Source organism: Serinus canaria, chromosome 13, assembly GCF_022539315.1.
Source record: "Serinus canaria isolate serCan28SL12 chromosome 13, serCan2020, whole genome shotgun sequence".
Taxonomy (NCBI): domain Eukaryota; kingdom Metazoa; phylum Chordata; class Aves; order Passeriformes; family Fringillidae; genus Serinus; species Serinus canaria.
Genome location: NC_066327.1, coordinates 906606 through 1046118, shown reverse-complemented (window position 1 = coordinate 1046118; position 139513 = coordinate 906606). Strand labels below are relative to the sequence as shown.

The following is a 139513-nucleotide window of genomic DNA, read 5'->3' as shown; positions in this document are numbered from 1 at the left end:
ACACTTGGAAATTTTCGTTTGTACTGCGCTAATTGCCTTCATTATTATGGTTCCTGGAGGCACCTCGGATCCTTGTTAAGGCAGCTGCAGTCATGGAGGGGTGAGATGTGGTTTGTGCTCCCCCTGCTCTCCTGCATCCTCACTGAGTGACAGGGCTCTGCCACTTGCCCACTCTATCACTTGCCTTGTCTGGTGAGCTGCTGGCTGACGCAGGCAGCCTCCCAGCTGCCTTCTTGCTGCCTTGCTGCCTCAGGTTACTTTCCAGTTTCTGTTGCGATGCTCTCCAGGCTGATGCTTGTTGCCAGCCCAACTGGGATCATGGGGGTGAAACCAGGGAAGCTTGGAAGGATGCTGGGGGGGACCCACTCTGTGCTGAATGCCCACCCCAAGTCCTCGTGCTCCTGCTGTGGTTCCCCTGAGATGATTACTTAGCCAAGCATCTGACTGATCCTTCACTGCACCACTGGAGCAATTAAATACCTGAGTCAAACACCTCCATTCCTCCCACCCCTGCAGTGGGTTTATTTCTGTCCTCTGTCCCTTCCCACTGTTCCTGTTCTTTGCAGCCCCTCTCGCCCAGCCAGCCCTTAGTGAGTCTGGAGGATAACCCTGGATCCCAAGGCTGCTCTCCCCTCTGCACACAGAGTGTGTGGGGCAGTGTGATTCAGCCTGACTCAGGGTGCTGCCTCATGTCATGCTGTGTTTGATCCATCACTGCTTTTCTCATTTCCTTCCACCCAGTGAGCAGGAAAGCAGCTGAAGTACGGCTGTTTTGGCAGCTGCCTCAACAAGCCTTTTCACACCCGGTCACCTGAAGCCAGGCCAGCATCACTCAGGATAACTTCAGTGCATGTGGGGCCAGAAAACAGAAGCTGCTCTCAAATCCCTGCCTATGGGGAACTAGGAAGGTGGAGGAATTACTGTGGAGTACCCCCCACAGGCCTTGAAACACTGGCAGCAGCTCTGGCCTGCCTTGGCACTGCCAGATGCCTCTGATGTTCTGCTTACATGAAAAACTGGGGATAACTCCTTCCATTTTATTAATTTCCAGTGACATCCTTCTGAGAGAGATGCCTGCAGGACTGACAGATGCACCCCAGTGGTTGGAGGCTTTGTAGCAATGGACTTACAGCCCTGCTGTGCTCCTACAAATGCCCTGCTGCTGATCCCTGTGGGAGCAGGATGGGACATCCCTGTAGAGCTCTGCCTTTGCACCTACCCAGGGCTGCCGTGCTGCAAGAGCAGCCTCTCCAGTGCTTCAAAGCAGCCTTGTGTCTGGCAGCAGTTCATGGGGAGGAAATTCCTTGGGTTGCTGTGGCCGTGCCCATGTCGCCGTGCCCGTGCCATGCTGCAGGCGGGGGCTGCCTGGTCCTCGCTGTGGATTGTCCAAGAGGAATCACATGGCCTTGGCCTGCAGTCTCCTCCTGCCAGATTTCCCCTTTCCCCAGGAAGGCCCAAGGGCAGGGAAGTGCAGGCTAAGGAGCTGAACCTGCCCACTGCAGAGCTCTGGCTCACCTGAAGGCAGCTTTGGGGCTCTTGCAGGGCTGCTGAGGCTGTGAGCCCACCACCACCAAGGGCTATGGCCGGGTGCTTTGCCAGCACTGTGGAGCTCAGTTTGGGAGCGGAGGGGGCACAAGGCAGGCCCCTCCTGAGGGATCAGTGTGTGTGGGAAGAGGGGCAGAGTGCAGGGGCACAGGACACTGCAAGTGGGGCAGCTGAAAGCAACGCCTGAGGGCAGCCTGAAGCCCAAAGAGAGCAGGAGAACTTGTTGCACTTGAGGAGTGCAGGCTGAAGGTGTGCCCTGGCTTTTGCTGGGGGCTCAGAGGGACCTGGAACATGGACACACTTCATGCACTGACACCCCAAGTCACCAGACCCCAACATGCTGTACCCAGGGCCGCTGCAGGTCACATCTCACTTAGAAGCAGTCACAGGGGGATTTGGTGACCTTCACAGCAGAATTTCCTTTTACTCCTCTTTGTAGCCCCTCTCTAGACTGCTGAAACATTTGCCTGTTGCTCCGTGGGCTGCTGCATGAGCTGCTCCCGTCACAGCCAGGGGCTCTGAGGGCACAGTGGCCCTGCTCCCTCGGAGGGGAAAAACAGCAGAGCTCCCGGAGCCGCTTTCCCAGGGTGTCTGCGCTGCCATCACCGCTTTGCCAAGAGCTGGGAGTTGCCAGTGCCGGCAATGAAGCTGTCACTCTGCCGGCTGTGAAGCGAGCAGGCTGCAAGCAGCACTAGCACGGCCGGCTGCTGCCCCTGCCTGGCGAGTGGAGAGGCTGGCACGGGCACCCTCCTGCCAGACTGGAGGTGGCCCATGCAGGACTCGGCTTTACACTGGCGGAGATGGCCGAGGGATGAGGTCAGGCTGTCGTGAGCCGTGGGGAACACTCTGGTGATCCTGCTGGAGCACTAATCCTGCCCAGTCGCAGCAGCTGGGACTGACTGGCCCCACATGGATCCTGACCCTGTGGGATGAACCTGTTCGGGCAGGGCCACACCTGGAGCAGGGGTTAGAGTGCTGGTGTCCCCAACATCAGGACACAGAAGCATTGCAGCAAGTCCAGAGGAGGCCACCAGGTTGCTAATGGGAGCAACTCTCCTGTGCAGACAGGTTGAGAGAGTCAGATCTGCTCAGCCTGGAGAAGAAAAGGCTGTGGTGAGACCTTCCAGTGCCTTCCCATGTCTGAAAGTGATGCAGCGTCCGGTCTGTGGGAGAAAGTTTTGTCAGGCTAGCTCCCTTTCTCCCCCCAAACTGTGCCACTGAGTGGCCGCTCCCTGCCCAGTCACTGACCAAGGGTAGCAGTGCAGCCAGGGGCAGATCCCAACACCAGACAGATGGTTAGTGGCGTCCACGGTTGAGACAAAGGAGAGAGAGGGGTCCTTTTTGTGAGTCTCCAAGAGGATTTATTCACTGAATAAAGGGGGTCAGGACAAAGAATCACCTTAGGTTCTTGTGCAACAACTTATAAAGGGAGAAGGATAGGGGAGGATACAATACATCAACCAATCAAGGGGAGTCGGGGAGGAGTACAGGATGGGGATACATAATCTCAGAACCAATGAGGGGTATGATGGGAGGAGAGCGCTCTCCCACAACCAATGGGAATTTAGGGATTACATGGAGGGTTATGGAAGGAAAGGCCTGGTTTTCATTAACTGACTGGGGAGAGGGGCAGGGTTACAATGACAGACATGGAAGGATTGGGAATAAGGGGTAGGAACTTGAATTGACAGATAGGGAAAAGGGGAGGAAACAACAATGGACTAAACTGACTGCAAGGGGGTAGGTGGGATTGACCACAATAAAACAAACTGAATAAAACACAACAACAACCGAAACTAAGTGTTACAACTAAAATGTACCACCACATCTCCCCCTTTTATGTTTAGTTTTTTGAGAGGGGGGAGGGTAGGGAAGTGATAGATTTCAGACCTGTGTCTCTTCCCACCATGATTGTGGTTGGGAGGACCTTTGCTGAACTGTTTTCTTTTTCTTCTTTCTCTTTTAGTGATGCTTATAACAGTAGAAAGAAGAACTAAAACAACCCATAAAATGTCTTTGATAATTGAAGACATCCACCCAGTCGGGCCCCAGTTCTTGAACATGTTCTGGAATGAGTCCCCACTCTCTTCTTTTACTGAGTGGACCATATCCATCTTGCTGATGGAGGCGCGGGTATTTTGGCTCCTGTCTGATAGATTGAAACAGCAGAATCCTCCAAACTCCTTGCAGCTGTGCCCGTGCACCAAAAGGAGGGAGTCTGTGGCTGCCCAATTTTGCAGAGTGGCCTGCCTGGTTGCTTCCTCATCTTCAAGGAAGAGCAGCCGATGTTAAATTCACCTGTTTTGCCACCCAGCACTCTCTAGGTTGCCCAATTCACTTAGGGCTTTCACTGCCGCCATCCATAGTAAAAAAACAGAGACGGCAGCTCTTTTAGAAGACACCAGTGTACAATTTCAGAGTCACAGTGTTCATCAAATTCTTTGATACTATGTTTTTGAATGGCCGAATTGTTAGATTTGGACTGCCAATTGAAAATTTGGGTTCAGTTTGGTGAAAACAGAGACAGCTGTCCAATGGTACATGAGCCTCCAAAAAACAAGCCCAAGCCCTCTCCCAACAAATCAAAAAGGTAACCATTGGCAGCTTGAGCAGTTGTTGGTTCTTGCTCAATGGGATGTTTAAGTGGGTGATGGTTTTACACCATTTGGCTGCCTGAAATTCTTTTCTGGGGACTTTAACAGGAATATAAGATTCAGGGTAATAGAGAGGCTTAAAAATAAACTGAACGCAAAAGGGCACAATGGACAAACCAAGGAGCTCAAACTCAGTGGGGTCTTTTTCTAACTCAGGCAACTCAGAGGTCCATTTACACCATAAAAGTAAGGGGTTTGTAATGGGAACATAATGTTTGAAAATGAGAGGAGGGTTTTTATTAACTTCTGAAGTGATGGATTTGAGACAGGCTGGGACTGATCGAAACAAGAGGGAATCCCCACCAGGCAGGTTGACATCAGGTCATCTGCAGCATCCGTAGACAAGCATAGATGGTGTTGTTGAAGTGCATGGGCAAGGGTGACCCACACATTTTGCTTTGGCTGCAAGATGACCCATGCCTCAGGGGACTGGCTTATCAGCACCAGGAGCCACAGGTATCTCCACATCTTGGTGACTGGAATGGATGTCTCTCAAAGAAAGTGAAACAACATATGAGAAAATATAAATCTTCAAACAATAATTCTCACATAAGGAAAACAAAAAGTTCATGGTTCCTCTTCTTTCTTGTGTCTTTTCCTGTTAAGGAGAAGGGGGGGTGCCCGGTGGACAGCCAGCCGTGGGAGTTCATGAACCAAACTGGCAGAGCCTGGGACTTTTAACCCTTCTTGGGATGATGGAAACCTTGCAAATGCTGATTCCTCCTGAAGTTGATGAGATTAAGAGAAGTTGAGAAGAATCCTAGGTGGGAGGAGATGATGGAGTGGCCTTTGGCTGGACTTTTCTTGGACAGCCATGACAGAACCCTTGAGTTCCTGTGACACAGAGACTGCATTCTAGGGGGAGGCGATGGCTCAGAGCCAGGAGAGTGCGGTGATGTGGATGTGTGTGAACAGAGACGACGGGTGAGGAGGGTGGTGGTGGTGCCCTCTGTCTACAGAGAAGAAGAGGAAGATGATCTCTGTTCAAGAGACCCCTCAGTCCCAGGGGGTGAAATTTGGGGGGTACAGGTGTCCCAAAAGGAGAGAGACTGTGATCTTTTTTGGAACTGGACAAAGCATCCTTAAAAGGAAAAACCCTAGAAGCAGCTCTGGTCCATGTGCAGTGGTGAGAGCACTGGACATGCAAGGGAGAGGTCACGATGGCAGATGTTCTCTGGGCGGTGCCACATGTAACACGAAAACACTAGAAGTTTCGACTGTTTCCTGGAGAAGTCTGTAGTGCAAGAAAGACTCCTGTCTTCTTGAAAAATTGAGAATTGATTATCTAAAGGGTGGTGATGGACTGAGAGTGGATAATCTGAGGGGTGGTAACTGAAATGGAAATTTGGGGGGTGGAGGAGGAGGAAATTTGGAAAGTTTTCATCCTGTGTTCTGTGTGTTTCTCTTGTAGTTTTAAGTTAATAAAGTTTTTTTCCTTTCATTCTTAAGTTATAGCCTGCTCTGCTCTGTCTCTAATCACATCTCACAGTAAATACCAAAGAAGAAGTATTCTCATGGGGGCACTGGCATTGCGCCAAGCTCGAACCATGACAGCACCTTTTCCTTCTGCAACTCAAATCCTGCCGCAATAATAGCATCATCAAAAACCTTGGTAAGTACACTGTCGTCGGGGGCACACACCAATACTTCATCCATATAATGACAGATGATGCACTCCCCCACTCTGGCATGCACTGGGAACAGGATTTTGGTGACGTACAACTGGCAGATGGTGGGGGAGTTCTTCATTCTTTGTGGAAGAACATGGCAATGGTAGAGCTTCATGGGAGCTGCTTGGTTGATGGAGGGAATTGAGAATGCAATGTGTGGGGCATTGGCCAGGTGTAGGGGAATTTGAAAAAAACAATCCTTAATATCAATTACAGCCAATTGCCAGTTTTGGGGGAGCATTGAAAGGGATGGCATCCCTGGTTGGAGAGACCCCATGTCCTCAATGACTTCATTCATTTTTCTCAGATCGTGGAGGAGATGCCACTTGTCCTTCCCCGGCTTCTTGATGACAAACACTGGAATTCCAAGGGCTGTTTGTCTCAATGATGTTACCTTTGGCCAATTGTTCCTCCACTAGCTGAGTGAGCGGACTTAATTTTTGTTTACTTAGCGGCCACTGGTCTACCCAGACAGGTGTTTCTATGAGCCAATTTAATTTCTGAGTGAAGTGCTCTTCTTCAGTGATTGCACCTAAAAAACCTGAGGAGTCTTTGGGATTTCAAGCCTGACTCCCCACTGGGACATGGCATCTCTCACCCACAAGGTGAACTTGGAATTCAAAACAAATGGGTGTACAGCAGCCAATTAGCCATTGCTTCCCTCAGTTTGGTCAATGCTCTTTGATTGTTTTGCCAATTGGATCCCCTCTACACCTTGTACTTTACTCACCGCATCTTGCAGCTCCCAGTGTGACAGCCATTTGTGCGGAGGAATGACTGTCACCTCCCCCCGTGTCCATCATCCCTTGGAGGTGGATTGAGTGCCCCCCTTTCTCAAGGCCGCACCAAATGAGGAGCTTGTCCTCTCCTATCACCTTGGTGTAATAAACGGGAAGATCCAGGTCATCGAACAGCTGCTGTGGCAATGGAATGGCCTGAGCCATTCCTGGCCACCTGGTCTTTCGGCAGGAAGGGGGGGGACTACTGGTTACTTTGCTTTGCAGTGACTCACTTTCCTTCTTGTATTGACTTGCATGTTTCCTTTTTTAGAGCCTAATTGCTAAGTGAGTGGGGGGATGCTCTATTCTTTGGGATCCTGGGTTTTTAGATCTGTAATGAGAAATACCAGAAATTTTACAATGGTTTCTAATAAATATATAAATAACAATTTATAAATAACATCTCAACTCACAAATAACTTTTAACTTTGAGATTTCATAAAGGGTTAAAAATTCTACCTCTTTTTATTCTACTTCTCATGGAGCTTCTTTTTCAGGGTTAGTTTTGTGTCTGTTGCATTGATCACTGCCCATTCACTAGGAGCTAGTACTGGACCTTTAACTCTGGTGACATGAGTCCATCCTCTCTCTTGTGTCCTTACTGCAGTTTCTGTGGTTAGGAGGACTTGGAAGGGACCCTCCCACTTTGGGGTTAATGGTTGTTCTTTCCACACCTTTATTAAAATCCAATCCCCCATCTGGAACAAATGAATTTTAAAGTCAATTGGTGTGCTTTGGGGAAGGTATGCGTTCTTCCTTAATTTTTCTAGGGTGTTTGTAATAATCTGTATATACTTATTTATACTCTGTTCTCCTTCCTCATAAGTCCCTACACAATCTGAGGTGGTTAGGAATGGTAATCCAAACATTAGTAGAGGGAAATGGCTACGTCAGTTCTTAGTTTTGTTCTTATCCTCATTAATGCTAATGGGAGACACTTTAACCAGTTGGTCTTAGTTTCTTTTAGTAATTCTGTGAGTGTTTCTTTTAGAGTTTGGTCATTCTTTCTACTCTCCCAGAGCTTTGGGGTCCCCACAGGGTGTGGAGCTTCCACATGATTTCCAATGCTTTAGCCAACTGATGTAGAACTTTAGCTGTAAAGTGTGGCCCCCTGTCTGAATCAACAGTATTCACAATTCCATACTTCAGTATTATTTGCTCAAGTAGAGTCTTAATAACTACTTCTGCTGTAGCCCTTGTAGTTGGAAATGCTTCGACCCAATGGGTTAAATGATCTATTACCACTAGTAAATACTTAAACTTTTGTGCTGGGGGAAGTTCAGTAAAATCTACCTCAACATTTTGGAAGGCCCTCCAAGCTAGCTCCCTTCCACCCAGCGGTGTTTTTCTCATTACTTTTCTATTTTTCCTTTGACAAATCATACAGTGTCTTGTTACCATTTTAGCAATTTCAAAGATTCCAATGCATACATATGTTCACATGAAATGGTCACAAAGTGCTGTGGCGGGGTAGTGGTAAGGGTGCTGCAACCTTCCTGAAGAAATGTCCTAAGAAGGACGGCTCAGGGGCACAGGCACATCCTTCTCCCAGCCCAGCAAGTGATGTTCAGCTCAGTTTCAGCTCTCAGGCAACGTGGAGAGAAGAGACTGGAGCTCTGTATGGCGTTCCACAGTGTAACAGCCTTTATTAACAGCAGAACCTTCGGCGAAGGGAGCCAGGAACAGAAGCTCCCCAATAGGGAGAAAAACAGGGGTTTATGTAGGGAAGGCAAGGGCTGGGGTTAAACTGGCAACAAATGGGATACAGGCTCAAGGGTGGAGCATGGGGAAAGGGACCAATGGGTAACAAAGAATCAACATAGAACTGCAAAGGCCTCTGGGGGCGAAATTGCTCACCCTGAAGAAAAGTTTGTGGCTCAGGGGTTAGCCCTCCAAGAGAGTGCAGCAATCCCCTCTTTGGTTGGCTCTTCAGCCCCCAGAGCAAAGGGCCTGTGTTCCCCAATGTGTCATGCATGTAAATTTTCTAATATTTTCTTGGTTAAAGCTTTATTTAACACTTGTCTCCCACCTGGCATTGTCTACTTCCCTTTTGCATCTTTGGTTCCTCCATGTCTTTGTAACGCTTTCTGTTCCTGTTCACTAAAGGTTTGGATCTCCTTGTTATCTTTGTCCCCCAAGTCCACTAACTGTAGGATCTGCTCATCCTTTTCTGAGGCAGCTTCTTTAGCTATCTGATCTGCTAAGTTGTTTCCCTGTGCTTCCATAGAGGTCCCTCTCTGATGTCCTCTTATGTGCACTATTGCACTCTCTAAAGGGCCTTTCAAAATCTCTAATATTTCTTTTATTAATTTCTCATGGACCAAGGTCTTTCAAAGCCTCTAATATTTCTTTTATTAATTTCTCATGGACCAAGGTTTTCCCCTTTGAATTTATGAATCCTCTTTCTTCCCAGATTTTACCAAACGTATGTACTAATCCATAGGCATATTTCAAGAAAGTGTAAATAGTTCCTTTCTTATATTGTTCTTGCCATCTATTCTGCATACCCCAACATTCTTCTTCCCCCAATCACCCTGGAAGAACCGTCAACAAACAACATTTCCCCTTCTGGTAATGGCTGTTCTTGTAACTCCTCTCTCACTTTGGTCTGCAAATTGATCACGTCTATGCAACAATGCTCCAGATTCTCATCGAGTTCTCCATAGAAGAATTGTGCTAGATTCTGAATTTTTTTTGTGGCTAGTTCTAAATTTTCAATATTAGTTAATATCAATCCGTATTTCAATAACCTGCTATCTGTAATCCACTGACTGGCTGTTTTGCTCAGTATGGTTTTCAATTCAGGAGGAGTATACACCTTAATTTTGCTTTCAAATGCTAATTTGTAACGCTCTCCCACTAAGGCCACAGTTTCAGCTAGGGACTGTAAACTTGTTGGCCAGCCGCTGACTACTGAGTCTTTTGGCACGTGTGCAACTGGTTTTCTACACCCATAACACTTTTGCACCAGTACCCCATATGCAATTCCTTCCTCCACATTATAAACAACTCGAAAAATTTATCTAAGTCAGGTAAACTTAAAACCGGGGCCATTACTTATTTTTCCTATAATTCTTTCAATTTCTGTCCATCTTCTTCATTCAAATTTAAAGGTTCTTGTTCTACTAATTTTTCATAGAGGAATTTAACTAATTTGGTATGTCCATCTATCCATAACTTACAATACCCAACCAGCCTTAGCAATCGCCGTACATCTCTTTTTGGTTTTGTGCCAGTAGTGGGAGGATCCCTCGGATTCATTCTGCTTCGAGTTTCTTTTACCCTTTCCCAGTTAGATGCCCTAAATATTTTACTTCTTGTTCTACAAATTGGAGTTTCTTCTTTGACACCTTTAAACCCTTCTCCCCCAGGAAGCTTAATAATTTTACTGTTGTTTTCTGAACTTGTCCCCTCTGTTCTCCTGACACTAATAAATCATCAACATACTGTATGATTTGGGTATCTCCTACTGTTTGGAACTGTCTTAATAGTTCTTCTAGAGCTTGCCCAAATAAATTTGGTGATTCTGTGAACCCTTGGGGTAACCAGGTCCATCGGAGCTGTTATTTTCTACCTGTTTCTTCATCCTGCCACTCAAAGGCAAACCAACTCCTACTCTCCTTAGTTAGGGGGCAAGCCCAGAAAGCATCTTTTAAGTCTGTTACATTGAACCATGCTTGTTTTGATGGTATCTCGCTCAAAAGCATGGATTAGATACTACTGGGTATCGTGAGATGATCTGTTTATTAATTTCTCTCAGGTCCTGAACCAGTTGCCAAGTACCATTGGATTTCTTTACTTTTAATATTGGGGTGTTATGGAAAGACATGCACGATTCCAGTATCTCATCTTCGATCAACTCTTTTATTACTGGAGCCAATCCCTGCTTCCTTTCTACCAAAACGGGATACTGTTTTACCTGGATAGGTGAAATTGCAAGTTTCCTTTTCACCTCTGTGGGGGGTATGTTTAGTAGGCTACGACCTCCCTCTTCTGCCCAGACTTTGCAATCAGTCTCACTTTCATCTTCCAACTTGAGCATCATCATCTTCACTACCATCTGTCCTTCTTTATGGATTACTCCTACCCCCAGCTGCACCTGTAGGTCCCGGCCAAATAAATTATACTTTAATTTGGGCATATATAACAAATCTGCATGTCCCTCTCTTGAATTTACCTTAAAAGCAATTTGCTCTTTAACTGGCATTTCAAATGGTTCACTATTGGCATCCCTTACTTTGCACATCTGCTAACTTAACAGACATCCTTTGGGGAATCTTAAAATACATGATCTATCAGCCCCAGTATCAACTAAAATATCAAATTCTTCCCCCTGGGGACCTATTTCCAAATTCAGCAAGGGCTTTGTCTTATGATCATTAATTTTCCCCAGGGGATGGAGCCCCTGACACCCCTTACCATCATGTGCCCCAACAGCCGTTTCTCTATACAGCCTCCTGTCCCTTTTCCATTTCTTACAATCTTTTTTGAAATGACCCTTTCCCCTACTGTAGAAACACTTCCCCTCCCAGGGGTCCTTTAACAGTTCCCAAGTCTCTTCCCTTTTCTGTTTATCTGTTTCGTTTTGTTCCTCTCTTTCTCTGTCCTGGTTCTCTCTAGCCACTGCAACCACGATCCTTGCCTTTGACTTCATCTTCTCCTCTTCCCTTCTCAAATAATCTTTTTGTGCCTCTCACAGCAACTCGTTCAAACCTTTCTCCTGCCAATCCTCCATTTTTTTTAGCTTTCTTCTGCGGCCATTCCATGCTCTTGTCACAAATTGCACCCTCACTAGCACTTGCCCCTCTGGACTCTCAGGATCTACGCTCAAATACAACTGAAAATTCTGCTCCCGCCAACCAAGCACTGGGGAGTTCATCTTTTTCTTGTTGGCTGTCAAAATCCAACCTTGCATTACTACTCCTGGTGACTGCCTCCCAAATACCTTTGATGATTAATGATCTGTAATCTCTCATGTTTTCTGTGTCTGACCGTGTAGTTCGGGTCCCAATCAGGCTGATTGATAGGCAAATTTTTGTCCCCTGGAGGGCCAGCCCTGTTCTCCCTTTCCCATATCCTCATACCAGCTGCTCAGATTAGCTGGATTTCTTCAGGGGAAAAAAGAATGCCTAATTGTCACAGTGGCCACCAAGTGACCACTTGGTGCCTGCCTGCTTGCCCTGATGCTGCAGCTGCAGGGGACACTCTTTCGTGCTCAGGAGCACAGAAGGGCAGCTAAGGGTTGTTAGCCCTTTCCTTGGAGAGATACCGCCAACAATGATGAAAGAAGGGAGTAGACAATCCAGAGGGTATTTAGTCCAAGGTTTTATTAGAAGCTACAAAGAGCTCCCAGCCTCAGGGGATACAACTCCAGAAAGCCTGCAAGATAGTAGGAGTATTTTATTGAGGGGTAGAAACAACGGAGGAGTTCAGCCATCCACCAAAGAGGGGATAAAGGGGAGTAACCAATAAATAATTGACCAACAAAACAATATTTTGGGGAACTTAGTATGAGGGACCCCTGGCCCTTGACCAATCACTCGATGCCCTTTGTGGAAGCTTCTGGAGAGGGGGACAGGAAGGTGACAGGGGGACAAGGTGTCAGGGAGGGGATATGAGGATTGGCAGGGAAGTTTCTAGAGAACTGGGGGGTGTGGGGATAGGATTGACATTTGGTGAAGGGGAGGCAACTTAGGGTGAAACCATAAATGGGGGAGAACAGGAACAAACCAAATAACACGATAGAACATCTAATATTGAATTAAGTTCCTCCCAAGTATATATACTTGGGCCCAAAAACTGATCAACGTGGCTGGCTATACCTATGGGATCTTCCAATAAGGTTTTAATCTTTCTTGAAATTTCTGACTTCAGAGGCAGTCAAGGGCACATTCACAAATCCAGTCGCCCCTGGGCACCATCCATGGGGACTTCCCTTAAGGGCAGTAACTTTTCCACTATCTCTCCCTTTGGTAGACACTTCCCCGCCTAGGACTGGGTATTGTAAAGGTGACCCCCTGAAACTGCAGAAGAACTTTGGTCTCACCACAATCATATAATCACAAGGATGAACTACACCTTTACTAAGGGGATTCTGTTGATTTATAACATCCTGCTCATTTTCTTTACTAGTCAGTGATACTGCTGAGGAAACCTGGGGTGTTAGGGAGATACTGGGGGGGGGGGGGGGCTGAAGTATAGAAGGAGCAGGAGGAGGTACAGGGAAACTTGGGGTATCTGAGGAGGATTAGGGGGGAGAGGCTGGGGGGGCAGTGGGAGTAGTGAGTGGCATAGGGAGAATAATAGGGGAGGGGGCAATTGGGGGTACTGGAGGGGCAGGGAGGGGTATGGGGTGGATAGGAAGAGGTAACGGAGGAGTAGGATGACGGGCTGCAGGAAGCACAGGAGAACGAGGGTGTAGGAGACAGTCCAATGGGTTCCACTTCTTTTCAAATTTCTCTTTTTCCTTTTAGTCTCTTTGGATACTCTATATACTCTAATCTTCTTATCCTAAATTTCATTTTCTACCCAACAGGTTCATTTGGAACCTCTCTTAAGTGGATATGCCTATTTAAGGCTAGGCATAACCACTTCTCTTGATATGGCCAAGGAAAACTGGAAAGCAGAAATGAGAGCCCAGCTGGAGCCACAGACACATTGCGAGGAGCAGGTGGCAGAGCCACCGGCATCCTGCAGCCACCAGTGTCCACCCCAGGGCTCCCAGGGCGCTGTGCCTCGGTCAGCCAGGCCAGCCCGCGCTCAGTGGCACAGGCCGTCCCCAGGAGGTTCCGTGCTCTCCAGGAGGCTCATCCGAGATGATCCCCGGGCCTCGGGCTGGTGACTAGAATCATAGGAGAGCACTTCTGGGATAGGGGTTAAAATATTAGGATTGCCCCAAAGAGCTGTCAAAGTTTTCCTGCTGTTCTGGATTTGACTGGGAGAGGGCTCCTTTCTTCCCAGGAACTGGCTCGGTGTTGGGTTTGGGTTCAGGCTGGGAATGCTGTGGAATTGTGAACTACTTGATTTTATGTCAAGTCCTGTTTCTACTCTGGGGCTAAGGAAGTATCAGTTTCATCCCTCGCAGGTATTTTTCCCAGGTGCAGCCGGTCGCACAGCCGTTTCTGGTGCTCGCGGGGCGGCAGGGCGGCGGCTCACAAGGTTGAGGAGCGGTGCCCTGCAGGGTTCCGTTCTTGCCCTCAGGACGCTGCGGGATCACCCCGTGGGGCTCAGGAGCTCGGCGGTGAATCACGCATGCGCGGGAAGGGCGGTACGGCCCCGGGCCGCCGCGCCTGCGGCGACCTGCGCGAGCTGCGCATGCGCAGCACGGGGCCTGACGCAAGGGCCCTGCAATCGCCGTGCGCTTTATCCTGTCCGACCTTGAGCGCGCGGCCGTCACAGGACCCGGGCTGTCACAGCCGCGCCGGTGTGCACCGCTCCTCTTCTTTGCCTGTGTCCTGTCCCGGCACGCGCCAGCCTGTACACCGAGCTGCGTATCCGTGTCGGGAAGCCACCGTGCAGCCGCGCTTCCCGTGCCGGAGTCCGAGCGGCGCGACGAAAGCGAGCGGTGGGATCAGGCATTATCGGAGTCAGCCCCCGGCGGGGGTCCTGCGGCGCGTCTCGGCCCCCCCGCGGCCCACGTGGGTGGAGGTTTCCAGAAGAGCTGCGGCCCCGCGCGTCCCGTCCTCCGCCGCCGCCATGCTGAGCGCGAGCCGCCTGCCCCTGCTGCTGCCGCGCGCCGCGCCCGCGCCGCCCGCGCGCCCCGCGCAGGTCAGCGCCGTGAGGGGTTGGGGGGACAGTGCGGGCCGTGAGGGCCCGAGCGCTCCGGGACACAGAACTGGGCTGGGAGAGCGGCGAAGGGCGCTGCCTATGGACGAGTCCGGGCTCGGGCCCCGGCTCCTCTGATTTTATTATGAGCAAGCTCATGTTTTTGCCGGGCGATGCGGTCCTGGGGGGTGTAGAGGAGCCTGTCTTATGTGTTTGAGTCTGGTTGCTTTAAGGAGGTTTGTAGTAAGGTCGCTTGATTCCTTACCGTGCGTGTGACAGTGACAGTGGGATCGGGCTGCGGAGGGCACGTGGAGGCGATTTAGAGACAAGCGGGGACCGCAGATCCCCCCGTGCTTTGCTGGCCCTGCTGCCTCTGCTCTATCGCAGCGTGAGCCACCCATGCACTGTGTCTGGGCCTTATGTCTTTAAATTTCAGCAAAGTAGTCATAGCTCCGTTCCTTTTGCATTAAGATTTTTTTTTTTAGAAGTTCGTTCTTAATTAGAAAGAGGGCTAATGCTTCCTGAGCTCTCCAGTATGCTGCTTTACTCGTGCAGAGGGGCGGCCAAGCTGGGGCGTAGCTGGAGTTGTGAAGCAGAATCTCAGCTTCAGCTTTCTCAAGAGATGCAGTGGGGCCTTTGTTGCTGACCAGGCTCAAAGCTCTGAGAAACGGGGTTAATGTTTATCTGCTGCTGCTCCTGAAATGCTGAAGGTTCAATGTTGACTTACTGAGATGTATTTTGCCTGGTAACATGCTCGCAGATTATTCTGTAAGGGAAATACCTCGGTTCTGGTCATAGAAATTAGGGTTGTGGCAGATTGATTAGTGCAGTAATTGGGGGGGCTGTTTATGTCAGCCTGAGTCTTGCTCAAGTTATTCATTCCTTTGCAGTTAAGTGTTTAAAGAAGGTATGCTGTAGTACGACAGTGTTGCCTCAGACATTGTCTGTCTGTGAAAGCATTGAAGATATCTTGATGTTTTAAACTAAATTCTCATTTGAATGTCTCTGTTTTACAGACATTTTGGAATGGCCTCAGCCAAAATGTTCTCAGAGCAGCATCCAGCAGGAAATATGCGTAAGTGCTCCTTTGGGTGGTCCTGTTTGGCTGTTGGTGTTTATATTTACTCTCTTTCTGATACCAGAACTGGTTATTGGAGCCAGGGAGTGGGTAACAGAGCCAAAATAGCAGAATTAAACTGGAGCCTCCTCCTGTAGCTTCTCTAAGGTTGTTTCTTAATATCTTGTTTCTCTCCAGGGGAGCTTTGAGAATTGGTGTTCCCTGCTGCTCCCCCCACCAGCAGCGCCCACAAAACGTGGATTGCTGAGATTTGAGTGATTAAAACCAGCCCAAAAGTAACCCAAACACTGTTGGGACAAATTGTTTTACACTGACATGATATGGATGATGTCCAGATCCATTCCCCTGCAGATAAAGTTCATTTCAAATATGCATTTGAATCACTCATTTTCGTTGTTGCAGGATAATGGGAGAAGGGAGCAGTTGGTTGTGTGACTTACTCAGATGTTTGTGGCTGATGCTGATTCGGGCCATGGGCTGGAAAATCTGTTTGTGTTGGGAAAGCTGGGTCTGTCTGGTACAGCTGAATGTTCCAAGCTCACTGCTTTGTTATTGGAACTGGAGTTAGAGCCCCTGGCAGCTTGTTCACAGAGAAGGTGACATTCCTGGAAATAAACAGTCCTCCTCTGCTGCAGAATGCCTTCTCCATCCCAGATTGTGCCTTTGTCTGTAAGCAAAGCTATGGTTCAGGCGTTCTCTGAGCCTCAGGAGGGGTAATGCACTCTCCCCACAGAGGAGGAAGGGGTTCAGATTTGTCTTGTGTGAGAACCACTCCCATTTTTCAGGACTAAATTCACCTGTTGCTTCTGAGGATCAGGAAGATGGTTTGCTTTGGGTCTGGCCCAGAGCACCCTGCATGGACCAAGTAATTTATCACTGTGGATTCTTCTCCCCATGCTAAGCAGTGGTAACATGAATAAATTGTATTTGTCTATTTTTCACTCCAGGTGAATGTTTTCAAATAAGTTTGAACACCAGGGTTGCCCAGAACAGCTGTGGCTGCCCGTGGATCTCTGGAAGTGTCCAAGGCCAGGTTGGACAGGGCTTGGAGCAGCCTGGGACAGTGGAAGGTGTCCCTTCCCATGGCAGAGGGTGGCAGGGGATGAGCTTTAAGGTCCCTTCCAACCTCAACCAGTCTGGGATTCTGTGATCAAAAGTAACCCAAAACAGTTTCTGTCTGTAGGGACAAAGTTATGACTTTATGCCAAACTCTTAAGGGTTTTTGAGAAGATAGAAATATGCATATGAAGTAAAAATATTCTGGGGAAGAATAATATTTTATATGCTTATTTTATCAAGCAAGGGTTTACCTGTAAGTCATCTGGCTCAGAACTGAGGCACAAGCTTAAATTCCAGTGTAAGAGTCAGAGAACACCTTAAGTCTGGGTACAGCCTGGTTTTGCTTCAACATTGAGTGGAAAATCACTTTGTCCTGTCTTTGGGACTGGACTTTTTTTGCCATTAATTATTTTCCTTTAATGGTAATTTTCCTCTCCCCTGATGTGCTGTCCAGCTCAGAAGCAATCAAAGGTGCCGTTATTGGGATTGACCTGGGTACCACCAACTCCTGCGTGGCCGTTATGGAGGGGAAGCAAGCGAAAGTGAGTAAAACAGGAGCGTTACACATGGGGTGTCCCCAGCGTGTCCCAGAGGTGAGTGTGTGGATGTCACTCCTGCCTTTGTGCCCAGGTGCTGGAGAACTCGGAGGGTGCCCGGACCACGCCGTCAGTGGTGGCGTTCACAGCCGAGGGCGAGCGCCTGGTGGGGATGCCGGCCAAGCGCCAGGCAGTCACCAACCCCCACAACACCTTCTACGCCACCAAGCGCCTCATTGGCCGCCGCTTTGACGACTCCGAAGTGAAGAAGGACATGTGAGTGAGGGGACAGTGCCACTGCCAGCACCAGGGCAGCAAACACCACGGGGGTAGCACGACCTGGTCTGCTTCCAGACACAACCCTTCTCTGGGGGAAGTTGTGCCCTCTGCTCTTGAGGTTGCAGTTGCTTCTGTTTGAGGGCCAGGCTGTGTTTAGCTGCACTCATTGCTGATCACATTAATGCTTCCAGAGAAGAAGAAAAAGAAAAAAAGGCTTGCTGGTGCTTGCAGTGCAGACTTGTCTAATTCTTTAGGGTGCTTGCAATCAAAGCTGTGTGATCATACCTCAGGCCTGTGATTAAATGAGGTGTCTGATTAAGGCAGCAGAGAACAACACAGTGTGTAAGCTCTCTGCAGGGCTGGTGCATAGGCATGAGTCCTGTCTGTGCATTTGATGACTTAATTCTCTTTCTTTGAGACTTAAAAGAAGGTGTTTTCTGACCTGTCTCAAACACCTGTAAAGTTGGTATGTGTTCATTATTTGTATTGTGTAAATGTTGGCACCAGCAATCTGTAATTGGTACTTCTGGGGCTTTGCTGGTGAGATCAGTGTTCTTTGTTTAGAGCTACACGTTCACCTGCTGATACTGCTGGTACAGGGTTTGTGCTGCTGCTCAAACTGAGTGTGAGTTTTATTGTTTTGTTGTTTTCAGTAAGAACGTCCCGTTTAAGATTGTCCGTGCCTCCAATGGGGACGCCTGGGTGGAGGCTCATGGGAAGCTCTATTCTCCCAGCCAGATTGGTGCCTTTGTCCTCATGAAGATGAAGGAGACTGCAGGTTGGTACAGCTTGCTCTTTGCTGTCTCTGTGCTTTGTATGTGGAAGTGCTGCAGCCAGAACAGAGCTTTCTTGACACCAAACCCTCATAGAGCTGGGCTGCAGAAGGGGGAAGGGAATGGGGTGGGCTCCTAGGAAGCCTCAAAGAAGATGAGTGCTTGCCTCAATCTTGGATCTTTGGCAAAATATCAGTGCTTTACTTAAAAGATACTCATACCAGAATTGGTTACTGATTGAGTTGACTCTGCTTGAATTTGCACTCTCTCAGAAGGGGGAGCTCCATTTCCTTGGAAGCTGCAGTCCTTTTGCCTCCCTGGCTGCTGGTGAGCACAGGCTGGGGCAGCCAGGCTTGGAGTGGCTGTGTTCCTACTCAGCTGCTGGATATGTGGCACATAGGGAGAGAGGGAGTGTTCAAGGGACCACATTGTTGGGCCCTAACAGCTAATTAGCCAGTAGTGACTTGAAGTCTTCTCTAGGGGAAAATACCTATTGGGCTGGAGAAATGTTCCTCTCTTTCTCAATTCCTTAAGTGGTTTCTGGGAAAACTAAGTGTAGTGCAGAGAGGGAACAGTCAGTAGTGCCTTTTGCACCCTCACTTGTTAAACACTGCGTCTTGTGAGTGTGAGGAGGACAGGAATGAAGCTTCATCAATTATTGCATTTTCTGTATTAGGTTCTGGGCACTAACTAGAGCTCCACCAGCAGTAAAATACAAGTATGTGGTATGTGAGCATCTGAAGGTGATAGATCTGACTGAGTGATCTGCTTTCTGGAGGGTGTTCTCTTTTTGCCTGGGTGCTGCATGGTTTCAGCAGTGGCTTTGCAGAGAGCAGTGCAGTGTGTAAGCTCTGTGCAGGGCTGCTGCACAGCCATGAGTCTTGTCTGTGCAGCCACACTGCATCGTGCACATTTGTATTTTTTAGCAGGTCTCTGTGTGCATTTGGTGACTTCCCTTTTTTGAGACCTTAAAATAGGGTGTGATAGATATTTTTCTGACTTTGTCTCAAACACTTATAAAGCTGGTATGTGTACATTGCTTGTGCTGTCTAAGTGTTAGCAACAGCAGATTCTATAAATAGGATGAAAATGAGTAACTTTTAAGTGCATCACATGCAGGAAAATGGAGTACAGCTTCAGTGTCACGCAATAAAAAGACAAGCTCTCAGATAATTCATTACAGTGGCATCCACTCAGGTCCCTCCCCACCCATTCTGTGAGTGATAACTTGGTATTCTTACAACGATAACTTCTCTTTTGTCTCCTTTTTCTTCCAGAAAATTATCTGGGACATGCAGCAAAGAACGCTGTGATCACAGTCCCTGCTTACTTCAATGATTCTCAGAGACAGGTACTCATCAAGCTGGGAGATGTTGGGGCTCAGAAATTGCATTCAGTTTCTCTCAGCAGTCAGCACTCTCCTTTCCTCCTCAGGCTACCAAAGACGCTGGGCAGATTGCTGGTTTGAACGTCCTGAGGGTGATTAATGAGCCCACGGCAGCTGCACTTGCCTATGGGCTGGACAAGTCTGAAGACAAGGTGTAAGTCATAACACCAACCCTCTGAAATAAACCTGCTGGGATTTGCCTCCTCTGCTTGCTGGGTTTTTAGAGCGCTGCTTGGAGTTCTGTCAAGGTGGACTCAGCTTTTAGTGAGAGCTCTGTAATGTCACCTCTGTTCTGTGCCAACCAGCCTTGTTAAAGAGAGTTCATAACTTGCAGCTACAACTTAATTATCCATCCTGACTGTGCATTTAATTTCCTTACCTGCTGGTGGCAGTGGTGGGTGTGGCTGAGGACATCTGAGTGACAGGCTGTCACTAGAGGTGCTGATGGGCAACACAGGAGCTGTGCTGAGCTATGCCAGCTGTCCATAGCTTGCAGCTCCCCTGCCTGCATTCAGTCCTCTGTTGCTGTCGGGGGTAGTTACAGAAGCACAGGCTTTTGTTAGACGTTCTGTATTTCTGTGATAGTGATAATGCTGGTCCTTCATTACATTTAAAACATTTTGGAAAAAAACCCCATTTGATAATAGTTCTGGTATCCCTGCTCTTGTCATTGAATGTGACAATGTCTGATTTTGGAGAGGCAGGAGCTGCCCTCTGTGAAAAAAATGGGCAAGGTCAGGCTTTGTGCAGCACGTTTCCAGGGACCCCGACATGGACTGTGAGTGCTCAGGGGGTATGGACATGAGTGTTCACAAAATGAGATTGTTCACTGCTGTCTTTAGAGAGGCTTTGAACTTGGGTGGGCACCTGTGTGTGTTCTGCATGACATCTCTTGAAGAGAGGGAGTTCTGAGCCACTCACCTTTGTTGAGAAAGTAACATTGTCCTGCTTCTCTTCCTGCAGCATTGCAGTCTACGACCTGGGTGGTGGCACTTTTGATATCTCTGTGTTGGAAATCCAGAAGGGAGTCTTTGAGGTTAAGTCCACCAATGGTGACACTTTCTTGGGTGGAGAAGACTTTGACCAGGCTTTGCTACAGTATATTGTGAAAGAGTTCAAGAGAGAGGTAAGCTGTCTCTTGAGAGCACAATCCTGTATTACACTGCTTTTCAACCTCACTTCTTTAGAAGAATGAGCATTCTCTTAAATTCTTAGGGCTTTTCACCTCTGGCACTGCTAGAATTTAAGAGGATTAGACACTCTTTAGCCTGGCTTCCACTTCTTTTCTTGAAGTGGAATATTGCTTTCCTGGAAGACACAGAATAGCAGAACCTCTGCCTTCTTTCTCTTTGGTGTGGCAGGACTGTCCTATACACAGTCTGCTTACTTTTAAAAGTAAACATCTGTGGCGCAGTTGAATGTGACAGAACAGATGCAAACGTGTTGCTGGGAGGAAGCTGCCATGTAATTCCAACTCCTTTGCTAATTCAGTCCTGTCTTATTATTCTGTGCTGCAGCAGCCTTTCCAAGGTTCAGTCTGTAATTCACTGTATGATCACTTGAAGAGCAGAGAGGGCTGGCAGGTTGGAAATGCCGGCTATCCCTGCCAGCAGAGAGAGAGCAGCACAGTGCACATGGCAGTCTGCTCTAGAAATAGCTTTTCAGTCAAGAGCTCTGCGTTGGGAACTGCAGGGATGTGACTCCTGAGCAGGTGCTGAGAGTCTGTTAACCCTGTTTTTGTCGCTTAGACGGGGGTTGACCTGACTAAAGACAATATGGCCCTTCAGAGGGTGAGAGAAGCATCAGAGAAAGCCAAGTGTGAGCTTTCATCATCTGTGCAGGTACGTGCCTGGATGCAGAGCATCCACTACAACACTTAAATACACGGAGTTTTGCACTGGCTTTGTTTACTAAGCTGTCTGATCTGTTTTTTCTTCTGTGTAACCCATTGGCATCACTGGCACAGGAGGTCAGTCAGTAGGGTAGGCTTTCACACCACAGAGAGCTGCTGGAAGCTGAGTTGTTGGGTGCTGGGTTTTGCCCTTTTTCTGGCACCACACCTTCTGATCTTGCAGGGAGTGTGACCTTCCCAACCTGTTCTGTACTTCAGAACTGTGATGGGCACCAGGGAATTTAGCCAGTGCTGCTGGGTTACTGGAACCACTTACAGCTCTTTGCAAGGAGTTCCAAAACCTTGTGCTGCTCGTTCCACTGAAACAGCTAATTTGTGTAGTAATTCCTATACAGAATCTTGACTTACTTGCCTATAGATAAGTTGACTGAACAATGGGCAGTAGCCACCCTCCCTCCTTTTTTCCATCAGATTTGTATATTAATGCAGTCAGGTGTGTCTTTTATGAATTCATTACTGAATAAGGAACTGGAAAAGCAGAAAGTTGGGAGTGTAATAGTCTTGGCTAAATAAAATAAAGGTCAATTATATAGTAATTGAAATGGGCAGTCTGCCAAGTTCTAGCTTCTGAATAAGCATCTTTAATTTTATCTGATGGTGGTATTTTTGCTGGCCAGTGGGGAGCTCATAGCGAGGAGCTGAGGGCTGTCACAATGGCTGCATAGTTCTGCCAGAGACATAGCAAGCTCTGTTTTATGAGCTCAAGAGCTGGCAAATGCAGTGTGTTCATACCAGGAAAGACTGAATTCTTTAACTCTTTAGCAGTTAAATGAAAACAACTTGCTTTTGGTCCTGTTTTCCCCTAATACTTTTGACCATGTTGTGTATAAAGTGAGTGCACACCTCTAGTCAGCAGCATGGCTTTAATTCTTGTGTAAACTTAATCTCCAGGGTTTAAAGCACTAATGTTTTAATTGCTTTGGATTGTAATGTCTTTTGATGTCAGCATGACTCAGCACTTGAATCAGATGATTTCAGTATAAGATTTGCTTTAAAAATCCAGTGTGTGGCAAACTGCCATTAAAATTGGGGATTGTGGTTCCTTGCTCTAATTAACTTTGTGTTAACAGAGTGGCTGTTGAGCATGAGCTGTTGGCTTTTAGAGAACAGCCAGGAGGGAAGGAAATACCTTCAAAGAGTTTATCTGGTGTGGTGTGTCAGTCAGTTGGCAGAATCTTTGGAACTCTGCAGATGGGCTTTCTTCTGTGTTGTGCTGAAGGAACAGCATTAAGGTTGTCACTTCCAGTGTTTCTGCTCTTACCTCCTGGCTGTGACAAATTGTTTTGCTCAACAATGAAAGACCTTGAAGTAACACAGTATTAAAACTGGGGTTTAACAATTGTAACCATGAGGTGTGGAACAAAATAATTGTCTTCTTTCTGAAATGTCAAACACAAAAGTGTGCCTGCTGCCACTTAAACTGGGCTGGATGGTGAGCAGCCACGTAGACACCTCAATACAGGCCAAACAGAACCTGTAAGCTGATGTAAAGCCCATTCCTGGTTTTTCCTGAGCCTGTTTCCATGCTGCAGACTGACATCAACCTGCCCTACCTGACCATGGACGCCTCCGGACCAAAGCACCTGAACATGAAGCTGAGTCGCGCGCAGTTTGAGGGCATTGTGGCTGACCTGATCAAGAGGACTGTGGCCCCCTGCCAGAAAGCCATGCAGGATGCTGAAGTCAGCAAGAGTGACATTGGGGAAGTCATCCTCGTCGGTGGCATGACCAGAATGCCAAAGGTATGAGCTCAGGGCCTGTTCAGGCAGGACTGGCACAGCTGCCCTGTGCTTGCTGTTTGGGGGATTAGGACAGAGGAGCTGGGAGTGCTCAAGGCAAACTTGGTGCTGAGGGTCCCGTGGGAGCACAGCCCAGGAGCTCTTGTTCTGTTTGCTTAGCCCAGCTGGGCCCTGGGGGCTGGAGCTGAGTTGTACTGTACAGAGCCAAGGGGACGTGCTGGGAGGTGAAAGTCCAGCTGCAGCCTGACATCCTGGGGTGCACTGGACACGAGCAGCATTACTGACAAGTACAGGGCGTTTCCTCTTGCTGTGGACTCTGTGGTAAAGGTACATTTCAGTGACAGCCACTTGTCAGCAATCTGTGCCTTCCAAGGGATTTTCAGCATTTCAAGCTATGAAGAACCTGCACAAGCAGAACCCCTCTGGTACCTGCTGGTTGTGTGTAATCAGAGCTATCTGTTGGAGGCTGCTGTTGGCGGGCCCATTTACCTGGCTCTTGCAGACACTCCTTATCTAAAGCCTGGCCCTTAGTTCTGTGGAGATAAGCTCAGCAGGTAGCATTAAAGCCTGCTGTGCTGACATGCGCAGTTGTGCAGATAAGTGCTGTCTGCAGGTGATTTACTGCTCCTGTTCTGGCCATGCTCTGCTGCTGCTCTTCCGTCCCAGAGCTGAACAGTGATGTTCACTGCTCCCTTCAAGGGTACAGCCTGGCCCTTCCTGCAGAGAGCACTAAAATCTCACTTCAGAGGGATCACTCAGGCTTGGACTAGTTGTTGCTTTGTGATTTGCAGGTCCTCTCTAGGACAGTAGGTGTGTGCATGGTCCTGCTTGGGGTTGATTTGGGGTTTGGTGGGAGGGTTTTTCCTCCCTGCATTAATGAGCCTGGTGGCTGGAGGTGATACTGGTATGAGCAGAAGGTCACCCAGGCAGGGGAGCCAGAGCAGCAAGATAAACAGAAGCTCTTGTTCTGGCCAAAGCTCACGTGAAGTAACTCTGCTGTATGTTCCCAAAGTCCTTGTTGTTCCAGCTGGATAAAGGAAAAATGGTGTGATTCTCTATGTATAAAGTGATGACAAATACAAAAGCTTTTCCTGAAACATTATGTATCCTTCAGGGCTGGAAGACAGAACTTAAATATTGATTTTTTTTCTCGTTCTTCCTCTCTTAACCCCTAGCCATGTGTAGCTTTGGGCTGACAGAATGCTTTCCTGAGTGCCTGTAGTTACTGCTCTGCCTCTGAAATTGTGCCAGCATGTTGTACACAGCCAAGCCTTCTCCTGAGCACCTTGTTGTGCTCTCTTCCCCCTGCTAGGCGGGAATGTGGCTTCTCTGGAGCTGTCCTGTGGCCAGTAGTCTGGGAGCTGGACCGTGGGTGGTTACAAGTATTGTTTTGTACTGTGAAATACACCTCCAGAGGGAATGACTTGAATTTAATTACATGTTCACACATAGTCTCCTCGGTAACGAGCACTCTCAGCAGGTGTCTCCTGGCTGCAGCGTAGAGTTGGGTGTTGGCTTCCAGCAATTTTCCAGGCACGTCTCTCTCACCTGGGCTGGTGTGTCCAACACTTGTCCTGGGAGAGGAGGCCCAGCCCCCCAGCCTTCCCTTGTAGGGCAGAGGAGGGCAATTCTGAGCTGTGCTCTGGGGCAGACCCTCAGTGCATTCCTGTCTGGATGCTTCAGCAGGAAATCTGTTTGGATCATGAGCACAGTCCTGGGGAATGGGCCAAGCAGGGCAGAGCTGACAGCAGAGCTCGGAGTGTTGACAAAACACATCTCTGCTGAAACAGCCCATGAAGTAAAGAGTTGGAAAATACTGTTCTTTATTCAATTCCCTTTTTTTTTTTCCCTTTACTGCACACAAAGCACATGCACTGTGCTGCTGGACTTTTTACATTCCCTGTGCTCCTCCACAGCTGTGCTGTCCTTGGCAGTTGTGTCCTGCTCAGTGTTGGCTTGCACAGTTCCAGGGAGCAGTCCTTGACTCCCAGATAAGCCTGGAAGGTTCCCCTTGGAATGTGGCTGGGCTGTGTGAAGGCACTGCTGTGTGAAGGGGCTGCCTTGCAGCTGTCACACAGAGCCTCTGGAGAAGGGGCTTCCTGCACTGTAATGAGGGCATTCAGTGCTGTGCAAGAGGGTGGGCACTGAGGGAGCAGGCAAGAGCAGAGGCTCAGTGTTTGTCTCAGGCTTCCCTGGCAGCAATAGCATAAGGACATAGAGCTGACCAAGGCTGTTGTGGCCGTGGTTGTTCCCCCGTGGATGAGCTGTGCTGTGTCTCCACTCAGGTGCAGCAGACTGTGCAGGAATTGTTTGGCCGTGCTCCGAGCAAAGCAGTCAATCCTGACGAGGCTGTGGCCATTGGAGCTGCTATCCAAGGTGGGGTGTTGGCTGGTGATGTGACAGATGTGCTGCTGTTGGATGTAACTCCCCTGTCCCTGGGCATTGAGACCCTGGGAGGTGTCTTCACAAAGCTCATCAACAGGAATACCACCATCCCCACCAAGAAGAGCCAGGTAAGAGTTGACTCTGGATGGGTGGGACTTTGCTGGTGCTGTCAGACAACTCGGGAAAGGCCACCCAGAGCATCCCAGTTGATGGTTTTGCCTCTTCATTTGACAAGAGAAGCAGTGGAGAAATCAGGCTTAATGTCAGCCACTGAGTATCTCTTATTATCACTGTATCCCAGAAGGGAGGGCACTTGAGTTAACGATGACAAGATATGCCAGGAAGTTTGTGGCCTAGTGAGGGTTGTTACGGTGTGTGTGCCATGATGTCAGTTGTCAACACATCATTCTGAAAAAGGATTGTGTGGAGCCCTTCTGGGACTGAGCACCACACCCATGGGAGAGCCCTTGCTTGGCTGAGTGCCTGGGAAGGGGTTATCTTTTCTCTGCATTGTAGTGTCCTTGTGCCTTGGGTGTGATCCCTTCCTTCCCTTGGCTCTGTCTGGGCCTGCTGCTGTGTGCTCTCTCTGATAACACCTGCGCTGCCTGGGGTGTGGGCTGGAGCCTTCTGCTTCAGGGCAAATTTTCTGGAGTGTGGTGGCTGCTCTGGAACATGCTTCTGCCATGGATGGCCAGGTTTTTGTTTTTTTTGTCCCCGGGTGCATACAGGACAAGAAAACATTGACTTGGCTCTTCCTAGCCTTGATGCCCTGGAGTTTTGTCAGAGGAAAATGGGAACAGGCATTTCAAGATTTTCCCTTCCAAGCACTTCCTTTTATTCCTTGTTCAGTCAGCTTGTAACTGCAGATGTTTGTGTTCTAATTGGCTATACAGTAACTTCCTGTTCCTTTTCCATAGGTGTTTTCTACAGCTGCTGATGGGCAAACTCAAGTGGAGATCAAAGTGTGCCAGGGAGAGAGAGAGATGGCCAGTGACAACAAACTGCTCGGCCAGTTCACATTGGTACATTGGATTCTCTATTCCTGACCTTAGATTTGACCTTCTGGGAGATGTTCAGAGCCTTCTCCATTTCAGCTGTCCCCTGAAGGCAGTGTTGAGGGCGAGTCATCTAACAGAAGACATTTGACCCCTTTCTAGTACAAAAGCAGCCTCTAGAGGTACAGCCTGGCCCTGGGACAGCCTTTCTGTGGCTGAGGACCAACTGGCATTGAAGATGGAGCTCAGAGTTTCTGAGCACTCCCATGTAGCACTGGGGCTACTGCTGCTTTAGGGCCTGGTCACCAGGAAGGGCTCTCTGGCTATAAAAAAGCCTGTGCAGTACCAGTACCAGGAGATAATCTGAATGCTGGCCTCTCCTCTGGTGTGGCAAAGATGGGACCTGGAGCAGCTCCAGCATACCTGAAGTCCCCAGGGAAGCCCATTTCAGCCTAGTGAGACCCTGGGAGCAGAGCCAGTGTAAGCTGAGGTACTCCAGGGTGTGTGTTTGTGGGATTGCAGTGTGTGTGCCATGATGTTAAACTGTCAGCACATCATTCTGAAGAATCGTGTGGAGACTTTGTGAACTGAGCCCATGCTCTGCTCCTTGGGGAATAGATGTGTTCTAGGATTGCTGGGAGCCAGAGGGAGGCTGCCCAACCAGCTCCCTCAGCAAAATGGGTTTGGTCAGTGCTGGCAAAGTTTTGCACTGTTAACCTGTCCAAGTTTGTGTGAACTTCCTAGGAAGAACCCTGCAGAAAGGAAGGGCTTTTCCCTTCTGTACTTTTGAAGGAAGCTGTGCTGCCTCTCACTGTCTTAAAATGGTTCCCCAGAGGTGGCCAGTAAAATCTATGTCCAGAACTGAGGAAACAGAGCATCCTGCCACATCTAGGGAAGATAAGCTTGTGTAGCAATAAAGCAGAGCCTTTACCACCTTGGAACCACCCCTGGCGGTTCTCTCTTGTGGTTCCTGTGCACTTTTCTGGGCAGAAACCAGATACCAGTGCACAGCATGGTGCCAACAGGTACTTAGAGGCCTCAGCTCTGAGGGTTGGTTATTGGTTCATTCAGGATCAGATCCCCAGGGTGATGTGCCCAGCCCTTGTCCCCTGAGCTCTGTCCCTGTAGGAGCTGATGGCCAACCCTTATCCTTGCTCAGGTCGGGATCCCTCCGGCGCCACGGGGAGTGCCCCAGATCGAGGTCACCTTCGACATCGACGCCAACGGCATCGTGCATGTGTCAGCCAAGGACAAGGGCACCGGGCGGGAGCAGCAGAGTGAGTGCTGTGGGCATGACAGGGATTGAGCGGGGGGTGCTGAGGGTGACACTGACTCCAGGGGGAATGGAGTGTGCTCCAGTGCTGCCTGGATGGTGTCCCACAGCCCAGGGTGGGGATGGAGCATGTGGCTCTATGCTTGGGTCATCCCCACTCTTCAGTGTGTTGCCAGTGCAGCACAGATGCAGCTGAAGTCATCTGAGCCTGTCTCTCCCCTGGAAAGGAGAGTGGGCAAAGGGGGGTAAGTGAGAGCTGAACTGTGGGTTTGTTGTAAGGCAGTGAAGCTTCTGAAAGCACGCACCCTCTGCCCTGTCCAGTAATCTGCTGCCAGTGGATGCTCTCCTTGCACGTTAGGCAGAGATGAAGCACCTGCCTATGCCAGTGTCTAGGCAGCCCTTACTAGCTGGGTTTCACCACATTCCAAGAGGTTTTGCCCTATGTGACAGTCCTGCCTTGGTGTTGCCATCTGGAGTAAATAGAGCAACATGTGAGCAGAGTGCAGTTGTTTTCTTGGGTTTCCTGCATGGATCAGCTGTGTCCCAGTGCCCAGCTGTTGGGCACACAGGGTGGCTTACTGAGGGCTCCCTGGTATTGGTGGGCTGTGCTCTCTCCAAGGTGTTTGGGGCAGTCCCGTATGCCCTGTATTACCCTGAGGGGACAGAAGTTGGAGTTTGGGAATGAGCTGTCCTTGAGCTGTGTGGGAGTGATGTTTCTTTGGGAACACACAGGGATTGCTGTGTTTGAGCCTGGCTGCATGAAGGTGCCAGCTTTTAAGGCAGAATCAAATCAGGAGGATCTCTACTCCAGAATGTGTCATGTACAGCTGAGCAGACCAGCCCTGTGCCAAGACTCTGTTTGTTATATTCCATTGAAAAGGTCTGGAGATTAGGATATTTTTAAGCAGCAGGTTTTACCTGTAACCACCTTGTCCATTTTCTTCTGTTCAAGCTGGAAGTGTCTCCAGCTGGCAGGAGGCTCGGGGAATTCAAGTTGCCAGTGTATTCTGCTCTGTAGTACAGTGAAATGTTGGACCCCATATACTGGGGTAATTAATGACACAGTTGACAGTTTCTAAAGCTCTGTGGTGCGTTCAGGATTCCCCTGATAGAAAATAAAACTCTTCTCCCTTATAACTGGAAGCCTCTGTACTGCCCTTCAGCTCTTTCTTGGAGAGAACCCTTGAGCAGTGAAATGCTCCAGTTAGCAGAAACACTAACTGTGCACAACTGGAGGGTGTGTGCTGCTTTTAATCACACTGCTTGGCTTTTTGGCAGCAGGTTGGCACCAAACGCACCCTATTTTTACTTGGATTTACTTGGAGATCTTGCACGTGTGGCAGCCTTCTACTGCTGAGTAAAAGGCTCCTGGTGACAGGCAACCAGAATGATTTTTGGCTGCCTGCCTGTAGGTAGATGTGGTCCTGATTTCAAAGCTGAATTGCTCATCCCACATCTGTATCCAAAGGACACATCTGTGTGGGTGTCTTCGTTCAGGGTTCTGTACCATTGGCAAATATTCCTTAGAAAAGCTCCTTTAAATGGTGATTGTAGCATGCACTTTTATGGGCATTGAGATATCTTGGATATTAGTCCTCTTTCAATGAAATTTGACTAATTCCTGCAGTAAAACCTGAATCTTGAATATGATTTTTGACATAATAGAGGGAAAAGACCAAGGAGGGGATGTGTAAGAGCCTGCCCATAGAGTCATGCTCCATTCCTTATTAAGGGCAATGTTAGGAGCTGTGTGGGAAATGTTGTCTTGCCCTGCCACCAAGCCTGTGCTGTTTTCCACCAGGGAAAGTAATCTTTAGTGGAGCCATTAAACAATTCCTTCTCTTTGGATTTTTTTTTTTGTTGGTTGGGTTTTTGCTGGACGGTTTGTTTGAGGAGTTTTAGTTTTGATTGTTTTTTTTTTAGTTTTGTGGTTCTCTCTTTAGTTTTGGGATGCTCCTTTGGTTTGAGGGCTTCACACCCTCTCTTTCCAAGAGGATTAAGTGAGGACTGGCCAGAGTGACTTGCAGACCAGCAGGCCGGGAGTGTGTGGCAGAGCTGGGGAGTTGCAGATCCAGGGGGATGAGGCTTTTACCTTGCCAGCAGCATCAGTGGCTCTTTAAAGATCACAGTCTTTGTCCTGCCCATGGGACCTCCCTGGGAGCAGAGTCTTTGAGCAAGGCTGCTGCTGTTAGGCTGGGGAATAATCCTCTCCTCAAAAGTGAGAGCAGATCCTTTATTCCTGTTCTTCTCTGCTGCAGTTGTTATCCAGTCTTCTGGTGGCCTCAGCAAGGATGAAATTGAGAACATGGTGAAGAACGCAGAGAAATATGCGGAGGAGGACAGGCGGAGAAAGGTAAAGGGGTCACAGGGCCTTCAGGAGCAGAGGACCTGCTGCTCTCCCCACTCTGCTCCGAGCTGTGCCCACCCCTGGGGGCCCAGGGCTCTGCTCTGTGAGCTCTTGCCAAGCCTCTGCTTCTTTCCCTACACTCAGTGGACACTCCAGGGTGGCGTGAAGGTGTTTGCAGAGGTATTTGGGTGTTGAGGTTGGATACCTTGCCCTGTGTGACTGCACTTTACTGCTCCCTGAGGAATTCCTGGGATGTGGAGGCAGCAGTGAGCAAACCCACCTGCCTGTTGCTCATGGCAAACAGCTTTGCAGCTCTGGTGAGGGTTTCTGTCATCCCTGCTCTCCACTGTCCCCCTTGGCTGTGCATTTGGCACCTGGAATGCTCTGTCCATGTGAGCAGTGCTGGCCTCGGTGCAGGTGAGGCCAGAAGGAGGTGATGGAAATCCTCACTGGCCTTGTTGAGTAAAGACTGGCACTTGCCATGGAGGAATGACTGAACCTGTAATACACACAAGATTAATGGTTGAAACCAATTGATTTAATGAGGGTAGTAATAATGAATTATGCAACTAAGTATAGAGCATTGATTTTTAAGCAGACACAGAGCAGGCTGACTCTGGGATGTGGCACCAGCATGTGTTTAGAGATTGCTGAAACTGGCACATGGAATTGATCCACTTTGTGTCCTTCAGCCTGCTGGAGCCTGTCTCAGGTGTCCAGGCAGTGCTGTAAATCTTGCCCCCATTAGGGAAGGGATCAGAAGAGGACTGAAGGGGAGAAGGCATGGAATAAATCCCAAGGAAGCAGCACTGCCTGGCTTCAGAACCTCTAAAGCCACAGAACAGTGGCTGATGGGCGTTTGTAGGTTAGCTGGAGAACTGTCAAAGACTTTGCTCTGAAAGTCCCACTGTTTGAACAACCTCATCATTGCTGTGGAGTGGAGGGGTATGTCTGGCATCTAAAGAGGCTACACTGACAGTTGTTCTGCTGCCTTACTTTGTCTCTTAAATTGCTGAATAAATTCCTCTCTGTTGTAATCCTGAAGTGGGACTCACCCCTGTCCAGTGAGCTCACAGAGCAAGGTGTTCACGTGTATAACTGTAGTTTTCAAAAATTGCCTTGTTACACTTTTCTGCTCCTGGTTTTACTGCCATAAAAGCATCAGGAATGCATAAATGGGAGTTTTTGTCATAAGGGACCATGAGTAAAAGTACCCAGCATTTGAGTTGTCTCTAGTGCCCCTGTTGCTGAAAAAGCTTCAGGATGTTCTTCAAAAGCTCTGCTGCTTTCCCATGGAGCAGAGTGTGCTGTGCTGTCCCTGAGGTGTCTTTTCCCATGTGTCAGCAATGCATTGGTCACTTCTAGTTCGGGGGAGTGACTGTGAGTGAAAGCCTGAGGGCTGGCTGCCACAGATTCCCCTTGGGGGCCCTGTGAGGCCACAGTGCACCTAGAAATGGTTGCTTGCATTTCTTCTTGCCCTGGTGCCATTAAGAAGGACCCTGGGTGGGAACTTGTGTGGAGCTTGGCAGTTTGGGGCATGACATGTCACCACTTGTGTCGCCAGTGGTGTGGGCAGCAGCCCTGACGAGCTCTCTCCCCCAGGAACGCGTGGAGGCCGTGAACATGGCCGAGGGCATCATCCATGACACTGAGTCCAAGATGGAAGAGTTCAAGGATCAGCTGCCAGCAGATGAGGTAGGTGGTTCCTGATCCTGAAGTGCTACAGCACATGAAATTCCTCACAAAACTGTTGCTCACATTCCCACTCAACTCCTGGCTGGCTCTGGCCAGTGGCTCCAGCTCTGGCTGTGTTTCTGTGCTGGGTGAAATTGGCACAGCCCTGCACCTCTGGCTGTGGCACTCCTTGGGAGGGGTGAGTGTGGCTGAGGGGAGGATGGACAGACATCCTTAGGGAGCAACAGGGTTTGGGTGCTGGCAAATAACTTATTGCAAAGTGCTGGGTCGGTGTCATTGAGTCTCTGAGCGCCTAGGAAGTGCTGATGAGAGGTTTCTGACAGAGCTGTGTCCTTGGTGTGGCCTTGCCTGTGGTGATAAGGACTGTGCTGTGGCTGGCTCCTCAGAGGGGGCTTTGCTCCAAGGCTGGAGATTATGGACAGTGCCTGCCCTTGTTAGCACAGGGACAGAGGCAGAGCTGCTGTGCTCTCCTGGCAGTGCATGCCCAGCACCCAGGAACCTGGGGGCAATAAAAAGCTGCCCCCACTTAACTCCAGTTTTTCTGTCTCAGAAATGAAATGGGTATTTAATATCTAAGAGTGCTTTTCACACCACTCTAAGGCAGTGCATTGTGAGTTTCAAAAGTCAAGTTTAGAAGAGTGTACCCATTTACCAATTTAAAAACTCTGGGAAGCAGACCTTAAGGGCTCCTGGGGGCTCTGAGGTGTCTGAGGGAGCACAACTACAGTTTGTTGGTAGCAGCCTCTGGTCAGTTAAAGGCTGTTTCTCTGCCACAGATGGGAACAGGACAAGGGGCAGTGGTTTTAAACTGCCAGAGGGCAGGAATGGGTGGGATATTGGGAAGGAATCCTTTCCTGTGAGGGTGGGCAGGCCCTGGCACAGACTGCCCAGAGCAGCTGTGGCTGCCCCTGAATCCCTGGCTGTGCCCAAGGCCAGGCTGGACATTGGGGCTTGGAACAACTTGGTTGAGTGACCATGGCAGGGGGGTGGAATGAGATGATCTTTAAGGACCCTTCCCACCCAAACTATTTTGTGATTCCATGATAATAGCTGGCTCTTTGTTCGGAATTATGTGAGAGAGTTTCCTCTCACAGGAACACAGAGCCGAAATCCATGTTCCCTGCAGGGACTGTTCCCTGTGACTTCCCTGGGGAGGTGAGGACAGCCTGTGCTGCCTGGTGCTGATGGTGGTTGTCACTCTGTGTCCCCGTCCCATGGTATGCTGCGGATCTGTGCCCGTGTCTGTGAGCCCTGCTGGCACAGCCGTGCCCAGGAGCCCTCTCCAGCAGCTTGCCAGGGAAGGAGTCAGTGCCAGCCTGTGCAGGGACTGACAGATGGCTCTGGTCCAGGCTGAGCCCACTCTTGCTGGTTTGCTCTGAGCTCCTGCTCCATGGGCAGCACAGGGACTGACCAGGGCAGGAGCAGCCCTGCTCACCAGCTCCCCAGCAGGGCTTCAATATCCATGGAAACCAGCTTGCTGTCCACTGCCCTGGCATAGCTGTGCCAGGCACAGAGCATGGCCTTGGCCATTGGTCAGGCCCTGCAGAGCTCTGTTCTTGGCACCTCTGCCCAGACAGCAAACAGGGCCCCTTTAATGCCAACTGGGACACTGTTGGTGAAGTGGACAGGTGCCCACTGGGAACTGGGCACAGTCCTAGGCCTTGCACACTCACTAAGAGCCTTCACTTCATGGCTTCTGGCACGGAAAGGGGGCCAGCAGGTGGTGAAATGACAGGATGGAGATTAGTGATGAACCAAGTGCAGCATTTCACCTTTTTCTTTTTTTGCAGTGCAACAAATTAAAGGAAGAAATTGCTAAAATGAGAGAACTTCTGGCTCGTAAAGATAGTGAAACGGGAGAGAACATCAGGCAGGCAGCAACCAGCCTGCAGCAGGCTTCCCTGAAACTCTTTGAAATGGCATACAAGAAGGTAGGTGCATGGCCAGTTCACGTTCAGAGCCCTCAGATGGGACGGGGTGAGTCCAGACACCAAACTCTTGGGTGGGAGGTGGTGCTGAGACTCTGTGCAGCTCTCTCTGAGTGACACTGCCTGAAGGGGCAGCTGTGCAATGTCAGGGAGAGTTGAAGGCTTGAAATCCTGACCATGCTTCCAGGCTAGGTGTTCCGTAACTGCTGCATTCCATGGAAAGGGGGAAGCTCCTAGTAATGAGCATCCAGAAGAGTAAGGAGGGGGCTTTCTCCTCAGTGCATGGGGTGCCTGAAGGAGTAAATTAACTCCTGAACTTTCTTCAGGGTGATTGTAAAACACGATTCCTGTTCAGTCTGCCTAAAGCCTCAGTAAAGCCCATTGGGATTTTCTTCTCCACCCCCTTCCCAGTGGAAGGCCCTCCTGCCCCCTGGCACCTGGCCAGGCTGTGCTTGCCTGTGCAGGGTGTCCCAGCATGGCGGGGGCACAGTGCCCAGGTGACCTTGGTGCTAAGCTGTCCTTACTGGGGACAGCTGCTTTCCTGATGTCAGACCAAACCTTTAGTGCTGCCGTGTCAGCCTGTTACATCCCCTGGGGAAAGGAATAATGGGAAGATTGTTTTCTCCCTCTCAGAGCTCAGGCAGAGGTGAAAGTTTCCCTTCCCAGTGGACATTGCTCTTTGCACTCAAGGGAGGGTTCTCCAGGCTGGAGCTGAAGTGAGCAGTCAGCCAGGGAAAAATGGCCAGGAGAAGTAGTTTGTTGTTACCAGAAGTAATAAACCTGTTTGTTCACAGATGGCCTCGGAGCGAGAGGGCTCTGGAAGTCCAGGAGATCAGAAGGAGGAGAAGCAATAAGGAGTCTCTGTCTTGCCTTGAAGAGAATGATGAAGAGGTCGATTTTCTTGATGCTTGGGAGAGAAGGGACCTTCCTGAGCAGCAAGGGGCAGAATTCAGACTTACTGTGTTTTTGCAGTATTCTATATATAAAATTCTTCAATGTATAAATTTAGTGATGTGTCTGCTAGATAAATTGTCACTTGATGAAAGTTAATTCATGCCAGGCAAAGTTATGAGCTTGGCCCTGGCGTGTTCCCTGAGCACCTGGGGACTGGCTGATCATTTAATACTTGACACAATGGTGTAGTAAATGCGAGATCCAAGCTTGGAAACCATGTCATGAAATTGGAGGGTGGAGATGGAAGCTGTCCAGGCATGGGGAGGAGAATACAGCCTGCATGGCTCCTCCTTGTGGCTCTGAGGAGCTGGGAGCAGGTGGAGGGCTGGGAGCAGCAGGGGCAAGGCTGGGGACATTGCTGGAGACCATTAAGCCCTGAGCTAGGCTGGTACCCTTGTTCTGAAGGAAAGGGGCTACTTCAAACTCGGCTGTAATGTTATTTCTTACAAAAGAGGCAGCGTGGAAGTTCAGTACTTTGCTTGTCTAAGCCTTCTGCTCCATCCTGTGTCTGTTCTCTGCTTATGGTAAAACAATTTCCCTGATAATAAAACTGTTACTGGATCCATTCTGGATTTTTTTAAAATAAAAGCAGAAAAGTGTCCAACATCGAGTACCTGGTCTCCTGGCCTTTGATGGAGAACACAAGCACTTTCCTGTCTGCGACAGCTGCAGAGGGAACAGTCGGGCAGCTGTAACTTTCTGAATTTGTGCTTCATTCACAGGCAAAAAGGAGGTTTCTGGTGTCAGGTTGAGGTTGGGCTCTTCTGAGCGTGTCAGTGCTGCTCTCACCAGGTGCCCCAAGTCCTGTGACTGCAGTAGCAGTGGAACATCACTTTCAGGTACCTTGTGCTTGGGCTTAGACTTACAAAATAGGCTGCAGGCTGCAGCAGTACTTGCTCGCTGTGCTTCCAGCAGCCCAGCCTTGCAGGGTCGTGCATAAATGTAGCCGTGTCTCCTTTTTCCCCCATCTGTTATTCTGTGTCTCTTGAACAAAACCCACGTTTGCAGGTGCCAGCTCAAGCATTAGGGGGAGGAAAGGATTTTTTTCTGGCACTCAAGATAGTTTCCACCAGAGGGGACAGAGGTGGCCCAGTGTGTGCTCAGGAATCGTCAGTGTGGGTTCATTAAAGGAAAGTTTTGTCTGACCCGCGTGCTTGCCTCCCACAGCGGAGCAGCCCGTGAACGGATGAGAGGACAGCAGTGGCCGTTCTCTCTCCGGGCTTCAGCGAGGCTCTGACCCTTCCCCTGTTGGAATCCTCTTGGGCAGAGCCGGGCACTGTGGGCTGGTTGAGGGGACAGTGGGACGGGCTGGGCACTGCCTGGGGGCCATAGCGCAGTAGCCTCTCCCTTGCGGTGTCCCCCAAGGTTGAGCGCTGGGCATTGATGAACTTGTCCGTCCGTGACGTGGATGGGGGGGGGGGGGGGCGCCTCAGTGCGAGCTCTCCGGTGACACAAAGCTCCCAGGCGTGGCCGATTCCCCCGAGGGCGGCGTGCCCGGACCTGAGGCGATGGTGCAGAGAGGCTGTGGAGTGTCTGTCCCTGGGGCTATTCCAGCTCCGTGCCCCGGGCCGTGCCCTCAGCCCCCGCTCGGTGCCGGCCACGCTCCGGCCCCCACGCCCCTCACGGGTCCTTTAAGCGCGCGCGGGCCTTTCTGCGCAGCTCTCGCGAGACATGCGCGCGCGCTCCAGCCCCGCCCCGCCAGGCGGCCTCCGGACTACGCGCCCCATAATGCCCCGCGCGCACTCACGGGGAGGGGCGGCGGCCAATGGCGCGGCGCCCCGCTGCCGGCTCCCCCCGGAAGTGACGTCAAGTGCCCCCCATGTGAGGCGATTGCAACACATGGTGCGCGGCGCGGGGGAGCGCGAGCACCGCGTGCGACGTCAGCGCCGCGCGCCGGGGGGAGCGGGCACCGAGCGGCGGGGCCCGACCGCCACCGGCACCGCCCGGGACACACCCGGCCCCAGCGCCCCGCTCCGCGCCGCCCGCCCGTCCCGCGCCGCCGCGCCCGCCGCAGCGCCTGCCGCCGCGGGAGGAGGAGGAGGAGGAGGAGGGAGAAGATGGCGGACGATCCCAGCGCTGCCGACCGCAACGTGGAGATCTGGAAGATCAAGAAGCTCATCAAGAGCCTGGAGGCGGCCCGTGGGTGAGCGCCGGGCCCGCGGGGCCGCCGCCCCGGAGCGCCGGGTGTCCCGGCTGGAGCGGGGCCGCGGCCGGGGCGCTGCCCGGGTCCGCCCGGCGCGGGGGGCCGGAAGGCGCAGCCCCGGCCCGGCCGCCCCTGCCCGGCCCTGGGGCCCTTTTGTGCGGCCGCGTGGGACCCGGCGGCCGCTCGGGCCGGGAGGGCGGGCCGGGGTCGGAGGGCAGGGCCCTGCGGGGCGCGGAGTGGAAGCGTGACCGTGCTTCCCACACGGGAAAAGGGCCGCGGCTGCCCCGGGCTCCGCCGGCCCCGGCGCGGCCCCGCAGCTGCTCCCGGCCCCGGGCGGGGCGGTTCCCCCCGGCGGGGGTGGCACAGGTGCGTGTCCCCGGTGCCCGCCACGCTCCCGACCCGTCCGGCCGCCCCGTGCCAGCTGGCACCGGCAAAAGGCGGATTCCAGCCGGAGGAGACGCTCCTCTGTCCCCCGTGCAGCCTTGGGCTGCTCCCAAGGGACCGGCTGGGCCGGGGAAGGCGGCGGGGAGGGGGGGGGAGGCAGGGGCTGAGGCAGCATTTATTCAGTGCTTTCCTTACTGACAGTTGTTTGATCTTTCTCACCCCTTCTCCTCCCAGCGAAGGTGCTCAGCTCCGTTTCCCTGAAAGTAAGCTCTTCCAAAGTTTGGATAGTGGGAAATTTAAAGTCTCTAAACCCACTTTAATCCTTGCACTTTAATTTTTATTTTTTTTTTTGTCCCCCCAGAATATCTGTTCCTGCAGCCTGCCCCATGCTAAAAGTGCCTGTTTGAGAGGGCAGCTTGGCAGTGGCTGGTTCCATCATTTGGGAACCCTCTTGGGCCTGAGGAATTGCAAGACTTCAAGGTTCTTGGGCTGTAAAATAGCAAAGAAAGTGTGTCTTGGTAGAGAGCCTGGTAAAATAAAAATGAAGGGTCGCTTCTTAGCCACCCTTGTGGCTCCAATTTTCACAGGCTCACCTGAACAGGTATTGCTGTAGCTGGGGCAGCACTGGCATCGTTCTGTGCCCCCCCCAAAAGCCTGGGTTCCAGCTGACAGAGCCTGAGCTGCTGTCTTGCCGTGTCCCTAGTGCTGGTGCTTGCTCTGTGGAGTCGTTCAGCTGAAAACTAACCCAGGCAGGAGGAGATCCCGAGCCACAAGTCTCCCTGAATATATTTTACTCTGATTCATGATGCAGCTATGCAGGGATGGTGAGTGGGGAGCCTGGGCTGCCCTCCCCTGTGGCACAGTGGACTTTGGCTGCCCTGGTGTGGGCAGCACGGGTTGTGCTCGCAGGGGTCCCAGGAAGCTGGAAGGGCTTGGGAAGCTCCAGGCATCTGCTGGAGCTTGTGACATTGCTTTGTACAATGGAAAATGTTTTGGAAATGTAGAGTTGGAGTTTTGTCTCTCCCTGGTTTGAGCTGTGCCCATTTCAGTGTCCGGTCTTGTGTTGTTTGGGGTAGATGAGTGCTGCAGAGAAGGTCCCAGCAGCTGTTGGAGTGCTTCTGGGAGGCTGAAGGGCAGGTGTCTCTTGTGGTATCAGCTTCTTGGGGCCACGCCCAGGTGTCTGCCCTGTCTTCCCTCTTCCAGTGATCTGTGGAGCAGCTCTGCTGTGCAGCAGAGGTGCCACAGACACGGTCAGATCTGTGTAGGAAGTTTAGCTATGCCCCCTGGATCCAGCACATCTCCTGGAGGGGGTCATCCTGCTGTTTCTTAATGTAATCTCTGCCAGCTGCTAAAGCAGCTCCTGAAGAAGGCGGTGCTGGTGCCGGCAAGTCTTCTCTGAGCAAGGTGATGCTGGTTCAGTGTCGTTCAGGGAGGCCTAGCCAAAGTTATCCTGGTTTGGGAGCAGTGAGAAGAAGAAGTGCTGCAGCCTCAGCTCCCAGCAGGCTCAGGCTCCCTGGCACAGGAGGTGTGGGGCAGTGGAACAGGCTTTTCCGGCCTTTGGAAGAGTTGCTTCCTCTTCCTGTGGAGTAGGAAGACCTGTTCTGGGGTGGGTTAGGGGGCAAAGCCTTCCAGCAGGGTGATGTGGAGGGCCAGGATCTCGCTGGGAAGGCGTCCCCACCTTCCCTTACTCTTGTGCTCCATTAGTGACCCAGCAGCAGTGTCCCAGTTTTGTGTGCTGGCTGTTCCTGCAGGGGATCAAAGGACAGGAAATGGATGAAGCTGGAGTTAGACATTCCCTTGGCATGTGGTGGTTGGGGCACCTCTGCTCTGATCCAGCTCATGTGGTAAAATCTCAGTGGAGTCTGCAGGGTGTTAACAGAAGTCAAGTGAGCAGGAGGGCGAGGAAGTGCCTTTATGGGATTGTTGAGGAAGGGGGCAGTGCTTGGTCAGAGCACCCAGGGGAAAGATTAAAACCTCAGCTTTCCCAGAAGCTGATCAGTTGGAAGCCAGCAGGGGTAGGTCTGCCTCGCAAACCTGGAGGTAACGTCCTAGTGGGAATGCCCTGTGTTGTTTTCCCAGCCCTGCTAAGGAAATCTGGCTTTCTCACTGATCTCTATAGAAAGAATCTGTCAGTTCAAAACAATGAAAAATAATTTTTAACTCCCCAACCCCTCCTCAAACCCTGTCTCTGCTGACAGGGACTAGAAGGAGCTGTTATCTGTGTCTTACTTCCTAAAACAGAAGTTATCTCCTTCCAACTCTCCAAAGTTGAATTGCAAACTGTGTGATCCTGTAGAGAGTGGCTGAGTTGGTGTTTCTGATTTGGTGAGGTGGAGGGGGTAGCTGGGCTCTGCACAGGGTGTGAGGAGGAGCAGAGGGACCAGTTCAGCACTCAGGCAATTAACCTTTGTGGCCAGAAGAAGGTGGGAGTAAAAGGCTCCTGATGGGCCAGTTGTGGCCTTGTCAGAAGTTTACCCTTGTCATGCATCTCTGAGAGCTTGGAGTGCTCAGCCTTTGATCTGACATCTCTGCTTCTCCCCTACTGAGAGATTCATTTTGCTTTCAGTACACAATTCAGTTTTGTAGAACAGATTTGGAGAAACACTGGGCCCCCCAGAAGCTGCAGCTGTGTCTTTCTCTGTGGAGCTGCAGCAGCCCAAGTGGAAGCAGCATTAGCCACTGTGTTTTCCTTTCTTCTCCTCTCTCTCTTGGGGCTTTTCTGCTGTTGCTTCATGCAGTTTTTCAGTGTCAGTGCTAAACTGACAATCCCTCTTTGTTCCTTTGGTCTCTGCAGTTCTGAATAGTTAGCTGGGCAATGGGCAGGGCTTTCTGCTAATCTAAGCTGTAAATGCTTGACAAAATCAAGTATCAGCAACAACAGGCAGTTTCTTTGCTGGGAGAGGACCTGAGATGTCACATTGGAATCATGTTTGGAAACTTCTCCATATCTTAGAAATGCTTTCTTCTGCAAACATCTCTGCTTACAAATGTACTGACACCTCTCTGGCCAGATGGGCTTCCAGACCCCAGGTGAGAGTGCAGGGTGGGGAGCTCCCTTACAAGGGGAAGACTTTCAGGAATGTGCTCTCTGGAGACATCTCCCCTGTCCTGAGTTTGCTCTGTTGGGAGCAGAAGCCCTTGTTGATTATTTTACTGAAACAGGAAAAAAGGAGGTGAAGATTGAGGTGTCACTAAAGGCACTGACTGCAAATACAACTGAGGCTGGTGTTGGGAAGAACATTTTTCCAAATTATGTGCTCTGGAACATGGGTCAAACAGGGCAAATGCAGAAACCAAGTCTGAACAAGTAACTTATTCTGGTTGTAACTGGAAGAAATGTTTCAAAGCTGGAGGAGGGAGAAATGGCAAGAGAAGGGGGCATCTTGGTGTCCCCAGAGGCTTGGGAGGAAAGCAAAGTGTTGCAGTTCCTGCCTGGGTTTGCATTCTGCTGTGTTGAGACTTCCACCTGCTACATGGAAGAAACAGAAAGTGAGAGAAATAATGTCACCTGAAGGACAGAGGCCTGTCTCTCCTGCAAAGAGAGACATAGTTCTGCTTGAGTTCCTGGAAAATGGAATACAGTTCTGCTTGAGGGTGAGCAAGCTCACCTGTTGCTTAGAGAGGAAAGATTTGCCCACATCATTTGCAGCTGGGTTCTCTTGCAGTCTGTCTGGAGTCTTGCTGGTCCTGATGGAAAAGCCCAGCCTTGGAATTAGGTTCAAGCTGCTGCTGTTTCCCAGCCTTGTGCATCAGGAACAGGAGGCTGCACTTCTCAACACCTTGTTTTGGGATATGCTGGGATGGTGCTGCTCTGGAACTGGGCAGCTTGGCAGGGCTGAGATGTGCTTGGACAACCTGAAGCTTCTGAGGAGTAAGGTAGTCTTAACCTGTTCCACTGTGAGGATGGTGGGCCTTTCCAGAAGTGGTCTGGGAGCCCACCTGGCTGTGAGTTAACAGCACTGTGGGTGGAGCTGCAGCAGCTCCACTGCTGGGGGGCAGTCAGGGGATCACTGGGGTCAGTGACAGCTATCTCCTGTACAGCTTTGCCTTGTTCCCAGTTTCTTTTGAACAAAGTCCTGGGAAGCCATGGTGCTGGCGTTCTCTCATGCTGCCTGAGCTGTATTTCAGTTCAGCAGAGCTCCTGCAGCACTCTCCTGTGAGTGGATTGTTCTGCTGGTGGTGCTGAAGGTGAAATTGTGCTGGGATAACTGTGGGACAGTGTTGTAGCTGAGTTAACTACAGCGTGGATTCTCCTGTTCCATACAGGACACGGCACAGCAGATTTAGGGTGTGCTCTTGCTTCAGTGTGACACCACCACCATGCCCAGGCAGGTACCAGAGCAGCTCTCTTGGCTCAAGGGGGTGTCACACACCAGGAGGAGCATTTGGTGAGATCTCTCAGCGCTGACTGGTGTCTGCCTGCACTGGCAGAGATGTGTCAGTCCAGAGGCTCTCTTCCCTGCTCCCAGCCTGGCAGCAGATCTCTTTCCCTGTCTTCTTTATCAGGAAATGTTTGTGGCTGTGTCTCGGACCTGGGCTCTGGGTCAGTTTAACTGTTGATACAGGAGCTGTTTCTGCAGCTTTCACCTTAGGATGGGGGGTGTGATGAAGGCCTTGCCCCAGGCCTGGGTGAGCTGGTGCATCTGGGAAGGGCAGAGCCAGGCCAAGGTGGTCCTTAGCTTTCCAACTCATGCTGTGTATTTAGGTTGCAGCACTGTTATGTTGTGGTAGTGCCGGTCATGGGAGAGGCTTGAGGATCTCTCCTGTGAGCTGGTTGGGCCATCTCTCTAGTGGCCCTCTCTTGCAGGAAAGTCCTGCTCCAGCTGGAATTGAGCTGGGCTGTCACACTGGGAAATGTGAGGCATGGGTGGGACAAGGGCTGGAGGAGCAGGTGTGTCTGCAGGAGTTGTGCTTTACTGACAGTGAGTTTTCTGCTTTGACTTGGTGGTCTGACCTTAGTGTGGAGTGTTCAGGGAAGAGGTTGTGGTTTAAGTTCTTACCCAAGGCAGATTGCTTCCTCCAAACTGTGCTTTCTCATCCTGCCTGGGGCAGGGGGAGTTCCTGAAGGAGGTCATGTTTCTGTGAGAGGCAGAGGCTATAATGCTAATACTGCCTTTTGCTTCTGGTGGTGTGAGGAGTGGGAGGAGGTGTTTGCAGAGAGGCTGGAATAGAAACGGTCCAGGGCAGAAGGGAGAGCTGAGGGCACTGAAACCAGTGGCAGGAAACCACGTGGGATGAACAGCAGCTGCTTCCACACCATTTCCCTGCTCTGTTGGAGCTCTTCAGGCTGCCAGTGTTCACAGTGCTGGGGTAGAAGCTGAATGTGGATTTCATGTAGGCAGGGCTGATCAGACCTCTCAGGACTAAGCAGTGTGTCTCGTGTTTCAGTGGTGCTCAGAGTGGGAGGTCTGAGAAAGGTGTGCCAGGTGGGAAGAGGAGCCAGGGAAGTTGAAGCCAGGGACAATGTCCAAAGGGTTGCTGACATCTTGCTGCTTGCCTCAATCTAATAGTTGTAAAACATTTCCTGGGCTCTCACCTGCTGCTGTACCTGTTCCTTTTGAATTGCAGTGACAATTAGGAAGTGCTGTTTGGAGAGAGCTCCCTAGCAGGGGGCTGAGGAGGACCTGAGCTGGAAAAGTGGCTCTAAATCAGAACTCCAGCAAGTGTCTGACAGCCTGTGGCTGTGCACAGCCTGGTACCTCTTTTACAACTGTGTGAATCATTAGTGAGCAGTGTGATTCATGCACAGATCATCATTCACTTTGAGCTAATGAATGAGCCCCTGAGGAATGACGTGGTAGGAGATGGGAACAAGCACCTCAAAAGAGGACAGACTTTTTTGGCTTTGTGGCAACTAGATTTCTTTTCCCTCCTGTTAGCCACCTATTCCCATGTAGCTCTGGGGCATTAGGATCTTAATAAGCAAATCTGGATTTGTTTCAGTCCCTCAGTGTACGTCTTGTACCCAAATGGCCCATTAGCATAATGCAACAAGTCTTTTAAACTTGGAGCATTAATAATTGGAGAAGGAGGAGGGAGAGCAGGGAAGCTGTGGCAAAACTGAGCCTCCCAATGAGTCACAAATGTCTAAAGTGCAGAAATGTCTGTTCCACTTCCCAGTAATTGGGCATCCGGGCTTTCTGCATGAGGTCAGATGCAGCCAATAAGGCCTATTCAAAACATGCCTGTGCAATTATGTTTTGTGGTGTGTTGCCTTTGATCTGAGGATTTTGGAGAGGCATTGATTCACCTTCTCCGAGGGGTGTGCAGGATGCACTTGTGCTGATTCAGTGCTTGGGATGAAATTGGGATCTGCTCCTGGAGCTGCAGGGATGTGGGATGGGGGTGCTGGTGGTGGCCCGAGCAGCGGTATCAGAGCCAGCCCCAGTGTGGGGACAGAGCTGGCCCCAGTTTGGGGATGGAGCTGCTGACATGTCCCTCTGGGAAGGTGGTACGTGGTGGCCCAGGGGCCAAGGGCTCGTGCTCACCTGCTACCTCTGCAGCCCTCAGGCACAGGAGAGCTGCCAGACCGTGCTGTGTGGAGGAGTAGGAGTCCCTGACCTGATTCTTGTCTCACCTCCTTTGTGTCCTGGGAGTGAGGGAGGCTGAGCTCAGGAGGCAGCTCCTGGCAGGCGGCCGGCGGCTGCTCAGGGGGAAGCGCTGCCTCCCTCACCTGACCCTTGCTCAGGCTGTGGCCAGGCTCGCCTCTGCTCCTTTGCTGTGCAGCCATTTGCTGCCTCCCTGTGGGAAGCTTTTCCTGGCTGCTGGAGCCAGGGGTGCACTGAGGAAATGAGGCTTGCTTGTGTTTTCCAGGGTGGGTTCTGGCTGGGTGCTTTTCTCCCTGGCTGGCACTCAGAGCTTGGTTGGCATCTGGTGGCCTTTCCTCGCTGAGAAGGGGGGTGGGTGAGGGGAGGAGGGCAGGATACTTTTGCAGGACAGTCTGTCTGCTTCAAGCTGGTTCTGGTTACATGAAGTGCTTTTTCTATCCAGTCTGCCAGCATTAGAGGTGATGTACAAGATTCCTGTTGAGGGCTTTGGAGCAGGACTACAGCAGGAGAGCCTGGCATTGTGTGAACCATGGTGGAATAGCTGCATGGTCTCATGCTGTGCCGTTAAGTGGTTTTCCTTTGTCCAGGGGAGAGATGGCATTCAGAGGCTGATGGAGGAATTCAGTGTCAGGGGTGTTTCTTCAATTCACTGGGGGGGGGCTTCATTTTCTCCAGTTGATGCTTATGCTGAAAAGGATTCCTGAAGAATTAATTACTTGGTCTCCTGACTCTGTAAATTCTCTCCTCATAGCCACCCTGTCCCCGTTTTGTCCTTTTTCTCTGCTTCTGAGGTATCAGTAGATCCAGAGAGATGAACTCTGCCTTACTTTTCCTTGGGAACTGGCCCCTTCTATACCTTCAAACCCTTCTTCGGATGACATGGAAACCTTTGAGGAATGACTTGTATTCATGTTGCCTTTTAGGAGATGATCCAGAGCTCTGCTGCATGCTGGAGTAAAATGCAGGATGCCTCTGGGGGATTGTGAGGTTTCTGCTGAAATTGTGCTGTACAAAGTTCTGCCCGGCTTTTGGCTGAGCTCCACATTAAACCTCAGAGGAGCTGTGGTGGGCCCCACTGAGCTCCCCAGTGCTGTGTGCTCTGTCTGGGTGTCTGTGCAGTGCTTGTGTCCTGCTCCATGTGCTCAGAGCCCATGGGCTGAGCAGGGAGGGGGAGTTGATCTGCTTCTGGTGGAGGCATCACAAAACCGAGGTGCCTCCAAACAGCAGTTAGGCTGGGGGTGTTTGCTGGGTTTATTGCAGTCTTTGGCTTCCAGATGATGTGGCCTCTGAGGGATCCTGGACTCTGGAGATTCCCAGCTCCTTCCTAGCAGGTTTTCCAGGAAAAGTTGTGCAGCTCTTTCATCTGCTGTTGTCTCTTCAGATCTGGCATCTCAAGTGGACTTGAGCTACTTTATGTTTGATGAAGCCTTTGTCTTATTAAAAGACATTAAGTCTTTAATGGGTGCAGCTGTGACCTGTTTGTTTTCAAAGCCATAAGTTGCAGGAGTGTGTGTAGGACTTCCTTCTGGCAAGGTCAGTGCTTTTGCACTTAGGGCAGGATGAGTGGGGAGTGTCTGATGGCCTGGGTGTTGTAAGGGAACCCAAACCAGCAATTTTGTACTTGCCTGCACCAAAGGACACTTCCTTTTTATAGCACTCCATTCAACATCTCTGCTCAGGTACAGCATGAAAAACCCTCAAATATTCTTTCCTCACATCACTGATTCGGTGTGCCCTGAGTGTAGTCCTTCACTGAAGTGCCACGTGCCTGCAGCACTGTGGGTGTTGGTTCAGAAGCAGCTCTTCGGCACCTCTGGGATATCCCAGATGGAGTTCTGCCCTATGCTGGCATCTGCCTTGCAACTGGCTGCATGTGGAACTGCTTTAGCCACCATATAACTTGGGTAGCCTTGCCTGTCCAGGCATCCTGGGCTCCTTGGGATATGTTGTGCCTGCCTAGTAATGCACAGTCCTGGATGGAGAGCAGCAGAGGTTACCTGGGGAAGGCACTGTGGCTTGGAGCAGTGTGTGGCAACAGTTGTTTCATAGAAAGCTTCCGAGCTGTGGAATGTGGTTGGGATCAGATTATCTGGGAGCTGTTGGCTCTGTGCTCCTGCCAATCTTTGGCAGTCACACACAGGCCTGGTGCTGCCTTTGGTTCCTGGGGAGAGCAGGATGCTCATGAAGCTGTGCCCTGTAAAAATAAGCCCATTTTGAGTCCTAGGGAATGACTGCCCTCCCTTACCTCTGTATCCCACATTCCACAGTGTGCTGTGAGTGTGAAGTGTTTCACTGTGGAACAGCTACAGCTCAGCTGCTGTTTGTCAGGTCTTCTCTGATAGCACAGGGCAGGCCAGTCACTGCTATTTATATAGCAGGCTGTGAAATTAATGCTCTCCCGTGCCAGCTCATAGCCCAAATTGCAGGAGACAGGTTGATTGACTGCTCCTCCTCAGAGTGCTGGTGGTTGTGTGCCTGGTAGAGGGGAGCTGTGGTGGGTACTGCTGGTTTGGGGTGTGGCACTGCAGGACCCATTTCAGTAGCATGGCGCTGTGTAAGGTGGTAGGAGCCTTTTGGAAAACCACTCCATTGCTGTCTAGTGCCAGCTGAAAGCTGAAGGTGTAAGGATCTGCTCAGCTGTTCCTTCTGGTGGCAGGATGGTAGGAACGTGGTGACAAAGCCCTGCAGGTGGAGATGGCCACACAGAGCAGGAGGCTCCTGTGGCAGCTGTCATGGAAAGCAGCCACGGAGTGCATGTGGCAGCCCATCTCAGATGGGTGCAGTGCCTGCTTTGTGCTCTGGGCTCCTGCTCTGGTGCCTCCCTCACGCTGGGGCACAGAGCACGTCCACAGAGAGCCCCGCTCCTGGTACCGAGTGTGGCGTGGGCTGGGAGCAGGGACCCAGCTGGTGCCAGCATCCTCTGGGCCATTCCTTCTCCTGGAAGGGACCCAGCCATTCTCCTGGCCTGCACACACAGCACGGGGAGGGCTCCTAGGGGATCCCCCCTTTCCTGGCAGGAAAGGAGCTGCTCGGGTGCCACAGCAGCTGCTTGCAGGCGTGGCATGGCTCCCGTGCAGCTCTGGGGACTGGCTTAGTGGCAATGCAGTGCTGCCCACACTGCCACTTGCTGTGATCACTTGTCAGCAGTTGCTCTGAGGTCTCTCTGTGTCTGGGAAAGCTGTTTGGTGGCACAGTTGTCTGAAATTCCAACTGTAGTGACATTGGAGTTTTAATAATAGAAAGGCTGTCCTATCCACAAACCTTGATTTTCTGAGGAACTTGCTTATTTTTGCTTCCCCTCTTCCCTCAAACAGCCCTCCAGGACACTGTGGGAGAAAGCCAGAGCTCACCTGCTATGGTGTGAGAAAGTTGGAGCTTTGATTCTTGTCCTCTCTCTTAGAGATATCTAATGCTGCTCATGGCAGGTGCTGATAAATCTGAGCTAATTGTCCATTCCTGGCAGGGCTGGCACCGTGAGCAGTACCCACAGTGCAGACAGTGCAGGCCTTCTGCCTCTACAGAGCTGGCACTGAACTGCCTCCTTGGTTCTTTGTAGTGTGTGGGCTGGTGCCATCATGCTCCTGATTGTTTCCTCTGCCCCGTCCCCTGAGCAGTGGCACTTGTGCTGCTGGCCTGTGGCCTGGGATGCTGTTTCCCTCCATCACAAACATCTTGAGCATCTCGCCCTTGGATGGCACTGGCAGCTCTTTGGCCAGAGCAGGGACAGCAACTGGCTGGAGCTCTGCAAGCCCCTGGCTCAGCTTGGCCCAAAAGCATCAGCTCCCAGCTACTCTGGTGGAACCCGGGTGTGCTGAACCAGGGGAAAACCTCAGCAGTGCTGTGAAATCAGGATATAGCCTGGCATGGGGTCCATGCTTCCTTCAGGAGTGCTGTGGGTGATGCAGGGCAGACCCAGCTCCTGGCACCTTTGACCCCGAGCTGCCAGTGTGAGCAGTGCCCCTGATCTCACTAGATCACTTGGTTGTGCCCCATAGCAGGTGTGTGGTGCAGCTGTGCCCTCTTTTGGGAGGCCTTAGGATGGTTATGGGGAAATTCCTTCCCTCATTCCCAGGTAAGTGTACTCTGGAGCCCTCAGCTCCGGAGGGACAGGGTGGGATTTCCAGAAATACCTTTTATCTTGTTGAGGCTGCAAAGACCCCAAGGAGACTCGGAAATTGCCTTACTCTACAGAATAACCTATTTTTTTCTGAGTTTTTTTGAACTGCAGCTTTTTTAGAAACTCTTTGCTGCATTTTGTCTCCTTAGGGTGAGTTTAGCAGATGCACCACAGGGTTTTTAGACTCTGCCATACTGCATTAGGGTCACAGACAGGTACAAGCTTGCTTTGAAAGAGGAAAGCTGCTCTTGCATGGTTGGATAACAAGGTGTTGGCAGCTTGTGAGGTAGTTCTGCAGCCACCCAGGGTGCTGGTGCCCTTCTGCTTCAGCTGGTGTCTTGCTGGTCTCAGTCTTTGGTTGTTTGCTTGTTTAGTGATCCCTTGGAGTGCTGGGTGCGTGGGGACATGGTGACAAGCTGGCTGGTTCCTTGTGCTCTAGGCTTCCCGCAGCCTGGAAGGTTGCTCCTGTGGCAAGCTGCATGCCAGCTGTTTTGCTGGGTTCTGCAGGAATTGGTTAGAGCCTGAAATAGCTCTGACAGTGTAAATAGTGGTGAAGCATGCCAAACCTGAGAAGTGCACTTGATGTTGGTAGTGGAAGGTGCTTTTGGATACAAATCCAGACTGGAATTTGCTGAAGGATTGGCCCAGGCACAGTACTGTGCTGTGCTGAACTAGTTGGAGATTTAAATGTGGGGAGTGTATCCTCTGAGACCCTTTTGTTTGTTTGCAGTAATGAATCACCAAGGCTTGTGAAGGCTACTGTGTTACCTCGGGTGGTGTGTTCCTAAGGAGCAGTGCTGTGACCCTGCCTGATGGATGAGGTGCTGTGTGTAGGATCAGTAACCCCTAGTAGGATCCAGTACATGCTCTGTGCTGGCACCAGTGTTTCTGGGGCACTGGAACACAGCACAAGGCCAGGGGCTGGCATCTGAGGGGGGTGACTTGCATTTGAAAACTGATGGGAGCTTTTTAAATGACTTTTTACTGAGGAATTGCTCTTGGGAGTGCACACACAGCCTTCCTCCTTGTGCACAAAGCTGGGGAAGCATCTGGAGAGTCAGTCCTGTGAGGAGCAGCTGAGGGATCTGGAGGGGCTCAGCTTGGAGAATAGAAGGCTCGGGGGGGCCTTCTTGTTCTCTGCAAATTCCTGTAAGGAGTTTGTAGGTGGGGGGATTGGGCTCTTCTTCCAGACAGCTTGTGACAGGACTTGCTCCCTGCTCTTTCCCCTCTGTCTTCAATTCAGGAAAAATTGGATGCAATCTCTTGGTAGCAGGAGAGCCATGGAGTGCCCAAGGGGTGTAACAGTCCCACTCCCACCTGCCACACTGGATGCCCTTAGAGGATGCAGGAAGTTAGGTGTGATGGGCAGAGCTTTCTAATCCCTGGGAAGTTGTAAGACTTTCTTCTTTGAGAGGAGAAGTTAACTCAGGAGTACCACTTCCACAGAAGTGGGGAAGAGTTGCTTTCATTCTGAGCAGCCTCTTGTCAAAGGAGCCTGCTGGGAATGATAGCCATTATCTGTCCCCTAAGGCTGGTGCCATTCACTGGGGTGGGTAACTGCTTTAATTGAGTGGGCTGTGGAGTATTCTTGGCTGGGGTGACCTGGAAGCCTGAGCGCTGCCAGGATGGCTCCTCCTGGGAATAACACAGGCCAGTGTGGCTTTGTGACTTTGGTTGGTGTGTCAGGGAGCTCAGATATTAAAACCAATTAGTTGTCTTTAAGGTCAAGGACTTATTTGACCTACCAGCCTCCATTTCAACTTGGCCTGAATTGAGTATCTTTGGGACAGGGCTGTACAACTTGTGTAAAGAAGCTAATGAAGTGATGCTTTTTAAAGCACTTCCCTGCTGCCTCTGTAGCCCAAACACTTCAGCAGGACACTGGTACATGACAGCCTGAAACAGCAGCAGGCAGGGGCTGGGGTAGGCTCCTTCCATAAGAAATGTAAAAGAGCAAAACCCTGGGGTTTGATGTCTGAAAAGCACTTTGTTGGTGCTCTGACTCAGAATCCAGAGAAGAGGCTTTTTCACAGAGCTTAGCTGGTTTGCCCTTGAGAGGGCTGGAGGATACGATGAGGGATTTGATTTTTATGCCATTACTCTAATGGGAAGCATGAAGTCTGGGTTAAATCTGAGACAATGCAGAGGCAGCACTTCAGACGTCTGGGATACTTCAATGGCAAATGGGAGGTACCTGCTGGAAGGCGGATGGGAACTTCCCCAGTTTTCCTTCTGCTTTTGGGTGGATTTGAACCACAAGGCAGCTTAGGGGATTAAGATTTCTGCAGGACCCACCCCAAAGCCCTAGGAAAAATGAATATCAAATTTATTTTCCTTTAATTTAAGCCTGCTCTGTGATTTGTGGGGTCTTATCTTCTCTGTGGCTGGGGTTGGTGCTGGTGAAGCAGCAGTGTGTGCTTAGCACAGTTCACTTAAAGCAGCTGCCAGAGCTGATGAGCTGCTCTGGGGAGAAAAGTGATAGTGGGAAAACAGAAAAGACTCACTGTGACAAAGGGATCCTTCCAGTTCAGTTTTCTGTATTAATATGAGGAAAACAACATGTTAAGACAGTACTTGGGCTCCTTAGTGCTCCAGCTGTCTGAGAACAAATTAAATAGCCTCTAAGATGTCCTTGAAGTATGTGGCTGCATTGTTTTAAATAATCTCTGCTGGGAGCTGCTTCCATTCCTTCTGCTCACAGCCCTTGGTCTGTACATGTGTTCTTTCTTCCCATGTCATACCCCAGAGTAAACAAGCAGCTTTTGGAGGACTTGCTTGGTAGAGGCTGAGCACTGAAGAAGAGCCTGTTTTGGTTTTGTTTTCTTTCCCTCTGTTGTCCAGCACAAGGGGAATTACACCAGTGGCAGTGAAGAAGCGTCCTTGGGGGAAGGAGGAGAGAACTGTGTACATGGGATATGATGTGAGGGTGCTTGTTGCTTTGCTGCCTGCTCACATCCCTTTTTTCCCTCCCCAGCAATGGTACCAGCATGATCTCGTTGATCATTCCCCCCAAAGACCAGATCTCGCGAGTGGCAAAAATGTTAGCGGACGAGTTTGGCACTGCCTCCAACATAAAGTCCAGAGTGAATCGCCTTTCAGTACTGGGAGCCATTACATCTGTACAGCAAAGACTGAAACTCTACAACAAAGGTAACTTCTAGCTTGTATGGATGCTGGCACACTTCCCTTTCTTGGAAGCAGCCTTAAGTTCCTGCACTATGCAGTTTTCTGCTAATCAAATCTGTTGGCCTGTGCTGCTGTTTTGCACTGATATTCCAGGTATGTTGCCCTTGGATGGCTACTTCAGGGGTGGACTTTGGGACTAGAATAGTAAAGTGGTCCTTGTCTTTAAGGCGTTGGGTCATGATTCTGTCCTTAGTGCTGACTCTGCTAAACTTGGCTAGGCTTAAGAGGTGGATGTTCTGCAATAGTTCATTTGTGTTAAAGTAGTAATTTTCTGTCAAGCAGAAACTTCTGTGTGCCTTAAGCATGGCATTGAGCAGCTGCCATCATTCTGGGGGGAGCAGACCCAGGCCATCTCAGATGAGCCCTGGAAGAGTTCATTGTTACTGCTTTTGCACTGGCCTGTGGCCTTCCCTGGGATGGCCACTCTGAACATCCCTGTGTGGGGACCAGCAGAGCTTCAGGGGCTGCTCAGCCTTTCTCTGGGGTCTGTGAGCTTGGAAACTCATGGGTTTAAGAAGAAGATGCATGTCTACTGCAGGTGCACTGATTGAGTTTGATCCCCATTGTAGAGACCTGGGAGGGAATGAGGTGGGGAAAAGGGAAAATGAAAAGTTTGGGATCTTGAATTTCAACTCTGCTACAAGTCTCAAGGGCTGGCAGTCAGTTTTTGATGGCTACAGCTTGCCACATTCCTTAATGTTCTAAACCTGCATTGTGTTGTTTGTAGTACCTCCAAATGGTCTGGTTGTTTACTGTGGAACAATTGTGACAGAAGAAGGAAAAGAGAAGAAAGTCAACATTGACTTTGAACCTTTCAAACCAATCAATACATCGTTGTATTTGTGTGACAACAAATTCCACACGGAGGTAAGGACTCCTCCATTGCAGGAGCCAAGGTCTGGGCACAGCCTTGCTGTGCTTGAGCCAGGAGAGCAGCAGGAACATGCCCTGGGGAGGGCACTGGAGGGCTTGGACTGCCAGAGATGGGAGAATGCCTGCTGGAGGGAGCTGAGGGACTGCCCAGCTCCTCCCCCCCCCCGAGTCTGTGTAACCCACAGACAAGAGCTCCTCTCTGTAACTGGAGGAAGGGTGGTTTTTTTCTTAACCACAGAGGCCCATAGATACTATTCCAAGTCAGGGTTTAAAATGCTGCCAAGATAAGATCAGTATTGCCAGTCTTGCTATCAGATGTGTTAACTGAGAGCCTTGGTGAAGAACTGGCTTGTGCCTAATCTGTCTAGGGGGAAGTGGGATTATTTTTATCCAACACCTAATTAAGTTAAATGAATGGTTTGAGGCATATTGAAAGAAATGTAGATTACAGCAGTCAGTGTATGGCCTCTGAGGCTGTTTTGGCTCTGGCAGGTGCAGAGGTCTCAGTGTTAGCAGTGCCCCTCATGTCCTTGATGTTTTCCATGATAAATGTATAGCCTGAGACTTAATTGCCTGTTGTGAGACCCATCTGACATGGGCTTGGCAGGCCCTCCAGTGATGTAGTTCTGCTTGTCTGTTTGGGTCTATGGAGATGGTGATCCATAAGTGGCTTCCAGAGGGCAGGAGTACAGCAGGGAAAGGTGTTCTAGTTGCACAGGTGAGGTCCATCCCTACTATTCTGTCTCCCCACAAAGGATGAAATCCCAACATGCCTTTGACCTCCCAGGAACAAAAATGTGTGCACAGGCACAGGTCTGGAGTTTTGCTGGCTCCCTGTGTCCATAGATGAGTGAAAGCAAGAGCCAAATAAGAGAATTCAGTAGAGAGCAAGGATGCCAAGCCCAGGGAGGTGTTTGTCCCTGCTTAGGTGGGCAGTGGGAGGGTGCTGGGTTTCCTCCTACCCTGTCAGGACATGGATTCATTTGGACTCCTCTGCAGCTGCTGCCTCAGGGCACTGATTCCATACAGAAGTGCCCAGCAGGCTGTTCCCAGGAGCAGCTGCAAATCCACTGGTGCTGGTGTGTGGCACTGCTCACCATGGGTGGCAATGACCTGAAGGGAATTTGTGGGAATTGCTGCTCCTGATGATGAGATCACTGCCAGCCCCTCCTTCCATGGGCTCTGTGCTCTCCCCTGGCTGTGGGGTTATTTCCCTGGGGATTGCCTGCACTGCAGAGTCAGCTGGGGCTGGAGCAGCCTGCTGGGGGCTGTGAGCTCTGAGCTCTCACTTTGCCCCCCTCTCTGGCTGCAGAGCCTTGAACCCCGTGGTTGCCCCAGCTGGGCTGACAGCCAGGGCAGCTGCTCAGGCACCCACAGCTGTCCAGGGAAGGAGTAGGAGGAAGGGCTGCTCCTCACCTTTGGGCTACAGCTGCAGACAGGTAGGTCAGTCCAGGCCAAAGGAGCAGAGCAAAGGCAATGGTCCCTTGGTGCTTGACAGGTCAAACAGTGCAGTTGCTGCCAGAGCTGATCAAGGATTTACTGATCATTGGTACTGTATGAAAATAAAAGGAAATCAAGAAATCAGGGCTGTAGTCATGTGCTGCCTGGCAAGAGCATCTGATAAGATATCTTCCAGATATTTTATTGCCTGTTTGAAACTGAAGTAACTCCCCCAGGGGGCTGTGAGCCCTGATGTGTGTCTGAGGGATAGGATTTACAATGACTTACTTTGATACCTTGGCTGGAGCATTCATTCCAGTCCCACGTTTTGCTTGGCTCAGACCCAGTTCAATAGATTGCAGTGTAATATGCCACTTCCTCCTCTCATTCATCCCACTGCTGAGGAATTAATACAGAATATTTACTTTGGCCAGGAGATTCCATTAAACATTAGCCTCTGTTTCTTCTAAGCTTGAGAGCTGCATCCTGCGTTGTGTGGATTTTGGAAGAAGATGACTGATGGGTTTTATCCTTTCAGTTCAGCCCAATAATCAGGCTGACAGCCCTGCAGGCAGCTCAAGGTCCCGTGCAGTAACCCAGCACCATCACTTTTGGTGTTAAACTGGTGACTTCAAGCAATCTGGAGTTTTGACAAGTTCCCCATCCTACTGATGGGGTTTTGCCAGCCAGAAAGAGGAATTCTGGCTATTGCTTTTTTGGGCATGTGTAAGTGAGCAGGAGTGTGTGTGTGTGCTGGATGTTTCTGCCCACTCAGACAGCCCCTGAGGGAGCAGCAGCTGAGAGACTGCCTTGAGAAAGGAGTGCAGAGTTTGGGTGTTTGGGCAAAATGAACTCAAAAACTTTGATACTGCTCTGTGCTTTGGTTGGGCAACTTAAATGACCTTAAGGGAAATATTCAGCTGCTTTTTTTAAAGGGAGGAAAATTGAAGGATAACTTCATTTTGCAGCAGATGTTGTGGCTGTCTTCTCCACAGCCAGTTATGCGCAGGACTCTTACTGCTGCTGTTCCTGGTGCTCTGTAAGGCTGGATTTGCTACAGCCGCTGTAGATTTACTTCATCATTCTGCCTGTGGGACTTGAAGTCAGCAGGTGCAGCAGACCAGTAGTGGTGGTAGGGAGGCTGGGTCAATGCTTTGGACTACAAAACTGAACTGACAATGAACTGAGCAAGTTCTGCTTTCCTGGTTGGAATGCCAGGAGAATTACTGCTCCAGTTGTACCTGCCAGAGAGGTGAGGCAGCCTCAGAGAGGTGGGTCCATTTCACTTCACACTCTCCAGAGCCTATCTCCAGAGTTTTGCTGTCACACCTGCCCAAGACCTCAGGTGGGGAACTGGCAAAGCTGGGAAATTATGATCAAAATTAAACTTGAGTTTCCTCAATGTTGTATGGGATGGGATTATGTATGGAAGGAATTCTTCCTGTGAGGGTGGGCAGGCCCTGGCACAGGGTACCCAGAGCAGCTGTGGCTGCCCCTGGATCCCTGGCAGTGCCCAAGGCCAGGCTGAACATTGGGGCTTGGAGCAGCCTGGGACAGTGGAAGGTGTCCCTGCCATGGCAGGGGAAGGTCTTTAAGGGCTCTTCCAACAATCATGGGATTCTCTAGTGATCTGGAACAGTTACAGCTCCTCAATGTGCTGGTTTTCTTCCACTTTATTAATGAAAATACAGCCATGAGCAGCTGTGAGCTGAGCCTGATGGGGCTGTGCTGCCCCTGGCCCTCCCTCACAGCCCGTGTCTGTTGCAGGCCCTCACGGCGCTGCTCTCCGATGACAGCAAGTTTGGCTTCATTGTAATAGACGGGAGTGGGGCCCTGTTCGGAACGCTCCAGGGGAACACACGGGAAGTGCTGCACAAATTCACTGTGGATCTTCCAAAGAAGCACGGTAACACACCCTGGGTCTGCTGAGGGCAGCAGCCTGTCCTGGGCTGATATGTGTGGGTGGAAGGAGGGAACTTGGTCTGTGGGGGTTTAGCTCTGCTCAAGTCTGTGCTCCCTTGGAATCTGACAGCAAAGCCTCCAGTCTGAGCCTTCTGTCAGAATTAATGAACCACAGTAATATTCAGTTGATCTCAGAACTGGCACTTTTTATTTCTTGCTGCATTTGACCCTTTTCCTTGGCTTTGGGACAATTGTAACTCAGTATTAGTAGCACAAGCAGTAATCCCATTCGGTGGAGTCAGTTAAGGTTTGATGTGCTGGTGCTGTGTGCACCCCACAGGGAGGAGCAGCGAGCTGCTCTCTGCAGGGAGCACGGGGCCTCATAGAGCAGGGAAAATTTGAGCTCCACTCTATGTTGCTGTGTAGTAGCCAGCCACTGATGAGTTCAGCAAATTGTCTGCTGGTTACTCCCAGCCTACTGTCCTTTGTAGAGTGGGATGGGACAAAACGAAACAAAAACACTGCCTCCAGTGAGGTTGTGCAGCAGAGACTGCTGGGCTGTGCTGCGTCAGCAGTGTTTGAGGCAGCGTACAAAGGAGATGGCTTCTATTGAAGATATGGGGAAAGAAGATGTGCTCAGGTGTTCCATTTCTACAGAGCTGGGAGTCTTTATAGAAAGAAAAGAAACATTTTCCTCTGTGGAGAAAAATCTCCCGGTGGGAATTAACCCTCTTTATTCTCTGAGTGTTCCATGGCAGCCCTTGCCTCGGCTCGTGGCAAACTGAATTCAGGAGGCTGCAGCTGCCCTTGGCTGTGGTTATTCCAGGCCAGCTGTGTCCTGAGGATGCTGCTGGTGTGCAGTGGGTCCCCCATGGCTGCCCTGTCCTTCCCTGCAGGCAGAGGAGGTCAGTCTGCCCTGCGCTTCGCCCGCCTGCGCATGGAGAAGAGGCACAACTACGTGCGCAAGGTGGCCGAGACGGCCGTGCAGCTCTTCATCTCCGGGGACAAGGTCAACGTGGCCGGGCTCGTCCTCGCTGGCTCGGCCGACTTCAAAACTGAGCTCAGTCAATCTGACATGTTTGATCAGGTGAGCAGCCTGTTCTGAGCAAACCCATGTGTCTGAGTGTCAGTGGTGATTGTAGCAGAGGAATGTAACTCTGGCATCTGAAGAGATTTGATCAAAACTAAAAATGTGATGTGTCCAAAAAAGTCTCCTATTCCTAATACCTCCTGCAAGGAGCTGAGAGCACCTCTTCTTGAAACAGGGCTAATAAGAAATCTGTCCTCCCTGGTTTGGAACTGGCATTTGCATTCTTTGTGTTCCCAAATCTAAAGCAGAAGCTTTATTGGAATTTACCTCCAGTAAACCTAATCCTAGTCCCTGTTGCCTGAAAACTGTGGTTCAGTACTGTGTGTTCAGAGGTGCCTCAGGTGAAGTGCAGTAATGAGAGCAGTGACTCCCATGGCAGAGTGAGGAGTGTGACAGCCCTGCTCTGGGGTGGATTTACCATTTCCTGTCTTCTCCTTGTCTCCTTCAGCGGTTGCAATCCAAAGTGCTCAAACTAGTTGATATTTCCTACGGAGGAGAAAATGGCTTCAATCAAGCAATTGAGTTGTCAACTGAGGTCCTCTCCAATGTGAAATTCATCCAAGAGAAAAAGCTAATAGGTATGTGATGCTCTGCAGCCTCCTCCTGAGCCAGGTGTGTGGCACAGGTGCTGCTCTTGCTCTCACCCTCCTGTCAGTGCCCTTGTGCTGCCCCAGCCGTGCCATGCTGGCTGAGAGTGGCACTTGCAGTTGTTCTTTTTGCCACCTGGACACCTCAATTGCTGGTATGGGGGAGATTTGGTTGGTTTCTTTTTCCACACCAGACTTCTTGGACCTTCTCTATCCTTCCATCAGAGATCCCCTTAGTTCCAGGTCTTCTTGTGGCAGCTGCTTCTCACAGCTTCTTGCATTCAGATGCAGCTTGTTTGAGGTGCAGCTTGTGTGCTGTGCTCAGTGCTCACGGAGGCTCTGTGTGCCTGCAGGACGATACTTCGATGAGATCAGCCAGGACACAGGGAAGTACTGCTTTGGTGTGGAAGATACACTAAAAGCTTTGGAAATGGGAGCAGTAGAGATCCTGATAGTCTATGAAAACCTGGATATCATGAGATACGTCCTGCACTGCCAAGGCACGGAGGGTACGTGGTGCTCTGGGACACTGGAAGCTCTCAGGGTTTGACACCTGGGGTGCCTCACTGGGATGGGTTGGCTGGAGGAGCTCCCTGAGGACATCTGACCACAGGGATGTTGTGTAGGTCTGTGTTATTCTGCAGGTTTCCCAGCCTTTGGGGGAAAAGCTGGAACAAGCGGGGTTCCAGTGCACAGAGGGAATTGCAGTGCCAGGGGGGCACTTGGTCCCAGGGCCAGCCTGGAACTCCTTCCAGCTTTGTGAGTGTGATACCAGAGGGAAGACTGAGGTGACCTTGTGTCCAGCAACACAATTCCTGGGCCTGCAGTGGGACCTGTCCCCCTCTGTGTTGGCTCTGCAGCTGCTCTGTGCTGCTGTGCCCTGTGGGGTTGCTCACAGAGCTTTGGAGAGGAAGGAAGGTGGTGGTGGTGCCCAGACCCTCTGTGTTGTAGTTGCTGGCTGTGCTCAGTCTCCTGCTGCCTTTAAACTGCATCTTGAAGCCTTACCCAAAGTAATATTACCATTTTTTCCTCCCTTCTCAGAGGAGAAGATCCTGTATTTGACACCAGAGCAAGAGAAGGATAAATCCCACTTCACAGACAAGGAGGTATTTCAGCTTTGGGGCTTCTGGGTTTGTTCTCAGTGTGTTGGTGCAGATCTCTGGACATGTGGGCTAAGTTTGTCCCAAACACCTGAGCACAGTGACCTTCTGGCACTCAGTGACACCTCAGGGCAGGAACCTGTGGCTCTTCCTGTGTAACCCCTTGGATCCTACACCTGCTTTTCTCCAGTCTTCCCTGCTGCCAATGCCAAGGTTGTGTAGATGGGCGGTGTCAATCTTTGAGCACCACCAAACCAGCACCTCCAGAGGTTTGGTAGCCACCATGCAGGCAAGGCCGCAGACCCCTTGCTTCCTGCTTACTGGCACTGATTTGGTTGTGCAGAACCACTGTGAGGTCAGGAATGGTGACCTGGATCAGGTGCCAAGGGAGTGTCTGCTTTGGGATGTTTTGACATGTGGAACTGTCATTTGCTGCCCGAGTTTCCTGCCTGTGCAGGTCAAACTGTCATTTGCAGCCCTCGTGCACCAGGGCTGTGTTACTTTGCAGAATAAACTGGGGAAAAAAGTGTCCCTTGCCAAAGGGTGGGGATCTGTCCCACGTGGGTTGTGCCTGGGGGCCATTTCCAGCTGTTTTCCCTCCTGGAGGGAGGACTGCCCATCCCTGCTGTGCATGGAGGGTTTGCAGTGTTACTTGCAGTGAGCTGTTTCTGTTTCACAATAATCACTACACTTCCTGCTTAGAAAATGGTGCCTTTTGGCTCTGTGCTTGCATGCATCAGTGTTCCTGCCTGAGAACAAGGCCTGCTGAATGAGGGGGCAATCTCTGCAGGGGGCAGAGCAAGTCTGAATGAGCAGTGAAGCAGAGATGTAGCATGAAGTGACACTGGAGCAGAAGAGCCAAGGCAGTTTTTCTCCTGCTTCTGCACTAAATGTCATATTAGAGGCCCAAAACAGTCAGTGATTAATTTTGTAGCACCAGGAGCTGGTGGTTCTGCCTGCCCTTGCCTGGTGCAGTTGTGCCAGGAATGCCTTCCCCCAGGAATGTCCCTGTGGAGCATGAGGGCTGCTGTCCCTGCTACAGCTGACAAAGCCATGGAGCCAGCTTGGCCGGGGGGGGGGAATTTTCTCAGTACTGAACACACAGTGACTGTAACAGGGTTTTGTTATTTATTTTTCCCTTCCAATGTCTCCACAGACTGGGCAGGAACATGAACTCATAGAAAGTATGCCCCTACTGGAGTGGTTTGCAAACAACTACAAGAAATTTGGAGCAACATTGGAAATTGTTACAGACAAATCACAAGAAGGATCCCAATTTGTGAAAGGATTTGGAGGAATTGGAGGTAAACTGCAAGAGGGAAATGTGTTTGTCTTGTTTAGTGGTTGGTTTGATAATCTGGTGCCAACATGAGAGGGATTAATCTTATTTCTGTCAGTCTTGAAACCAGTTTGAGAAACAGTTGTGTTCACCAGGGTGGATTCATTCCCTGTCCAGCAGGATGGTGATCCATGTTGGGCCCTGTCACTTTCCAGCTCTGTTCCTCAAAGCCTGTGTCCTGTGCAGGGCTCAGGGTTGGGCTGTCCCCCTGTGCAGCTGCTGGAGCTCAGGGGGGCCTGAGCTGCCTGGCTCTGTCTGCACAGGGGCTTGGTGGCAGGCCCTGCCCTGGGGGCTCTGACAACCCCCAGCTCTGTTCCTGAAGCACTTGGAGCTGTTGCTCATCTCTCAGAGCCTCCCTGTACTTTTGCTCCTTCCTCCCTGATCTTCTGCTTCTTTTCAAAAGAAAAGGGTTTTTAGTCCATCCTCTGGAGCAGTGAGGCCTCAGGAAGCCAGTCCTGCTCTGGAGCCCACTGGGCATCAGCCACACCTGGCAGAGGGGCAGGTGGTTCCTGTGCCAGTCTGACAAATCCTGGGCAGGTGGAGCCGCAGCAGGGCTGTGCTCCAAGTCCTGCCTGGGCAGGGGCTCCAGACAAAGCTGTGCCACTGGCTGTGCTCACTTTGGTGAATGTGAACCAGGGAGCGGTGCATTGTAAAGGGGAATTTCTAGGGTTCAGAGAACACCAGTTGGGAGGAAAGAACCTTGGACTGTTTGGCTCCATAAGGAGCAAGGTTTCTAAGTTTCAGGGTTTGTAATTCCAGGAGTCTCTCATTTCCTGCCAGATCCAGCCTCATTGCATGGTGGGATCCTCTTTGCTCCCACGCCCTGTAGGCTGGAAAGGAAATGTCCTTGAAAATCTCCTTCACCTCACTAAATGATTCCAGGGATACAGGATTTCCAGAGCCCTGGGTTGGTGTTTGGGGTAGGAAGAGAACAACAGACACTTAAATCCTGCTTTTACTGCATTGTAAAAGTAGCTGCAGTGCCAGCTGCCCTCTGGATTTTGCTGTCAGGCCTGGATCTGAGCAGTGACATTGGGAGCAGTGATGTGCCACTGGTGTTTTGTGGAGATGCAGCCCTAGAACAGGCTCAGCTTTTCCAGGAGGAAGCTGGCCAGGCCGGGCAGTTTCCTTTGGGCACTAAATTCCCTGTGACATTTCTCAGTGCAGCTACCTGTCTGCTGCCAGGCCTGAGCTGGCCACGAGTGGGAAGCTGTGGGAGCAGGGCTGGGGGAGCTGTGCTGGGGAAGCTAAAGGCTGTTTCTTTGGCAGGTATCTTGCGGTACCGGGTGGACTTCCAGGGCATGGAATACCAAGGAGGAGACGATGAATTTTTTGACCTTGATGACTACTAGGTAGTCGAGCTGGGTCCGGCAACACGTGCCTCGCCCCTCCAGCATCCAACCCAAGGAGCAAACTCATGGTGGAAAACTCAACTGATCCCTGCCTTAGAATTGGAACATTTCCAGAACTTGATCCACAAGCATTTGGATTTAAGAAAGCAAAACCCTACACTTTGATTTGTCATAGTGTCAGTACAGCAGCAAACTACTAAGTTCCTATATGCCACTTTGGACTAATTTAAAAAGAATCCCAGTTTTTACTTTTACTCAATGGTGAAATTGGTTGCTCTTGTATTTTATGGAAATGATTTTTTTAACCTTCATGATACATTAACTGCTGTAAACCTCTTCCTTCCAAAATTAATAGAAGTAAGATCCTACTGGTTTGTTTCTTTATACTTTGATTGGAGAAATCAATTGCTGCATTTGGCAGCGCCGTGACCCATTTACATGGCATTCTCAGCTTAGCCTGCAGAAGAAATGGAACGAGGTTGGAGCCATAATTCTCTTCAAAAGCTTGAGGAGACACTGACCTGAGTGCTAGTTCATTACATGTGGCTTGCAAATTCTGATGGTTTGGGGAGGCTCACCAGCCGAACGTGCTTTAATCTATTTGCAGAAACACTGCTCTTACAAACTAGGAAATGCACTTCATGGATTGCAATGAAAATGCTGCTGGAGTCTTGGGCTTAAATTGGATTTGAGCAGTGCAGCCTTCAGGAACTTTTTTTTTTTCAGTCTTGACAAAAATAAACATGAGATTTCAGTGAAGTAAGGTACACTTGGCTTTTTGTTCCTCAGTAAGTTTTTCTTTTTGCTTTAGGACTGCGTAAGGTTTCCTTGATTATGTGAATTTGAGCCCACAGGTCTTAAATGGAAGTGGGTGTTTGACAGGAATACTGAGTCAGTGGAGTGAAGGCTGAATTAGTGCTGGGAGTGTGGAATATTTGATTTTGATCCATGGAGCACTGGCACAGCCCTGGGAACCCAGCCCTGGGAGCCCAGCACCCAGCAGTGTGGGTCCTGTGGGGATGTGCCCTTCAGGAGGTAAAGGATCACCTCTGGATGGTCCCAGACTGCCCAGGCTTTGTGTCCTGCCTGTTCCATGGAGTATCCATAGATCAGGGAGCTCATCCTTGGAGTGAGCCCAGCCTGCTGGTGACACTCTGGGGGTCAGGGGCCATGCAGGCCAGGGGAGCAGTGGCTCAAGGGCAGGTCCTGTCCCAGGGGAGCAGTGGCACAGCTCAGGTCCTGCTCCCTCCCTGGGGGCTCTCCCAGCGTTGCTCCCGGTGCTTCCCTCAGGAGCAGCTCCTGTTCCAGCTGCAAACCTTTGCCTCTTGTCCTGGTTCACTTGAACAGAGGGAGCTTCTCTTCAAATTTCTGCCACACTGTTGTTTGAGGTCCAAAATTCCTGTCCTTGTGAGCAATACCATTTGTCCCCCTGGTCCCTAATGTGGCTGGCGCCTTCGCTGCCGTCCTCACCTCCAAGCTGGAATCTCTCCCGGGAGATGGGGCTGGGTCTGCTCAGGGCTGAGCACAGCCCTGGCCCTCACAGCAGTATGTTCTGGATTTTGCCATTGTAAATGGGTCTAATGTGACATGACAAGACCACAAAAATTGGTTGTAAATTTACATTTTTGAATATACTGCTTGTTGTTTCACATGATACATTAGGGTATGCAGCTCCTTTTTGTAGTTTTTATTTTTACTATTTAAGTTTGGAAATGATGCCAAATTTTTGTATTTCTTTAATCAATGTGTTCTCTTCAGTGATATATATTGCATTATATATTGATGTGTATATCAATATATACTGATATGTATTACACTTACACATGCAAACACACTCAGTGGGGGTGGGAGATCCTAGCCTTTGCATACTATATAGCCTCTGCAGAGAGATCCCAAGCAGTGATATCTTGGTGTTGTGATGTACAGAAATGGAGAAGAGTATTAAACCATATTTAAGAATATAGTACAGACTCCTGGTTTATTTTCTCTAGTCCAGGAAACTCTTGCTTTTTGCTCTCAGCTCTGTGCCAGCTTCAGGGCTGGAGGTTGGAGGCAGCTCTTTCACAGTTTGTTTCTGGATGTTTCTCCCTGTGCTGGCACTGCTGAGGCCCCTGAGGGCCGTGCCCAGTTCTGGCCCCTCACTGCAGCAAGGACATGGAGGGGCTGGAACAAGTCCAGGGAAGGGAATGGAGCTGGGGAAGGGGCTGGAGCCCCAGGAGAGGCTGAGGGAGCTGGGAAGGGGCTCAGCCTGGAGAAAAGGAGGCTTAGGCGGGACCTTGTGGCTCTGCACAGCTCCTGACAGGAGGGGACAGCCGGGGGATCGGGCTGTGCTCCAGGGAACAGGGACAGGAGCAGAGGGAACGGCCTCAGGCTGGGCCAGGGCAGGCTCAGGGTGGGCACAGCAGGAATTTCCCCATGGAAAGGGTGCTCAGGGATCGGGAGGGGCTGCCCAGGGGGATTTGGAGTGCCCATCCCTGCAGGTGCTCTAGATAGGACTGGAGGTGACACTCCAGCTCTGGGCTGGGGACAAGGTGGGGATGGGGCACAGCTTGGACTTGATGCTCTAGGAGGGCTTTTCCAACCTCAGTGATTACATGGTTCTGTGTTTCTCCAACACACTCAGTTGTTCTTTGAAGCTGGAGCTTCAAACTCTGACTTCAGAAGGAGGGAGAAATCCAAAAAAGAGTCCAAAGGTGGGTGGGCTGTGAGTGATAGCTGGGTGCTCTGAACACCTGAGGCAGAAGAAGGCCAGCCTGCAGCAGCAGCACCCTGCCCTTAACATCCCAATCCCAGAACTCCAGGGTGTTTTTTTAAGAAGTCTTTTCTACTCTGCCTCTAGGGCCAATCCAAGGGTCCTGGCTCCATGGGCCTGCCCCGACCTCTGGCTTCTCCTGTGGCAAACCCACGTGTGTCCCTGGCTGCCCAGGGAGCACTGCCTCCTCCCACAGCTGGGCAGGCAATTTGTGAGGGACATCATTAATATCATGGCTTTAAAGGATGCTTTAAATCCCCTCTCAGCAGGTGTTGCTTAGCTGAGATTCTCTAAGGCTGAGCCTCCACCTTCCATGGGAACAACAGGATTTGGGTGTGAGGCTCTTGGCCTGTTGCTGTCACATTTGGGCTTGTGCAGAGTTATTCCTGGGGGCTGAGACTTCGAAGCTTGTGCTCTGCCTCACACAGTCTCTGATCTGCAGCTGTGACAGGTGGGACAGCCTGACTTGTTCTCCATTCTCTGGATTCCCAAATTTTGGACATGGGAGGTTTCTGCTGGAGCAGACATAAAAGTGATGCATAAATCTCACACTGTGTGACCCAGGTACACAAAAGTGACACTGTTCAGCTCTTGGCATAGGTAAAGGCATCAAGCTGAGCTCAGCATTAAATTAAAAATATCAAAATAATCCCTTCAGTTGGTGCAGTCAGGGGAAGCTGCTGCCTGCAGAGAACTGCTCCTGCAGTCTCCCTACTTGGTGCAGCCAGGCATGTGTGTGTGTATTGCTTAATAAAATCCCAAATATTTCTCAGGTGACCCTTTACTGGCAGTACCAAGCCTGGTTTCTGCTTTCCAGTGTGCAATCCAAGAGGAAGCGGGAGCAGCGAGGCCTGGCTGCTGTGGAGGGATGCCCAGAGCTCTCCCCTGCTGTCACAGCCAACCTTGGAAGCTGCTCTTTCCCCACTGAGCTTGGCTGGTTCCTGGCTCTTCCCCTGCACGTTTCAGTGAGAGCACAGCTGTGTCTGGGGTGTGCTGGGTCACCTCAGTCCCTGGCACCTGGAATTCTCCCAGCAGCTCCTCACCCATGGAAAGGCTCTGGAGAGAGATGTGGTGAAACTTCTTCCTTTCAGCTGCCAGGATCAGGTCACTGGGTCCCTTTCACATTCAGAAAGCGGCTCTGCTGCAGCCTGGCTTTTGTTCCAGGTGCACTTGGGTCGCTCTGTATCCAAAAGTACCTTTTTTCACACCGAATAATGCAAAGCATCAGGTGGGTTGTCCCTGCCCTGTCCAGGTGGGCATCACCTGGCAGGGCTCCCATCCAGGAGCCTTGACTGCCTCCAGCATACAGGATTGCTGCTGGAATTGGGAAGGGAGTTGATGGAGCCATGTTTGGACACTTCCAAAAGGTTTGGGGTTGGAAGCTGAGCAGGATGGGTAGCTTTCTGCTGAGGAACGACTATTTTCCCAAAAGGGATCCAATCTTGGTTATCTGGAACTGAGAGAAAAAGAGTCACTTCCAGGATATCACACGGAGCTGCTTCTGTGCACGTTGGAGCAGTTCAGAGGGCCCATCCCTGTGTGCTTCTGGGTTTTGATGCGGGGCTGGAGGCTCCTTGTCACGGATCACAGCTCCTTCTGGCTGCCTGAAGGTTTTTTTTCCCCTTGTGCCAAAGGCTTCAGCTTTTCTGAAAGCTCCAGCTGCATGTGCCTCCCCCCCCCTCAGGAATACCTGAAATTTGGGGTGTCTTTAGGGTGAGGCCACCCCACTCCCTCTGCGTTCCCTACTCGGTTTCCAGCTGGCACTGAATGCTCAGATAGTCTGATAATGCTCTTCTGAAATGCTCTTTTTTGTCTGGCTGTAATTAAAGCCAGAATTTGCCCTTTCTGAGTTGTTATTTTGGGAGCTGGAGCTCAGCCTGTGCTGTTGTCACTCGTGGGCTACAAATGCCATTGTCCCGGGCAGGCGGGCCCAGCCGGTGGCGCTGGAGACAGCTCTGGAATTTCACTCTGCTATTTTTAGTCAGTGGTGAAAAATTGCTCTTCCGACACTTTTGAATCTCTGTCAGTGCTTAAATAAACCAAAGGGCAGGTCCTGGCTGCTGTAAAGAGCCGGATGAGGAGGTGACCTGGAGCTGCTGCAGGGCTGAGCTGTGAATGGTGAGGTCAGGGAGCCCCAGCCCTGCCTGGGCTGGGAAGGGGCTGTGAGGGGTCAGACACTTCTGCCCTGCCACAGCCCTGCCACTGCCCTGCCACTGCCCTGCCACTGCCCTGCCACAGCCCTGCCACAGCCCTGCCACTGCCACTGCCCTGCCACAGCTCTGCCACTGCCCTGCCATAGCCACCTGTCTGTCCCCTCTGTGCAGGTGTCCCATGGTCACTGCTATGGTGGGGTGGCTCTGGGCTCCTTGCTCATCTCACTGTGCCCCTTTTGGAGTCAGTTCTCCCCCCTTCCCCCTGTGTCCTCAGGTGTCCCCGTTGGCTCTGCTGTAGCTGCAGCCCTGTGGCTTTGCCCTGTGTGCAGCTCTGCTCTCCCCAGAGCCACCACGGGGCCCACCCTGGGCATGGCAGCTCTTGGACAGCTGAGATGGAGGCAGGAGCTGCTGAAGGACCTCTGTAAATCCAGGTGAATGTCCCTTGTGTGGGACTCTCCCCTTCCACCCCAGCCACCTCCAGAGCTGTGAGCCTAAAGCTGTTGCTCACCCTGTTTCTCATTTTCAGTACCAGGGTAGGAGTTTCCTGAGAAGCTGCTTCACCTGTTTGGCCACCAGGTTCCCCCATTGGCACAAACCCCTCCTCCCCACCTAAGGGATCCTCACAGCTGAGTTTCCCTGCCTGGCTGGTCCCTGCCATGTGCCTGGAGAGGCCCAGGTGGCTGCTTTGCTTCCTTGCTGAGGTTCCAGGACTTGCTTGGAGTGGGGAACCTTTGAATCAGCTTGGCTGAAGCTCCTGGGATCTCCAGTTTCCCCTGAGCTGCTCTGCTGCCAGCCTGTGGAGGTAAGAGGGGCAGTGGCTCCTGGTGACACTGGGCTTGTCTGGGTTGTGCAGCTGCCAGGGAAGCTTGGCCAGTGCCAGGACAGCCCAGTGTGGGAGGATGTCAGGAGAAATAGTTCAGCTCATTATCGAGAAAAGATGTAGTGAGACAAAATCCAACAGGGTCACTCCCAAAATCCTGCCCCAGGTGTGCTGTGGTGGTGTCAGGGCACATGAGAGACAGACAGAGCCTGTGTGGGAATAGAGGTGGGGATGACCAGGGAGCAAATCCTTCCCTGGGACAATGAATGGACAGAAAACATGGACAGAACCGATGGCTGAGTTCCCTGGAATCAGCCCAGAGGGATGGGGGTTCCCAGAGATGGGGGTTTCCAGGGTTTTTCCAAGCACAGGATTACTTTTGCTTTGATACAGTGAGGCTGAGGTGACCCTCAAGGAATCCCCGCCCTGTTGTGCAACACTGAGACATCTCCAGGTCGCTGGCGCCGAGACTTTCCCTTCCACGTCCCCCCATCCTCACAGGAAAACTGGCAGAGCAAGTTCTCTGGGATGGGAACTGCCCCACCTCCCTGTGTGCCTCCACCTGAGCAGGGGCCTTATTAGCATTAATTAGCAGCTGTGTCCCTGAGTGGCTGCTGTGCAGATGTGTGACACAGATCTGTCACACACTGGCACAGCCTTGTCTGAGCAGGACACACCCAGAGACTGCACCTCAAATTCCTGCAGGCAGGTAGGCATGGGAATATTGTGCTTGAATCATGGAAACATTTAGGGAGGAAAATACCTCCAAGACTGAGTCCAAACTGTGCCTGATCCCCTCCTTGTCCCCAGCCCACCTCCAGCCCTTCCTGGGACACCTCCAGGGATGGGCACTCCAAACCCCCCTGGGCAGCCCCTCCCAATCCCTGAGCACCCTTTCCATAGGGAAATTCCTGCTGTGCCCACCCTGAGCCTGCCCTGGCCCAGCCTGAGGCCGTTCCCTCTGCTCCTGTCCCTGTTCCCTGGAGCACAGCCCGACCCCCCCGGCTGTCCCCTCCTGTCAGGAGTTGTGCAGAGCCACAAGATCCCTCCTGAGCCTCCTTTTCTCCAGGCTGAGCCCCTTCCCAGCTCCCTCAGCTGCTCCTCCTAGGACTGACTCTTTCCCAGTGAGTTTCTATCTCAGAACAAATTTATCAAAACCTGTTTTTTCATCTTATTATGCCTCGGACAGGTTGCTCAGTCCTCATGAGGTTTTAAGTTGTGAGTTGGTCAGAAGCAATTTTAATTTACAGGTATAGGGGTTGATATCCCCACTCCTGCTTTCCTTGGTGTTCCACACTAAAGGCAAAACATTTGATGTTTTTATAATGCTTTCCTTAATTAATTTCTATGTTTTTCTCCTTCTCACATCATAGGAATTGCTTTTACCATACCATTAAGAGCAGACTACAGGAACTCCAATTCCATCTGACATCTCCTGCCAGAGTGAGACCCATCCTGATGTGCAACATCCATTGCTGTGCTGCAGGAACCCTTGGAACTGCCAGGATGGCAACACTGATTTACCCTTTGTAAAAATTAATGGATTTCCCCCCCTTTTTTCTCTTTTTCATTTTCTCCTCATTTCCTTTGCCCTGGAAATCCTTCCCATACTCAGAACACCAGGCTGTGCTTTGGAAAGCACTGGGAGCCTGGTGCTGTCAGCAAATCCCTGCCCTGGGTATATTTAGACTGAGACATGCTAATTTTTTACTTTGGTGTCCCAAACAAATCTCTGCTGCCTTGGTTGATGTCCAGAGCCAACTGCTGATCCCAGGGACAGCAGAATGGAGCTGGATTTTGTCCCACCTTTCTCAGTGACACCTGTGTGGGGGTGTTACACAGTGGGTATAATTCCACCCGCAAGTCCTTCCTTATGGGTTCTAATGGGAAGGGGAAGGATCCAGCTCAGCTGCCAGCAGGGCCCAGGTTTGGCAGGAAAAGGAAGGATTGTCCCTGGCCATGGGGTGTCAGGGTGAGGGGCAGTGCTGCTGGGGACACCCCTGGGTGGGTTTGGGTGGCCTCGCTGGAGGCACTTTGGGGCAGTGGCATCTCTGGGTTTGGCTTTTTCCCCACAAATGGAAATGGGGGAACTTTTGGGGCACATCAATTTGTTACCCCCAGGTGAGCAGCAGCACGAGTTTGATGGGGAGGGGCATTTGCAGCTCTTGTTTTACCTTTTAAATGCTCTAAAAAGGGTTTAGACCCATGGTAAGTATTGTTCTAACGGATTTTGAGTGATGAAGAACATTTCTGCTGACTCCAATGTCCTGTGGCGCAGGTGAGCTGTCAGTAAGAAAGGACTTTGCACCATTTCCACTTGTTCATCCTCCATCTCTTCACCATTTGGCAGAGACTTGAACAGGTTACAGAAAAAAAATGCTTAGGAGGAAGTTGCAGGTCCCTTTTCATGGCACGCGCAGTGCTGTGCTATCACAGCACACTGCTGCTTAGGACAGTTTTGCTTCCAATTTCCAATGCCTATGGCTGCAGTTGGTCCCTGCTGTGTGGTCAGAGGGCAGCCTGGGTGTCCTTGGTCCTCAAAGCACCTGAGCTCTGGGTGGCTCCTGGATCCTCCATGGTTCCTGTGGCAGAGTTACAGTTTGCCAGCAGGATCCAGACTCTAAAGGCTGAATAAGCTGCTCATTGCCAAGGGTTGTGGTCAGCATGGAAATGCCTAGTGGTGCCAGCAAGAACAGGCCTAAGGCACAGAGTAAGACTTATTGAATAGAACTGTTTATTAAGTAAACAGTACAACATGCAGAGCCATCTCCTGAGTCCATGTATCACAGAATCCCAGACTGCTCTGGGCTGGAAGGGACCTTAGAACCCATCCCAGTGCCACCCCTGCCATGGCAGGGACACCTCCCACTGTCCCAGGTGCTCCCAGCCCCAGTGTCCAGCCTGGCCTTGGGCACTGCCAGGGATCCAGGGACAGCCACAGCTGCTCTGGGCACCCTGTGCCAGAGCACGGAGGGAGCTGATAGGGGCGAGTCTCAAAGGCGCTTTCCAAGCTTTCGATGCCCCAGCGTCCAGCAGCAAACCCCGGCCTTGTCCATTCCCACACGGTTCTGCCCGCTCGGCAGCCCCGGCAGCGCGGCAGAGGCGGCTCGACGGCCCCAGGCGCTTCCGCCGCCCCACGGAGGCGCTCGCTGCCGCCCCGCTGCCGCCCCGTTCCCGTTCCCGTTCCCGTTCCCGTTCCCGTTCCCGTTCCCGTTCCCGTTCCCGTTGCCGTGTGGGCCCCTCAGGCCGCCACCCCCTCCCCCCACCTTCGGCGGGTGCGCGCCGCTCCCGGCAGCCCGCGCGCTCGGCCAGTGCCCAATGGGCAGCGCGGGGACTCCCCAGGGGGCGGGGCCGGGCGCGCCGGGGCCCCGCTCTTTCCGCGGGCGCCGTGACGTCACTGCGGACGCAGCGCGCGTGCGTGTGCGTGTGCGCGTGCGCGCGGCGGGGGCGGGCGGGCCGCGGCGGGGCCTGGCGGGCGCGGGGCGGCGGCGGCGGGGCCGGGCCGGGCAGGCGGAGCGGAGCGGCCGCCGCCGCGATGGAGCCCGACTCGGTCATCGAGGACAAGACCATCGAGCTCATGGTGAGTCACCCCCGGCCCCAGCGCACACCCTCCCGCCCCTTCTCGCCCCCCCGGCTCAGGCCCCGCCGGCGCGCCCGGCCCGCGGGGTCCGGCGCCGCCGCTGCGGGGGCTGTGCCGGGCCCGTGCTGAGCCCCGGACCGGCCGCGCTGTCCCCGCGGGGGGATCCGCTCGCTCTCGCCTCCCCCGCGGCTCACCCGAGGCGCCACGAGCGCCTCCGTTTCATTGAAAATAAATAAATAACTACAATTAACCGCCGCAGGAGGCAGGGCCGGGCCGGGGGCACGAACTGAAAGCGAAATGCCCCGTGCGGGGGGGCTCCGGCTCCAGCCCCTCCCCGGCCCGGCCGGACCCCTCCGCTCTCCTGGGGGCGGATCAGACCCCGCAGGGGGGGCTCGGGGCCCCGGGCCGGAGAAGCACCGGTACTGCAGCTCCGGTCCAGCACACACAAAATTACCTAACGAGACCTAATTGGTGCATTGGTTATACCCCTAATTAACGCTTACGCCGCTAAATTCGCGTTAGTGGAGAGGCAGCCAGGTGGGAGTAGTAGAAAGAGGTGTTGATTTTTTTTTTTTTTTAATATAAACAAATTAGATCTCTATAGGCAAATATCGGAGGCACCTCGTTTTACTGCCTTTAGGTATGAATAAAATTTAGTTAGGAGCTGAGAGAGAATAGTAATCGGTAAATATATTCTAATTTCTTTGTAATAAGCTTAATTGCTTTTTCTCCTATGCATAATTTGCTCTCCCATAATTTGCTCTCCTAAAATTTCATACAGTTCTCCAGAACTGAGGGGCAAAATGCAAATTTAAGGCATTCTGAAGGTGAGCTGGGTTCATTGGAGACATAAATGGGTTTTTTAGCCAGTGGAGTTGTTGCTAAACTACCTGATCCAGAAAATATGAACTTTAAGTGTGCCATCTGGTCTCAAAAAGCAGAAATAAAAAGACAAAGGGGAACCTACAAAGCCTTTGTGTATCTTTCATTATTTTTACTGATCACTGAGGGCAGGGGCTTAAAAGTCATTCCTAGGGAGCCTCCTCCCCTGGTGCTCTGATCTTGCATCTGCCCTGGGGGACATCAGAGCCATCAGTGCTTTCAGCAGGAAAGGCAAGGCTGGGGCAGCCTCCCAGAGATGCCTCCTAAATTCCCGAGGTGGGAAGTGTGCTCTGGTGACTTTTTTCTTCCGTGGAACAGTCACCAGCACTCCTCAGCTCTGGGTTCTGTGAGGTGCTCAAATAGCATTTGGAACTGGAAGGTTTGGCTCCCTCACCTTTCAGGAAACCCCCACTTTTTTGTGTTTTCACAAGTGCTCTCCCATTTTAGTCTCTCCTCTTTGTGGCCAGGTTGCATCAGGAGGAAGCAAATGGGTCTTTGCTGGTGAATGTTGTATCCTCCACTTGCTGGAGCTGGGAAATCTGTTAATCCATGCAAACATCAGTGGGGCTTGTAGGAGTTTTAGTATGTAGTAGGAGGTTTTAGAAATACACTTTTCTCTCTTTCACAAGAAATGGATAAATAGAAAAATTGAACAAGATGAACAATTAATTCTGCAATTTCCAAGAGAAAATGGTGCTCTCTACAGTGTACTTGGTAGTTGAATTTAATGCTCACCTTAGTAGAGGCTTGCACAGGATCACTTGTGTTTGAGTGGAGATGTTTCCCTAAGAGCATTGAAAATCACTCCTAGATGCAGATGGGAGGTTTTGCCTTCTGGTGTGGTGCAGAAGGGGAGATTCTCCAGGAGATTTGTTTGAATCCACAGGGCAGAAACTATTTGGGCTGAGTTCCCTGTTGGGGATTTCTGTGTGATCTGGAAACGTGGGAGTCAGTGCTATGGGAAACATCCCAAACCCAGGATCACCCCTGCCTGGCAGACTTAGGGGGATGCTGCTCTTTTTAAGTGTTCCACATTCCTAAAAGCAGATGTTTTATACCTCTCTTTGATCAGGGAGATGAGGTTTGGTGCACTGCTTCCCTCCAGTGCCAGGAGGGATAAATCTGTAGTAAATACAGGAGCAGAGTGTAATCTGAAAGTTCTGAGGAGCAAATACAGCATAATTCTGAGGGGCTGATAAACGAGGTAATGTGTCAATATGTGATTTGTAAGTTTCAGAACACAGTGCTCTACCCATCAACTGTGCCTTCTCTGGATTAATCATTTGCATTTATTTAAAGGAAAATCAGTCATGGAAATAAGACTGTTCTATTTTTAAGGCTGGAATCTCAGAGAAATATTTAAAGGTTTCAGAGTGGCAATTTTGATTTGCTGTGTGAAGTTTTAGTGAGTGTTCCAAGCCACTGTGTCCCTCAGGAGAGCTGAAGGCTCCCCGTGCTGTGTGCTGCTTCTGTGGATGCTGTCCTTAGTCATTTCCAGGAGCATGAGTGTTGGGTGATGCCATTCTAGGTGCAGGTGGTGCCCACTTGTCCGGGTGGGATACCCCGAGGGTAACTGGGACTGACTCGGCTGCCCGGGCTGGGCTCACGGTGTCTGGCAGGGTTGGGGCTGGTTCATTTGTGGGCTCAGGGGAATGCTGGGTGTGAGCAGGCAACTGAGGAGCTAATCCAGAACAGATGGAGGGTCACTCACCGAAAGGGCTCTTTCTGCCCCTGGTTTTGGTTTTCTCAGTGAAATTAGATAACTGTGACCTTTTTGCTCTTTTAAAGAATCAGCTGCAATGTTTTGTGAAATAAGTTTTGTTGCCTGCAGATCCGAGTTGTGTATAAAATCTGTGTTCAGTTGCATCGACTCTGTGATTTGCATTTACCTTCAATATCTGCTAAAAGCTTTGTGTTCTTCATTTTCCCAGGACCCTCCCCATAACTGTTATTTAGTGTTACCAGCAGCTTTCACAGTGTGGGAAGGTTAGCTGCTTAGGTTGTACTGAGGTGGTTGTAACCGAATACATCAGTGTGGCGAGTAGTTTGGGGTTTTTTTTATACATTTATGGTGTGAACTTTGTGCACCATGAGATGTGGATGGCATAACAAAATGAATCTGCTGCTCCCAGGCTCCTGTACCCACCAGCGGCCATCTATGGGAGATGGCTCCTGAGCAGAAATCCAGCTGTGTGGAAATTCTCCCACTCACTGAGCTTATGCCCCTCATGTTTCACATGTTTCCCCTCATGTGGCCTTGCTGCCCAAGCTGCTGTCCAAACACAGGTCCCTGTGCTGGCAGGTTAAATTCAGCATTCACTGCTCTGTGGTAGGAGCACGAAAAGGTTTGGGAAAGTCCATGCCTGACAATAAAATGGGTAAGCGCTTGTTCACACTACTATCACTTGTATCTTGAAGTTATATATATGGAAATAATCTCCCTAACACACGGCCTTCAGTGTCTAGAATGCTTTTCTCTGGCTCTCCTGAAAGCATCCAGTGTTTAAGTACCTTGGTAAATAATAAATGAAGAATTACAATTTAATATCTTGCCAAAAATCTTTCTGTTTCTCCTGGTACTTTGATGTGAGGTAGAGGTGTTCAATTCAGAGGTACCAGTCTGAGAAGGAAGTGTTTCACACATGCCTGCTGAGCAGCAGCAGCTCCTGCTATACATCACTCCAGGGGTACCTGAAGTTCCTTGGGTTACTGCAACTGGAGATGGTTGTACCTCCAAACTATTTAAAACTTACTTAAAGTGCAAAATAAATCCCAACATTCTGCTTGGAAGCTAAACTATAACTGCTGTATATATATCTCAGTAGGGCTATAGTGCTCTGGCTTTTTTCTTCCCTGTCTCAGTCAATGCAAGCCAAGCAGGCAGTTGGATTTGTGGTATTTTTTTTTTTTTACGTACTCTTGGAGGAATCCTTCAAAGAGTTGACTTTTGTAGCGACACACATACAGGCAAGGATCATCTCTGCAGCTGAAACAAAGGAGGTACTGTTCTAGCTGAAATGTGACTGGTTCCTAATTTAAGCCTGGGAGGAGATGGAGTGTTAGTAAGGTATTTGTAAACCTGTGTGTAACCTTGGTGCGCTTTATTCAGCAGGATAACGATCTGTTTGCTTTGCTGCTATCTTTTTTGAATCTTCAGTAGCTAAATGAGCAGAGTTGAGAGCTGAATGTTGGACAGTAAAGCATGCAGGGTTTTATACATGGGGGAAAAAGCAATGGCTGGAGCATACAGTCAAAGAAGTGGTGGTGGGATGGATTTGAAGAAGGCACAGCCTTGGGATGAGCCTTGGGGCAGGGGATGTGAGGTCTCTGCTGCTGCCAGGCTCTCAGAATGACAGTCCTGTTTCAGAGAGTGCCTCGCAGAGGAAGGATGCAAATCTGAAGAGAAGAGATTGCTGTGACTTTGGCAGCAGTGCAGAAAATGGGAAGGAAGAGCTTAAGAACATGAATTAGAGCAAGGCAACTGCACTCAGAGCCAGCGGAGTGGTGAAAGGAGGGAAGTGGACAAAGGAGTGTAGAAAGCTTTATCTTTTGGGAAGGGTTAGCTGAAGCAGTGGCCTGATTGGGGAAATGAGATGGCAGAGAGAAGGAAGCTGTAGAGATGCAGAAGAGTGTAAAGTTATCTGAGGTTTCTGATGATGGTGGCAGTAGCCATCAGATAACTCAGGTGAAGGAAAGCTGCAGGTGTGCCGGTTGTGGGGAAACTTCTGAAACTAAATTGCTTTTGGTTCTTAATGAAAGGAAGTTACCAATTCTTGGGAAGACTAAGCCCTGGTGTTTTACCCTAGGCTTTTTAAATCTCATTCCAGACTCAGAGATTTCTCACTTTACTATGCAGTTACATTTTCTAACATGACAAAGTTCTCCAAGCTCTTCCTGGTGCTGAGCTAGAGAGGTGCAGCAGAGGAAGTTCCCTGCAGCCTGGAACACGTGCAAAGCTCACCTGGGTGAGTGTGGCTGGGCAGCTTTCGGCTCCGTGGGCTGCCTGGGGGCTGGCAGCTCCCGGAGTGAATCCCTGTCCAGGTGTCTGTGTGGAATGAGATCCTGTCACTGCAGGCAGCTGCTGTGGGTGCAGCTGCCCTCTCTGAAGTGCTGTGGGGTTGCTGCCTTGAAAAGCCCATCTGCCTTTGCTGCGTGTCAGACAGTGCTTGCTCTGTCCCTCAGGATACAGAGCTTTGAGCACTGCTAAGATTTGGGTCACTGAGGAGTGTTGTGAGCAGCATCACAGCGAAACAACCTGCCTTGTTACAAGCTGTACCCTCAGACCTGGGAATGTTCTTTGAAAGATGGATGTACCTTTTCATTTCATGTTTTCTAAAACACCTCTGCTGCTTGTTAAATCAACTTGCCGTGTGTCTCTGGGTGTGCTGGGTTTATTGCCTCACAGTTTAGAGGTCACTGGTGCTTTGGCATTTCCAGTTGCCTGGCCCTGGCAGCTCGGAGTGCTTGTGCAGCAGCCTTCTCAGGGAGATTGCTGATGGCTTTCAGATGAAATGGATGTTGCAGCAAATGTGCCAAAGCAAGAGGAATGATGTGTGGGAGAGAACAAGAGACCGTGCTTATGAGAGGGCTGCTCCGTGACAAGGAATTTTTTTTTGTTGCAGGGCAGAAAATGAATTGAAAGGAAATGAGAATATTGACTGAGTTGTTTAAATTAATGCTGATGGATAACAATTCTTTCCTTCTAGCTTTTTCCTTGGGCAACATCTTCTTTAAACGGATGCCACTGTTTATGTTGTTACATAATCTGATTTTGTGGTTTGATTTTTATGGCATGATTATTCACAGAAAATCCACTTTTTCTGGAAATTCCCTTCCTTCCCCAGTTTACTGGTGTATTTATGAGCTCAGTGGTGTGACATCTGACAGTCTATTTCGTTTTCGTACCACTTCTACACGTTTCCCAGTATGAGCAATGCATGACTGATAGCAGATAATGCAAAAATAACGCAATGCCATTGGTGTTTTAACAATGAAAAGCATTGACTCTTTCTGAAAACTCAGTTTGCTCCTCATGCAGGCTAAATTAACAATGGTAACATTTGAAGGCATGTTGTTTCTTTGGTGCTTTGTTAATCCACATCCCTGCAGGACTTGCATCCTTGTGCTTCCACCCCAGGAAATTAACAGTTTTGTGTGGGATCAAAGAGTAGTTAAGCTTCCTGGGCCCATTTGTAGGATGAATACAGATAAAAATTTGTAAGATGTAGGTAGGGACCTACTTGCTAGGAATAGGGAGTGAGTGATGTGTTTTCTGGGTAAAATGACAAAAAAAGCTTTTTGGGTCAACTTCAAGCTGTTGGCAACACTACAGAATTTTGGTTTACTCATTGACTTAGAGGAGAATCACTATATATATATATATATATATATATATATATATATATATATATATATATATATATATATATATATATTCAGTGTTACAAGTTTGCTCTGAGTTTCATTCTGTTGAGGAGTTCTTGAATGTGGAGTTTTAGTACAAAAGTTGTGCCAATGTACACCGTTTGCCTTTTTGAGGGGTGTGAGCTTGTGTGTTTCAGCATGGTTTACATGATGGGGCTGTTTTCATGTCTTCCAGCCTTTGCAGTGAAGCCAATTTTTGATTTTCAGACAATGCCTAAATCTCTTTGAAAATCTATACTCAGAATTTGCAAAACTTAGTAAGCTCCAGCTTGGACTTGATAGAGAATCTCGTTGGCAATTGTCTTAGAGCAGGGGAGGACTAGCCAGGGAAACTTGTTATTCAAGCTGTGTCCAGCATGCCAGGCCTTCTGGAGACAAAAATCAGACCTGTGCTGTTACACTTGCAAATAATGTTAAGGTTTGGCTTCCTGGAGAAGTGCCTCTCCTTCCAGCACCCTCCTGGCTCTGCAGTGACTTGGCAAATCGGTACATTTATATAATTTGATAGCTGGCTTCTTGCTGAGCTGTATTGTACTCTGAAAATTCTGAGTCATATGCCTTGACATCCTAGCACTTTCCTTGGCAGCCTTAAAAATCATGCATTGGACATGGTACTGGGCCTACAGCGCTGCTTTGTCCTTGAGACACTGCCCTGGGATTGACTGCCTTTGCCAGTGGCTGGAAAGCAGGAAATCACCCTGCCATGAAGATACTCCTTTCTTTAGGGAGCTGTGGGCAGTCAGGACAGTCCTGTCCTCATGAAGATGGTTTCTTGGCACAGCTGGAGACAGTGGCATTTTTTCCACCCTTCTGTGTGTTGCTGGAGCTTGAGATGTGGGACACAGCAGTGGAGGCTGAGGTTCAGCTCTCTGGAGAGGCTGCAGAGCAGAGAGGCTGAGAGGTGGTGGTGATGTGTTCCTCTGGGGATGTTGCACCATTTTGTTCTCACTGCTGGTAGGGGAAGCTCCATAGGCTGTGGCCCGAAGTTTTTGACGCTCTTGGTGAGAGTTGCATGATTTGGTCTCTGTAGGCTGAGCTTTCTGTTGCACATGGAGCACAAGTTTTCTGCAGGCCCCATCTTCTCTGAGGTGTCACTTTCTAGCTGCTTTAAAGTAGTCATGCTCCCACTGTGCTGCTGGCAGGACTGGCTGGAGGCCTTTTATCACTCTGCTTAGCAAGAGATGACTGTTTCTTGTCTCAGGAGTAGTGTGCAGTGTCTTACTCTCTTCTGGTTCTAGATTGTTTTCCAGAGACACAGCAGTACTGCAGATGAACTGAATACAGTGCTGTTGTTCCTGTCCTGTTCCTAACTCCATCTTTGTGCTGCAGATGTGTAAGGCAAATGAGGTAATTTTGAGCCTGGAAACAGGGAAATAATCATTGCAGTAAAGTGCTTTAGAGGTTGTTTGTGGCAGACCAGGAGAACTGCATCGAGCTGTTGTGCAAACCTATGTTCCTGGAGCAGGCCTGTGAGGTATGAGCTGGTGGTTGAAGCTTTAGGCTTTTAGGCTTTGTTATTTGTGTTATAGCTTCTTCTCATCTTCCTTAATCTTAGCAAAGCAAGCTGTACCCAAAACCACTTGTTTGGGTGACCCATGGTAAGGAAGGAGCAATTTCTTGTCTGTAAATGCGTTTCTCTGTCTTAGATCCACCAATCCGACGACCCCACTAACATAGTCGGTCCTGGGCTGGGCAGGTGCCTGGGCTGCCTTGTCTCTAACAGCATTAGCAGTAATTGGGATTTCGTTCAAGAAAGAAGTAGATACACCAAGCTGAAGATGATTGGCTGCTCTCTTTTAACAGACAAGTCTGAGAAGGAAAACCCATTCGAATCCCCTTTCATTCTGGATTGGTGGATCTGAAGCCCAGAAACAAAGTTTCAGGTAAGAAGTCACCCTGTACTATATCTTGCTGCTTCTGCTTAGATGAGTTTGTCCGCACATTCAGTCCCTCGCTTTAACTGCTTCATGTCCCCCACGTGTTAGGGCACAGGGAATCAGCTGCTGAGCTGAGTCAGACAGGGCATGGCCAGGAGATACAGGAGCAGTACTGGAGGGAGTTGCCAGTCTGTTCTGGAGCACAGGCCTGGAAACACGAGGTAAATTTTTGTGTGTGCAGGAAAGGGCACAGAGCCATTGGCTGTCACATCCTATTTCTGGAAGGGGAGAGCAGCCTTGTCAGTGACTGTCTTGGGCATCCTGTGGAGTTCAGGGAGGTTTCACCTCTGAGTTCAGTCCCTGTCCTCTGATGGATCCATCACAACTAGAGAGAACTTTTCTGGTTATATTCCTGAAGCAATTTCCTGTAGCTTTTCCTGCTGAAATGCCATTTGAAATTCTGTTGTGGGCAGCACTTGGAGTCAGTGTCCCAAACCTTTCCTGAGCTGTCAGTGTGAAGGTTTGGCCTCAGCTGTTTCCGGACAGGTGTAGGGCAGGTGTGGCAGGAGAAGCCTCACAGTGACAGTGGGTTTATTTCAGAGTAGGGGAGAGCCATTGTACTTGGAGTCACATTCCTCTGAGATTTGGGATGCCTATGAAAGGCTACAAAAGGTTATCTTAGAGTTGGGTTTGGAAGGTGTGTGTGCCTCAGGAACGCAAGCTGGGTCCCTGGCTGGCAGGAAAAGAAAATTATGTGTGTTCAGTATCATATCTGGTGTGAATGCGAGAGTTGTACCTCCAAGTGCCCAGCTTTACTCTAAGTTGGTGCTTTGATGGACTTGGCAACTTATTACTGAAGTTACTGTGAAACAATGTACCTGGATTCCTGTGGGCAGTAACAGCAGTAATGCTCAACCTTTGCGTGTTCTCCTTTGTGGGCAGTTACTGCAGTGAATGGTGAGGCCTCTGTATTTAACCTTCTGTAGCAGAAACTCTGTAGGTGCTGTTGACCTCATGCATGGTTTTAATTCTGCGTTTGTTTTGCCGGTGTGGTATTTTGTGCCAAAGTTATATTTGAATTTAATTGATAAATACATTTATAATGAGTTACTTGTGCAAAGGTTTCCTGGTTTGATTTTTTGAGTAGTTGAATTTTATTTGGTTAGGGTGGAGAAGTCTTTTTTAGCGTGACTCTTTTAAATAAACCAGAGGGAGAATGTAAGGGAAATACTTATTAACCTTAGACTGACACATTTCTTTCATTCTCATCTAGTATCAAATTGAATTTGTTCCGCACAGCCACACTTTGAGTTAAAATTGTAAAATAGCGTCTTTCTGTGGAATATTTGCTGTTCAGGATGTGCCTTTTTCTAAAATGAGAGAACAGGGAGGCAGAAGCAAACTTGGCGTCTTTAGTGATGGAAACTGAAAAGAGGAAATAATTTAAAATACACAGAGCAGGGAAAAAAAGAGGAAGCATAAATGAGTGCTCCTGCTGATCAAGATCCTCAATGTTATTTAATATTGCTTAACTTTTGGAAACATCAGCCAGCCCTACAAAGGCAGCAGTTGAGCTGAGCAGGTTGGAGGCTTTGCTCTTGCCTGTGTTTTGAATGTTACATTTCATAAAGTGCCATGTGAGGCAGCTCTCAGAGCTGTAGCAGTATTCCTGTGCAGCCAGGGGTGTGCAGCCCTGCCTGGGAATCCTCAGTTGTTCCTGGCAGCCCAGCCTCCACAGGCATCAGAACTTGTCAAGTGCTTCTGCCCTGCCTTGGCTGTTGTAGGATTTATTGTTAGCTCTGTTGGACCTCAGCCTTGAAAGCCTGAGGGTCTGAGACAGCTTTTAACACGCTAGACAAGTTTCAGCCATGTTTTTCTCTGTGTTTGATGTCCTGCAAGTTTCTCCTGTGGAATGGGCAGTGCTGGGTCTGTGTTGCCCACTCATGATTTTCCCTGAGCTGCTGGCTGGAGATGTCTGTAAGTCCCTGTTCTGCTGCAGGAGAGCAGAAGAAAGTGTTTTGCTTTAGAAATGGCCTTTTTAGTGTAACACAGGGGATGTTAGTACAGAAAGGTGTATCATACAACTGTGGGAGTTGGGGTGTATGTACATGAAGGAAGCAAGGGCTAAACTAAATGCTGTGTATTTTGGAAAATTGAGATTATTTCAGTTAATGTTCAGAGTGACTTAAGCAAATATCTTAGGATTTTCTCGCAGTCCTTTGTATCTTCTTTAAAATGAGCTGCTGCATCTCATGAGTCTTATCCTGATTAATAAATTATAATGGAGTAAGATGGTTATTCTATTCAAAGAAAGCATTTAATCTTCTCTCCACTGAACCCATATTCCTTTTGTAGCATTGACTGTGTGTAGCAAACACACTTTGATCTTCAGGAGCAGAGTGGGACAGCGTTATCCATCAGCCTCCTGTGAATTCAGTGTCCTATCTAGAGCATCGCTGTGGTAATAAGGAGAATTTCTCTGATCAATTATTTTCTCTTGTCTTGCTTTAAATTTCCTGATTCCTCACTTAGTGTTTCTCCCCAAATGCAAGAGCTTACAAGTAGATCTCGAATGGCTGTTGGAAGGTTTTTCCATTGAGCAGTTTTAAAAACTATTGTGAATAGCAATGATTTGGCTAAATTGATTTTCCTAATGGCACTGTGATTCTGTTATTGGGTACCTATTTTTTTGGAATAATCTGCTAACAGTAAAAGAATAATAAAAAAAAATTCACAAGTTAAAATTAGCTTTCCACTCTGTGGGTATTTATTTTTGAGAAATTAATTTTTGCATTTGTAGCTCATAGAAGGAGAGAAATAAATGCAAATTATGTCTGAAACAACTTTGTTGACCTGGGAGTCCAGTTCTGCTGAAATTGAAGCAGATTGCTGGAATGCACATGTAAAACTCCCTGGAGTGTGAAAATGTGTTGTATGGATGGTGCTCCAACAGCCTTCTGAATCCCCCAGGCCCTGTGGGGTTGCATTTGGCTGTGGGAAAGGCAGTGATGTGATGGCACCAATTCCAACAGATTTGTGTGGAGCACGTGGGCACAGGGCATCTCCCCGGGCACAGCCTGGCTGTGGGGTGGCAGCAGGAGGGGTCCAGAGTGCTCCTGTTGGTCAGGCAGTGGTGTCTGTGCCTCCCGAGGTGTTCAGGGACTGTCCCCTGCCAGCCGGGCTGTCCCTGGGGAAGCTTGTGTCACCGCTCCCTGCATGTCCCACCCAGTGTTCACACAGACCCTTGGATGTTCTGCTTTCCCACCTGTGCACACTCTTTCCCAGCCCAGGGCTTCACCACTGCTCTGCTTGGCACTGTTTGAAGCCTGACCAGGAAAAGCACCAGGTAAGATCTGGAGGAAATCCCAGCCTGCAAACCGGGAGGGAGTTGGAGTTGGCTACTGTTCCTGCCAAATGTAAAATAATAATGGAGGTCTTGAAACAGTGTTACTGCTCAAATTTTTTTATGTCTCTGTGTGGTTAATGCTGATTTTTGAGGAGATCTGAGCTTGCCATTAAGTTGGATGTGGGAGCATAAGGCTTTCCCAGGCTGTCAGACTGCTCTCAAATCCAAGCTGGCTTTTCAGAGCACCTCTCGGGCTGCATTAAACTGAGCCCCCAGCTATGGAGAGGGGTTTAATTAGCACCACTTACTCATAAAATTATCAATATTAAGTACTGGTGGAAATAAATGCCAATTGTGTTGGTCCAGGCCAAAGTAAACTAACGAGGAAGTCACCATTGTTGAGTAGCATGTGAATTTCTTATAGCTAAAAATCTGAAAGAGATTGACAGTGAAGGCTGAGGTTGTTTGATTGTACCTTTTTTGCATGTTTTTGCCTTAAGACCAGAATTTCCCAAGCTGTGAACACACCAATAAATGTGGATTCCCTAAATTATCTTGTATAAATAAAATGAATGCAGTGAAAAATTTCGAGGTCATAATTTTAATATTTTATAAAACTTGCAGCATAAGTCTGGCTTATGTAAATGCTGTCATTCTTGGTTATGATGCTGCAATATTGCCATGCCTGGGTTGCAAAGGTGTTCTAATTCAATCATAGGCATTTCTTGGGCAGTTTAATGGGCTTTAGAGGATAAATGGGTGAGGTTTTTTTTAGGGATACAAAAGTGTGAGGATTTCTATGTTACAGTATCAGATGCACTGAAGGAAATTGTTTCTGGGCATATTACACTTCTTTAACTAGGCCACCTGGGAGAAGTCCTGAGTGAAGGAAAACTTTAGGATGTGATAGTTCAGGGCCTGAGGAGGTGTTTTTTATACCTTCATCCTAAAAGTTCCAAGCTACAAAGTTGATTTATTGGATGCACACTGCTGTGTGCTTTGCTATTAGTATAAGAAGTTTTTAACATTTGAATTTTAAAGACATTGAAGAATCTTCTCTTTTTACTGAGGATTTACAGGTTTCTCTGGGAATGCAGCATTTTTTATAGGCTGCTTAAATTTGAGATTTAAGATTGAAATGTAAAGCTTGAAGTGTAATTCCTGGGGCTAGACCACCAAAGCAGTTCTTTATGTATGGAATTACCATCAGTCATCTAATAATAAAATTAGAGTACAAATCTTTGCAAGCACAAGGCATTGAAGTGATCAGAATGAGAGTTTCTGTGTCTGTTCCATCCTCGCCCTGGGGCTCAAAGCCCCTCTCAGCTCTGTAAATAGGACCTCCAGGTGATCCACTGCCCTTAGAAGGGGCAGTTAAAGCTCTACATTGCTAATTATCTTATTCCTTAAAATCTGAGTTTCAGTTGGCCTTACCTTAACCTGTGCAGTTCTGATCTGTGTTCTCATTTAATTCTGTGCCTGTTAGCCACTGGCACTTTCCCCTTCCCAGACTTTATTAAACAGTGCTGCACCTCCCTGGGCTCCTGGTGAAAGAACGGCCAGTGCAAAGTGAAGCCTCTGGAACACTGTTAAGCTTTTATTCATGACAGGGTCAAGCAATAACATGTCAGGGAAGCACACAAATATTTGAACGTTCCTGTTTTAGTGTGAAGTGGGACACAATATTTAATTTGTAGCATTGTGCAATAGCAGTGCTGCAGCTGAGTGTCCAGGGAGTTTTTGCAAAGCCTTTCATGCAGGGTTTCGTAATGCTGTGAAAAGGGTTTTGTGTGGCTTAACCTTGGCATTGAAGTGGCCTCAGTGTCTAATGCATTTTGAATTAAATTTTTAACCATGTTCTCAAGTTACCCATTTTTCTCTTAAGCACTTAAAATTCTGTTTATTTAGCTAGAGTAGTTCCTAAACTCCCCCACATGATAACCTCCAAACCAGTGATTTTTAGCTTATAATTTGTGGACATCTACAGGTGTTGATTCATTATAAACATTATTCTCAGCTTTGTATGCCTAATCTGAACATCTCATGAGAGGAGTTTGCTGTGTTTTTTATCAATTACTTTTATTAAGTCACGTGAGCAAAATGACTTTTTTTTATCAGGTCTGTATGTTTAAAAATGTTTTTGGGTTTTAATTAACACCCTGAATTTTGCCGGGTCAGTGTTGTAGAACCACCATGAAGATATTGTCCTAAATAGGGACAAAGAATAAAACAGATTGAAAAGGGAATTTCTTGAATTATGCACTCCTTTTTGAAAAACAGACCTATAAAAGTGTGTATCCTCAATCAGTGGGTTTTAACAGTACATCCCATCATTTTTGAAAATATGAAAACCTCTTTTTTTTGGTGTCTTCTTGAAGTTAAGGTAGTTTTCCTGCTGTCACTGATTGACTGTCTTAGAAGTGTCCTGGGAACTAAATTTCCAATGTTAGTATGAGGACATGTCAAAGTTAAGTAAAGTAATAGATATAGTGAAGTAATTTCTTTAAAGCTAAATCCCATTTCTCTATAAACATTAAATAAACATTAAAAAACTTTTAGTAATTGAAAACTATGGGTTTGTTTTGCTATTAATGAAAGAATAATACAATAAAACATAGATATGACTATTTTACCCCTGTCCATAAGATATATGCTCCCGCTCTTGCCGTTCCAAGTGCATAGCACAGGGCATCCCTGTGGAATCAGCACCTTCCTGCTGGGTAAGAGAGGGAAATGCAATGTGTTTTGGTGCTGCTAGGACCATTCTTGTGCTGGTTTTGCTGTAATTTCTCTCCTTGGCATGGAGATGAAAATATGAGTCTTCCTTTTGTTTTATTCACAAGATATGAAACAAAAAAAAGTTTTTTACCCTTCAGGTGCTCTGGGCTCTCTCCCCCTCCTTGATCCTGGCACAAACTGCTTTCCATGAGGCTTCACCTCCAGTTATTCCACTTTCAGCTTTGACCTGTGTGGGGCTTTGCTTTCAAAGTTTTGGTGTCCATTGTAAGTAAATTGGAAGCCTGTGTGGAAAATAGTGAAAGCTCAGTCTGTGCCAAACATTGCAGCTGGGCTTGTTCTGCAAACCCAGTACTTGTACTTCTTGATGCTGAGGAATTGTCCTCTAACTTTATCTGGTGTATGTACTGCTCTGTCCTTAAAAGGTGCTGGGAAATAATATTGGGGAGCTACAGAAGTTTTGGGGAGTCTGTCTGCATCAAATTTCTTCAGCTTCAGAAAAGAAACAAAAGGGCTCTCCAAACTTTTCCTAACTTCTCATGTCAGCAGTGGGCACTTTGGTAGTTAAGCTCAGGTGGCAGAAGGAGTAGTAAATATAGCTAGGGGGTGATTTGGCTTTAGGATATCTTCAGCTATAATTCCAACATTTTTCTCCAGGTCAGTAGGATTCCTTGATTAAGCAGAACTTGGTCATGCAATTTGAACTTAGCTAAGTGTGTTTCCTCTCTAAATGTGCTCCCGTTGTCAGGTTGTCTGTCCCAGTGCAGAATAAAGAACCACAGTTTGTTTGAGGAGGCTGAGACACTGAGGAGTGCCAAGCCTTAATTCCCAAAGCTCCTCCAGGTGGATTCTAAAGCCTTGCCACCCCAATGGCACCTCCTGGCATCCTGTCCCCCGGGGGACTGTTCAGGGCACAGCTGGGCAGGGATTTTGGCCAGGCTGGGTTGCTGGGTGCGGCCTCTGCCGCAGAAGCTCTGCTGTGGGCAGCAGTGTGGGTGAACTAAAATTCTCCTGCTGCTGGGAGTCAGTTAAAGCATTCAGCTGGGCACTAAAGCCACGGGGTTACAGAGGGGGAAAAGGAGCTCAGGCCAGAGGGATGGCTTGTTCTGGACAGGCCAGAGGGATGGCTTGTCCTTGATTGCTGCACAGCATCTTCCGTGATTATTTTACCCTTGGCTGCTAACTGTGATGAATGTAGAAATAACATAGATGAGAACCCTCGTTAACATACTAATGAGTTGCCTGCCTTGAGTGATTTGTTGTGGCATCTAACTGCTTCTTCTCTTCCTTCCTTTTTGTCACCCTGCAGTGTTCTGTGCCAAGGTCTTTGTGGCTAGGCTGCTCCAACCTGGTAGAGAGCATGTGCGCACTGAGATGCCTGCAGAGCATGCCCAGTGTCAGATGTCTCCAGGTGCCTTTCTTCTTTCTTGTTGTAAATGTTATGCTGTTGAACTTGTGTTAAACTCTCAGGACTCTGTTTAATCAAATTGTTTAGTCTGCTAAATGTTTTTTGTGCATCCTTTTCTGAAATCTTCTACTTAACTGCATTGTAGGAGTGACTCTTTAAGGGCTTTCTGTGCAGTAGGGCTGGGGGGGAGCTGTTGTGTTTTATTGCCTGTTTACTGACGTTGTGATATCAGTAGCATAGTTCTGCATGTTGCCTGCTACGTTTTGCTTTCTCGTTTAACTTAAAAATAACATAGTGAGCTTTGCCATTTCTCTTAAATTGCAATGAACTGACCAGCCTGTTATATTTGTGTAATTTAATTTAGAAAGGATAAGCTTTTTATTTGCTCCTAAGCGTGGGCCTGGGTGTAGCCTTACCTTAGTATTTGCACGTGTTTGAGCGCAGAATAGTGAGCATGGAGTCCTGGGGTCTTTGGGTTGCCCTGTTAACTCAGTTTTTTAACTTTTAAGAAGTGAAGAACGAGGGGTGTGGGTGGGGGGTTGGTCTGTATAGGAAACCACTAAATCCTAAGTTGTCTGTTGTTTTTCTTCTAGTAAGCTGTTGGAGCTAAGCCTGCATAACTTATAGATGGGGAATTACTGCTTCATTGGTTTGGGAGGGATTGAAAATGATAAAAAAAGGAGTTTTTGGGACCAGTTAACAATTTTTCCCAGGGTATTTATCTTGGCAGGAGAATGCTGAACACGTGTAGTGTGAACTACACATGCTGAACTGTGTGGCACTTCCCGAAGTGTTTCTGAATGTAACATTTTTTAGCAGAAAACAAGGATTATTTAACATTAGTCTGTTTGCTTAAGAGCATTATTTGGTGGTTCAAGTCTTTCACGTGTATAAAATGAGTAGTTAAAGGAAATTGCTTTTTTGTGAATGAAAATGAACAATTGAGTTTTGTGTCACTCCATTTGAGGTCAGCCACTGGAGAACATCAGTGTCTTACCTTAGAGGGTAACCAGTTATTTCAAAACCTCTCTTCTCACCTGCAAAATATGGCCACTTGAAATTCAGCAAATCTGAATTTCAGAACCAGAAATTCCTTCAAAATTTTTGTTAAAATACAAATCTGTTTTCTATTTGAATGCTTTACATTTCCAATTTTGAAATAGTATTCACAGAAAGGACAAAAACTCATGTCCAAGACAAACTTCTAGATGGGTAAATCAGTTTTGTAGAAATGAACAGTCTCATGGCCAAATCATTGCTTAGAGAAGAGTGCCTACAGTCATGCCAGGGCAGAGTCCCAGAGGTTTCATATCTGTCTTGGCAATAATTACAATTGCTGCTTCTAATTTTGACAGGGTGGGATTGTTAGGGTGTCTGCAGGGCCGGGGGTTGGACTTTGATGATCCTTGTGGGTCCCTTCCAGCTCAGGATATTCCATGCTTCAGTGAAATATTGTGCCAAAATAAAAACTTTTTTCTTTTTATTAAGGTTTGATTGTTTCTGTAGAGCACCAACCAGAAGAGGCTTTGAGAGTTTTGGAAGTGTCTGTGAAGGATTTTTTTTTTTTTTTTTTAAAAGTCTCCTTTTGGGTGTGTGACTCATTGATGTCTTAACGGGAACTTGGAAGCAAAAGTGGTGCCAGCTGCTTTCCCTATTTATTATTTTTGGCACTGTGACTTGCCCTCCATAGTTTCCTGAACTCTAAGTCCACATAGAAATCAGGTGGGGCACAGGTAGCAGGAGCTCTAGGTTCTGTAGCACACATTAGTTAGAGTGAAATGATTAATAGGAAGTGCTGGAAGGGAAATACAGAAGCTCTTGGTGATTCACAGAAGTTATCTGGGATTGTGTCTGTTGTGTGTAGTGTGTGTAGAGTAACCAGTGAACAGGCCAGAAAGGGGGAAGAGCAGTCTTCATTCACTCTGGAGCCTTGGAGAATCTCTTCAGGAAGCTCTTACTCAGTCCTGAGGCTTTTTCAGACCTTTTGGCTTCAGCAGTCACCTGCCATCCACCTAAAGGAAGAAAGCAGGGATTACATTTGCTCTGCCTTTCTGTGAGGTTGTTTAACAATCATCCAACCTAACAAGGCTGTTTAAAATCAAGCTGTAGCATTTCAGCAAATCCCCTCTGCCCATGGATGGGGGAGGTGTTCCACTTCTCAGTCTGGGTGTGTATTCTGTGCCTTTCCTCCTGCAGTAAAATACCCTCATAGTATTTTAAACCTTAGTATTTTAAACCCTGCAGTTTACTGGAGAAATATTTGCTTTCTGCATTCTGTGAGCTGTTAGTGAATGCAGAAGAGAAACAGGTAATTTATTTTAAAAAAATTATTCCTATTTGTGGTACTTGAGGTTTCTTCTCATCTACGCTGGCTTTTGGTTTAATTGATATTATTAGGAAATAAAGTCCCTGACACTTAACACTTGTTTCTGTTGCATGGAGAAGTACATGTTAAGTGCCAGTTCATAATACTTGAAACTGCTACCAGGCCTTATTTTTATCTGCTTAGTTACCTTTAATGATGTTCTTGTATATGAACACACTGGTATCCAGTAGCTCCTGTTTTCATTTGCTTTGATATGGATTTCTCTGCAAGATTAAAACCAAAAGTCTTGTTTAGGTCTTTAGAGAAACTGGTTCTGTTAGCAGGTGTGTGATGCAACTCTGTGGATACAGCACCTTCCATAGCTTCATCCTTGGAGCACAGCAGGGTTTTGAGTGTGTTTTGTGGTGCTGATTCGGGAAGTGGCTCCAGCAGGGCTGCCAGGCAGAGACAGGCAGGGTTCTGGGCTATGTGAGTAAACATCTCCAGTGTGATGTGAGCACTGCTCATTAAGCAACAGAAGATAAGAGCCCAGGCATCACTTTGAATTATTGCATAATGTAGGAGATGATGAAATAAGTCTTGGGAAATTAATTATTAGAGAGATAGAAATGAAATTAACCCAGTAACCAAATACTGCCCCACCAAGTTTCTTCTCCGTTTTCAGTTACGCTTTTCTACCACTTGTGTTTTTTAAAAAATAATCTAATCTCTCTTTTAAAACTCCACTTAGGTTTTGTTGGGCTTATTTACACCCTCCCAAGGTCTTTGGGGCTCTTAGAAAATGTTCCTTCTTACACCTTTCCATCTATGCTTGAAGTTTTCAGCTTCATTGCATGCAGTGCCCTGCTCCTCTTTGCCTCTGTGTTCAGACATGGCCTGTGTGTCTGGAAGCTTTAACAGAGTTCATTCACTGCAGGAACAAGAAATGTCTCACTTCCCGAGCTGCCAGTGGGAGATCTCAGCTTGTTCCTCCACGGGCCAGATCTTAATTTCATGCAGTGGCCTTTTCAGACTTGAGTCTCCCCTGATTCCTCCAAGCCCATTCTCCCAAGTACTCTGGAGGCTTGGGGCAGCACCTCTGGCTTTCCTGTCCTTTTTCCTTGGCTTCTGCCCAGAGGAGTGTCCAGCTCCAGAGGTGCTCCTGGACCTGCATTTTCCTCTTCATGGAGTCCCCATCCCCAGAGGTGGCACTCAGTGCTCTGGGCTGGGTATCTAACATAAGTTTCCCCTCTTTAAGTTTAAACACAGAAGTTTCCAGAAGGAAGTTTATTTTTTTAATTTATTGATGCTACAATTTAGTATTAACTTGCTTAAGTTTCTGTTTGATTTTTTTTTTTTTACTAATTTTGAGCTTCTGTTGGTGTTTCTATTCTGATACCAGAGGGAAGCACAACAACAGAAAGTGTAGTTGGAAAAACTTGTAGTTGAAAGCTAAGAATTGAACAGGAAAACTACTTCATCCTCTTTTCTCAGTACAAATTCAGGCACAGACATGATGCAGTTTTCTTAAAACCACAGAGTGCTGGAGATGGGCTCTGCTCAAACCTCCTCCTCCAGAGCATGGAATCACAAATGGGAGATGATGAGTGGCCTGTTGCTCTGGAGCCTGCATCCCTTTGCAAATGTTATTCTCTGCGGCTGTTGAAATGAGTTGTCATAACCAGACAACTGCTTTGCTGCTTCTGTTGGGTCTGAAATAATTTACAAATACCTTTTTGACATGTTTTCTGCTATTTTGCCTCAAAACAGTGGAACTGTTACCATTTCTTTTTGGAAACAGTCCAACAGCTCCATTAAAAAGAAATACATATTTGATTCCTTTTCTTTAAAGGAACAGAATGTTCTCTCCAATATCTGAAATATTTGTGCTAGTTCCCTGTGTTTAAACAGACTTTTCAGAGACACAGCTTTCAAACCAAGGCCAGCAGTGTAGAAGCAATTAAAACTACCCATGGTGGGTCTGGGGGCAGTGTGGGCAGGGGGATTGCCTGGATTCCCCAGTTCCTAAATCTGAGGTAAAAATGGCCAGTTTTCCCTCTGGTAATCAGCAGTGGTGCTTTCCAGTGGGGTTCCTTCTGGCTGGAGTCTCCTCTCAGTGAAAAGTAACACCAGTTTGGGGGTTTGTTTTCAGCAGTTTCTTGTAATAACTTTTCTTTTTTAGTTCTCAGTGTGGGTGTTACAGATTTTGAGGCCTGATCCAACAGCTCAGTTTGGTGGCAGTTGCATATACTGCAGGCATTTGCAAAGGGTAGCATTGCATTTTATTCCCCCTGGTGCTTCATTGCTTGGCCATCCTTGTTGTCTCCACCATATCCCAGGCTGTTTCCTTTAGAGAGCCTAAACTGGTATGAGCATTCTGGATGCAGTCTGGGCATCCCTTACAGTCACAGCAGCTTCTTGTGGTGCTTCCAGGTGGTGTGGCCAGCCATGGCTTGGTGCTGGATCCAGGTACCTCTGTCCAGGAGGATAAGGAAATGTGAAATGCAAGGATTACTTTTTCCCAGTGTGATTTATTCTCCAAAGGGAAGGGTTCTCATAAGCACTTCTCTGGTGTCCTTCATGTATCTGAGTGCTTTGGGCTTTATGACTTCAGTTTTTAACTGAGCCTGTTCATTCTTAGGGGCAAGAAGGGACCTTCTCTGTCTTGGGACAGTTCCTAGTGTTTGTTTGGAAATGGAAGCAAGTTGTTATTTACTGGAGCAAATCCCAGGACTGAGCTCTGAGCCAGAGCTCTGCTCTTTGCTTTCCTCAGCTGAGGAGCAGAAACGTGTCCCTGATGTGTGAGAACCAGCAAAATGGAGTAAATATCTGTGAGCTTTGGTTCCTGATTTGCCTGGGACATGATGTGCATCTGTCACTTGGAGCTGGCTGTGGCTCCTGCTGAGGATTCCAGCTGTATTCCCTGTGATCAGCAAAAGGGGGGTGAGGATTCCAGCTGTATTCCCTGTGATCAGCAAAAGGGGGGTGAGGATTCCAGCTGTATTCCCTGTGATCAGCAAAAGGGGGGTGAGGATTCCAGCTGTATTCCCTGTGATCAGCAAAAGGGGGGTGAGGATTCCAGCTGTTTTCCCTGTGGTCAGCAAGAGGGGGGAGCAGCCTATGAAACCTCGTGGTGGGTTGGGGTCACCTGTGGTGGCCTCCCCTGGCTGGCACCATTTGGGTGCTGTCAAGCACTGACCTTTCTGCTTGTGGGGAAAGAGTTTTGCTGCTACAAACAACCTGATACACATGAGTGCTTTTTTTGGAATTGGTTGTTTTCAGTGGTTTTTGGAGAGCACTAAAGGTCATACACTTCATCCCCAAGCTGCCAAGTGTGCTTGAACAAAAGAGTGACCCCTTTCAGGAGCCTGCTCCTCTTGGTGGGGAGTTCTCTCATCCTGGTCTTCTCTTCAGAAGTTGCCAGTATTCAGAAGTCAATTACTGACTTAATCACTGGTCTTTAATCACTGAGCCAGATGAGGTGGGAGTGGTGAAATGAGTCCCTCTGAGATAGATCACTGCAGAAGGGACTTCAGAACACAGCAGAAGTCGTGGGAGCTTAGAGATCCAGTCCTTACTCCTTTGGGTGACTTGCTGGCCTTTTTTGTGTGTTTGTTGTTTTGGTTTTTTTATTTTTTTTTTTTTTTTGCATTTCTCTCCTATTTCATTCAGAGATCCCAGTCTGTCTGCTCCACACAGGGCAGGATATGTCCCTGTGGAGGCAGGTTCTTCATGGTGAATTCATGGATCACCACAAGGTACTGGACCTTGCCTCAGCAAATCCAGTGCCTGTTGCTCAGAGCTGCAGCAGTGAGTGCAATGTCAGACATTAATTGTGTCCCTCAGAAAGCACAACTCAGTCCCACTAAGCCTGAGAGATTTCACAAGTGGTGGGCAGGACCTGTTATTGCTGATGGCTCTTCTGAAGTGTCTGCAGAAGGGATGCTGTTAGCCACAGCCTTGTGTTGATGCTTTCTTAGCCTCCTGTGGAAGAGAAGATTTTTTTCTCTCTCTGATCCTGTTATGGTGGAAAGAAATGTGTTAGGAAACGTGCCTTGCTCCCTGCCTGCCTTCTGGCAGTGCCATGCTCGTGCTGGGAGGGATGGAGGAGGGAAATCTGCCCAAGGAGAGGAGGAGATGCAAGACAATCTGTTCTGGGTGTGTGTGACAGTCCTCTTCCTTGCAGGTCTTGTCTCTTTCCCACAGAGGAATTTTCTAGGAAGCAGAAATGTATAATCAAATATTTCCTACCACGTTTGAAACTACATTTGTGCAGAGTCTTTGCACTGCAGATTCCTCATTAGAACCCCCCCCCCCGCCCCCGGCAGGAGGGTGGATCCCTTGCTCAGGAGAATTCAGCAGCTGTGCGTGTACCAGTGTTGCTGGTTTTGCTGATACTGATGGTGCCACTCTGAGTCACCATCTGAAGGACACTTATCCTTTCCAACTGACAGACTTCTGGGTGCTTAGCAGGCTGCCATTCCCAGCTTTCCCTGAGCCTCTGTGATTTGCATCTGATGAGTTGTTTTGTGGGCCTTCAAAACTGACATTGAAGAGTCTTTACATAGATGGTTGGTTTCTTGTGATCCTTTGGAATGGTGGGAGAATCCAAATACATCAAGGGAGGCATCAAAGTCAAGGGTAGCACAGCTGGCTGCAGACACAGCAGGGGATTGAGCAAATTGTACCAATCCCTCATCTGGCAGGGCTGGAGGAAGTGCTACAGCAGAGAAAGAAGGAAGTGAGCTTGTTACTCCTCTCTGTAATATTTCTGTGGCAAAATGGTCCTGTTTGCAAAGCCTCGCTGCAGAAAGGTTTGGCTTCGTGGTGCAGGATGGTCTTCCACTGCTCCCAAGTGGATTTGGGATTCCTGAGAAATTGGAGGTGAAGTTGTTGCCCTCGAAGAACTATGTTGTAACTGATTTGTGTTGCCCTGAAGTATCTGTGAAATCCTATTTCAGCCTTGCTGAGTTACCCTTCCCAAAGCCCCTTCAGACCATGGGTCTGCCCCAGGAAGCAGAGCTGGGACTCTCTGGGACTGTCCCTAGGTTCAGCAGCAAGGGCCAGCAGCTTTCCTTCCTCAGTGCCATCCTGCCCAGGCCCTGGGGAAGGGATTCTGCTGGCACTGCCATGGGCAGAAGGCTGGGGTTGGGGTGCACAAGGTGTCAGCTGGTCCTGGTTTTGGTTTGCCCTGTACCACAGCTTGGCCACCTCTCTCACACACAAGAAGCTGTGCTGTGACACCAGGCACTGATGATGTGGTGTGTATTGAAAATAATTTTCCCAACCCAGGAACCTGAGACATGGGGCAACTGTTCTGCTGTTCTCAAATGCTGTTCTGTAGAGTCTTACAGTGGGTGCTTTTGTGTTCATCAACTGGATCTTGAAGTTGTAGAGAGAGAAGTGGTGCTGACCTTCCAGGTCAGGAACATTTACCATCCATTATATAAATCATGTGAAATCTAAATTATGCAATTGCACATGCCTTTGAAAAGCCAGATAAAATCAGCGCTCAAGTGCAGAGTGTCTGCCTATCCCCAGGCAAGGCTGGGTGGATATTTTTAAAAAATTATTTGAATTTTTTTTATAACTTGTATTACTGAAGGCCTTTTCATTTAGCTGCAGTTAGGCTGCAGCCCTCGTGGAGATAAGATTTTCTCCATGTTTTGGGTTGCTTGGATATCACCAGTTCCAAGCCCACACTGAACTTGTGCAAAAACAAAAGCTTGTGTTTCAGACAATTAGTGAGTGATTAGAATTTCCTGAGGAGTTGTGAAGATTGATCCACTTCTGTGAGCTGCCAAGTCTGGAATACACTGCTCTACATCTCTGGAGAAAACAACTGAATTTCCAACAGGACAGGATTCTTCCTTGGAGTAGCCCATTGGTTTTAGGCTGCAGTTGTATTGAATTTTCATTGTGGTGGCTGCTTTTTCTGTATTTCTTTTGTGTGCAAATACCTTCTATTTTCCAAAAGATGAATAATGAAGGTTTACTGCAGGTTTAGTATTTCAGACTGTCCGGTGGCTTTGAGTAACCTTTGTGGAGCTTTCACTGTAAAAGTTTGTATAGAAGCCTGTTCAAAACCTGCTTAAAGTTTTGCAGTGTCTGAGGCCCTTGAGTGTCCCCTCCCTCTCACAGCTCTTCAAACCCCTCGTGCTGAGGGTTGTGCTTTGGGCTGGCAATTTGAGGTAACTCCCTTTAGTTTGATATGGAAACAGCAGGAGAGAACTGAACCTAAATTCCCTCTGGGAAACCAGGAATAGCCTTTGAAGTATTTTAACTTTTCACCAGATAGCCAAGTTGCAAATGTGTAGTTAATCTTAACAGAGGCTAATTTATTTTTGATGAATTTGAACTGATCTAATTACTAGCTTAGCCTGAAATTTGCTTCCCAGATGTTACTTATCCTACCTTGAATCTGGAATACTCTTAACATTTATTAATTCTGTGGGGCAGAATGCTGTCTTCTGCCTTGTTTACTCATGCATGTGGCACAGAGAAAAACGTCCATCTTCTGGAGCTTTTGGAATTTGATTGTGCCTTGCCCTAGTGTGGAGATGGCCGTACAGTCCTTGGGTTTGGAAAGGATGCTCCATGGGAATGGCAGAGCTGTAGGAGGGAATGGGCAGGTTCTGGGCTGTGGAACAGCAGTGCTGATGGAGCAGTTGGCTGTTGCAGGGATGCATTGGCTGCCTCTGGAGTGTCTTGGCTGCTCCTGGAGCCCTGGAATTCAGCTGCTGTTCTGTGCTCAACCCTCGGTCAGATGTGCTAATCTGAGCAGTCAGCAGTCAAATGCAACTTTAAATAGTTTGTTTTCCTTTTACAAGTCCTATAAAGGATGAGATGAGTAGATCTGAAGAGGTTTCTTTGCATCTGCTCTAAAAGGAAGAAAAGCGATCATAATCTTAAGCCAGTATTTTCCCTTCAAGTTTTCTTTTTTGGATGCTTTTATAATACAGGAAATAAAAGCTAAAGCAGCTCCTTACTAGACATTGAGACAGTTTCTAAAGTAGTAAATATGACTTAATGTTTTCATTATATCAAAAAAAAAAATCCCAAAAGCTTGACATACCTAATCCTCCTAACTGCCTAACAAAATCCAGTTATTTAGACTAGCTTTTGGTACAGTTACAGGTGCAGATCTTCTGAACAAGTGTTGTAACATGGTGTAGTCAAAGCTTTAAAAACTTAAACTCTGCTTTTCCTTTAGAACTTTCAGTGAGTTTGCTGTGTAAGGGACATGGTTTGAAGTTTGCCCTGAGTTTTAAAAGTACAGAGGAAAAACTGTTCTGCTTTGGGATGGATTAAGATTGAAAGTGCAGATTCTGCCTAAAGAAGTTTATGTGGAAAACAAATGAACCATTAGTGCAAAACTACTGCTAATAATTGTAGCTGAGAACTTTTGGAAACTTCTTAATTTAAAAATGTCAATTGAAAAAGCAATCCAATACCTTGCTCCTGACATCTGTGTACCTTCCTACAGCCCATTTGTCAGAGCCATGTTTCTGGTTTAAACATTTTACTGTTAAAAAAAGTTATTCACAGACATAAAGGATTTGTCTTTTGAAGTATTTGGCCTGTAGGGTAGTGAAAGTTAATTGTGAGATGTTTTAGGCAAGTGACTGCAAGTGTTATCAGTGATATCAGCGATAAGCTTGATGACTGCTTTGATACACAATTTGAGTATTGAGATTTGCTGCTCTGGCAGGAGTGGATTGGGATTCCTGCGCACATCAGTGTCTGCCAAGGAAAGCTGAGTGACTGGACAGTGAAAGGCACGAACTGAGACACCTGGAAAACAAACACCACTCTAGGCTGAAGGTGGAATTAAAGCTCCTTTTGGGCTGGGCAGGGGTGGGAAAATGAATTCAGTTTTCATCTCGGTGAGCCTCAGGTGAGGCTTTGCAGGGAGCCTTGATGGCTCCTCTTATTGCTGACTGCTCTTGTGCAAGCTGGAAGATTATTATTATTATTGTTGTTGTTGTTATTATTAGTAGTAGTAGTTGATTAAAAATTTCCCCCTGGCAGCACAAGCTGAGCTTGTGAGCACCTTAACCCCCAGCCCTGGCCTGGCTGAAGTGCCAATGTTTTTGCCATTTCTCCTGCATCAGTGGTGCTCTCTGTCTGAGGGGCAGGTGGACAGACAGTGGCTTTTCTCTTTGGGCTCTGGTTTCCATCCAGCACGCGGGTTTGCACCATGTGGAGTTTTGCAGGCCTTTGCAGTGCTTTGGTGCTGGAGTGGTGCAGGGATGAGTCATCAAATTGCTACAATTACACAATTCCCTGCTCATTGCCCTTGTAAATACAACCTGGTTTTATAGGATGGGTACAGGCAGGTTTGGGTTACTGACTCTTTACTCCAGGCACTCAGAACATTAAATGAGAGTTTAGGGTGTCTTTGAAACAGTTCTTGCAAGGCAGGTGTTGTTAATGTGATCCTGCAGTATCTGCTGAGGTAAGGCTGCCCTTAAGAACTAACCAGTTACTGCATATTTAAAAGCCAACAAAACCAAACCAAACCCCCACTGGATGTCTCTTGGGATTGCAGTAATTACATTGTTTTTCTGGTGACATCAGCTTGCTGTGTGGAAATGGAGGCATGCTGGAAAATAGCTCTGAACTTAGACAGAAGTGCAATTGTTTTGTTTCTTATGACAACCTACACTGAACTAACAATCAGTCAGTGAATTTTTTGATGTAAATCTTTCTGAGAACATGTAAGAAGTTGCAAAAGCCCCAGAGTGATTTTGCTATTACAGTTCTCCATCATCTGTGGCCCTTCGCAGGCTGGGGTAAGGATTAAATTCTTGCCCTGCCAGGCAGGCTCAGGCTGCAGTTTGGGCACACACGTTCCTGGTAAAAGGACGTGCCATCACCAAAGGCTCGATGGTGCAGTTGGAGTCCTTGCTTAGTGTTTCATGGAATTGGATCAGAAAAGTAATCCTGAGCTGCTGAGCTTTTCATGTGTAATTTCAGTTTTTTCAGTAATTTCAAAACAAGTTATGTGCTGTGACTCTCAGTACTGCCCCCACTGACCTGACTTCTGAGAGCCACCAGGGTGATCAGAGGGATGGAGCACTTCTCCCTTGAGGAAAGGCTGAAGAAATTGGGATTGTTCAGCCTGGAGAAGGGAAGACTCTGAGGAGATCTAATTCTGGCTTTCCAGGAGCTGAAGGGAAAACTGACTGGAAACATGGAGAGAGAGGTCATTTACATGATTTTATTAGTTTCATGTGAAGTCAGACATACTGAATACTCAGAGATACACAGTTTTGTGTGTTTTATTTATATGTGTGTGTGTGTGTATATATATACAAGATCAGCGAGTTAATGAGTTTAAGGTGAGGACTGATACTCTAAAAACAAAGTTAACATAGTGGTACTAATTGCCACATCGAAGCATTGGTGATTGATCAGAGTGATCTGCTTAGTGACTGCTTGTAGTCTTTGGAACCTGCAGAAATGACTGTTCTGGACCATGTAGGTGAGGAATGAGATTGAGATTTTCCTTCTTTGAGCAGAGGCAAGAGCGAGCAATTCTAGTTTTGAGAAACTTATTGCTCTGGCCAAAACCTCCTGCAAAGCAAACCCTTGAGAGGTGTCAAACTGGGCTATGGAAGAGCATTATGTATCTTCTAAAAACTTACCATCTGTAGCTTGTGGTAAAACTTCAGTTTGTAGCAGCTTGAAACACAAACTGGGGAACTGTGGTGCTGAATTGAGCATGCCTTCCTTTTAACTTTTTGGTGGTTAGTCAGAGGCCAAATAGTGGTTAGTCAGAGGCCAAATAAAAATTGATGCCCTATTTTCAGTTAAGAGGAGTTTTTTCTAATTTTGCCTTCAGCAGTTGGCTCTTGGTAGACTCTTTGTATATTTTTGTCTGAATTCCCAGCAATAGCTGCACTAAAATAATACCTGGCAACTGGGAGAGCAGCAAGCTAGGTAAGAATTGAAGCATGTTCAGCCTAATTCGTGCAGATCCCCAGTGCTTTCATAAATAGTTTAGTTTAAACTGAAACAGGCAATTACTAATACAGACATCAAATATAGACATGGCTATGGTTAGCAGTGTGAACCTTCATGTTTGGTGGACAACCAACTGTCCCTGGGGTCCAAGGAGGCCAATGGAGCTTGGGGACGCAGGGTTTTTGCATTTCTTCACAGACAGATCTTGAAGAGGGTGAGAAGGGAGGGATTTGGTCCTTGCTGTGAGAGGTTCGTTCCCATCTTGTGCAGTCTAGGTTAGGGGTTCTCCAATTTAATTTCATATTTGTGCTCCAGAACATTTTTACTCACAACCTCTCCATAGTTAGAAGAGGAAAATCCCCTCTTATCCCTGATCAAATATTAAGATGTTGTTAACAAACACTGTTTAACAGGTTCCTGGGTTAGGAAATGCTGCCCATTTCTCCTCAAGGAGAGGCTCACTTTCCATTTGGAAATGCTCCGGAGTGTTTGGCAATTTTTGGCTCTATTAAAAGCAGGAAGCCATGAGAGGCATGTGCTCATCACTTTTAGCTGGTGCAGATGGCATCCCAGCTTCCTCCCTTTCTGCTGGCTCCAGCTGTCCCAGAGGATGGAAGATTCTTCACTTGCCCTGGCAAATGCATGCTGGGGCCTCCAGCAGTCCCTGTGTGGCAGACTGGGTTCAGGAGGGGTTGGAAGCTCCAGTGCCGTGTACTCCACCTGCAGAGTTTGACTCTGAGGTATCCAAGTATGTATTAGTTATTTTGTGTTGGTTCTTCAGCTTCTTCAATGTCAGATTTGTTTTTTTGTTAAAGGACATCAGAACCTGTTTAGCGGAATTGTTTTGATTGGTTTTGCTTATTTTGTAACTTGAACTGAAATTTCCTGGTGGTTTTTTTCCAGAGAGTGGGAATCTTGTGAAAAGTTAGACTGTTGAATTCTTAGCTGGGTCTTTAACTGAGATGGGAATTACTGGTGTAGTTTCAAGGGCAGTGAGACATAGACATAGAAATTCCTACTTCCTCTCCCTTTCATTAAAGCTCAAATGTAAGACTCTCTTTTTTTTTTTTTCAAGGCAACACAGCTGTTGTCTTGTTTTGTCCATCCATCCTCTGTATCCTGTGAATCCTTTCTTTGTCAGGCAAAGCTTTATTGTCATCAGAGAAACTTAGTGGTGTTGTGAGCCTTGCTCAGTGCTGAAACCCATGTGTCCTGCCCCAGTTCCCAGGATTTCCTGCTATCACTTCCATAATTGCTCTCCCGATACTGGAGCTCACAGTGGCTGAAGAACAAAGCTGCACCGGGCTGTTCTCCTGCCCAGGCAATTAAATGACTCAAGGCACTCCCAGCTCCTGGAGCCCAGTGCAACCCAGGCTAACAGCAGCCTGCTGGAAATCTGGAGCAGTCTCTCCAGGTTTGATGGATTTCTGCTGGAAAAGGGAGGGGAGAGGAAGGGAGGGGAGCCATGCAGTGCCACTCACCTGCAGGAAAACACGGTGTCCTAGGTTGACTATATGGTGCTTTTATCCCCAATCGTCTTGTTCCGTTTATGCTGAATAGTGCGTTTTGCACCTTTAAGACTTGCTCCAAGGATTGAGGGGGGCAGAGGAGGCGCGCAGTTTGTTTTCAGACACTGAACTCTCTCCTACACATTCCTGCTCCTGGACTGCATTGTCTGCGGATGGACAGCGCGACAGGGCTCTCTTTTTTTTTCTTTTTTTTTTTTTTTTTGCTTTTAGTTACTTTAGCTAGCTGAAGCAAAGAAGTTCCCTGGACTGTGGGGTTTTTTTCCCTTTTTTTTCCCTTTCTTTGGACCTGTTCACACCTGCTTTGGACTGAACAACCATAAGAGCATCAGCAGCTCGCATCGGTGGCCACCGAGCTGGGCCTGGGCCACGGCATTTCCAGCACCGGAGGGACTGATAAGGGACTGAGTGAGCTGAACTGGAACCTGGGGAGGGGACTTTCTGGGTTTGTCACCTCTCTTGGAGCAGCAAGGGGTTTTATTGTTTAATATTGTTTAGGTTTTCTTGTTTAATATTTTTTTCCACTTTTCTCCAAGGAGGTATTTTCTCCCGGACTGGTTGGGGGAGTGGGGGAGGGGCGATAGAATCCGATTTCCCAGAGGAGCCCTTTGGGGCTTCTCTCCCAAATTTGCCCTGAACCGGGACAAATACATGCTTCTCCTCTAACAAACTGGGTGCAATTACTAATAAAATCCCAAAACATACTACCGGAACTAGGACGCAGGGTAGGATGGAGAAACCGTAAACCATACATATTGTAAGCAGACTCCAGTAACCTTGTAAATGCCCTATAAATCATTATCACCAAGGCCAGCAAAATAGCTATTCCAATCCGTGCCCCTGTACTATGAAAATTATGTCTTAGGGACAATAATCCTAGTGACCAGAAAGGTATTGAATCCTCAAAAAGGTTTATAGACCAGAACCACATGAAGGCCTCCACCCCAAGAGACATTACGAATTCAAGCAACATGGCTACTGACTGCTTTAACTCACTGCAGAGCAAGCACAACCAACATGCAATCAATAATGCTTTTTTCCACTTTCTTGAGCCACGTGTTGGGCGCCAACTGATGTATTTTTCCTTGTTCAGGGCAAATTTGGGAGAGAACCCCCAAAGGGCTCTTCTAGGAAATCGGATTCTATCGCCCCTCCCCCAACCAGTCCGGGAGAAAATACCTCCTTGGAGAAAAGTGGAAAAAACCTGTTTATTAAACAAGAAAACCTAAACAATATTAAACAATAAAACCCCTTGCTGCTCCAAGAGAGGTGACAAACCCAGAAAGTCCCCTCCCCAGGTTCCAGTTCAGCTCACTCAGTCCCTTATCAGTCCCTCCGGTGCTGGAAATGCCGTGGCCCAGGCCCAGCCCAGTGGCCACTGATGCGAGCTGCTGGTGCTCTTATGGTTGTTCAGTCCAAAGCAGGTGTGAACAGGTCCAAAGAAAGGGAAAAAAAAGGGAAAAAAACCCACAGTCCAGGGAACTTCTTTGCTTCAGCTAGCTAAAGTAACTAAAAGCAAAAAAAAAAAAAAAAAGAGAGCCCTGTCGCGCTGTCTGTCCATCCGCAGACAATGCAGTCCAGGAGCAGGAATGTGTAGGAGAGAGTTCAGTGTCTGAAAACAAACTGCGCGCCTCCTCTGCCCCCCTCAATCCTTGGAGCAAGTCTTAAAGGTGCAAAACGCACTATTCAGCATAAACGGAACAAGACGATTGGGGATAAAAGCATCATATAGTCAACCTAGGACATACGGAGTGCTTTTGCCCCTCACAACTTCAGATCTGTGGAACTGCTGTACTTGAGACATCAGTTGCTGCCTGGTATCCAAGGATCTTCATTGAAACTGTGATTTATGGAGTTTTAGAATACCTACAATATCTTTGCCTTTGGGGATCATTCATAGTTCTTTCTATTTTGGAAGCTTTTCATAATCTTCAAAAGGAATTAGCTTGATGTAATTAGGCTTGTCAGAACCTCTTTCTGTCCAAGTAACTTGGACAGAAAGAGGTTCTGTGATCCTGTTTTTGCCATGGTTTTCTGCGCCCCATAGAAATCCCATAAACTTGAGATATTGTCGAGCAGAAAGAATAAGGAAAGCCTGAAGTTTCTGTGGGACTAAGCAAGGAATGTGGGATACAAATCTCCAGGAAATGAGCTTTTAAACTTGCCCAGCTTGTGGAGCAGTGTGTGAATTTTACTGGCATGTCTGGTTACAGTCAGTGGAAATAGAGGCTGGGGCTTTGCTCAGTGTAACTCGATTCAGTTGGATTTCAACAACTGGGAGGCAGCAACAAAACATCCCAGCTTGGACCCATTGTTATCTCTTGGCTGTCGCTGCTGTTCCCAGTAGGGATGGAGAGCACTTAATCCAGGCTGACTAATTAAGGAATGACAGCTGGTTGGAAGTAATCATTCTACTTTTGCAAGAGCCATGAGCAACTTCACAAGAATTCCTGGAAAAAATGAACCTATAAACAAGATGAATTGACAATATTTAGGAGCTCTACTCTCACTGTGAGAAGCTGCAAGGCTCTTGTGAGGGTCGAAATCATACCTGGAGAGTGTCTGCAGGGGCAGCTCGGCCTTGCTGGGATCACTGGGATGAGATGTCAATGCTTCCATCAGGCCTTGGAGTTGTTCAGCAGCAGAGCTGCAGGGAATAGGGGTGAATTCTGTGGTGATGCCACTTCAAAGCCACCTGGGAAACTGACTGTATGTGGAGCAAGAGGTGCTGCTGAGGGAAGGGAAGAGCTGGACTTTGAGATGCCTATCGGTGTTCTTGCACAAGGGCTGGAGCCCAGGAGCCAGGACTGGTGACACCAGCTGTCAGGAATTCTGAAATCCTTCTTCTGCCAAGTGCTGGGAATGGACAGGACAGATCAAAGCTGTCTAATGGCTTCTTCCAGCCAACAGATGATCCACCCATCACCTCCTGGTGTCCAGTTAGTAGGCTTAAGTGCTGGAGAGAGAGATTGGAGTCTGAATTGGGATGTGTGTGATGGGGGGAATGACCCCAAAATGATTGAGAGAGAAGCAGAGCAAGTTTATTAGGAAGAGAAGATATAATAGGGTAAACAAAATATGTATTTGGGAGCAGAAAAGGAAAGGATGAAGGATTTAAAAGCTGTAAAATACAGTAAGAAAGTGTGGAATGAGTCAGGGTGGGAAAAGACTAGGTGTAGTAGTAGATGCCATCAAATGAATGCAGCTGTCAACTTCCTGGTGGAATATCTGCATACAGTGTTCATTTCCAGCCTAAAAATCAAGCGGTGTTATCTGCCCCCACAGTCATGGCTCAGATGGTAGCAGGGTATGGGAGTGTCTCTGGGCAGAAGTGCATTTGGAGTCCCCATCCCTGGAGGTGTCCAAGGAACACCTGGAGGTGACACTCAGAGCTCTGGGCTGGGGACAAGGTGGCCATGGGGCACATTCTGGACTCGATGGTCCTTGTGGTCTTTCCAACCTTAACGATTCTGTGGTCCTATGAGATTCCAAGACTGTGGCCTCTCCCCAAAGCCTTCTGCCCAGTTCTTCCCTGGGCAGCAGTGGAGGCACAGTGGAATTGAGTAGGGGCACTGCACAGAGGGAAACTCACTCTACAATCTGCTGGTGTGGAAGTCTTGATGGTTTTTGGTGACATTTGTGTCCCTGCACTCTGTGTCACAGTGCTGCTGTGCTCTAGTTTTATTGGATGTTCCTAGAATGACATAATATTTAGGAGGCAGTTCTTAGTCTCCATCCCTGGGAAAGCTGGCAAAGATCTCTGAGATTTTTTCTGATAAAGGGAGAAATGCAATGGCAGAGTCCCACCATAGCCTGCTGAAGGAAAGTTAGGGGGCATAGATGGATAAAACGTGGGATTTCTGCTGAATTTGCTGACCCAAGCCACCTGTTTGAAATTGTCAGTGTTCTTGCTCGTAGCTCCCGGGATCCATGGGTTTATTTAGCCTTTAGCTGCCAAAGGACATGAGATGTTCCTTACTTGTTTAAGGACACACTAATTGGATGCACAGTTAACAGCATATAATCACTCTAATGAGTGTTTTTACATATTCATATTGAAATTAAATAAAATCAAAGACACCCTGCATAGTTCCCTGATGGCATGTTTGCTTTCCAGAATGGTGTAACTGGTGTGGGCTGGCTGGGTCCCAGTCAGTGAGGGGCTGCTGTGTGTTCCCTGCTGGGGAGAGGCTACCCTTGCGCTGGTTTGTACCCCTGTGAGAGGGGCTGGATAGGGCTTGTAAATAACTGGGATGGCCCTGCAGAGACTATGGCTTCAAAAACCATGGAAGGTGTGGATGTCTGTTCTGTGGATGTCCAGAAACACTAAAATCCATGTTTTTATGGAGTCATCCCAAACATCTCCTGCCTTTATTCCTTTCTGGATTCCCCTCCAGCCGCCTCCTGGGCTTGTACATTGTCTTGTGTGTCAAGACCAGATAGTTGAGTCTTTCCATCACTTGTGGGTACAGTTTTTTTCCTGTCATTCAAAGCCCATGTGCCATGTATTTTCCACACCTTCAGAGGGGGTCAGGGTAAGCTTGAGTCAAGGCAGCTGGGCAGGGGAGGAAGGGTTGCTGTAGGCAAGACACTGTTTATTTTCCAGGTTCTCAGTTTGTGCAGCACATCCTTATGGAGGAAAGAGGAGGAGAGGAATGCTTTTGAAATGGAATTTGTTTTGGGTGGGGGTGGATGTAGTTTCTGGGGAGTTACCCATAATCCAAGATGTCAGGAGTAAGGGAATTGTGTGACTTACTCCATTGTATATTTTACCTGGGCTCCTTGTTCCTGTTGAGACAGAAGGGAAGAAGGCTGAAATAATTACAGGTGTTTAAGGACGCTCAGTTTGTCCTGCTTAACCCTCTGCCAGTCCCCTGGGTATGGGGATGGGGAGGGCAGGGCTGGGGGAAGCTGGAACTACCTGGGAATGAGGGACTTGGGAGCAGGGAGGAGATGATGGGTGTGCCATGGACAGCAAAAGGGAGCAGCTCATCAACAAAGAGGGGCAGAAAGGAGAGAACTACTTTGGGAGACAGAGGTGAGCTCAGAGAAACATTTGCAGCTGCAGGTTTGTGGAAATGCTTCCATCTTTTATTGGTGAAGGAAAGGGAGGAAAGCAATAGTGTGGAGCAATTCTGATGCAGGGAGACCACTGCAATAAAGGCTGCCAATGGTTGTAGATACAGCCTGGACAGTGAATTGCAGAGATGTTCTGCAGAGAATGATCCCTATTCCTAGAGCTGGGAAAAAAGCATATTCTGTTGCATGTAAGTAGTGTATAGTGGGTTTTTTTGGTTTTTTTTTTTTTTTTTTTGCCTAGCTGTACGCAATTTAACTTTGGCAGAAAGTGCTGGTTGAATACATTGACAGGTTTAATTGCTTTGGCTTGAGTAGGATGAAAGTGAATTTATTTCCCAGTGAGAAAAGCGTTGAAAGGCTGCATGAAAACCTGTCAAAGGAAATTGAAGCGGGGTTGGGGAGTTATCTTTACAGTAAATGGAATTGATAAACATGTCAGTTAAAAGGGGAATCTATTTGTAATACTCAGGTTTTGTGGCCAGAAGTCTTTGAGAATTCCTTTCACTGGGAAAATGAATTTTATTTGTTCAATTGATTTGCTTTTTTGTAATGCTTGTAGAGCAAGAAAATTGTCACAGAGTAAAAAGCTGAAGTAATATTCAGAACACTGAATATTTTTTTTTCTTTTTTTTTTTTCAGAACACGTCAGTAATGGAGGATCAGAATGAAGATGAGTCTCCAAAGAAAAATACTTTGTGGCAGGTAGGACTAACATGGATGTAGAAGGAGAGGTGCCAGGATTTTGTATGTTCTTGCTTTTGAGAAATGTCCAAATCGTGGGTCTGCATAATTATCCTTGGATGTCGTTGGCTGTATCCTCCTAAAATTAGCTCAGCCTTCGAGTGAAGGATGATGCCAGTGAATAATCCTCAAGAAATTACCATTTTTGCTCAGATTTTATAGTTTGTGCTGATCTTAGAAGGACAATGCTCTGTGAAAGCCTCTTTGGGATTAAACTTAATTGATATTTCTGAGCCATGTGACTGTTGTTTAGAAAGAGAAGTTCAGCATGACAAGGACTCACAACCCATTTGCTTTGAAGAAGTTTGGGAATATTTGGAGCTGTCAATTGCTCCCCAGCAGCCCCTTGGCTCCTGAGGGGCTCAGAGGAGCTGGCATCACTCTGAGGCTGTGCTCAGTAGTCAGCAGTGGCTCCTGCCAGGGTGTTCTGGGCCATCCTGATGAGGATCTGAAGCTCCTAGGATTTTAATGAGGTGTTCATGTGCATGTCCCAAACATTGACTGGAGCTGTTCTGCAAAAATGAACCAAGCCCTTGATTCCAAGTTTTTATTTGTGGACAGCCAGTGCAACACTGACATGAGGGTCTTGAATTCTTATTTCAACTTCCAGAATCTGAGCACAATATTTGTGGAGACAAACTTCAATATGCCTGGAAACCACTGTTTTAAACTGGGAAAGGTAGTTTAAAAACAATTACATCCCTTGGAGTTTAAGTGGTAAGAGGTGTAAGGGAAGAATTCAAGACTTTCAATGTAAGTAGTAATTTAGGAGCAAAGGCTATGAAAGACTTAAAAATGTCTTTGAAATTCATCTGATGTAACTCATTTATTGAAGAATGTGTTTTAAAATTTAGTTTTTATTATTTCTTTGCATCTTCTTACATGTTCTTTCTCAAGAGAGATTTTATTAAGCTGTTCCTATAGCTTATATATAAATACCAATATTTAAATATACACTAACGTATAAATAATGTTCCTTTTCCAACCCCAGATAAGTAATGGAACTTCATCTGTGATTGTCTCAAGAAAAAGACCATCAGAAGGAAACTACGAAAAGGAAAAAGACTTGTGTATAAAATATTTTGACCAGTGGTCTGAATCGGATCAAGTGGAATTTGTGGAACACCTCATTTCCCGGATGTGTCACTATCAGCATGGACATATTAACTCCTACCTGAAGCCCATGTTACAGCGGGACTTCATCACTGCGCTGCCAGGTAAACCCAGGGCATGGGCACGGCACTGCTCTGGGCTCTGCAGCCCCATGGGGACATTCTCTGCACTCCCGTTGTCCCTTAGGCAGCCAGTGCTGCTTCCTGCTGCAAAAAAGGGCAGCAGGGTGCCTGAATGCCTTCTGTGATTAATTGTGTTGGCCACTGGATGCCAGTGTTGTTCCACGTTAAAATAGTCGGACTGGTGTATCCCAAAGAATTAGTGCTGGAATTGGAACTGAGTTGTCACAAAAGTTGTGTATCTGCAAGCTTTGGTCTGAACTCCTTGTTCATACAGAAAATGCTACTGCAGAGGTATTTTAGTTTAGGACCTCTTACATTTTAATGTTGTTCTGAGTTTCTGCTTAGGTGAGTGCATCTAGTTTGTCTACTCTTGTTGCTGACCTGAGAGCAAAACCACTTGGTGGATTTTTATTGTATTGTCCAGCCCTGACTCCTCCTCTCAGTTACTCACAACCTCTTCTGACACCCACAAGTGTCAGCCTGTGTTGATATGTTCAGATATGAAATGTGTTTTTACATTTGCTCAATGAATTTTTTCACAAAAATGCAGAGCAGCCATAGGGGATATATAGAATCTCTAGGTTGTAATCTGGTAAAGTCGTATTTATTTTTTGATAAGTTTTTGGAAGAAATTGTATCTCTGGGTTCTTGCTGCTAGGGGCAGTGATTCATATGATTCTTGGAAAGGGAAAAGTGTGGACACTCTTTTCAGAGTGGGAAATGAGCCTAGGTAGGTGGTCAGTGCGTTCTGTGTGCCCCTGCCAGCCCACTGGCACAGTTTCACCCTGCAGTGTGTGAGCAGCCTGTGGGGTTATCCCAGTAATGCCAGGACAGTTCTGAACACTGAGGTTGGAAGAGGCCATGCAAAGCCTAAAAGCTAAACCCTAAAACTCCAAATCAGCTGCTCCTCCTAGGACTGACTCTCCAGACCCTTCATGTGTAAGCCTGATCTTCAATTAAAATTTTATTTTGTTTGCTTTTATACCTCAGGGCTCATACAGAGTTATACAGTTCTTTCATGTTATGTATTTCTGCCTAAGAAAATTTTGGGAGCTTTGTAAGGTGACACTTGTTTACACCACACTTGTATATACCAAAATACATCTTTACAACTTCTGTTGCTTGTCCCCAATGTAAATACTGGGAGTTATTCCCATGTTCAGCCTTCCTTGAAGGTGCTGTGGCGTGCAAAGAACATCTGTCTAAATTTACCCAAGAACTTAATCCCAGCTGATTGAAATCAATCCTGTGTTGGGCTGCAATCACATTAAAGGAGAATGGAATATTACTCTCAGGAACATGGAGGGATTCTTGGGGTCATTCTGTGGAGGGCCAGGAGTTGGAGTTGATCCTTGTGGGTCCCTTCCAACTCAGGATATTCAGTGATGCCTTTTTAAAAGATGGATTTGCTTGTCTTGAAGAAGTCAAATTCTTTTGTTGTAAATAGGAGTAGTTTTTGCTCACTGTCCTGACCAATTTTATACCTGTGAGAATGTGGGGAAAATGGAAGAAGAGTTGATGGAATTGTTTTCAGTGACAGAGTGGTAACTGTGGGATGTTTCCTGATCTGTGTGACTGTTTTGTATCTAATGTTGATCACATTTAGAGGGTTGACATCCCACATTTGGGTTTCAGTTTCATACAAAGTGTGATTTATACATGGACCTTTGAAATCCCTGTGAATTTTAATTGTTTGAATTTATTATTGAAATTCAACCAAACCTTCAGCTGCTCCCTCTAATCAACAACAGCTCTTTTTCACCATTTTCTGTTAAACTGTAAAGACTCTGTAGAGTCATAAGGGATGGGTGTCATATTTTCCTTTGAAAAGTCTACCAATAGATGTCAAATCCATTTTACTTCAGAAAATTGAAAGGCTTTAGTACCTATTTCAGAAATTTTCTAAAACAAATCCCTGTCTTTTAATGTAAAATAGGGATATGGAGCTATTTCAGGCCTTAATGTGTCTTAAATTTAGTCCTGCATATTGTCTGGTATCAAATCTATTCTTGAGATTTTTACTCCTAGCAGAAATTCACCAGTTTAAATTGCTACATCCAAAATGGATGTCAACTGAAATATTTACCCTAATTAACATAATAGGATCAGGTCCAAAGCACAGACACAAAGGACAGGGCCACTAGACATACGTTACAGTTACCTAAATTATGTAGAAAAAAAATCAATAAATGAGTAAGACTCACATATATTAGTTTCTGCTTTCTGCTGCAGTTCATTTTTATGAAGGCCATGTGAAATTCAGTGTGCAGTGGAGGACTGTATGAATATACTTTCTTCATGCTCTAAAAAAATAACAGTAGTTCCTTTGATTTGTGAGGACTGTTTGAAGCCTAAAGTGGGCTGTCATGAAATAAAGTGGAAAATTAAGAAGGTCGTCATCTCCTGGTTTGAAAGATTTTTTTCATGCTTGGCCAAAGGGTGTATGTTACTCATGAAAATTAAGTTATTCAACATGTCAGGTTCAGGGGAGTTTTGTGGAAAGCAAAATTGCAGGTCTTTGAAATAAGGAACAGACTTAGCAGTGACTTTTCCACAGGGAAGAATTTCTCTCCAATATCCCATCCAGCCCTGCCCTCTGTCAGGGAAGCCATCCCCCCCTGTCCTGGCCCTGCAGTTCCTGATGCAGAGGAACTTTCCTGTAGCCCTTTCTGACACTGGCAGGGCTCTGAGGTCTCCACACAACCTTCCCTTCTCCAGGCTAAACATTCCAGCACTCGCAGCCTGATTCCAGAGGGGAGCTTCTCTAGTCCCTCAAGCAGCTCCAAGGCCTCGTCTGGACTTGCTCCAACAGTTCCATGTCCTTGTGTTTGGGACACCAGAGATGTGATCCCTACTCCAGGTGGGATTTCAGGAGAGCGGAGTGCAGGGGAGAATCCCCTCCCTGGGCCCGTCCACGCTGCTTTTGCTGCACTGTGCTACTGATTCTCCCTGCAGGGCAGAAAGATTGTCCAACAGGCAGGAAAGACAAAACCTTGGAGGTATTTTGGTGTCTCTATGTGCACTCACCTGTAACTGGTGCCCCTGACAATGGCAGTGTTCTCACGTTGCTGCCGTGCCCCGGAGCTCTGGATTCTCAATGTCTTGCAAAGCTGGTTTGGTTGTTACTGTGCATTCACTGACTGCTCTTCATTTCTTTGTAGAGCAAGGCTTAGATCACATAGCAGAAAACATCCTTTCCTATCTCGATGCCAGATCCCTGTGTGCAGCAGAGCTGGTGTGTAAGGAATGGCAGAGAGTCATCTCAGAGGGGATGCTGTGGAAGAAGCTCATTGAGAGGATGGTACGCACGGACCCGCTCTGGAAGGGGCTCTCGGAGAGGAGGGGCTGGTAAGTGCCTGAGTGGGATTATTGTTGTGATGTTGTGGGTCCCAGGATGAGGTGAGAGATGAGTATTTTATGGTATTGTATTATATTAAAAGAAAATTATATACTAAAACTATACTAATGAAAGAGAAAGGAGACATCAGAAGGCTAGAAAAGAATCATAATAAAAACCTGTGACAGACTCAAGGAGCCTGACACAGCTGGACTGGGATTAGTCATTAGGTTAAATAATTCACATCAATCAAAGATGCACCTGTTGGTAAGCAACCTCCAAACCACATTCCAAGCAATCAGATAATTATTGTTTATATTACTTTTCTGAGGCTTCTCAGGAGAAGAAATCCCGGCAAAGGGATTTATCATAAAATGACAGTAACACCTGAGCTGCCTTGCTGCTGCACGGCCTCTTGCACGTATCCTCCAATGAGCTCTGCCCAAAAGGAGCTTTAGAGGAAATGGGTATTACTGAGCTCCTGACCTCTGCTGGGGCTGGAGGCCAAAGCTGTCAGCTCCTCTTTCTGCTCTGCCTTTGTCCCTGTCCTTTTGTGCTCCGTGTCTGACACCATTTTTTCTTGCTTGAGTCTGTGCAAATTTGGAATTTCTATATTGCGAGAACTGTCAGTTCCATCAGCTCACAAAAAACGGTGCCAGCACATTTGCAGGACTTTCTCTCAAGTGAAGTTTTTCCAATTGGACTTTTTTTGTTCGGTTTAGTTTTTGGTGGTTTTGTTTGTTTGTTTGTTGGGGTTTTTTTTTTGGTTTTTTTTCTTAAGGTATAAAATAGCAGCTTGGGCTGCAGAAGCCTCTCAAAGAGAAACCCTTATTTTCCTGTCCTTCACAAGTTTCTGGAGAGCTGTTCTGCCTCAGAAACCTGTTTCCCTGTGCTCTCTAGTGGTGTGCCTGAGCAAAGGCATGTACAGAGCAAGGGGATGGCACAAGGATGAAACCTTGTGGAGCAGGAAATCAGAACTAGAAAACACTTATCTTTTTAACCTTGAACATTCTAAATATTTGTCAAATTGCAAAGTCACAAGGGTTGTAATAGTGATACTAAAAATTCTCCCAGCTGTTTCTGAGAATATGTGCTGAGGGTTTGTTCTGGGCAGGCTTTGCCTGTGAGGTTTGGATTCTTTGTGGTACATTGAAAATTGTGTTTCTCCTTCTTTCTAGGGATCAGTACCTGTTTAAAAACAGACCAACAGATGGGCCCCCTAATTCATTTTACAGGTCCTTATACCCAAAGATAATCCAGGATATAGAGGTAGGTGTTCTGGTCTACCCAGTCTGCAGGGCAGATAATGGTGCTGATTTTGGGGTTTCAGAAGTGGTGAATGTTGGAGCAATGAATCTGTGTCACTGCTGCTCTTGGGATGATGTAAAAAACACCCTCAGCAGCTCCCTGGCACAGCAGGTGCATTGGTTTAGTTGTTAACACCATCCTTTTTGCATTTAAGGAGATTGGAACTCTTCTGAGAATATGGATTTTAATAAAGTAGCAGGTTTAGGACACACTATTCCAAGACAATTTCCTGAATTGCTGAATGTTCAGTATATTGGTGATACACTCACTTAGAAGGTGATCTGAGGTTGATGCCTTTAACAGCAATTATTTAAAATGTAACTTACCACTTCTAAAGCAGTGGCTGACTGTTGCAAATACAGCTTTGGTCCTCATAGGGGATTTTTCCTCTCTCCAGTGGTTTGATGGGAACAATCATCAGTGCTGTGGTGATGAACCCACGGGGCCATCAGTGATAAAGAAGCTTCAGATATAAAATTTTGCTTATCTTGTTTTCAGATTTACAGAGCTGGGTTTGCCTTGGTTGGTGGTTTTGAAATATTTCTGATAAATCAGGATCATCCCAGTGTTCTGCCAGCAGGAGAAAATGTGTTTTGCTCTGTTTGCTGTACTCACCACAAAGCTCTGAAGTTACACCACAGACTGTCATGGATTTATTTCAGGATGGGAAATTATTGGTCTGAAATTCATTAGTGAGGAAATGTGTTTTGATGTTGAAGACAGATGTGAACTAATGGAATCACTGTGTGGAATGGCAAATGGCAATTTGTGCTTCTTGGCACTCAGAAAACACAATTATCCTCAACTCTGAACCTAGCTGTAAAATGGTTCTGCTGGAAGCCATAATGTATTTTCCAAATACCTTTTTATAAACCTTGCTACATTATTTGTAGACATTTAAAGAACTGAGCATGAAATACACCTTAGGCAAAATATGACCAAACTTGATATTTACCTGTGAGCTGAATGATCCACTTAGTTATGGGAGGGGAGATGTGTTTCCCTGTAGGGAATGAGAGTGATGCTGCAATGATAAGAAGCCTGTGGGATTAAGAGCTTTTAGTATGTTATTTTCTTGCTTTCTGCGCAATTCTGGCCTAGTTCTGCAAAGAAAATGGGCAAAAAGCAGCATGAAAACATTTGCCTAGAACACTAAAACAGTTTGGCACTACTGTAACTCACAATTTTAATGTTATTCTTCTGAAACTCATTTGTATAAGTGGAACATTTGTGTAGGCACTGTTGTTATAAGAGATGGAAGGACTCCTTGAAGGTGTTCTGAGAGTTTTTGAATTATCCCAATCTACGCTTTAATGCTTTAGTTCTTTAGTTACTGTGGATTTGCTTTCCAGTGCACAGAAATAAAGCTCCTGAATTGAATACTTCTTGCTAGGATGAAGCACGTAGGAAAAACCCAAACCCCTTGTGCTTTTCTCATCCCCAATATCAATAATAAATATAAAAAATTGTCAGTCTTTGAATAGCTGTGAGTGGGAAAAGAGTAGAATTTAAAAATGTATTGAAGCAATGAGTGTTTCTAACACAGCAGATTTTCCCCTGCTTGCCTATTCGCTCAAGCCCTCTGAAATATTCCTGTTTGCCAGTTCTCTGACCTGGAGTGGGGTTGGTGTTTGTGCTGATAGCCAAGGGCCCAGTAATTCTTCCACTTCCAAAAGTCTTTTAGAATCTTTCAAATAAATTACCCTTTAAAGTACTTTTCACAAATTGCTTCCCTAAAGGGCTGTCAAAAGAAGCTTTCAATACTGTTTAAAATGTGGAGAGTGAGTACCAATAACAATCAAACCTAGCTTTAAGATTAACTTTTTCCTCCTCTTCCTGTTTTTGTTGCTCTTCCACAGTTTTGTACCTTCTCCATTCTTCCATATTTCACAGCAATGTGTAGAAGCTCCTAAATGAGACTTCCATCTTAGATGTGATGAAGAATTTTTTGTCTTTGAATACCAAAATGTTTTTCCTTCAAATATTTGTCTGGATCTTAAATTAAAGATCTTCTGTTTCTGTCAGAGGGTCAGAGTTCAGGGAGCCATATTAGAATTTATAGAATTATATACCTGTTGTTAAAAACAAATCCAAAGGAAGGGGTTTTTTAATACAGTTAAATATATTTAATGTAGCACAGAAGTCTTGTCATTTGGTATTTTACCACAAAGATTGACCAAATCCTGCTAGATTGTTTGCAAGGGTGAAAGTTAGGAATTTACTGCAGCTGGTGCTAAATTGGGCTGTGGGCAGAGATAAGCTCAAAGCAGAATGTGCTCTCTGACTGTCAGAATTCGAAAAATAATTCCAAACCTGAATTAACAATTGGAAGGAAAAATGAGGAATGATAAAACAGCAAATTTGAATTCTTTCCCTTGGGCTCTACTTGCATTGTGGGTCAAAAGTTTATGCAACCACACAGTGGTGGGAGTCTAAGGTAACACAGGCAGGGATTTGGCAGAGGAGCTTCCATTGCCTCTCCAGAAATGTGGTGGTGCCACTGTCTGTTTACTTCATGCCAAACACATTTTAGGAACATAATGTCACTTTGGAAGTCATTTGATTTGAAAATAAGAGGACATTTAGAGATCAGAAACCAAATTCTTGGAAAGAGATGGTTATTCCCTACCTCCTCTGTGAAACCAAATATTTAATTAGGTTTCATTTCACAAGAGGTGGTCCAGTCCCTCCAAACATCTCCAAGTCACATGTTGAAGTGCCAGGGTTCTTTAGGAGCTTTTTTTAAAGGGAAAACCTTTTTTGATTTGGGGGTTTATGCTAGAAAACCAGACTTGGTGTGAGACCTTGTTTGTGGAGAGCCCCGGCTGGCGCGGGTTGACCATTCCCATGGGCCCTGTCCTCGGGCACAGAGCCAGGCTGGGAGCTTTCATCCTGCCCACTCCAGAACCCCAAGTCCCTGGAATTTTTCCATATTATTCGTGAAGCTTGGCCAACTATTGTGTTGTGCCTTCAGGACTAGCACAAGTATCTATTCTGGTGATGAGCTGAGAAGACTTTATTTCATAAATGTTCTCCTTATCTTGAGGCACATGGTGAGTGCCCTCAGTTAGTTTCCATGGAGACTTGGGTCCACCTAATTAAGATGAAAATAAAAATGTGGTTTAGTCAAAGACTTTACAAAGATGTGGTGCCAGGCCATCAGATAAACACTCTGTGTTCTTCTGATTTCTGGAAAAGTTCAGGTTTTAGGACTGGAACTGAAATTTTAAAGCCTTGGGACAATTTGAAAAGGGAAAGAAGTCAGTTTTTGCCCTAAGTCCCTGCCAGCATTGGGACTTGGTTGTTTATGAAGATTGCGGGGTATAATTTCTGAGGGAAATGGGTTTGTTTAGTACTGCTCTAATTATGATGCTGGAGAAATTTTATGTACATGTGTGGGGAGAATCTGGTCAGCATTAGATGCCTAGAAGTTTTTTCAGCCAGCCTTTAAAATCTCTATTCCACAGGCTCTTTCCAAAAAGCATTTCTTAAAAACAAAGCCGGCCAAGGAGAGGGGAGGCTTTGGAGCAGGAGGGACTAAGTTCTTGTGGTGCATGGCACAGATTGCAGCTCTCTCCTCTGAGCAGGGCAGAACTCCCCCTTCAGCTGCCCTGGCCACGGGCTGGGGCCCTGGCTTGGCTCCTTTGGTTCCCTTTGTCCCGCAGCACTCCTACTTTGAACACAGAGGGGCTGGAGAGCAGCTCTGGAGAGCAGACCTGGGGGGTCTTTGCTTATCAGACCCTCTTAATTTGATCATGAAGGAATTATTAAGTCCTCACCTCCCCTGGTGACACAAGTTCATTTATTTGTGCCTTCCCTCTGCCATGGTCAGGAGGGATTTTCCTTTTTCCCTTTGAGGAAAGCATGAGAAGAACAAAGGGTTGGATTTTCATGGCCTAATGCGTCAGGAGAAATCCCTGCATACGTAACAAATGTGGATGTTCCTTCTGCTTTTTCCTGCCCCACTTGTCCTGCAGGAGAATTGTGTATTCAGAGGGAACAGAAACTGCTTGGTTTATGGGATTAAGATAAACCCACTTACTCTGCAATAACATTCACAAGGATAAAAATGCAATTGCTAGCCAAGTAGCTGAACACAGTGTACATTATCCAATGGTAAAAAACCCCCTGCTCCTAGTAGATTATCCTTAACGCTTCCAATGTATAGTTAATGTTCCAGCTGTTAATGCAGATGAATTGCATTTTTTTCACTGTGCATTTTTGCACCAGTGAATATATTCTGGCATGGTCAAGGCTTGGCTACACCTCTACATCTTGGACTATTTTCTGTTTGTACTTTTCTCACTAAATGCCTTTTTTTCTTTCAGTCCATTTGTGCTCCACTTCAGCTGCCAAATGACTCTCCTGCTGTGGCAAATGCTAGGTCTTTCCCTTGTATGTCCAGATTTGTTGGTTGTGCAGCATTTGTGAGTTTCTCGCTGCTGTTGCTCTGGTGAGCTTTTAGGACAGTGTGAGAAATTGTGGGTGTGAATTCAGAGACTGTTCTGCCTTTCACTGGGGAAACCTGAGTTCAGAGGCAGAGAAGATTTTTGAGGGCATCTGTAGAAAATGAGGTAGTGGCTTTTGGATGTCTTGGTGTTGGTTTGGAACCATAAATACACAAATAAACTGTGGGATTCTTCAGCCCTGATTCCCTGGTGCTTGTAAGAGGCCATAGACAGAGGGATCTCCTCACCCTCATACCTGCTGTCCTCCCTGCTCTGTTTATCCAGTTAGGATCTCTCCTGGCAGGAGGGTGCAGATGAAGACTTTCACTCCCTGCACCATGGAGCAATGACCAGAAATTCCCTGTAGCAGAACCTTTCTTGTGGTTGCCAGTTCTTCATTAACCATGTTCCTCTCGGAGGGTCCTCCAGTTGCCCACCCACTCAGTCTGTTCAGTCATCCCAAATGTTATTTCTCTGGATGTGCACATCTGGTTTCACTCCACTGCCCAGGGAAGTGCTGCTGTACATTCTGTATGTCATGGCTGCTTTCCCAGTATCCCAAGAATTAAGGCAGCGTGAGGGGATTTTACAAGTTCTCCAAAACCAGACACTTTTCCCACAGTAGCCACACCACATAATGGCTATATGGAATGACATCTCCTCACAGAACTGAAATGTGCGCTTGTATGTGCCTTACTGCCCTCACAGAGGTACACAAGACTTTAGTTTCCTTTATCTGAAGCCAACATTTTCTTATGGGGAGCAGCTGAAGTAGCCTCCTATCGTGAACTTGTGAGGATTGAGCCAGCTCGTGTCCCCAGTGCCTGGTGAGCAAACTTCCACTGCATGCTGCTCTTTTTGGGGGAGCTGTGACCAGCAGCATTTCTGATCTGGAGGGTTCCCAGTGTGTTCTGGAGCTGCTGGGAGTGTGTGGCACTGCAAGCTGGAGTGTGGATGTGCTCACAGAACTTTCACAGCTCCTCTGGCATATGCTTGGTGCAAGCTTGGTGTAGATCTTTCCAAGAACAGGGCTTTGGGGAAGCTCTTCCACTCTCCCTTGTTCAGAACTGAGCATCTGAACATAAATAGTTTCTAAAACTAAATTGGCTGACTGGGATCTCTAATGCCTTATCTCCTGTGCCTCTGGTGTTACTATTACATATTTAATCTGCTGCCTTCAGATCTATAATGATATTGGTTCCTGCTGTTGATGCCTGCAGTCCTCTCCTGTTTCTAAGGGTCAGAGGAGTCGGTGAGCTGCACTCATGCCCTCCTAGCCCAGATGAGATAAAGCTTGGGAACTTCCTGTCCTTCCCCCCTCCTACCCTGCATTGCGTGCTGAGCAGTGAACTGGGCTGATCTCTCCAGAGCAGTGCCAGCTTTGGGCCCGGTTCCCAGTGTGCCAATCAGCAGGGCACTGGCTGGCCAGGAAGGCTGATCCCAAACTGACACCCTCACTATCCTGATTTCATTGGTTTCCCCACCAAATTGGAAGCGAATGAGGGGGCTGAGTGATCTGTCAGCTGCTCTTCTAGAAGCCTCTCTTCATATTTGTGATTTAGACAAATTCCTGGGGCACATCAGGTTTGTATTAGGACTGGGTGTAATTCTCTCCAAATTGCATAATGGGAGACAATTTAAGCAGCATACAAGTGGAAGACAAAGTGGAAAGTCAGTTTTCCCTTGAAGCAGACATGTTTTCCTAGAATTGGGATGTCACAGTCACACTCCATTTCTGTCTTTACTGAGGGTTCAGTCAATTTTAATCTTGGAGGAGCTGCAGAGGTGCCTGCTACTGCTTTGGAAGTTAGGATTACATAATAAATATGCTTTTCCAAACAAGCTGCCAGTCTGTCAGCTTCTCCCCAGGTTTCCATGCAGTATTTGGGGAGAATTCCAGGGAAATAGCTAAACAGATGAAACAGATTCTGATGAAAGCATCCCAGCCTGCTCAGATGCTGCAGATGTTGGCCTGGAGTTCTGGGCACACATTCTCTTATGGTTGTGTTAGGATCTTCCTGTCCAAAACCCCACATTTCTTGGAATCCAGCATTGATTTTCCAACAAGGACTAAATCTGATTAAGACCTGAAAATCATGCTGGTTCTGCTGTGAAATAGTTTGCAGCTTTTTAAGGCGTGTCAGGTCTGTCTCCTTAAAAATACCTCTCAGAATGAAAAAGTTGAGAACTACTCTTCCACAGATTTCAAGTGGGGGGAGGAAAGCAAGTTTGGGTTATTTGAAACCTTATAGTTCCTGTTGAGCTTTATTTTTATCAGGATTTTATACGCTTTCAGGAGGGTTTAATATCTCAACACCTCTTTCTAAGGTGTGTATGTACAATTAATGGGTGATATGGCTGGATAGGGGAAGGGAAGACCCAGAAAATCCTTTCACTCACATGTTGGAATCAGCAATTCTGTAACATTGGTCACCCAGGTGAGGCTATAAAAGGTACCATGTGAGCTCCTGGTCTCATCTTTGCAGCTTTTGTTGGTTGGTCACATGAATGTGGGGGAAATGGTTCTGGAATGTATCTCTCTAATGGCTCCTTGCGAAATTCTCAAATTCTCATTAAGGCTGTTTGACCTTGATTTCCTCCATAAACACAGCTTTTGTCATGACAAATGACAGAAGTGCTAACGGTAATTCATTGGTTTGTGTGTCTTTACTTGGAGCAGGGGAAGAGATTTGTTTTATGTCCTTCAGATTCAAGGATGGTGTGTGTAAAAGTGGGAAGCTGGGGGATGTGGGACAGTCCTGCTGCAGCCTGAGGCCAAACTCCTGTTTTTGCCCTCTGGTCAGACTATAGAATCCAACTGGAGGTGTGGGAGGCACAACTTGCAAAGGATCCAGTGCCGCTCTGAGAACAGCAAAGGGGTCTACTGTTTACAGTATGATGATGAGAAGATCATCAGCGGCCTACGAGATAACTCCATTAAGGTGAGCACTTGCCTTGGCTGTGAGTGGGGTTCTGCCCTGGAAGCTGTTTGTGCTTCATGGGACAGTGTCTGGTTGGTGAGGGTGGGATGCCTGAGCCTGGCAAAGTCCTCACCTGCACTCTGCTCTGGAAGCCTGGGGCACTGCCAGGAATCACATCCATTAACTACAGAGGTTGCCCTGAAATCAGTGTTTCCCCAGGAGGGGGGAGGTCTCTGTGTGCCACTGGCCTTGGCTGTGGCTGTTTCATTGCCAGGACTTTGCTTCCATGCTCATCCTCCCTGGCACTTCTTTGGCTGGACAGGATTTGATCTCCTCATGGTGCTTGGTTGTTTTTCACTGTTCTCTCAAAAACTTACATCAAGACTTCCTAAAGCTAAGGGGAAGGACAAGGCTCACTGATGGGACAGACTCACCCCTCATGGGGTCTGGTTTTCCACCTTTCTTTGCAGCTGTGACAATGTTCAAGTCTTGATCCATGTTCTTGACGTTGATCTGACCCTTCTTGTTTCTAACAGATTTGGGACAAAACAAGCTTGGAATGTTTGAAAGTATTGACAGGACATACTGGCTCAGTTCTTTGTCTGCAATATGATGAAAGAGTTATTGTAACTGGATCTTCAGATTCTACAGTGAGGTGAGTGTTAAGTTCTTGTACAAAAATAATTTGAGTTTCATGGCTGGGAATATATTCAATGATCTCTAAATATCAGAAAACATCCCTAAGATTAATGTGATATTTGTATTCCAGAAGCAAGATACTCATACTTGGCAAAGGATCATATTAAATAATTTTTCTTCAAAATCTATTTTGTTCTTTTAGCATTAGGAATTTTGAAGGAATATGACCTGAGGGATTCAAGGCATATCCTGAAGTTTTGGAGTGCCTGATGGCCAACTATGCAATAATTTCTTCAGTTAGGGTTTCTTTTAGTGACCTCTGATATGTTTCAGTCATGACTCTTACTGAGAGGGCGTTCAGTACACCTGGAGCACTGCCTGACTTGTAGTTCTGCTGGGAGTGAGGACACTTCCAGCAGCCATCTTCCTGCCTTGCACAAGCCCTGCCAGGGGTTAGCCAGCCAGAGCTCTCCCGTGAAGACTGGGGTAGGCTTGTGCCTATTCTCCCCCCACAGAGCCATCACTTCCCTTGGGATAACACTCCTCTCTCCCGCAGAGTCTGGGATGTAAATACAGGGGAAGTTCTGAACACATTGATCCACCACAACGAGGCTGTGCTCCATCTGAGGTTCAGCAATGGGCTGATGGTGACGTGCTCCAAGGACAGGTCCATCGCCGTGTGGGACATGGCCTCCCCCACGGACATCACCCTGCGCCGCGTGCTGGTGGGGCACCGCGCTGCTGTCAACGTGGTGGACTTCGATGACAAGTACATCGTGTCAGCCTCGGGGGACAGGACCATCAAGGTCAGTGGCACAGCTCTGCTCCAGGGCCTTTCTGATGTCTCTCAGTGAACAGCGTCCTCTTGCTGGCTCTTGGTGACTTTAGGCACACAACTGCACTGGAATATTTTCATGGAAAAGCAAAGCCCATTTGCTGTTTGAACTTTGTCTTGAGATCAGTTGCTCTGTTGAATGTGGCACATTCTGTGCCTTTTTCCAGTGGTATTTTTAATTTCACTTGGCAGGTCTGTCCAGAGATGAAATTCCTCAGCAGGGCCTTTCCTCACCATGCCTTCCCAGCAGCTCGGCCAGGCTGTGCCATGTTTGAAGGATTCAGAGGCTGGATTTGAAGGCTGTTACATACCAGAAGATTTCAGTTACCCAGAGTGCACTAATATAACAAAGCTGTTTCCACCCTGCCCTCTGTGAACCAGAGCTGCCTTAGCCTGGGCCAGGAAGTTCTTGGCAGTTCCATGTCCAAATCTCTGCCAGAGATCCTGCTGCACTCTGTGTTGGGAAATGAGCCACTTGATACTAGGCGTTACAATTTCAATTACAGTTCCTTAAAAATGGGCAAAGTTGATTGAATCCTTTAAGACCAAGCTTAAAGGCCATTTGGACCTTCTCTAACTAAGAGCTTCCTTATAATTTCTTTGGTAAAAAAGTGTGAGGGTTTTGTGTTTGCTAACTCCAGTTTTAAAAATGATTTTTAACTTATGAAGTGTAATTCAGGTTTTGAAATCATTTGGAGCAGTCTCTGCCACCTGAAAATATTTTGCATACAACCCCCAGCTCTTCTCACCACCACAGCACTGCCCGTGCCTCTGTCCCTGCTGGGTCCCCACTGGTGCCCAGGCCCTGCTCTTGGCCTCTGAAGATGCTCTGTGGGTTTTCGCTCCTCTGTGAGCCTCAGGCCCCTCTGTCTGTGAATTCCTCGTGGCTTCTCATGCAGTGCAGAAGCCCTGTTTGCTGCCGCTCTCAGGGAGTTTGCCTCGTGTCCCCAGGTGTGGAGCACCAGTACGTGCGAGTTCGTGCGGACCCTGAACGGGCACAAGCGCGGCATCGCCTGCCTGCAGTACCGGGACCGCCTCGTGGTCAGCGGCTCCTCGGACAACACCATCAGGTGGGTGCCACCAGCTGCTGGCCCTGGGCAACTGGGGCCTTCTGTCCTGAAAACAGGATTTCCCTCAGTTCTGATGCTGCAAAACTTCCTTGGCATGGCTTGCCATTGGAGCAGATGGTTTATGAATGGGGCTTACCTCAGTGCGGGAGTAAACATTTCACAGGCCCGTGAAAGAGTGGGACACTGAGGTTTCAGAATGAACAAAACCTCTTATCTGCTGCTGTATTGCCTTGTCGTCTGCTGGGAGAGATGGGGAAGACATTGCTCCCTGGTTTTCTTATTTTCTGAACTTCTAATCAATGGCTTACAGAGAACAGAAAAAACTGCTGGAATTTCCCAGAATAACACATATCTGAGCTTTACTTGCATGTGATTCTGAGTGATTACAATAATTTTAATATGTGTACTGTAGCTGCTCTGAATGACACTTTTTAAAGCAAATTGCATACCTCCCACAGCAAACCAGGCAGTAGATGCTTAACCCTGGGTATGGGAATCAGCCTTTCTCCTGTGTTCTCCCCAGGCTCTGGGACATTGAATGTGGTGCCTGTTTAAGAGTATTAGAAGGCCATGAAGAGCTGGTTCGGTGCATCAGGTTCGACAACAAGAGGATTGTTAGTGGAGCCTATGATGGGTAGGTCTGAAAGCAGTTCCCAGAATTTAGCCTTTCTCTTGTGGAGCTCTCGGGAGTCTGCAGACCATTTCTGTGGGCTGATTGCAGGACTCCTCTCCAGAGCACTTCTGGCTTGCTCAGTGTCTGCGGTGCATTGTGGATTCATGGCAGTTACATCCATATCCAAATCCTCCATTTCTTTCTCTGCTTGGAGAGTTACTGAAAACAATTCTGGAACTGGAATTTGGCTGCTGGAGCAGCATTTATTTGGGTCTGCCTGGGGTTGGTGGGCCCAGCTTCCTTCCCACATTGCAGAGGGGTCTGTGTGTGCTTTGTCAGCTTTTCTGTCACAGCCATCACAGAGCCATCACTGGAATGGCTGCAGCAAAGAAACTCAAAACTACCTGGCTTTTACAAGCTTGAGCATTAGTATTTCTCACAGTGTGCTTGATCCTGAGGAAGTAGCTGTAGGGAAAGCCTGGCAAGCTTTCCACGGCTTTGCACGTTATTTTCTGTTTTCATAATGTCTTTCTTCTCTTACTTTTAGGAAAATTAAAGTTTGGGACTTGCAAGCTGCTCTTGACCCTCGTGCCCCAGCAAGTACGTTATGCTTGCGTACGTTAGTGGTAAGTAAAAATTAATTAATTTGGAGTAGTCAGGGGTGTTCCAGTGCATTATTCTGGGATAGGTGGGAATGTCAGGATGGTTTATGAAGTCTAGAGTGCTTAAGAATGAATAAAAATTTATTATAATATCCTGAATGATTTGCATCTAAGCTTAAATGAAGGATCAATTTTTCATGGTTTGATATTCTCAGATACTCTTAAAAGAAAAAGAAATCATCATGATTCTGTATCAAATCACTCTGGTTATTGGTGTTTCCCTAATATCACTGTAGGGCTGCTTTTAAATTTTCTCCTATTAAAAAAGGGACAAGAATCTTGTGAGCCTTTACCAAACTTTTTTCCTAACTCTTCACTTTGGAAGGAAGAGCTGGGAAGGGGGAAGGAGGCTGAGTCCAACAGATTGCCAGAGGAACTCTCAGCCCTTCAGAGGACAGTCACATTTAAGGCTTAAGTTGCTTAAGGTATATTTTTCTTTGTAACAAGGGCTTTGGCTTGTGACCGCAGACTTAATTAAAAATAGATGGGGGAATGGATTCCTTGTTCTTTCCACCCAAATGTATGTGTAACTTCAGGAGTCAGTTTGACAAGCCCATAGCAACTCAGAGTCCTTGACTGTAGCTGATGCATGTACTTGGCCTTTCCAACAACTGGAGAATTGCTTATGTGGCTGGAAGTGCTTTTCCTTTTTCTTTCTCTTCAGTAGTCTTGGTATAGAGATGAGATTTAACTATTCTTTTATTTAGTTTTCATGAAAAAGTTCTTGGTTTCTATGTTCTGTGGGTATCCTGTAGCTCAGGTTGGAGTTTTGGATCACTCTGCCAGCTTGGGTTAGTTCTCCAATAAAGGCAGAGTCCTCACTTTAAATTTAATGAACGTTGATAAGCTGGACTAAAGGGAGAGCCTTTTCTGGGCTACTTGTGCCACTTTGAGATTGTTGGAAGAGCTGTTGGAGCATGTGCTCCCCTTCTTATGGCAGAGTTTGAATTCCTGGCTGCTGCTGTGTGAGCGTGAGGATCCTCTCAGCAGGGTGGAGTTGTGATGTGCTGTTTGGGGCCGCACAAAAACAGAGTCAGCAGAGAATTCTGCAGGAGAAGGAGCCCTAGCAGAGCATCAGTGCCAGCCAGGGGCCAAAATTGCTGCTTCTTGGTGGACAGACAGCTTCCATCTGGAATAATCTCAGCCTGTGACTGGGCTGGGCCTACTGAGGGAGGTTCAGGATACAGCACTGGATTTGGGAGCTGTGTGTTTTTTGTAGAGAGTTTACATACAAAAGCAGCTTTTCTTCTATCTGTGTATCATTATGAAGGTTTTTAGTCAGCATAGCAGAGTTTGAACATACCTTGTGTGTCCAGATCCCTGTGTGATACCAGTGCACTGCCATGTTTCCCTCTTGCCTTGCTGACTGCTTGCCTCTTGCCCACAGGAACATTCAGGACGTGTCTTTAGGCTCCAGTTTGATGAATTTCAGATCATTAGTAGTTCACATGACGATACAATTTTGATTTGGGATTTCTTAAATGTGCCACCGAGTGCCCAGAATGAGACCCGCTCTCCATCTAGAACATACACCTACATCTCCAGATAACAGTCTGCACTTTACTGCCCTCAGAAGGTAAGGCTCCCTCATTGCCTGGGGCTGAGAAATGTCTGAAACATTCCCTCTGCCTGCAGCTTGGCTTAGCCAAACAAGCTGATGTTTTCCTTAAGAAAATAAAACCTTTTTATGCCACTTCTTTCCCTATCTAGTCTTCATGTGGTCATGCTCCAGCATGTCTAATTGGCTTCTCCCTTCTGTAAACCCTCATGGTGATAATTGGGTGTTCAGGCATGTTAGAGAGAGCTGTCATGTATTCACAGCATTGCTGGGAATTGAGGAGCCTTGGTGTATGGCCCAGACATTCCAGCTGTCCCATGAAGTGGGAGCTGGTGGGAGCTCTCTGTCTACCTGCTGGCTGTGGGGAGCTGTGCAAGGAGCAGTGCAGGATCTGAGCCTGGGGCAGGAACAGCAGCTCTGTGAGGAGCACAAGTGGCAGGGAGAGTTCTCAGAGCTCACCAGCACAGCTCGGAGCTGTCTGAAACAGAGCCCAAAACTCTCTGGAGTTTGGTTCCCTTTCCCAGTCACTGCAGTCAGTGCTCAAAGCCCTTTGTTGGGAGCGTGGAGGCTTCTCTCTGCCAGCAATTGCACTTCAAACTACAGCTACCTATGAGTGCTGGGGCTTAGAAACACAGGCACTGCCTTCCAAAGCACAGCAGGCTCTGCCAGTGCTTCCCAGGAATGGAGACACCGCAGCAAGAAGGCTGTGACATTGCCCCAACAGGAAGGATTTATTTTAAGTCGATAATGAGTACTTTGTTTAAACGTGGTGTGGAAAGCCTTCCTGTAAGAAGGGATTTTCATTATCTCTCTGTGGATACATTTGTCCCTGTTGTGGCAATGTATTCCTCAGGTTTTTGCACTCCTGCAGGACCTCTTCTAGCTGGGAAATCCCTTCCCTTGTGGAGACACACTTTGAGGTGCTTCTGCTAAAAGATGAGTTTTCTTTCACCTCAGGAAGGGTTAGCTGCCTTCCCAGCTACTGAACTCCTTTTAAAAGTGCCAGGGCGGCCTCCTCTCTGGATCTGACACTGGGATCTGTTGGCCAGATTGCTTTACAGGGTCTGAGCCAGGAGTTGGCCATTGCCAGGCTGAGCTGCCTCTCAGCATTCCTGTACTCAGGCCCTGGAATAAGGAAGAGCTGTAATGCTGTGAACATGGACCATGTGCAGAATCCCAGCTAAACCTTCCCTTCACAGCAGGTTTTAAGAACCCTGCTGCAGGGGTAGCTTAGTGAAACTCATGGAGTGGCTCATCCTGCCTGGGGCAGGACAGGGACACCTGGAAAAGCTGCATTTTATAAGCAGTCTCCGTCTGCCTTCCGGTCCTGCATCAGTGCTTGCTTCTGTTAACTAAAATGATAATTTGAGATGGACAAAATCTGTTTTTAAATTACAGCTTGGGCATGGGTCTTTAAAAGCCACATATGGGGTGTCTTAAGCACAAAAGAAACACAGAATCATAGACTATCCTGAGCTGGAAGGGACCCACAGGATCATCAATCCAGCCCCTGTCCCTGCCCAGACCCCCCAGCAATCTCCCCTGTGCATCCCTGGTGTCCAAAGGCTCCTGGAGCTCTGGCAGCCTTGGGGCCGTGCCCATTGCCTGGGGAGCCTGGGCAGTGCCCAGCACCCTCTGGGGGAAGAACCTTCTCCCAAAATCCAGCCTGGCCCTGGCCTGGCCCAGCTCCAGCTGCTCCCTCAGGTAAAGAAATGAGGAGTTGTGTAAAATTCCTGTCATTCCTTGAGCAGCACCGTGCTGGTGTCATTTGGCCACGTGGCACTCACGGCTCCATCTCTGGGGTTTGCCGGGGGTTCTGCTGCTCACATCCTGCACACTTGGCAGTGGAGCACAGCTCAGTCTGCCTTGCCTAGGAGGCACAGCTGGGACCACACAGCCCCCAAGTCCTGTTGGTTATGACAGTCCCTTAACAGCTATTTCCTCTACTGCAGAGATGTTGTGATGTCACTTTTTGACAGGTTTGACTGCAGAATCCAAAACCCCTAAATCTACATAAAATTATGGTCAAACAGCTAATATTTCATCATGACATTTAATGAAACAGTTTTATAAGCTTTCAAACATCACAGTCTTGCAAGTTTTGAAGCAGCCCTGCACACGTTTTTACAGGCTTTGTAATGTGAGGCTCTTCAAAGTGGATCAATTTTGACAGTCCTGGCAGTTGGCTATGAGAGTTTTATTGCTTTCTGTTGAATTCCTGTTGTTTATTGTAACATGATAAAAATTGTTACCATATGATAGTCTAATATTCTGGTATTAAGCATTAGGCCTTGGGCTGAAGGAAGGGAATTCAAGAGCAAGTGCCTAAGGATGTTTTAACCTTTCATAGGAATGTCATACCAGAAGAGGGAAGTTCTCCCTAGTCCATTAAAGATGGTTTTGGGAAGTGGCAGGTAAAATCAAAGTTCAGATTTAACTACACTCAGGCCTTACACTACGTCCAAGCTGATAACAGAGCCATCAGGCTGGAAATGGGATTATCAAAGTATTTAAGGGTTTTGTCTGTTTTCCTAAAAGCTGCTCATGCATTAAAGTGGCTGAACTTGCCTCCTCTGCAGAACTCTTCCTCTGCAGTGTGAGGAAGAAAGAACAATCCTCTGGCCGTTTTGGGTTGGGTTCAGGGACCTGAGCTGGAGAGTCCCTGGCTGTGCCCACCAGGGCTGGGACTGTGGCTCTGTGAGAGGAAACTGCCTGTGGGTCACTGCCAAGGACCAGAGCCATGCAGAGCCTGGCTTTTGCTGCAGTGGGGCTCAGAGCCCAGCCCAGAGCCCTGGGGGCTGCACTGGGGAGCTCCTGGCCAGTAGCCCCGGCTATCCTGCACGAGTGCCACCTCCTGCACATGCTCTGCCCTTCCCCTCTTAGCCTGGATGCAAAGGATGCTGTGGGCCTGAGCACCTGGGGATGCTGCTTGCTCTCTGCCTCCTCTCAGTTCACTTGTCTTTTGTCTTTTTCAGGGTTCCACAGTCTTGAACTACTGGATTTTTGGCTACTACATGCCTGAAGATGATTGACAGCTAAAGTCAGAATTGGTTCTAGATGCTGTGTAGATGCAAAGCAGCACAGTTCTGTATCTAAATTTCTTAATCTTTCCTGCTCTCAGTGGTCGTCTTTGAATTTGCTACAAATTCACTGACTTGGAGTAGATGAGTTTCAGAAGCCTATCCTTCCCTGCTGTGAAAAATCCAAAGCTTCACATGTAAATTGTCCGTAGAAACTGAACTCTGATGGCTTGTTTTTCAGATATAAATCAGAAGTCAAGAAAGGACTTGACCTAATTTATATTGCTTTGCACTTTTGTCTGACTTTAAAGAAAAAAAAACATTCTCCAGTGAAATTTGGGTGCCAAACACATGCCCAGAATGTACAGAGCTTTGCTTTCCAGTCACCACTGTTCTTTAGGCGTTCCCCATTGCAGGTTCAGAGCCCGTTCTGTTCCATAGGTGTACGTTGGACTCTTAGAAATATTTCTGAGTTGCTCAGTAATATTTTTGGATTACAGTTTACTTGTTTCTGCACCAATAATTTCTTTTAAATTAAAGATTCCCTGTAATTCAGTCTAGGTTATCTGAACTAGTTGTATAGCACTGTCTTTTCCTTTGCCCTGTGCTCTGTACTCGCCGTCCCGCACTTCCTGATGTTTGCTGTAGTCCCCCTCCTTCCCTGTGTGCTTCCCTCATCTTGGATACTGTGTAAGCATGTAGATACCTTGTACATAAGGCAGAGCCTCTGGTGCCAGCCTCAGGGTGTCCTGACACTACACACTAATACTCAGCGTGGTGGCACTTGGCAGCAGGATGTCCCGACCCCTGGCACTGGTGGTGACATGATTACCTAGACACTGTCTCTGCAGAAGGAGGTTTTCAGTATTCATTAGTTGGTTTTTGTTTTTGTTTTTGTTTTGGTTTTTGTTTTGGTTATTTTTTGGGTTTTTTTAATGGGAACTACATATTTTGAAATGTAATTTCTAAACTTTTTAAAAATTAAAAACTGTTTAATTTATGTTCTGTATCTTATATTTTTGTGCCGCGGGATTTGCAGCTGTGTGTCTCTGACACCAGTGGGGCCTCGTGGCCCCTGCTGATGTCCTCGGTAGCATTAGTTTGCCTGCTCAGTGGAGAGATACCATGGGCCAAAGTTCCATTATTTATGTTTGATTTGTGACACTTTGTGACGGTGAGAGGAGCTCGTTCCAGTCACCACTCTGCTTCATGTGCCAGTTCCGTGCTGGTGTACCAGGAGGATCGGCTGCCATGTCCTGGCTCCTCCATGCTTTTGTTAGGGAGCCTCCATAGCTGCTTCTTCAGTTCTCACAGTGTCCCCTGTCACCAGTGTGGTCACACAAACCCCCTGCATTGTCCTCGGGCCAGGAGGAGACGTGGAGCACTGCCAAGTGGATTTGCTGTCGGTGGCCCCGTGGCCTCTCTGTGCGGCGTGCGGGGCCAGCTGTGCGGGAGGGCTCGGCTGGCACGGGCTGTGCTGCCATCCCTGTCTGTCCGTCTGTGTCTGTCAGCTCTTCTGTGCTGGCAGCAGCTCTTGCCTCTGTGGGGTTGTTGCCTTTCCCTGTGCAGTCCCGGGGCGGGCGGTGCTGAGGGACAGTGGGGGAGCTCGAGGTGTCACCAGCCCAGCCCCTCGCAGGGGTCACTGCAGGGGCTCCCCTCCCCACCCTCCCCCTGTTACTCCAGCTATTTATTCATCCAGATGAGCGAATGTGATGAAGTCCAGAAGAGAAAACTCGCTCCTGAGCGTCCATAAGGTCACTTTTTGGTAAGCTTGACAGTAGTTCGTGCAAGTGTCTTACTTTACCCTTCTCATCTAATAGCTTTAATATTAAACTGTTTAAAAAACATCTGTTGCAGCCCTGAAGAAAAAGGTTCTTTGTTTCTGAAGAGGGGAGTCCTTTTTTTAAAAATGCATGTGTAAGATTTAAATTCCTGTTTTTCCTTGGGAGATAATGGTATTTGGACATGCAGTCTAAACTTCTTTGTGCTTTGTGTAACATAGCAGTGGACTTTTGTGATTGGCACCCAAGGAACTCGACTCCTGGGATTCATGGTAGTGATCCTGGCTGCACTCTGGACTTTGTTTTGCTAACCATAATTGAGCAACTGTACATTACTGCGATATTAATGTTTCAAAGCACTGGGATAGTCTAATTCTAACTTGTAATTATGTTTGCCAATTATCTGTTTGGAAAGTTGGTGTATGAACAGCTTCTTGAAACTGTTAAATTGTACAGATATCGTTCATGATCTAAAGCTTTGTACTGTGGAATGTGCTTAATAAAAAAAAGTTTGAACTTAATTTGTCACATGAATGGATGAGTGATGTCACCTCAGCAGAGTTTGGGTGTGTTAAGGATGGGTTGGAGCAGCCTGGCTGGGGGGTCCCTGCCCAATAAATGCCCAGTGGAAGGCACAGGGCATGTGGAACACAAAGCTATCTGCCAGAGCCCAGCTCCTGCTCTGGCACAGGGGGTGGCAGCTGCTGTTCACCCTTACCTTTTTTCAGGACACATTGGGAGGAACAGTGAAACCTGGAGCTGAGTTCATTCATGCATCACAGAGGTCTGAACCCCACTGTCTCTGCAGGAACATCACAAGGAATTTTTCTTACTTTACCAAGAATGCAGATAAAATTTTTAAAATGCTACCCATCTCCTGGCTTGTTGAAGCAACCTCCATGCCTTGAGCTGTGCAGTCTTCCAGGGCTCTTACTCAGGAAATGCTTTGTCTTGGGCTTTCCTGAGCTGCTGTGCAGTGATTTGTTCAGTGTTGGGTTTGGTGGGTGTCTCTGGGAGACACTGACCTGAAAAGGATTTGGAGGTGCCAGAAACTCAGCTATAAATATGAGCCATTCTGGCTCAGCATTGGTAAATCCAGGCCTCAGGAATGACTCCAGGGCAGACTTCTCCTTGCCCCACTCCTGATTCTGGATAGGAGTGTTGGAAGCAGCGTTGCTGCTGTCAGGCTGAGGCTGCCCCTGGAGCTGAGGGAGTCCAATCCCCTCTGGTGCCAGGAGTGCTCTGTGGGAGCACGGCTTGGCCGAGCTTGTGACAGGGTTCTGAAGGCCTTGCTGGATATCATTATCCAAATAAGCCACAAAAGCTCTGGGATGGATCTGCAGTGCAAACCTTGAGGTCAGGCTTTAACATTCCAGCTCACCTGGGTGGCCTTTGGGTTTGGTTGTTTTGTGGGTTTTCTCTTGCAGCCTTTCACAGTTGGCTGTAATTCCCACCAGAGACCTTCCCAGAGAAGTTGGGGAGGCCCTGCTCCCCTGGGTGCTCCCACCCATCCGGGGACATTTGAGGCCCCTTTGGACTCTCCCCACACTGCCCTGAGCATGGAGTGCCCCTGGGGCTGGGCAGTGCCCTGGGAGGGTGGGCAAGGAGGGCAGGGCTGAACTCCAGGGACCCCCACAGGCACTGGGTTCTCAGGCCCAGCATCTCCTGCCAAGCCCTTCCCAAACTATCTGTGCATGGGGCTAAAGCAGCACAATTCCAGAGGGGAAAACTCCATCCAGCCTGGCCTTGGGCACTGCCAGGGATCTAGGGGCAGCCCCAGCTGCTCTGGGCACCCTGTGCCAGGGCCTGCCCACCCTGCCAGGGAACAATTCCTAATTCCCAATATCCCACCCATCCCTGGCCCCTGGCAGTGGGAGCCATTCCCTGGGTCCTGTCCCTCCATCCCTTGGCAATTGTCTCTCTCCAGGTTTCCTGGGGCTCCTTCAGGCCCTGCAAGGCCACCCTCAGCTCAGCCCAAAGCTTCTCCTCTCCAGCTGAACATTGCCAGCTGTGCCAGCCTTTCCTCCCAGCAGAGCTGCTCCATCCCTCTGCTCATCCTGGAGCCTCCTCTGGCCTGGCTCCAGCAGCTCCAGCTCCTGCCTGTGCTGGGCCAGGGCTGGGGCAGCTCTGCAGGTGGGCTCTCACCTGAGCACAGGGCACAGGGGCAGAATCCCCCCTGCCCTGCTGCCCACGCTGGGGAGATGAAGGGAGAAAAAGGACTTTTGGAAAAGGCCCTTTTCTGCTCCCCATCCCAGCAGAGCTTTTGCTAAAAATCCCAGGCCAGGCCCAGTCTCCAGGATGACTCCCTGGCCTGGCTGTGCTGCCAGACACAGCTGTGCCCATCCCTGCAGTGGAAAACGCTCCCATGTGATGCTGCTCGGGCACCCAGGCTCTCTGTGGTGTCTATGTGGGCTGTCCCTGTGCCACAGTGCCAAGCACAGTCCCTGCTCTGTGACAGTGACAGGATTTGGGGCTGCCCTGCCCTGCAGTCCCCAGCTTGACAAGGCAGGGGGATGGTGCCAGCATTGGCTTCTCCAAGCTCCAGCTTTTCCCTGGATTCTTTAAACACATTTGTGCAATACTCTGTGGTCCTGAAACAGAACTCGAGTCACACACCAGGACCAAACTGTTCTGAGCAGTGGGTGCTCCACAGCAGAGCTCCTGCCCTCTGCCAGCTGCTCTGCAGCAGAACTGAATTCAGGGCGGGGATAACAGAAATCAGTGGTGTTTATCCAAGCCTGTAGGTAACATCCTCTTGGAACACCTCTGGGCACTGGAGCAGGATGAGGGACGCACGGAGTCGAGGCCTCTCTGGTTAAGGCTGTCTGAGCTTGCTCAGTCTCCCTGAGTGTTTCTATCACCACCAAACACGTGGCACATGCCCTCTAAAATCTGTGAACAGTGACTGAAATGGTTAATTTTTGTCCTTAGTATTTCTGTTTTGTTTTAGTAATGAGATTATTTTCTAAAAAAATGTTGTAAACAGTAATTTAATAGGTCAAAATCACAACTGAACCAAAGAGAGATCCCTCAGAATCTTCTTGGGCTTTGTACATCTCAGCACAGGAGCTGGGTGTATCGAGCCGGGCACCAAGGATGGACCTTTTGTCTTCCCTTAGGAACGGCCCCGCTGCCTCCCTGAGCACCGGCAGCGTTATGGGAGCGCTATTTGGGAGCGGTAATTGAGAACCGTAATTGGTTACGGCTGCCTCTGGGAAGGTTTGCAGGGACCACCCTCTCCCTCACGTCTCGTCTTTCCCAGCGTCTGCTCGCGGCTGAGCCCGGAGCAGCCCCCGGCCGGAAAATCCCCGTGGCAGAGGAATCCAGGAATGGTCTGTGGGGTTTCTGCATCAGCACCGGGAGGCTCCGCGCCCGCGGTGACCCCGCTGCCCTCGCAGGTCTCTCTCGCCCCTAATGAGCTCTGCAGGTCCTGCCGTCCCCACCCTGCAGCTCCTCGGGGGTGGATTGAGTGGGAAAAGGCACTGGGAGCGCTCTGCAGACACCTCGGTGACTCCCAGTGCCGGGGCTGCTTTGGGCGCTGGCAGGGACATCCGGCTGGGACATCCCGCAGGGACATCCCGCTGGCTGCTTCCCAGAGCCCCCGCGCACCCTGGACCCGGCTGGCTCCCAGCCCTGGCTCCAGTCCCAGCGGCTGCCAAGGGCCTGGAGCTGCGCAAGGGCAGGTCCGAACCAGCAGCGCCTGTTTGGACACAAACCCGGCTCCCCAGACCGGGGCTGTCCGGATCGGGGAAGAGGAAAGAGGCGCTGGGAGTAGCCCCAAACCTTTCCTTTCCCGTGGGTACGGATATCGCTCCGGGTTCCGCATGTGGAGCGGTTTTAGAGGGAGGAGGCAACACCTGCTCCGTCCGACCCTCCTCACTCGCCAGTCCCGCCCGCTGCTCCTCCGCGGGGCTCCCGTCCCTCTGTGCCCGCTCCCGGCTCCAAGGCACGGCGCCGGCCGGGGCTGGAGGGAGCGGAGGAGCAGCCCCTGGGCTGCCGCAAGCACGGGCGGCAGCGAAGGAAGATCGGCCCAGCCCTGAGTGCACCAGTTCCTCGGCGCTGAGCAGCCAAGCTCTGGCTCGGCACCTCCCGGGTGACGGAGGCGGGGACAGCCCGGCGGGTCGTGCCGCTTCCCGAGAGCCGCTCCGGGCTGCCGGCACAGCCCCGGCCCGGCCCGGCTGCTCCCGAGGTTCCGCAGCCCCTCGGGAGCTCCTGGCCGCCGGGTCCCGGCCGGGGGCTCCATGGAGGAGGGGATCCCTTCCCTGGGCGGTGCCGCTGCTCCCGCTCCTCCTGGGCGTCCCTCGGGAGCGGAGCCCGGCCCACGGCCGAGCCCTGGAGCCGCCGGAGCGCGGTCGCGCCGGGCGCTGCTCCGGGAGCCCCACGGGCACGGGCGATGCTCGGGACACATAATCCTGACTTCACACTTTTTCCCAGACAATATCTTTCCGTATGATTCCTGCTGCAATAACAAATAGGCGGCCCTGAGAATAACTTCACACTTAATTGCTCGTGCCAAGAATCTCACCACTTGGCCCTTCTCTGGGTGTTTTCCCTCCAATCCATCTGCACAAACAGAAGTGGGCCAGTTCTGTGCCTCAGGAATGAGGAGATAAAAAGGCAATAATTTATTTTTCCACCAAAGCTAGAAGTATTTTATAGAATTTGCTAAAGTTTTTGTTTCAGGAAATTTCATCATGTCTCCAGGAAAAAAAAAAAGTGCCTAATTGGCCTCAGATTTTCGAACTCCCTTTTCATTTTTGTAATATGAGGAGGTCTAGGTCATCTCAAGGTCACTGCAGTTAGTGTTGCTTTAGTGCACCTCTGTGGATACCTCATTTCTGCAGCAGTTTTTCCTTGAAAAACAGCCCCAGCCTGCTGCTGTAACAGCCACTTTCCTTGGCAACCAGTTGCATTCCTTTAGCATATGGAAATATTTTTTAAAACACATAACATATAGGGCCACTTGTAGGTGAAATTCTCCAACAGAAATGGCACAAATTTTTCTAAGCCTGTTGAACGGTGCTGTAAAAAAAAAAGCTTTTAACAGAAAGCTGCCATTTCCCATTATCTACACTGGGATCTTGATGTCAAAATAAAATGCTGCTGGTTATCAAATTAATAAAAATGTTTTGCTTGGGGAAAAATTTAATTTTACCACCCTCCCAAGGCTTCCTGGTGTGTTGCCATGTTGGTTTATGTGGCTTCAGGTGGTGAGGTCATTCCATCCTGGGCTTAGCTTGATTTTTTTTGGTCAATCTCGGTAAAGCCGTGGATTCAAAACCTTTTATTTTAGAAAAACTTGTTATGTAGTATCTTGAAAATGTAACAAATGCTGAGTCTGCATCTGCTGGAGAAACAGAGTTCAAAAGAAAGAAGTGTTTGTACCTTGATGACCAGATTTTTCTGACCAGGTAAGGCCAAAAAAGAGAGGAGGCACCATCATAGAATCCCAGAATGGTTTGGGTTGGAAGGGACATTAAAGCTCATCCAGCTGAGCTGGATCCATGCCTTGAGTTACTGCTCAGGGTTTTCCTTCTGAGGGACCAGCCCAGGCTGGAATTACTCAGGGTTTCAACTGCAGATTTAAAGCAAATTTGATGCTTTCTAAAAGTACCCCCACATTGCCTCCATCTGGGTTGGTGCCTTTATGCTGCTGCTGTCAAAACCTGGCAAAATTTTGTAAATTCACCAAGGAAAAGCCCAAATGCAAATGAAAACTGGAGGGCAAGTGTGGGCAGGTGTGTGGAGGGAAAACCTCCTGGTCCCTGATCCTTTACACAACAGAGTATTTTAAATTTGCTGAGGAAGGGCAAGCTGCCTGGATCTGAGGGGAAGATAAACAGAGAGGGTGGAGCAGTGAGATCCTCAGGGATCTGCCACAGCCCTGGTGCATCCTCCCACACCTTGGGAGGGCTCAGGGAAATAGGGAGCAGCTCCCAGAGCTGGGCACAGCCGCAGGGCTCACACAGCTGGGCCAGCTGCAGCGTCTGCCAAGTTCCTGATGGCAGCTCCCAGCCTGCCAGGCTGGGATAGGACCCCAGAACTCGGTGATGTCACATCCAGGAAATCAATTACAAGCAGGACTTGGAAAAAGTTGTTGTGGAAGTGGTTGTGTTCCCATAGGAGAATTTTTTTTTCTGGCACACATGTGCTTCAGCAGAGTGCTGGGCTGGACCCTGGGGCTGAGGGATGTCTGTGTTTGTTGGATAAAACAAAGGGAGAGCCTGTGCTGCAGCTGGAGTCTCCTGCTAGGTGTTCCTGGTTCCCTGCTCTGACCTTGCAGCCCCTCTGGCACAGGGTGGGGTGTGCCTGTGCTTGCTCATCCTGAAATAAACCACTGTCTTTTCCCTAGCAGCACCCTTACTGCTGTGGGAGGAATGGTGCCCAGTGCCAGGGACACCTCCCACTGTCCCAGGCTGCTCCAAGCCCTGTCCAGCCTGGCCTTGGGCACTGCCAGGGATCCAGGGGCAGCCCCAGCTGCTCTGGGCACCCTGTGCCAGGGCCTGCCCACCCTCATGGGGGAATTTCTTCCTTAGTAATCTCAACCTACTCTCTTTCAGTTGGAACCCATTCCCCCTTGTCCTGTCTGTCCAGTTGCTGATGAATTGTCCCTCTCCAGGTTCCCTGCAGCCCCTCCAGATCCTGGCAGGACTGTGAGGTCTCCTCACAACCTTCCTGTTTCCAACCCTCCCACCCAGCTGGATTTTTGGTGAGCGTAGCACGGTTTGCACCTCCTGCTTCATCCTGAACATGTTTTGCCATATTAGGCAAATAATAGAACTGGAAAAAAAACCAGTAACAAATCCCAAGTTTTTCTGTGAATGATTTCCTGCAAACACTCATTTCTAGGAGTCTGCTGGCCAGCACTGGCTGAACACCCCAGCCCAGTGAGCTTCCTTCTGGAGTGCAGGTGAATTATTTGCCATGACTTGCCATCGGTTATTTTTTTTTTGAGGGTGATTAATGATGTACCTTAGGTGCTCTTCTCTTGTTTTGCTTTTTCTCTCCATGACCAGGGAACTGAAACAAGAGCAGTGAAGTGAGGAAATTCAAGTTGCCACTTGGACTTCCAGCAGGAATTGCAGAGCCAGCACACACTGATGTGAGAGCTGGCCAGACTCACTCCTTGCAGTGCCTCTGTGACCTCCTGGCAGCTCCTCAGACTGCTGCTGAGTGTTTCACTTGTCCCCTGTGACACAACCCAAACATGCTGGGCCGTGCTCCTTCCCAGCTCCTGCAGGCACAACAGGCATCTGGACGATCTTTCTTTTGAAGGAAAATCAACACTTTCAGGAACCTCGTGGACTGGACATGTGTCCTTTTCCTCAGCCAGGGCTGTGAGGAGAGCCTGGAATTCCTGTGGGCCACAGGACCAGGGATTGAGGGCAATGGCAACACAAACCCAAGGCAAGGCTTTAATTCAGCTTATTCTGAGACAGGCCATGGTCACCTGTGCCACAGCAGGGCTTTTTGCTCCAGCCCTGAGAGGAGCTCACACGCACCCAGCCCCATTCCCAAGAGCCCAACCCCAGAGGCAGCAGGGTTGGCTGGGATGTGCCTGGGCTGGGAATTCTCCCCAGCTGAGCCCCTCAGCCACACAGGGCCCGGGGAGGGGCTGGGCACCACTGGCTCAGGTTTGAGCTGCAAGGGAAGGCGATGCCCCCAAACCCAAGTCAGATTTCAGAGGCAGGGGCCAGTGCAGCAGTTTAAAGCCCAGCTCCTGGCAGGTTGCAGGGCTGCAGAGATCCATGGTGGATATGGATATGGAAATATTCACCATGGATATTCCTTTTTCAGACCTGGCAACGAGTTCCCTGCCATCCCTTTGTGATTTCAGGGCTGGTGGAGATATGGAGCTGCATGAGCTCCTGTCCCAGCTCCAGGCAGGGAGGAGCTGAGCTGTGTTTGCTGTTCACACACAGCAGAGGAGCAGGTGGGTTCTGGACTCACACATCCACAAAAATGGCATTTTGGTGCCACAAGGGGTTGTCACAGCTCCTGTGAAAAGCCCAGGCTGAACCTGGAGTGCCAGAGCCAGGTTGCACACGGAAATGGGAGTGTGGAAGGCAGAGCCAAAGGAATGGATGTGGGGGATCTCACAGCCCAGGCTGCATCCCTGTCCCAGGTGGAGACGTGGATCTACAAACAGAGCCACTGCAACATCTCGCCTGTGGGAGCTGATTCTGCACCTGTTTGGTTAAAAACCATCAGCAATGCCCTTCCTGAGCCTTCTCTCTGCTGCTTCCCTTCCTGCAAAACAAACAGGAACTGGGCCGGGGGGAATGTTCTCGTGGCGGTTCCACTCAGAACAAAAATGCACATACAGCCTGGCATCTGCTTCTTTCCCCCAATAAACTGCAAAATCAACACACACAAATATGTTTATGTGAACAGGCCAGAAAAACAGCTGGTTCATCAAAGCAGAGGGGCACGCTCAGCTCTGATGGGCCAGGGTTCAGCGGGCTCCCATGTATTTATAAAGTGAGAAAGTGGAGCACATTTGAACATGCAGGTGTATAAATATTCCTGCCAGGCCTGCTGGAGTGTTTGAAGTCTCTCTGAAGCCGCTGCTCTGACTCACCCCTTCCCAGGGAGTGCTGCCCTGGGGGGAGCTGCTCTGCCAGCCTGGAGCTGGCCCCTCTGGCAGCCCTGGCCAGAGGGATTGTGCCAGGACAGCCCCAGCTCTGCCCTCCTGCCCCGGGGCCAGGGCAGGGGGCTGAGGCTGCCCTGACTGAGGGTTGGGGCAGCTCCATGGGGGTACTGCAGGCAGATGTGGGGCTGAGCATTTGTTTCCTTGGCCTGGCAGCCCTGGCAGGAGGCTGCAGCTTCCCTGCCAGCATGGAAAACCCAGCTCAGTTCTGAAGCCTGCACTCCCAAGCCAGTGGGGTCAGTGTTGGAAGCCCCGGTAATCCTGAGCAGGGAGAGCAGAGCAGCAGTGCTGGCACGGGGACACAAAGGTCAGATGCAGCACAAATATCCTGTCAGGTGCTTCCCAGCCCTGCCTGCCTCTGGGTGCTGTCACTGCTGTGCATGGAAAAGTAAATCCTTTCATAATAAAACACATGCACTCCTTCAGCCCAGGCACACACCTGCACAGCCAGAACCCAGCACAGCCTTCCCCACAAAGCTTCTGGAAGGTTTCTGTCACTGTGGAGCAATCTGGGGCTTCATCTAAGCTGCAGCCAGCCCAGCACAGGCTGATGTGTTTCTACAAAATGAGTTTCCTCAAATTTATTTTCCTTTTCTGTGTGTAGCTGGAGTGTCCAAAGCTAAATAAAACAATTATTAACATATTTTTCTCAGATAGAGTTGGGGTTTTTTTGGTGGTTTTTGTTTTGTTTTGTTTTGTTTCTGTCAAACAGGTCTTCTGCATGAAAAGTTTAGAGTAGAATCATAGAATGGTTTGGGTTGGAAGGGACCTTAAAGATCACCCAGTCCCACCCCCTGCCAAGGGCAGGAACCCCTTCCACTGTCCCAGGATGCTCCAGGTTCTGTCCAGCCCGGCCTGGGGCACTGCCAGGGATCCAGGGGCATTTGGGTGACATGGGCTGTAAATCACCTTAGACTGAATTTTGATGTAGCAAGTTGAGAATAATTGTTTTCGTGGTTCCTGGTGAAGGAGTTCCCTAATGTGAACAGTATTTCCAGCAGGATAAAGAAAGTCAGGAATTTTACCTTATAATGTGAGCTGAAGAAATCACCCATGGGTGTTACCTGAGTGGATTTTCCAATCTTAGAGTTTATTTTCATTATATTATCAGAATGTTCTAATTCTGGTAAGCTCTGTGGAAGAGCTTGTCCAGCTTCCACTGACTCTCAACAATGGAATAAAACCCCTGACCTGGATCCATTCCCACATCCTGCCAATCCCACCTTCCTCTCGCTTATCAGGACACTGATGAAAGCCACTAGATGTCACTGCTATATTGCACTAATGAAGTTAAAATAATATTTTTCTGGCAATAAATGTTCTGACTCATAAGGAAGTTGGTTTATAAAAGCTGTGGATAGTTTGGATTCCTTCCAGTTAAAAAATAAAACTTCTTTTTCTTTTCTTTTTTATTTCACTAAAAATACTGGATCCGAGTTCAAAACTCTCATTTCACAAATAACATTGATTTGTATTTTAGAAGGAGGACTACTTTGAAGTTAATACCAAGTAAAGAAACGTGGTCTGTGGCTCTGTGAACTGAGATGATGGGAAAAAATTATATCTGAAGGTCTGCAGTGCTAAAGACAGGGCTTGACTAAAGGCAAGGCTGGAGATGGTCAGGAATACTCCTGTCCTGTGCTCGCAGAGAGGGAGGCAGAGGGCCAGTGCCATACCAGTAACAGCAGCACCAGCATTGTATGAATGTGCTTTTCGTGTCCCAGGCTCCCCAGTGCAGGCAGGACAATCCTCCCCTCGCTGGGCTGCAGCAGGAGCCGCCCCTGGCAGCTGTCAGACCTCCCTTGGGGAAGGGCTGCTGCACCCCAAGAACCAGCAGGGCCTCTGGGGAGCAGGGGCAGCATTTAATGGGCCAGCTCAGGCTTTGCCCACAGTGCTGAGGCTCGTTCCAGTTCCTTCATCTGTTTCTCTCCTATGCAAGGGAAGGGTGCTTTGGGTTTGGGGTTCGTGTTCTAAGGCTTTGGGCATTGAAAAAACTGGCAGGTGAGCTCAAAATTTAACTGCTTC

General features: G+C 48.4%; 3 protein-coding genes, 1 long non-coding RNA gene and 2 other non-coding genes across 8 annotated transcripts; all 6 read left to right on the top strand.

The window, feature by feature from the left end:
- Positions 1–14281: 14281 nt before the first annotated feature.
- On the top strand, positions 14282–35362 carry HSPA9 (heat shock protein family A (Hsp70) member 9). Its single transcript, XM_030229162.2, has 17 exons — positions 14282–14415; positions 15429–15487; positions 17004–17091; positions 17180–17361; positions 18018–18142; positions 19415–19488; positions 19572–19678; positions 20488–20650; positions 21273–21365; positions 22969–23178; positions 25461–25688; positions 26478–26582; positions 27715–27832; positions 30087–30181; positions 31778–31870; positions 33661–33801; positions 34593–35362. The coding sequence occupies exons 1-17, from the start codon at positions 14344–14346 to the stop codon at positions 34650–34652; spliced, it is 2013 nt and encodes a 670-aa protein (XP_030085022.2). The 5' UTR covers positions 14282–14343; the 3' UTR covers positions 34653–35362.
- Positions 25938–26009, top strand: LOC115484262 (small nucleolar RNA SNORD63). Its single transcript, XR_003944997.1, has one exon. It is a non-coding gene; the product is annotated as a small nucleolar RNA SNORD63 (small nucleolar RNA).
- Positions 27083–27151, top strand: LOC115484264 (small nucleolar RNA SNORD63). The gene has a single exon (XR_003944999.1). It is a non-coding gene; the product is annotated as a small nucleolar RNA SNORD63 (small nucleolar RNA).
- Positions 35363–36580: 1218 nt separating the features above from the next.
- On the top strand, positions 36581–62776 carry ETF1 (eukaryotic translation termination factor 1). The gene is made up of 10 exons (XM_030229164.2): positions 36581–36895; positions 50919–51094; positions 51858–51997; positions 55211–55349; positions 56242–56432; positions 56884–57013; positions 57376–57531; positions 58064–58128; positions 59279–59426; positions 60731–62776. The coding sequence occupies exons 1-10, from the start codon at positions 36810–36812 to the stop codon at positions 60811–60813; spliced, it is 1314 nt and encodes a 437-aa protein (XP_030085024.2). The 5' UTR covers positions 36581–36809; the 3' UTR covers positions 60814–62776.
- Positions 62777–66345: 3569 nt separating this feature from the next.
- On the top strand, positions 66346–68106 carry LOC108963421 (uncharacterized). Its single transcript, XR_001992123.3, has 2 exons — positions 66346–66520; positions 67912–68106. It is a non-coding gene; the product is annotated as an uncharacterized LOC108963421 (long non-coding RNA).
- Positions 68107–69996: 1890 nt separating this feature from the next.
- Positions 69997–129359, top strand: FBXW11 (F-box and WD repeat domain containing 11). Of its 3 annotated transcripts, none has more exons than XM_030229159.2 (14): positions 70050–70118; positions 78228–78307; positions 105310–105372; positions 106403–106628; positions 109808–109994; positions 111162–111252; positions 118544–118681; positions 119197–119315; positions 119856–120105; positions 121086–121204; positions 121728–121838; positions 122365–122443; positions 123867–124055; positions 127013–129359. In XM_030229159.2, exons 3-13 carry the CDS (start codon positions 105322–105324, stop codon positions 124026–124028), a joined length of 1533 nt encoding a protein of 510 aa, XP_030085019.1. In that variant the 5' UTR covers positions 70050–70118; positions 78228–78307; positions 105310–105321; the 3' UTR covers positions 124029–124055; positions 127013–129359. The 3 variants fall into 3 exon arrangements, with proteins under 3 accessions (XP_030085018.1, XP_030085019.1, XP_050835830.1); XM_050979873.1 differs by lacking the exons at positions 70050–70118; positions 78228–78307 and adding exons at positions 80692–80762; positions 81587–81647; XM_030229158.2 differs by lacking the exon at positions 78228–78307 and having other exon boundaries at positions 69997–70118.
- The last annotated feature ends 10154 nt before the right edge of the window (positions 129360–139513 follow it).

Coding starts and splice junctions, on each gene's coding strand:
- HSPA9 (XM_030229162.2), top strand. CDS start 14,344: ATGCTGAGCGCGAGCCGCCTGCCCCTGCTGCTGCCGCGCGCCGCGCCC. Junction 17,092..17,179: donor TGGAGGGGAAGCAAGCGAAA/GTGAGTAAAACA, acceptor CTTTGTGCCCAG/GTGCTGGAGAACTCGGAGGG. Junction 18,143..19,414: donor GAAGATGAAGGAGACTGCAG/GTTGGTACAGCT, acceptor TTTTTCTTCCAG/AAAATTATCTGGGACATGCA.
- ETF1 (XM_030229164.2), top strand. CDS start 36,810: ATGGCGGACGATCCCAGCGCTGCCGACCGCAACGTGGAGATCTGGAAG. Junction 57,014..57,375: donor CCAAGAGAAAAAGCTAATAG/GTATGTGATGCT, acceptor GTGTGCCTGCAG/GACGATACTTCGATGAGATC. Junction 58,129..59,278: donor CCCACTTCACAGACAAGGAG/GTATTTCAGCTT, acceptor ATGTCTCCACAG/ACTGGGCAGGAACATGAACT.
- FBXW11 (XM_030229158.2), top strand. CDS start 70,074: ATGGAGCCCGACTCGGTCATCGAGGACAAGACCATCGAGCTCATG. Junction 118,682..119,196: donor TACGAGATAACTCCATTAAG/GTGAGCACTTGC, acceptor TGTTTCTAACAG/ATTTGGGACAAAACAAGCTT. Junction 120,106..121,085: donor CGGGGGACAGGACCATCAAG/GTCAGTGGCACA, acceptor TCGTGTCCCCAG/GTGTGGAGCACCAGTACGTG.